This window comes from Microcaecilia unicolor, chromosome 3, assembly GCF_901765095.1.
Source record: "Microcaecilia unicolor chromosome 3, aMicUni1.1, whole genome shotgun sequence".
In the NCBI taxonomy this organism is placed as follows: Eukaryota; Metazoa; Chordata; class Amphibia; order Gymnophiona; family Siphonopidae; genus Microcaecilia; species Microcaecilia unicolor.
In genome coordinates, this window is record NC_044033.1 from 496,832,713 (window position 1) to 496,976,891 (window position 144,179).

Consider the following 144,179-nt stretch of genomic DNA (forward strand, 5'->3'; position numbering starts at 1 on the left):
ATAAGCCTATTAGAACCAATAATTGGACGCTAACAATCAATGGTCTTACCGCGCGCTATACAGGAAGTACCACCAGGCTATCGCAGCAGCCCGGCAGTATTTTCCACCCCTAGTGCACCGTCATTTCCGTCGCTATAAAAATTATTTTCTTTTGTAGCGCTGGAGTGTACCTGGCGGTAATCAGAAAGTGCCGCACGCTGCCTGGTTACTGCTGGGTTAACGTGGGAGCCCTTGTCACCACCTGAATGGGTGACAGTAAGGGCTCCCCCTGAAATGGCCGCGCGGCAAGTGCTTTACTTGCCATCCGGCCGTTTCCTGCAGGAAAGTGAGACTTCCCTTTTACCAGCTGTGGTAAAAGGGGGCCTTGGCATACGTGTAAAAAATACACCGACACCGGCGCCGGCCACAGCTTGGTTAAAGGGGCCCATTGAGTGGCATTAATTAGCAACAATTTGAATTTAGACATGCATCTCGCTAGGTGCTATTTTATAAAGATGCGCATGCAAATGATTCAGCATGCAATTGAAAAGGGGGATGGGTATGGGTGGGTTGGCTGTGTTCCCTAAAGATGCGTGCACTATTAAAGAATTTGGGAAATTAACACCTAAATTAGGCACGAGGGATTTACACCAGGTTTCAGTTGGTGTAAATCTTCACGCCCAAAATTGGGCACAGATCCCAGCGCTAAGCACTATTCTATAAATGGTGCCCAACTTGGAGCAATGTTTATAGAATAGAGCTCAGCGCTCATTTTTATGCGCCCAATTTTGGGCACCATTTACTGACTCTAACTCTGGGTATAGAATTGTTTAGGCTTCCAGTATATGCTTGTATATATGTGCTATTCCAGTGGTTCCCAAACCTGGTCCTGGAGGCATCCCAGCCAGTCAGGTTTTCAGGATATCCACAATAAATATTCATGAGATAGGTCACTTCGAATAGCATAGAAACCCCATCGGCAACCAACCTAGCGAACTATTTCAAGGAAAAAATCATAAAGCTCCGACGCATGATACCAAGCAATACCACTGAGTACATAAGCATCCTTGAATGCTTAGACCCGAAACCTGGGGAATATCCAGCCGATCGATCATGGACCAACCTTGACTTGATTTCAGTAGACAAACTCACACACTGGCTCAGAAAATATGCCAAATCTCAATGCAAACTTGACATCTGCCCTACTAGCCTAAAAGCCGCCCCCAAACAATTCACAAAAGACCTCACAAACCAAGTAAATTACAGACTCCTAAATGGTCTCTTCCCCACGGACAAAGGAAATATCCTTCTCACCCCACTGCCAAAAGATGCCAAGAAAAGCACAATGGACCTAACCAACTACCAACCAGTTGCTTCGATCCCACTCATAACAAAACTGATGGAAGGCATAGTGATGCAATAATTCACGGAATACCTAACCAAACACTCAATTCTACATGAGTCTCAATCAGGATTTAGATCAAATCATAGTACTGAAACTGTACTAGTGTCTGCAATGAACTTATTCAAAAAAACAATTGCAACCGGCAAGAACATACTCGTACTACAATTCGACATGTCTAGTGCTTTCGACATGGTAGATCATGGAATATTACTACACCTGCTAGAATACTTTGGAATCAGAGGCCCAGTTCTCAAATGGTTCAAAGGATTCCTCACCACCATATCCTACCAAGTAACAACGAATAATGACAGATCACCATCTTGGACACCGGAATGTGGAGTTCCTCAGGGATTCCCCCTTTCGCCAACTATTTTCAACCTTATGATGATACCACTAGCCAAACTTCTAGCCAACCAGAACTTTAACCCCTACATATATGCGGATGATGTCACGATCCACATCCCGTTCAAAAGTAACTTAAACAAAATAACCAACGAGATCAACCAGAGCCTCCAAATCATGCACTCTTGGGCGGACTCATTCCAGTTAAAACTGAACGCAGAAAAAACTCAATGTCTAGTTCTCACTTCCCAATACAACACAAACAACTACCCTACCATAACCACACCATACTGCACACTCCCTATCTCAGAAAATCTGAAAATTCTTGGAGTCACTATTGATCGATACCCACGTGAAGAATATAACGAAAAAAATGTTCTACTCGATGTGGAAAACCTTTTCTCCCAAGAAACATCTTCCGTACCCTAGTACAGTCATTAGTAATAAGTCATCTGGACTACTGTAACACTTTGTACGCAGGCTGTAAAGAACAGACCATTAAAAAACTCCAAACAGCCCAGAACACCGCAGCCAGACTCATCTTTGGAAAAACTAAATACGAAAGGGCGAAACCTCTAAGAGAGAAACTACACTGGCTACCACTCAAGGAATGAATCGAGTTGAAGATCTGCACAACTGTCCACAAAATCATCCACGCAGACGCCCCACTCTATATGTTAAACCTAGTGGACCTACCACCCAGAAACGCCAAAAGATCAGCCCGCAAATTCCTCAATCTGAACTTCCCCAGCTGTAAAGGAATTAAATACAAACAGTCATACGCTACTACTTTTGCGTATAAAAGCACACAGACCTGGAACGCATTACCCATGGCCCTGAAGAATATGGACAATCTAACCAGCTTTCGCAAATCTTTGAAAACACATCTCTTCAACAAAGCCTACTAAAGACATCCTTAATAAATCATTCCTCAAACTACTCAGGTGCAACAAAAACACTTTTCACAACACCTTACCTAGCACCTTGCATCTAAATCACCTACCTTCAGCTTATTATCAACTGTATTTAAGATCATGTAATGACTGTATCATAACAACACTCTGTAAGCCACATTGAGCCTGCAAAAAGGTGGGATAATGTGGGGTACAAATGCAATAAATAAATAAATAAAATCTGTATGCAGTGGAGGCATGCTGCGACCGCACCTCAAATACTGTATGCAATTCTGGTCACCGCAATTTAAAAAAGATATAGTGGAATTAGAAAAGGTACAGAGAAGGGTGACAAAAATGTTAAAGGGGATGGGACAATTTCACTATGAGGAAAGGTTAAAGCGACTAGGACTCTTCAGCTTGGAGAAAAGATGGCTGAGGGGAGATATGATATAGGTCTATAAAATAATGAGTACAGTGGAACAGGTAGACTCTTTCCAAACATACGAGGACTAGGAGGCACATAATGAAGCTACAATGTAATAAATTTAAAACAAATCAGAGAAAATATTTCTTCACTCAATGTGTAATTAAACTCTGGAATTCGTTGCCATAGAATTTGATAAAAGCAGTTAGTTTAGCGGGGTTTAAAAAAAGTTTTGGATTGCTTCCTAAAAGAAAAGTCCATAAGCAATTATTAAGATGGACTTGGGGAAAATCAACTGCTTATTTCTAGGATATGCAGTTCCTGGAATTCTTCAAGGACATACACACAGATACACACAGATATTTCATCTTCACTATAGTAAATGAGAGTACTCTTATAGAAAACATATTGGTCACACATGTGAATTATTGCGCACAAAAAAAAGCTAAAGGACACGACAAGCAACAAAAAAATATATAAAAATTGTTCTTCAAGTGACGGATGGAAGGGGGTTGTCTATGATTATAACTGTCACGTTGATTAGTCACACCAGATTGGTGACTACCAGCTTGCCTTGGTGACTGTATGAGACTCCCCTAAATCATATTAATTTGGTGACCAGTTAACTTTATTTCTACCATTCGTTTGGTTGCATATGCATACATTTATGGTAGAGTATCGCCACTAGAATTTTGACAGTATTTCTAGGATAAGCAGCATAAAGTATATTGTACTGTTTTGAGATCTTGCCAGATACTTGTAACCTGGATTGGCCACTGTTGGAAACAGGATCCTGGGCTTGATGGACCTTCAGTCAGTCCCAGTGTGGCAACACACTTATATATAAATTTTCAAGCTTCAACAGCTTCGGGTAATAAGATCTTCACTGTTGAAAGAAGATTTTAGATTTGTTACTCAGGCTGTCCTTCTGCCACTATTGGATTATTTTAATTAACGTTATTCTTGTATGTCAGTAAAGCAGCTTAAATGTTTACAGTTGATGCAAAATACAGCTATTAGATTGATTAGTGGGATTGGTTGTTTGACTATGAGGGGCATAATCGAACGGGGCTCCCAAGTTTTGCTGATGACGTCCTTGCAGGACGTCCTCGCGAAGGGGCAGGGAAACCCGTATTGTCGAAACAAGATGGGCGTCCATCTTTCATTTCAATAATATGGTCGGGGACGCCCAAATCTCAACATTTAGGTCGACCTTAGAGACGGTCGCCCTTAGAGATGGTCGTCCCCAGTTTTCAGCGATAATGGAAACCGAGGACACCCATCTCAGAAACGACCAAATCCAAGCCCTTTGGTCATGGGAGGAGCCAGCATTCGTAGTGCACTGGTCCCCCTGACATGCCAGGACACAACCGGGCATGCTAGGGGGCACTGCAGTGGACTTCAGAAATTGCTCCCAGGTGCATAGCTCCCTTACCTTGGGTGCTGAGCCCCCCAACCCCCCCCCCCCACCAACCCACTCTCCACAACTGTACAACACTACCATTGCCCTAAGGGGTGAAGGGGGGCACCTACATGTGGGTACAGTGGGTTTCTGGTGGGTTTTGGAGTGCTCGCTGTTTCCTCCACAAACATAACAGGTAGGGGGGTATGGGCCTGGGTCGCCTGTCTGAAGTGCACTACAGTACCACTAAAACTGCTCCAGGGACCTGCATACTGCTGTCATGGAGCTGAGTATGACATTTGAGGCTGGCATAGAGGCTGGCAAAAAATATTTTTAAAGTGTTTTTTTTTAGGGTGGGAGGGGGTTAGTGACCACTGGGGGAGTAAGGGGAAGTCATCCCCAATTCCCTACGGTGGGTATCTGGTCAGTTTGGGTACCTTTTTGAGGCGACCAAGTAAAGTAGGCCAAGTGCTCGTCAGGGATGCCCTTTTTTCCATTATCGGCCGAGGAAGCCCATGTGTTAAGCACGTCCCAGTCCCGCCTTCGGTATGCTTCCGACACAACCCCGTGAACTTTGGTCATCCCTGCGATGGAAAGCAGTTGAGGGCGCCCAAAATCGGCTTTCGATTATGCCGATTTGGGCGACCCTGGGAGAAGGATGCCCATCTCCCGATTTGTGTCAGAAGATGGGTGCTTTTCTCCTTCAAAAATAAGCCTGCTAGTGTCTCTAATTTTTCGAGATTCTCATTGGCTAACGATAAGCAAATGATCTGTAAGTCAACATTTGGTCTGAATTCTGAGGGTTTAATATAGCGTTTGTTCCTTCCATCTGCAGTGAGAGCTTTGGGATTTTCAAGAACTTTGAAGATGGGCTTTTTTTCTTGAAAAAATATTTGGTTCAAATCTGTTCTTGAGGCCTCTTTTCCATTTGCTGGGGCTAGAATATGGATTAAACTTTCCTGGGAATTAAGGCTTGCGCCCTCCTATTTTAGGAAAATGTTGAAAACATATATTTGAACAATCATTTTGTTTTATTTCATAGCTCTGTTTGGATTTTAAAATTTGATTTGGTTTTTGTTTTAACATTTTTTAAATTTGTTACTTCTTTTCCCTTATTGTTGGCGTATTCTTTAAAAATGTAAACCACTTTGAGGGGTCCTTTTACCAAGTTATGGTGAAATGGGCCCTGTAGTAGCAGTGGGGGCCTTTTTTGCCATCTATTGAGGCCCTTTGTACTACAACAGATACAAAGGCCAAAAAATGGCATTTTTGCCAAGCAGTAAGGTTTCACTTACTACGTGGCCATGCGGGGGAGGAGCACTTAATTTCACCCATTCAGGTGACCTTAAGAGCTCCCGCACTAATCCAGCAGTGACTGGGTAGCGCACGGCGCTGTCTGATTACCACCGGGTTAGCCCTGCGCTGGAAAATAGCTAGCTATATTCCGTAGCACAGCAAATGGTATATGCCGGGGCTGGAACTACTGCCTGCACCTGCGCTCAGCTGGCGATAGTTCTAGATTAGCATGTGGTAACCCTGCGTTGGGCTTACACTGAAAAGGGCCCCTGAATCCATTAGGAATAACATCAGTATAGGGAAGGGGAAAGGGAAATGGGACTTGATATACCGCCTTCCTGAGGTTTTTGCAACTGCATTCAAAGCAGTTTACATATATTCAGGTACTTATTTTGTACCAGGGGCAATGGAGGATTAAGTGACTTGCCCAGAGTCACAAGGATCTGCAGTGAGAATCGAACTCAGTTCCTCAGGATCAAAGTCCACTGCACTAACCACTAGCCTACTCCTCCACTAGCAACACTCCATGTAGAAGCCTGCCCTTGCAGATCACGAATGCGGCCGCACAGGCTTCTGTTTCTGTGAGTCTGACGTCCTACAGGACGTCAGACTCACAGAAACAGAAGCCTGCATGGCCGCGTTGCTGATCTGCAAGGGCAGGCTTCTACATGGAATGTTGCTAGTGGCAACATTCCATGTAGAATCTCAAATAGGGAAAGGGAAATGGGACTTGATATACCGCCTTTCTGAGTTTTTTGCAACTACATTCAAAGCAGTTTACATATATTCAGGTACTTATTTTGTACCAGGGGCAATGGAGGATTAAGTGACTTGCCCAGAGTCACAAGGATCTGCAGTGAGAATCGAACTCAGTTCCCCAGGATCAAAGTCCACTGCACTAACCACTAGCCTACTCCTCCACTAGCAACATTCCATGTAGAAGCCTGCCCTTGCAGATCACGAATGCAGCCGCACAGGCTTCTGTTTCTGTGAGTCTGACGTCCTGCAGGATCTGACGTCCTGCAGGACCACTAGCCTACTCCTCCACTAGCAACATTCCATGTAGAAGTCTGCCCTTGCAGATCAGCAACGAATGTTGCTAGTGGAATAGCAACATTCCATGTAGAATCTCAAATAGTAGCAACAGAATCTCAATAGTAGCCTCTTTTTGTTTTGCTGAAAATGGACATGCAGCAAGATAAAAATTGGCGTGCGTCCATTTTGGGTCTGAGACATTACCGCCACCCATTCACTTAGCGGTAAGGTCTCACGCGTTAACTGGGCAGTAATCCTGTACGAATGTATAATGACAATTACCGCCCAGTTTCCACCATGCACCAGAAAATAAAAATTATTTTCCGGCACGCATAGCGGATGTGCATAAAAAAATGAAATTACTGCCCGGGCCACATGGTAGCCGGGTGGTAACTCTGAATTCCATATCATCAAGCTGATCAATCCATAGACTGGTGGGTTGTGTCCATCTACCAGCAGGTGGAGATAGAGAGCAAACTTTGCCTCCCTATATGTGGTCATGTGCTGCCGGAAACTCCTCAGTATGTTCTCTATCTCAGCAGGTGGTGGTCACACACAGCAGCAGCAGCTCTGGCTAGGCCTCCAAGCCTAATTTTTAGGTTTTGTTGAGTGCCTGGGGTTGAGGGCTCTTTTGAGCAAGTGCAAACCTGGTGGTGCCATGTCCCTCCTTTTCTCCCCCCTCCCGCTGGCTCCGTTAAAAAAAAAAAAAAAAAAAGATTTTAAACGTCTTTAAAGGCGTTTATTTCGACGTTTATTTAAGCGTCTATTGCAGCTACTCACTGGGACACCAGGTCGTTACAACTCGGAGCGGACAGCAGGTAATTTTACCTTTTTATAGCGGGCGGGGGTTCCCCGATTCTTCTCCTCGTGGCACATGGCGTCGGAGGGCGAGGGCGCAAAGGGTCGCTCCCCGGGTCGCTTGAGCGCTTCTAGAGGGGATGCGGGGGTCTTAAAGCCTGATTCGCCCTTGTTGGGTGGCAGTTTCGTGACCGATGAATGTCCCGGTCCTTCCTCCGGCGTGGCGGTTTTTCCCGCCATAAACGCCCATCCCCCGCTCCTCGCCTCCGCCATTTTGGCCGGCCACACGGCTCGGACGACTTCTTCTTGGGCCGCCCTTGAGGTTGGAGACATTAATGCCATGAACGCCCTTAATTTGGGCGACGGCACAGAAGCGGCTAAAGTTAAGAGCCGTTCTTCCCGCGCGGCTCCTTCGCGGAGTTTCGCGCCGGACGCCATTTTGGATGCGCAGCAGGCCTCTCCCCCGCTGTTGCGAGCGCCGATTGAGAGTGCGCCTAGGGCTGTTGCCCAGGCTGCGGAAGTGCACAGTCTGGGGGGTTTCTCCCCCGAGTTTGTTTTGCTGCTGCATCAGGCCTTCCTCATGCACAACGCTGCCCCCGCTCCCTCGTCTGGTAAAGAGGTTGAGGTTCCCAGAGGTAAACGCCCTCGGGTTGATTCCCAGGCCTTGGAGGAATTTGTCTCCTCCGATGTAGATGAGGGCAGCGTGTCTGAGGTCTCCCAACGGTCCTTTGCGGATTCCTTGGAGGAGACGGATCCCCGCTCGGATGGAGCGGATGACCCCTCTGCAGCGCGGCTTTTTCGCCCAGAGGATTTGCCCAACCTGTTGTTACAGGCCATGGACACTTTGAAGATTTCCTCTCCGGAGGACGTCTCTCCCTCAGCCCCTGTTGGCTCTGCCATTATGCTGGGGACGAAGCGCCCGCCTAGAACCTTCCACGTGCATGATGCCATGCACACCTTAATTTCGGCTCAATGGGATGTCCCAGAAGCGAGCCTTAAAGTGGCTAGGGCTATGTCCCGCCTCTATCCTTTGGCTGTGAGTGAACGTGAGGCCTATCTGTGGCCTACCGTGGATTCTTTAATCACTGCGGTGACTAAGAAAACGGCATTGCCGGTGGAAGGTGGCACGGCCCTAAAGGACGCCCAAGACAGGAGATTGGAGGCGGCCTTAAGGTCGTCCTTTGAGGCGGCTGCTTTAAGTTTGCAGGCCTCAGTTTGCGGCTCCTATGTGGCCAGGGCGTGCCTGACTATGGTGCAGCGGGCTTCCCCCTCGGATCATTCCTTGAGGGATGATTGGCCAGCCCTGGAATCGGGCTTAGCCTATTTGGCAGACTTGCTGTATGATGTCTTGAGAGCCTCAGCTAAAGGCATGGCTCAGACAGTCTCTGCGCGGCGGTGGCTTTGGCTGAAACATTGGTCTGCTGACCACGCCTCTAAATCCCGCCTGGCTAGGTTGCCTTTTAAAGGCAAGCTGCTCTTTGGGGTCGAGCTGGACAAAATCGTGACCGATCTCGGCACGTCTAAGGGCAAGAAGTTACCAGAGGTCAGGGCTCGGGCTAGTGCTCGTCCCGGTACCTCCAGAGGACGGTTTCAGGAAGCCCGTCGGTACCGCCCGGGCAGGTCGAGTTCTTCTGCCCCCTCTTCCTTTAAGAGGCATTTCTCCCCCAAGCAGCGTTCCTTTCGCAGAGACCGCCGTCCCGGAGGTGCTCCCTCCGGTCCTCCCCCAGGGTCTCGTACCCAATGACGGGGTCTTGGTCCACGCCCCAGTGCAGATTGGAGGACGGCTGTCCTCGTTTCTGGGCGAGTGGACCACAATAACTTCAGACGCTTGGGTGCTGGAAGTCATCAGAGACGGCTACAAGCTAGAGTTCTGCCGACCCTTAAGAGACGGGTTTGTACTCTCTCCCTGCAAGTCTCCGGTCAAAGCTGTGGCAGTGCAGCAGACTTTGGACAATCTGATCCGCCTGGGTGCGGTCGTTCCGGTGCCAGAAAGTCAGCTTGGCAAGGGGCGTTACTCCATTTACTTTGTGGTACCAAAGAAAGGAGGTTCTGTCCGGCCTATCCTCGACCTCAAAGGGGTCAATCGGGCCTTGAAAGTGCGGCACTTTCGCATGGAGACTCTCCGCTCTGTTATAGCGGCAGTGAAGGCAGGGGAGTACCTGGCTTCCTTGGACATCAAGGAAGCGTACCTGCATATTCCCATCTGGCCTCCTCATCAACGCTTTCTGCGTTTTGCAGTCCTGGGCCGACACTTCCAGTTCAGAGCCCTCCCGTTCGGGTTGGCTACTGCTCCGCGGACCTTTTCCAAAGTAATGGTGGTCATAGCGGCCTTCCTGCGAAAGGAAGGAGTACAAGTCCATCCTTATCTGGACGACTGGTTGATCCGAGCCCCCTCTTATGCAGAGTGCGGCAAAGCTGTGGACCGGGTAGTTGCTCTTTTGAGCTCCCTGGGATGGATCATCAACTGGGAGAAGAGCCAGCTGCGCCCGACTCAGTCCCTGGAGTATCTGGGAGTTCGATTCGACACCCAAGTGGGCAGAGTGTTCCTACCAGACAATCGGATTGTCAAGCTTCAGGCTCAGGTGGACCAGTTCCTGGTAGCCTCTCCTCTTCGGGCTTGGGACTATGTGCAGCTGTTGGGCTCTATGACGGCCACGATGGAAGTAGTGCCCTGGGCCAGGGCTCATATGAGACCACTACAACACTCTCTGCTGCAGCGCTGGACTCCGATGTCGGAGGATTATGCGGTGCGTCTTCCCTTGGATCCAGCAGTGCGCAAGGCGCTGAGCTGGTGGAGGCAGACAGACAAGTTGTCTGCAGGAATGCCTCTGGTGACCCCAGAGTGGATTGTCGTCACGACGGACGCCTCATTGTCGGGCTGGGGAGCCCACTGCTTGGGAAGGACAGCGCAGGGGCTCTGGTCTCCTGCAGAGGCGAAGTGGTCTATCAACCTCCTGGAACTCAGAGCCATTCGGTTGGCGCTTTTGGAGTTCATCCCGGTACTGGTGCTGAAGCCTGTACGGGTACTGTCGGACAATGCCACGGCTGTGGCCTATGTCAACCGCCAGGGAGGTACCAAGAGCGCCCCTCTAGCCAAGGAGGCTATGAGTCTATGCCAGTGGGCGGAAGCGAACCTGGAACAGCTGTCAGCGGCCCACATTGCCGGAGTCATGAATGTCAAGGCGGACTTTCTCAGTCGCCATACCTTGGAGCCCGGAGAATGGCAGCTATCTGCTCAGGCGTTCTTGGACATCACGAAGCGCTGGGGCCAGCCGAGCCTAGATCTGATGGCGTCATCGGCCAATTGCCAAGTGCCGCGCTTCTTCAGCAGAGGACGGGACCCTCGATCCCTGGGAGTAGATGCTCTTCTCCAACAATGGCCGACACAAGAGCTTCTCTATGTGTTCCCACCCTGGCCCATGTTGGGCAGGGTCCTAGACCGGGTGGCAAGACATCCCGGCAGGATAATCCTGGTGGGTCCGGATTGGCCCAGGCGTCCCTGGTATGCGGACTTGATCAGGCTCTCAATCGACGATCCTCTGCGGCTGCCAGTGGAGCGGGGCCTGTTACATCAGGGTCCCGTGGTGATGGAGGATCCCTCCCCCTTTGGTCTTACGGCCTGGCTATTGAGCGGCAGCGTCTGAGGAAGAAGGGCTTCTCAGACAAGGTCATCGCCACTATGCTGAGAGCGAGGAAACGCTCTACTTCTACTGCTTACGCCAGGGTTTGGCGTATCTTTGCAGCGTGGTGTGAAGCAGGCTCACTTTCTCCCTTCACTGCGCCAATTTCTTCAGTGTTGGCGTTCCTGCAAGAAGGTCTGGACAAAGGCCTGTCGCTCAGTTCCCTTAAGGTCCAGGTAGCGGCTCTGGCTTGCTTCAGGGGCCGCCTGAAGGGTGCTTCCCTGGCTTCCCAGCCAGATGTGGTGCGCTTTCTCAAGGGAGTTAATCACCTGCGCCCTCCTCTGCACTCAGTGGTGCCTGCGTGGAATCTCAACCTGGTGCTAAGAGCATTGCAGAAGCCGCCGTTTGAACCCTTGTCGAGGGCATCTCTGAAAGACCTGACATTGAAAGCAGTCTTTTTGGTGGCTATCACTTCAGCCAGAAGAGTTTCCGAGCTCCAGGCGCTCTCATGTCGAGAGCCTTTTTCTGCAGTTCACTGAGGCAGGAGTGACTATTCGCACAGTGCCTTCCTTCCTGCCCAAGATTGTTTCTCGCTTCCATGTGAATCAGCAGCTCTGTCTCCCTTCCTTTCGTAGGGAGGACTACCCAGAGGAGTACTCTGCTCTTAAATATCTGGATGTGAGACGAGTCATCATCAGATACTTGGAAGTGACCAATGATTTCCGGAAATCGGATCATCTGTTTGTCCTGTTTGCAGGTCCTCGTAGGGGTCTGCAGGCTGCTAAGCCTGCAGTGGCAAGATGGGTCAAGGAAGCCATTGCAGCGGCTTATGTGGCCGCAGGGAAGGTGCCGCCTATCCAGCTGAAGGCTCACTCCACAAGAGCTCAGGCGGCCTCGATGGCAGAGGCCGGTTCCGTCTCCTTGGAAGAGATATGCAAGGCGGCAACTTGGGCTTCGGCCCATACATTCTCCAAGCATTACCGCTTGACTGTGGCTGCTCGGGCGGAGGCCCGGTTTGGAGCTTCAGTGTTGCGGTCAGGGATTTCTATGTCCCGCCCTGGGTGAGTACTGCTTCGGTACATCCCACCAGTCTATGGATTGATCAGCTTGATGATATGGAAGGTAAAATTATGTATAATCATACCTGATAATTTTCTTTCCATTAATCATAGCTGATCAATCCATAGCCCCTCCCAGATATCTGTATTGTTTTGTTCTGGTTGCATTTCAGGTTCAAGTTTACTCTTCAGTTACTTCAGAAAGACTTCGTGTTCAAGTTTTTTCACTTGGATTCTTCAAGAGTTAAGACGAGTTTGTGTTACAGTGAGCTGCTGCATTCCTCTCCCCTCCGTTTTACGGGGCTGGATTGAGACTTATAATTCTGCCGGCACTCCCTCCCGCTTCGTGCGGCTGTAGGGCAGTTTTGTACCCCTCCCGCTTCGGCGGTGTTCGGGTCAGTCAGCTCCTCCCGCGGTTGCGGTTGCAGGATAAGCCAGATCCCCCCGCATCGGCGGGTGTGGTGTCCCTCCCCCGCTCCGCGGGGATGAGCTGGACGGATTCCCCTCCCCCACTTGTGTGGGGATGAGCTGGGTTAATTCCCCTCCCCCGTTTCGGCGGTGGTGAGCTGGGCAGAGTGTCCCTTCGTGGGTGTAATTCTCTAAGTGCTGAGTCCTGCGGATGGAGCTTTGATATCGACATACTGAGGAGTTTCCGGCAGCACATGACCACATATAGGGAGGCAAAGTTTGCTCTCTATCTCCACGTGCTGGTAGATGGACACAACCCACCAGTCTATGGATTGATCAGCTATGATTAATGGAAAGAAAATTATCAGGTATGATTATACATAATTTTACCTTAACGTGCATTAGGTGCACGTAGGCACCTATGTGGCTTAGTAAAAGGGTCCCCTAAACGCCATGTAGCCCATTATATTATTATGGGCTGCATGGCATTTAGCACATGTAGTGCACCTTAATGAAAGTACCCTAGTTTGTAAATTGCCTTGAGCTTGAATTAGGAAAAGTATTAAAAATGAATTAACTCTATCAGGCCCTTTTACTAAGCTGCGGTAAAAAGTGGCCTACGGTACTGTGGGCGCATGTTTTTGGTGCACGCTGGGCCATTTTTTTACCATGGCTGGGATAAAAGACATTTTTCAATGGGGCAGTAAACAGCCATGTGCTAAAAGGTAGCATGCGGCTATTTACTACCTGAGCCCTTACCACTAGCCTTTGCCATAGCAGGAGGAGTGGCCTAGTGGTTAGGGTGGTGGACTTTGGTCCTGAGGAACTGAGTTCGATTCCTGACACAGGCAGCTCCTTGTGACTCTGGGCAAGTCACTTAACCCTCCATTGCCCCATGTAAGCCGCATTGAGCCTGCCATGAGTGGGAAAGTGCAGGGTACAAATGTAACAAAAATAAAATAGATACTATTGGAGATTCTAGATGGAATGTTGCTACTATTGGAGATTCTACATGGAATGTTGCTATTCCACTAGCAACATTCCATGTAGAAGGCTGTGCAGGCTTCTGTTTCTGTCAGTCTGACATCCTGCACGTACGTGCAGGACGTCAGACTCACAGAAGCAGAAGCCTGCGTAGCAAAAGTGGAGGAGTGGCCTGGTGGCTAGGGTGGTGGACTTTGGTCCTGAGGAACTGAGTTCGATTCCTGACACAGGCAGCTCCTTGTGAGTCTGGGCAAATCACTTAACCCTCCATTGCCTACCGCATTGAGCCTGCCATGAGTGGGAAAGCACTGGTTACAAATGTAATAAAAAAATATATATATATCATTCAGCACATGCCAATATGGGGGCACTGCTGATTACCGCCAGGAACTGTTTTCTACCATGGGAACTAGTGCGCGCCAACTTCAGAATCACCACCGGGCGCCCACGCTTACCCCAGCGTGTTAGCTACTTTCTAAAAGGGCCCATAGACGCCTGTTTCCTTAAGACATAATATGAGCTGAAATTAAGGAGAACAAGTGCCATAGAAAATGCACATAGGGAAGCTAAACTGTTTATTTTCATTGACACAATATAATCAATTTTGAATGGAAATATGTTTTGAATGAAATTCAACAGCCAATAGAAAGAACTGTTATGTAAGTTGCTGTCAGTGTCTTTGTTTATGAGATGAGATATTGAACGGATGATACCAATTGTTTCAATTAGGTTGTGATTCATCTAGCTCATTTATACTAGAGGACATAATGCCTCGATGTCCAGTAAGTATGAGTCTTCTGAATCCAGGTTCTCGCATCTGAAACAGCAGGCAACTGCACACGATTGTATTATAGCTCTGGATAATGAGAAAGGTCAGGGAATTGTCCTAGGTTTAACCCTAATCAGTAGTAAATTAATGGGGCTTGGTACTTTACCACCAGTAGGTAGACATAGCAGCAATAGCTATGACCCACTCATTTGGGCTATGAGCAGTGTTCCTGTAAAGTTGTGCAGGAGGCGGCTTATATATTGTCTCTACACCAGCCAATATCCATTTAATTGTTTAAGCTGCATAGGACTAGCAGCTCCTTCAGACTAGAGCAGAACTGCCAAGAGAGCAATTTTTAAGATGGAGATTTTTTTTAGCACACACCCACCTCCTGCACTGCTCCAACTCTGTCCTCTGGTCCCCTCGCCCCCATCCGTGCTTTCTGTCTTAATGCCAAGAATCAAAAAACCAGAGTAGAATATAAAGGAGACAAAATGATGAAAAGATCGACCCAGGAAAACTATAATAAAGTATGTGTAAAAAGCAAAATAAATTTTTTGAAATGATTGGGAAATTCTCAGAGTATAAACTCACCCAAGCGAGGCTACACCGAAGTAATTTACATCTCTAAGGGTGAACAAGTTTCTCGATCATAGAATTTCTCCACAATTTTTACACAATTTTCTATATATTTTTTTTTATATATACACACACCAGTGTTTTTCTTGCAACAATAAATTTTACTTATGCAATATTTAAGTGTTTCTGGGTCAATCCTATCATTTGTTCCAACAAACCTCATGCACACTATTTTCAAGAGAAGTGTAAAGGAGATATTACTCGTTTCAAACATTCATAATCATATTCTACTCTGTTTTTTTGATTCTTGGTATTTTGGTTTTTACCAGAGATACATTTGAGATCGATATTTTTTTACATTCTGTCTTAATGCACCATATGATTGAAATACACATCATGAGCGGCTATATCATGTTGCTTTTCTGGGATTCTTCTCCTTTTGAGGCTGCTTTTAAATCGTAACCCCAATTTGTAAGTACAGTCTGATCTCTTCTGTAGAGGGCTGACAATCGTTTATATCTCAGGCAATGGAGGGTGATGTAGTAACAATGAGCTGGCACAACTTCCTTTCTTGTACCCCCCTCCAAAAAAAAAAACAGCTACCAAAAGAAACTCACCTCCCCCTCCCAACAGCACACACATAACTCCCTTCAACATCTTAAGAGAAATTCATGCACAGTTTAGTAAAGGACCTCCAAATCAATCGTATTCTGAAAGTTAGTCTACTGACTCTGAAAAGCAATTTTGTTGTTGTTGTTGTTGTTAATGGTGATTGGTGTATATTCATGTTGAAAACATTGGGTTACACTGTTCTTCAGAGATATCACAAAAATGTAATCACACCCTTTTCAATAGTAGCTCAAGGTGAGTTGCAATCAATACACCAAGTATTTCCCTGTCTCCAGAAGGCTAACAATCTAAGAAACCCTCTTACTAAGCCCCATCAAAATCTATACTTATTTATTTATTAAGATTTATTTACCACCTTTTTGAAGGAATTCACTCAAGGCGGTGTACAGTAAGAATAGATCAAACATGAGCAATAGGCAATTACAGCAGTAAAAATATTCAAATAACAATACGAAGTATGGCATAGTATACTACTTACAATGCCAACACAATACGTAACAGAATATTTGAATTGACAGTGAAGGGTATAAGTAAAGATGGAGCATATAGATAGGTAAGAGATTAAGAGGAGTTAGAAAGTAAGGTGACTAATTTAAAGAAAGTTGCACATGAGGTCAGAGAGAGGACTTAGCGCATACTAATGCACTAAGGGGTCTTTTTACTAAGCTGAAGTAAGGGGGGGCCTGCGCTAGAGTCAGCACGTGCTTCTGATGTGCGCTGAGGCCCCGTTTTACTGCATCCAGAAATGGTGCACGCTGGGGGTGGGAACTACTATCGGGCTGCTGAGGTTATTCTGGCAGTAGTTCCTGTTTGTCCTCCCCCCCTTACTCCCCCAGTGGTCACTGACTCCATCCCATCCCCCAAAGATGTGAAAGAAAGAAACAGTACATACCAGGCTCTATGACAGCTTCAGATGTTATGGCCTACTACTACTACTTAGCATTTCTATAGCGCTGCCAGGGTTACGCAGCGCTGCACAAGTTTAAACATGGGAAGGACGGTCCCTGCTCAAGAGAGCTTACAATCTAAAGGTAACAAACTATGTAGTCAGTGTGGGTATCATGAATGGGGAAGGTGGTTAGGCGCTAAAAGCAAGGGAGAAGAGATGGGCTTTGAGTAAGGACTTGAAGATGGGCAGGGAAGGCGCATGGCGTATGGGCTTGGGAAGTCTGTTCCAGGCATAAGGTGATGCGAGGCAGAAGGGGCGGAGTCTGGAGTTAGCGGTGGTGGAGAAGGGTACAGATAGGAGTGATTTGTTCTGAGAGCGGAGGTTACGGGTGGGAACATACGGGGAGAGGAGGGTAGAGAGGTAAAGGGGGGCTGCAGATTGAGTGCACTTGAAGGTCAGTAGGAGAAGCTTGAACTGTATACGGTAGCGGATCGAGAGCCAGTGAAGTGACTAGAAGAGAGGGGTGATATGAGAGTATCGGTTCACGCGGTAGAGAAGGCGTGCGGCGGAATTTTGGACAGATTGAAGGGGGGATAGGTGGCTAAGTGGGAGGCCAGCGAGGAGAAGGTTGCAATAGTCAAGACGAGAGGCCTGTCCTATTAGAGCAGGAAGCAGGTCTTTGACATAGCCTAGTGGCCGGTGCAGTGCACTATGGAGAAGGGGTCCCAGGCCCATAATCCACTCTAACTGTTACACTTGTGGTGGAAAGTGTCAGTCCTCCAAAACCCACATATAGGTGACACCTGCAGCCATAAGGACTATTGTAGTGGTGTATAGTTTGGTACAGTAAGTTTCTGGTGGGTGTTGGAAGGCTCACCATACAAAATAAGGGGGTAAATTGAGATGTGTACCTGGGTCATCATATGTGAAGGTCACTGCAGTGCCCCCTAGGGTGCCCCACTCTCTGCTGGGATGTCATGTGGCCAGTCTACTAAGAATGCTGGCTCCTCCTACATCCCAATGGCTTCATTCTGTGTGGTTTTCACTTGGACATCTTTTATTTATTGTTTTAATGACCAATAAAGGTAGAGGAGTACAGGAATATCTAGTAAACGGCCATTTTTGAAAAAAAAAGATAATTGTTTTGCCTTTTTGAAAATCTCTATATTCACCACTTGAATTTTGAACGTTTTCAGCGCAACATCAGAAGTCAGATTTAAACATCATATCGTTATCAATAGAAATCAAACAAAATAAAACATGGAAAAGAAAATAAGATGATACCTTTTTTATTGGACATAACTTAATACATTTCTTGATTAGCTTTCGAAGGTTGCCCTTCTTCGTCAGATCGGAAATAAGCAAATGTGCTAGCTGACAGTGTATATAAGTGAAAACATTCAAGCATTACTATGACAGTCTGACAGGGTGGGAGGATGGGGGTGGGTCGGAGGTATGCATGGGGACATCAAAGCATATCATTGATATTCTAACAGGATGGGTGTGGATAGGTGAGGGGTGGGGTGATTTGCTTATTTCCGATCTGAGGAAGAAGGGCAACCTTCGAAAGCTAATCAAGAAATGTATTAAGTTATGTCCAATAAAAAAGGTATCATCTTATTTTCTTTTCCATGTTTTATTTTGTTTGATTTCTATTGATAACCTTAAGAGTGGACTAACACGGCTACCACACTCCTCTACTTAACATCATATCGAAAATGCCCCTTCTCTATGTAACAGATTCCATTTTCTTATTACGTAGAGGACATTTCTGTACCTTTTAGGATATCCTGGTGCATAACTTGTGGCTCTTTTTTCCCTTTCAATCTTACTTGGCACAGTTCCGTTTCTCTGAATGTAAAGCAGCATACTCTAATCTAGCAACACAGATGGTACAAGCCATTATACTCATTTTTCTAATTTAAGATCACAGTGAACTGCTGCATGGGATCCAGATTCCTGCTGGACAACCTAAAATGGAATCCTACTGCTGAAAACATATTATTTCCTAGGAATAGGCTGTTTACGACAAAATGTCATGCCGATAATAGTGTGCATGCTTTCCCCCCGAATTCAATATATGGCACCCAAATTTGGGTGAGCTGCCAAGATGTGCATACAGCTTAATTACTTAACTATCCATCAGCTATCAATAATTGGGTGCTAACTACCAATTACTGACATTTATTGGCATAATGCTGGGTGCCCAAATCCCATAGCATGTAACTCTAAAGATGCATGGTCATAGTAGGGGCATGGGCATGTCAGGGTGTTCAGGAAAATTGCAGACGTTACAGAGTACATAAGTACATAAGTGTTGCCATATTGGGACAGACCAAAGGTCCATCGAGCCCAGCATCCTGTTTCCAGCAGTGGCCAATCCAGGTCACAAGTACCTGGCAAGATCCTAAAAAAAGGTATTCTAACTTACACCCTAATTATTGAACATTATATTTTATCCTGTTATCATTATGTTACGTTCTATCTAGTTACCCACTTCTCATTAAACATAATTTTCTTATGCGCCATAACTGCAACAAGGCTGAAATTATTATTCCGTTAAAATGATTGCCATAGTATTCTCATGCACCTTATTTGTTATCTATATTCAGATTTCCTTATCCCATTACTGTGATTGTTGTTGTATTATATTGTAAGCCACATTGAGCTTGCAAATAGGTGGGGAAATGTGGGATATAAATGCAGCAAATAAAATAATAAATAAAACACATTTTATACTGCTTATTCTAGAAACACAAATACAAAATTAATGGCTATGTTTTGTTCCAAAGGGGCTCTGTATGAATACACAACAATAGTGGGACAAAACTTATGTGTAGCAATATATATCTTTTAGGCTGTAGAGGTTATCTCATAGCATTTTTAGCGACTGTGTATATCAGCGTATCATATGCCTCACACGTCTGCAGTTGTAATCATAGACTGCCTCCAGCCAGCCAGTAGTATCGTATTATATTTAGACTTTTAATTGAAACGTACTACTGTCTCAAAAACTTAACATTATTGTACACATAAAAAGCAAATAATGCACCAATTCAACTTAACTTAAGGGCTCCAGACTTTGTGTTGTCTTCGATAATAAAAGTTCAACAGTTTGAATCACAGAATTATGGAGCCCTTATGGGCAACTCCGTTGTTGTGGTAAGCCCGACAGGACCCTGTTTCGCGGTCTCAAGCTTTGTCAAGGGCAAAAACCTCTGCAAAACGGAGAAAACATATTCAATTTCGGGTGTCGCGATGGGAGCTACTTTTGCTCCAACATTGGCGAACTTATACATGGCCGCATTTGAGAATAGATGGCTATATACTTCCCCACACAGACATAACATCATAATATGGCGTAGATATATTGATGACATCTTTGTTTTATGGAAGGGCACTTCTAGTGAACTAATGGATTTTCAGGTATGGTTGAATAAATGCCATCCACGGATTCAATTTACTGCATCTTTCTCTGAGACAAACATCCATTTTTTGGACATAGAAATCACTTTAAGAGCAGGTTGCTTTCAAACTAACGTACATATTAAACCAACTGATAGAAACACGATGTTGGAGTACGGCAGTTGTCATCCTAAAAATCTTAAACACAGTTTGCCGTTTTCGCAATTTCTACGTTTCAAACGAATCTGCACTGATGAACATGATTTTCGCCAACAGGCCAACACATTGGGCTCCAAACTACTGCAGCGCAATTATCCCAAAGCAGTTCTAAAAAATGCTTACACAAGAGCCAAATACTTAAATCGGGACTTACTTTTACAAGAAAAGATATTGGATGCACAAGAAGATCCAGCTATGACTTTCATTATGAGATATATGCAAGGGGGTGAAACAGCTGCTCACATTATAAGACAACATTGGGACATTATGCGAGCTCACCCTGTTTTTGAAGATCACCGCCTTAGGATGGCCTTCTCCCGGGCACGTAATCTTAAGGAAATTCTAAGCCCTGCGGATTTGCCAGTTTTCACCATCACAGGCTCTAATATGGAGGGTGGTCACAAGAAATGTAATAGAAATGGATGTAAAACTTGTCCATTGACCATAGAGACCACCGATTTTTATCACAATGGCCGGACTATTTCTCTTAAACATCAAACAAACTGCCGGACTTTACACGTCATCTACTATGTCATATGCCCATGCAACAAGGTATATATTGGGAAAACTAACAGATCCCTAAATGAAAGAATGATAGAACACAGATCAAGAATCTCAGCCCGTATTACTGGAGCCCCCCTTGTTCATCATTGCATCACACAACAACACTCTTGTGAATCCTTGAAATGTATGGCGATTGATCATGTCACCCTAAGTTCCCGCGGTGGTAATATCAACAGATTATTATTACAAAAAGAAACACAATGGATTTTTAATCTGAACACACAGGAACCACAAGGTTTGAATGCTCATCTCCACTGGAATTGTTTCTTTTAATAGTATTCACCACAATTATCAGTGGTTTAAGATGCAATATCAAGAGGTGGTGTTCCAAAAGGAACAGTATGGGTTTTGATTACCTTTCTGACTAAGTTAGAACTATAAGGTTTAAATGCTTATTTTTACTAGACCTGTTTCTTTAAATTCCTTCCGCTACACGGATCAGCTGTCTGAGACGTAGCGTCGATAGGTGGAGCTTATGACAGATATAATATAAACGCCAACGCCATTTTTTAGTTTGGCGATCCAGATAGAAGTCACTGTTGCCGTAAGTCCATACACCTGTATTTTCTAGCAAATAAGTTGTGTCAAGTCGGATGTTTTTTAATTGAATATGTTTTCTCCGTTTTGCAGAGGTTTTTGCCCTTGACAAAGCTTGAGACCGCGAAACAGGGTCCTGTCGGGCTTACCACAACAACGGAGTTGCCCATAAGGGCTCCATAATTCTGTGATTCAAACTGTTGAACTTTTATTATCGAAGACAACACAAAGTCTGGAGCCCTTAAGTTAAGTTGAATTGGTGCATTATTTGCTTTTTATGTGTGCAATAATGTTAAGTTTTTGAGACAGTAGTACGTTTCAATTAAAAGTCTAAATATAATACGATACTACTGGCTGGCTGGAGGCAGTCTATGATTACAACTGCAGACGTGTGAGGCATATGATACGCTGATATACACAGTCGCTAAAAATGCTATGAGATAACCTCTACAGCCTAAAAGATATATATTGGTACACATAAGTTTTGTCCCACTATTGTTGTGTATTCTAGAAACAAGCAGTGGATTTTCCCCCAAGTCAATTTTAATAATGATCTATGGACTTTTTCTTTAGGAAGCCATCCAAACCTTTTTTAAACCCCGCTAAGCTAACCACTTTTATTACATTCTCTGGCAATGAATTCCAGGGTTTAATTACCCATTGAGTGGAGAAATATTTTCTCTGATTTGTTTTAAATTTACTACTGGCTTATTGTGCCTAACTTGTGCATCTGCATTTATACCTGGTTTCAGAAGGCGTAAGTCCGACGCCCAAAGCTAGGGCACTGGAATCAGCACTTAAAGCAATTGCATTTAGTGCTGATCTTTTCTGGCATCCATTTTTAAGAACTTTAATAGAGATGCATCCATATTAAAAACTGTGCACTACGTGCAAAGAGTGCATACTTGTTGCACTTAGAGGACCAAATTCTAAGCGCTATTCTATAAATGATGCTCCCCATGCCTAAAATAGGTGCAGATCAGGCGTATTCTGTAACAGTGCATGCAAATTCTTGGAAAGTCCGTGACCCGCCCATTCTATTCCCGTGGCTCTCTTTTCAGATTTGGGCACAAGAATTTACAAACATACCTTTATAGAATAGCATCTACCAAGATGTACATGTAAATTCTAATTATTGACAATTATCACTGATAATTGATGATTCATGCTCAATTATTGACACTAATTGGTTCATTACTCAATTAAATCACGTGTGCAAATTGGGCGTATGTCTCATTTTTAACAAACAACTTTGTGCACTATATATAGAATCCAGAGGAATATGTGCATGCATGTGCACACTCTTTGCACATAGTACGCGCTCTGAATGTGCCCTAGATCTCTGCAAGAGGAGGGATCATTGAAGCATTTTAAACGATTGCTAAAGGTCCATTATTTTGTTGCTGCTTATGGAGCTTCCCCTCCTGAGAGCTCGTGGAAGCGAGATCCTGTGTATCTATTTGTATAATGTGATTCTATACCTATGTGCTTTCCTGTGATATTTATACTGTTCCTTTTATATTTTCTTGATTTATTTGGTATTATACACTTCTGCGTTCTTGTGCGGTATAGCAAGTTCAATGAATTATAATTATAATTGTAAACAGGGACTTCTGTTGATCCCTGAAGAATCAGTGGTGAAGGAAAGGCAGAGGCAGCTGCAAGCAGGAGAAGTAGGAATGAGAGTTTCCCCCCAAGAATTTGAAGAAAGAACTTGCTCTGATAAATTCTAGAGAAAATAATAGGGATGGGCAGCCATAAAATTGTTGTGTCAAAACATTCAAGTTGCGATTTGGACGGCTTTGTAAAATGTCCAAATCCGGGGGCGGAGAAAACCGTATTTTTAAAAAAATATGGACGTCCATCTTTCGTTTCGAAAATACTGTCAAAGACATCCAAATCCAAGGACGTCCTTAGATTTGGACGTCCTTGGATTTGGATGTCTTTGACTTTTGGCGATTTTCAAAACCAAAGATGTGCAAGTCAAAAACGTCCAAATGCAAGCTATTTGAATGTGGGAGGAGCCCACATTTTTAGTTCGCGGTCCCCCTGACATGCCAGGACACCAATCGGGCACCTTAGGGGGCACTGCAGTGGATTTCATAAAATGCTGCCAGGAACACAGCTCCTTTACCTTGTGTGCTAAACCCCCCAACCCCCCCCCCCAACCCACTACCCACAACTGTACACTAATACCATAGCCCTTATGGGTGAAGGGGGCACCTATATGTGGGTACACTGGGTTTTTTTGGTGGGTTTTTGAGAGCTTACTGTTTCCTCCACAAATGTAACAGGTAGGGGGGTATGGGCCTGGGTCCGCCTGTCTGAAGTGCACTGCAGTACCCACTAAAACTGTTCCTGGAACCTTCATGCACTGTCATGGACCTGAGTATGAAATCTGAGGCTGGCATAGAGGCTGGCACAAAATATTTTTAAGGATGGTTTTTGAGGGTTGGAGGGGTTAGTGACCACAAGGGGAGTAACAAGCGGTCATCCCCAATTCCCTCCAGTGGTCATCTGGTCATTTCGGGCACCTTTTTTTGTCTTATTCGTTAAAAAAAGCACGTCTTGGTGAAAACGTCCACGTATTCGTCATGGACGTCCTTTTTTTCGATTATGGGTCAAAGTGTAAGGTGTTAGGCACACCCGAGTCCCGCCTTCGCTACACCTCCGACACACCACCTTGAAATTTGGACATCCTTGCAACGGACTGCAGTTGGAGACGTCCAAAATCGGGTTTCAATTATACTGATTTGGATCTCTCTGTGAGATGGACGTCCATCTTCCGATTTATGTCAAAAGATGGACGTCCTTCTCCTTCGAAAATGAGCCTGATAGTATCCTACATTCCACTGTCAATGCAATACACAATAACCCAATTTAAAAGGAAACATAAGGTGTAAGTAAGGGAGTGTTACTCTTTTTTTCATTCCAGAACAAATATTGTTATGGGTGCTCACTCTTCTTAAAGGGTTCACAGGGGCGTAGCCAGACTTCGGCGGGAGGGGGTCCAGAGCCTGAGGTGAGGGGGCACATTTTAGCCTTTCCCCAGTGCCGCCGACCCCCCCTGCTGCCATTGCCGACACCCCCGACACCGCCAGCACCACCAACAACAACTTTGACCCTCCCCCTTCCGCCGCCGACTCTCTCAACCCCCCTCTCGCCGCCAACCCGCCATCGCTGTCTGCTACCTTTGCTGGATGGAAACCCCAACCCCCGCCAGCCGAAGTCTTCTTCCTTCGTTTTGCTTCTGAGTCTGACGTCCTGCACGTACAACATGCAGGATGTCAGACTCAGAGAAACAGAACAAAGCCCTGCAGATCGCGGGGGTTGGGGTCCCCCGCCAGCAAAGGTAGCAGATGGCGACGGCGGGTTGACGGCAGGTTGGAGGCGGGGGGGGGTTGAGAGGGTTGTCGGCAGGGGGGTGCAGGGCCAAATCTATGGGGGACCAGGCCCCCGTGGCCCCATAGTGGCTACGCCATTGGTTCACACTCATAACAACATTCATTCTGGAAGAAAAGAAAACCTGGAAAAAATGATATGACATTTTTGTGGTTGCCCATCCCTATTATTTCCTTGCCTGGAATTTATTAGAGCAAGATCTTATTTCCAATTCTTGGGAAGATCTCATTTTTGTTTGTTTTATTTTCCCACTCATAGCAAGTTCAATGCGACTTACATATTATATACAGGTACTTATTTGTACCTGAGGCAATGGAGAGTTAAGTGACTTGCCCAGAGTCACAAGGAGCTGCTTGTGTCTGCAGTGGGAATCAAACCCAGTTCCCCAGGACCAAAGTCCACCACTCTAACCACTAGGCCACTCCTCCACTTTAACTGTAGAATATTAGAAAGGCTCCTGAAAATCAGTTGTCAGCTGCTCCTGCATCTCCTTCACCACTGATACCAATAGGGCACATTCAGGACGAAGAGCTTTTACCAATGTTTATTTGAACACATACTAGCTGGGAATCTAATCTCTCTTTTTATAGTCTTAGGATATTCTCAAAACAATCGTCCACATTTCCTCTAAGGCCTCATCAGAAACATCACTAGTATCACTGACTTCCATCATTTCATGGCCACCAGATTGCCACTATTTTCACCTTCCTCATTCTTCCAGTCATATCTTCCTAGTCCTGGAGTTCAAGTGTGACAATCCCAGGCAGTTAGGATTCACCTAGAAGTGAGACTTCAGATGTCAAAGGCTTTAACTACACTATCGTTAACGTCACCTTGACCTCTTTCTTTGTACCTCACTAACCATCCATCAAATCTACAACTATGGGAAGGAATTCCTGTATGAACTAAAGCCTAGGGCATCTTTATGGAGTTGAATGCTGTATGAATCAACAACATGTACTGGTATTCATTGAAACAAGGATTTCTGTACTGTGAAGAAAAAAGAGGACATTTTTCTTTGTTCTTATAGGGGCCCTTTTACTAAGCCACGTAGGCGCCTACATGCGCCCAATGCCTGCCAATTTAGAGTTACCAACCGGCTACCGCGTGGCCCTTGCGGTAATTTAATTTTTGATGTGCGTCCACTACACATATCTGAAAAATATTCTTTATTTCTGACGCACGCAACGGACACACGTCAAGTGGCTTCCTACACGCATAGGTCATTACAGCCTGGTTAACATGGGAGACCTTACTGCTAAGTCAATGGCTCATGGTAAGGTTTCAGACCCAAAATGGATGCATGCCAATGTTGGTTTTGCCGCAAGTCCATTTTTGCCAAAAAGTTTTTAAAAATTCATTTTTTACAGGTGCACTGAAAAATGAATTTGTGCGTGCCCAAAACCCATGCCTACACTAGTGCGGGCCATTTTTCATCATACCTTAGTAAAAGGACCTTGTAATGACGATGTAGACATTTGTATCTGTGAAGAAGACCTGAATTGTAAACAGGTTTCTCACCAGCCACCCCTGTTGTCACTTGACTTTGCCATGCACTGCTCGAAGCATTAGTCTACATTTCTATGGCAAATTAAAATAAGTTCCATTGAAGATCTGCTATAGTAAAAAATTGCTTGTTCCACTGACTTTAATGGAAACAAATGAACTAAACCATCTGACATCCAAAAACAAATCAAATGGTTGATTGATCTGAAAAAGAACCAAACTAAAATGTGTTCCTATGCAAATGCCTAGGTGATCTTTTTCCATCATTCATTTATTGGGTTATATAAATTTATGTCATGCTGCTATTCAACTTTTGACAAGCCAAGGTCAAATCTGCCTGTTGTGGTCTCTAAATAATATTAAATAAAATTATATTTGAAAAGTTGGTATTTTAAATAGTACGGTATATGCAAATGGGTTAAACCTGAAAAACGTTTCTTTATAAGAGCGAATCATCTGATTTAAAAATGTGCTTTGAATAAGCAACATCTGGAGCTAATAGTTTCCATTTGTAAATGGGTAACATAACTTGTAGTAACACTCAACTGAATCTGACCCCTGAATTTTTCAATTACACTAGCACTCATTTATCCAAATAAATACTCAAAAAGGTGAACATCTTTGACAGAAATACAAATTTGCCATGTTTTCTCTCAACATCGTGGGCTCCAGATGTCAATTAATATCTCAAAATCTGGAAATAGTTTTGGAAGTTAATTAAACCAAGGTTCAGCTTTTTTTTGTTGCTGTTTCTTTGCTAAAAAACAGTTTTGATTTTCTTTGTTTCACTATAGCTGGTGGAGAAGAAAAGAGAAGGAAGAGATGCGAAGGCGGTAGAACGAGAGGACATGAAATGAGATTGAAGGGGGGGCAGACTCAAGAAAAATGTCAGGAAGTATTTTTTCATGGATAGAGTAGTGGATGCTTGGAATGCCCTCCCGCAGGAGGTGGTGGAAATGAAAACGGTAACGGAATTCAAACATGCGTGGGATAAACATAAAGGAATCCTGTTCAGGAGGAATGAATCCTCAGGAGCTTAGCCGAGATTGGATGGCAGAGCCGGTGGTGGGAGGCGGGACTGGTGGTTGGGAGGCGGAGATAGTGCTGGGCAGACTTATACGGTTTGTGCCCTGAAGAACACAGGTACAAATCAAAGTAGGGTATACACAAAAAGTAGCACTTATGAGTTTATCTTGTTGGGCAGACTGGATGGACCGTGCAGGTCTTTTTCTGCCGTCATCTACTATGTAGTAGAAGAAGAAAAAGTGTCTATATTGTGATATTCAATCCAATATAGGATCAATAACAAGATTAAAATTGCCTCCCATAATAATAGGAGCATCCCCTTCCCCAAAGGCTCCTGAGTAGCTACGGGGGGGGGGGGGGGGGTGGGGGGGGGGGGGGGGTGGAATCATCTATCATCAAATTTGGGTCTTTATTATCCAACGTAATAGTGGTTAGAAACCATCATCATCATTCTCCGTCACTTTTAGAAGAACAAAGTGTGACATTCAAGCATAATTATACCATCTCTCTTCCATACGTCTGGAGAGAAAACACAATTACCAACCCATTTTTGACATAAAATGTAAAAAATGTGTGTTGGCTCTCAGGTGTTGCAGATAAACCAGTACTTTTGTACACTTAATAGGGTGTCACAGATCCCTGACATTCAAAGAAACAAAATGAATGTCAAGTATCTTAGCCATTAAAAGAAATGATACCAGTAGTGCACTCATCAAGAGCATCATCTCTCCAGAAAATTCTACTGTTTTGATTAATAGTCCACTTTCCCTTATTTCCGCCTTCTCTGTTTGCCTCCCTTCTCCCCTCTTCTCTCCCTCAACCCTCTGCCCTCCCCCCATTCTAACCTACGATACCTTCTAAATATGAGTGTTTATGGAATGTATGCAATAGCTTTTCCTGTTATTTTTTGTATTTCCTTTCCAGCTTTGGAATATATATAGTAGTCTGTACACCGCCTAGATCTGCAAGTTAGCCCAGGTGGCATTATGGCTTGCAGTCAGATCTGAGTTAACCATTAAACAAAATAAGCATGTGCTTAGGATACCAAGGGAAGGGGAGCACCACAGAGGTATTTTTTTTTTTTTTATAGCTTAGCTCTCATGCCGTCTGCTACACCCATTATCCAACATAAATTTCAGTGTTTTTTAATCATTATAAATATATGTGATATTTTGTTTTGTACAATACTGATAATTCTTGGCACTTATTGAGTCTTAATGTCTTGTCAGTTAAGAAACGGAAGGGTCAAGGAGCACCGTTGTTGGGATTTGCTTAGGGAATCAGTTGGCCTTAATCTGGCCCTGTTTGATGCTATGGCATTTTGTTGCATAGACTGCAATCATCTGTGCTCATTATTTTTCAGCTATTTAGAGTTGTCCTTATATTCTGTAGTTACTGAAATAGTTTCTTTGGCTACATTCCCCGCTGTCCTTTTGCATTTGCTTTGGGTTGCATCCTACACTCATACATTTTGACTTGCCACCCCATTGTCTAGTTCAAATGCCTTGTAACATACTGTCTGAATGCCTCACTTAGAATCCTGGGGGTTGCAATCAAACGTTTATTAGAAGGAAGCCATCAAGATGATTACATGTGGGGAAGGATATTATGAGGACAGTTGCTATCTGTGGGGTCTTTGTTATTGGGAGGTGTTATGGGGGATCATTAAGGGGAGAGGAGGCTGAGTCAGGGGACTAGTAAAATAATGGGATCCTGCCATCCTGGGGGTAGACTGACATCAGGGAAAGTCTTCTACCTTTGAGGGAGGGTAGGAGGGATTAGATGGTTTAGCCATGATTGTGAGGGCTGCAGATAGTGGGGACTGATCAGAGGATCCCCAGATTTATGGATTTAGAACTGGCTGTACAATATGCATTTGGATATACCTTGTCGCAGGTATAAATTCCAGTGGTTATTTCCTCAGTACATATGTGGATTTCCTCTGTGAAAATGTGGAATGCACGTCCTCTTATAAACAAAAGAAGGAGAAACTCCAATACTCACACACTTCTTCAAAACCAACAACAGGGAGTGAGAAAACTGAAGATGAGGAAGTCAAAGCAGGATGGTGTAAATATGTCTTTATTGTCTCCAGAGTATTGCAAGGGTATTGTCGAAAGACTTGGCATGGCTGTGTTTCTGCTGGCATGCCTTCGTCAGGAGCCTTGACAAACACAAAGCAAGAAATGTAGCACTCTGGAAGCAATAAAGACTTATTTACACCATCCTACTTTGATTTCCTCATCTTCTATTTCCTCATGTTGGTTGTGCACTCCCTCTTTTCATCCTATCTATGCCCCTTGTGTCTAGACATGCTTAAGTTCCCTACAAGTGATTAGCTCCTGTTCTGAAATGGCATCCAAACAAATAGTCCTCTCCAGATATTTAAATGCTGCCATTTACGTGAAGGGATACTTCTAAAATAAGGCCCATAATATTTTGTTTTTCCATACATTGATTCTAAAACCTTCTTGTTTACACTGTGTTTTGAGCCACATATTGAAGGCATCAGTCTGATGCTGCCTCTCTTCTCCCTTTCTATATACAGATAGTACTTTTGAAAATGTGATAGTCTTTACAAGGGGCTTCAGACCCTCTCCTAACTTCTGCAAATTTCTCTATGCTACAGGGTATTCCTTCAGATTCTAATGATTCGTTATCACTCAAAGATATTCAAAACCAATGCTTTGAGTCTGTTTGAGCATGGTCTTCACTGAAACAAAGCAGACAACTTGGAATGAGTATCAAAATTCTGGATGTTTCTGACTAACTTCAGGGGAAGCTAAAACCTTGAATTTAGAAGGAGCATATTTATTTTCTTCTTCTTTTGGAAATACAACATAAAATAAAATAAGTTAATTTAACAATGAATGTGTCTTCTTGAGAGGAAAAAAAAGGCAAAAACGAAACCATAATATGTCAGTAGGAGATCTGTGACTCATGTCCGCTTGCTGGAGTGGAAAAAAAATAAAAATAAACTACTACATGTGGCAAAGGCTATGCATTCTCAAAAATCTGAAGTCCTGAGCTGTAGGAGAACAGTTCTGTCCCTGCTATTGTTGGATGATGTCACTCACTTGTGTGCCTGACTCAATCCTGCTTGTCAATGGAAATGTAATGTCATGTAATAACTAATGTAATATGACTTTTATATTGCTCATCAGAGGACTCAGCCAACATTAACTGCTCAACATCCCTTGCAAGCATACTTATAAAAGTTAGAACATGTGAATATGTTAACCCTGAAAAACTGTGTACTACAAATAGCTGGAGTAAAGGGCTCAGTTTTATTTGCACAATCTTCTAAACAGAAATATCTGAGTTCTTTTCCTGTGGAAAATTGGCAAAGTCCACACAGAGAAAAAATATTATTATTATTATTTATTATTATTATTATTATTTAAATCTGAATTCTAATTTTGCAGTTAAAACAGGTTTTTGGGTGAAAAGGAGTGGAGTACAGTAAGGCTTATGGACAGGAATGCAGTATATGATGGGGGAGGGAAGCAAGGATTATGGAACTCTCGATGATAAAATGCAAACGTTGAAGAAATATAGGGCTCCTTTTACGAGGGGGTGCTATCGATTAGCATGCTCTGAATGCGAAGAAACCTATGATAATTGAATGGGATTCTTTGCATTCAGTGCACACTAATCAGTAGCACTGCTTTGTAAAAAGAACCCATATTATGCTGGGGGTAAGAGTTTTTGGAAAAATGTCTAACATTGCTTTGTATAATTGTTCTATGCCTGGTCCACTGAGGAAACACTGTGGTCCACTTTGGAAGGAGCTGAAATCACAGGAACTAATAACGTATCAGCAAAATCCTTCTCAATCCAAATACTGCTCAGCAAGATCGTCAATCCTCAGCGCTCAAAAGCTAAGTTTGATCAGTGTGGTCTTGTGATTTCTTCATATAACAGGTGAGATAGATAGATAGATAGATAGATAGATAGATAGATAGATAGATAGATAGATAGATAGATAGATAGATATAAATTGAACCAGGCTTAGATTTCTGTAATCTCTCCATATGTTATATTAGAACAAACTCACACTATCATTTGTTTTGGAAAAGGATTTTGTTTTCCTCTCATTTGTGATTGAAGCAAAGCTGAGCTATTTCTGATACATTCTCACGATTAATATGGGAAATGCCTGTAGCACACAAGGAGTGGAAAATACATGGCATTTGCATATGTACCATATTAGTTATTGCTTGCTTGAATCAGATTTTTCTGTTGCTGTTGTGATACATCCTACTATGAACAGTTTCTCTCTACCACTATCCTGCACTGCTAATCCTATCACATATTAAGAACCCTGGTGTCCCAATTTTGCCTTAAATTGATTGCCTATTCCTAAGGCACTGTTTTAAAGCAATGCCTTCAGAAAGGGCCTCAATAATAGACACAGGTGCTTGGAAATTGATGCCCTGCATTTCATTTCACTAAAGAAGTTCTTACCTTAGGATGGCACGTCTTCTATCATTATCTGAATGGCATTGTCTGCTCCATTTATGTCCCTGTTTTTCTGCAACAACAATAAAACGAGAGATAAAATCTAGCTTTTTTACTAATATAAATGATAAATGCTTATTAGCCTTGACTAGGGAAATAGATAAGAAAAACAGAAAAAAATTGCTGTCTTTTCAGTGTATTGGCAGAAATGTTATCAGTACTGTATATTTCCCATCCACTAAACAAGCAAATGCCAGTGACAATGCACAGTTTCAGTGATCAAGGCACGATAAAACACTTCAGGTGAAAGGATTTGGCTAATTCAGAAATTAACCTGGAATATAGTTAATATGGCAAATCCTCTACATCAGCCCAACACCCTGATTTTGGGAGAAAAAGGCTTCTTACTCTTAACTTCTATGACACAGCTGTGTTTGTGTGCATGGGGGGTGGGGTCCGGTATTGGGAGTGAATTCTATACATTTTCATTGGAATATCTGGCCAATCTCCATAGCTAGGAATCTGATATAAAGGAGGGGGGTCTGTGGCTTACAGTCAGAAGCAGCTAGGCAGGTTATGTGCAATAGAAGTGAATTTTCTACCTTCTCCCAGGGTTGGAACCAGGGTAGATGCCTGGGTTTTGATTTGGGCACTGTGTTTTGAGCATGGGATCCATTGCTGAATCTACTGTGCAGAGCAGGAGATGAAGCAGGAAGAAGGGTCCCAGCATGAATTAGGGCAGGCGTGTGGCATGCAAAGCTCCGGATTCACTTAGCAATTCCAGTAATATAAGAATGTACGTTTATTTGAAATAACATGGAAAATAGCCATGCATTTAATATGTATGTATTTACAGTATTTACTTATTGGGACCAGTGAATTGTCTTTATGAAAAGATTTACCCAAGGTAGTGTACAGCAAGTCATTTTGTATCATTCTAAGCTAGAAATCATGGGAAAGTGTTATAAATAATGCACACTATCTGTGAAGAGTGTTCACTATTTGTGAACTCACTGTTTCAATAGTGTGCACTGTGCCTGAATAGTGCAGAGCTGCCAAGTTACCCATTCTAGGAGGGAGACTTTTTGGCCAGTCCTGATTTAAAACTTACATCCCAAAGCGGTGTAGTATTTGATGTCCATGATTCTATCCATTGAAATCAGTGCTGCAGATCCCATAATGCACCAGGATGAAGTTGGCAGAAATCCAGGACCGGCCAAAAAGTCTCCCTTCTGGAATAGGTAACTTAGCAGCTCTGATAGTGTTCATGAAGAGTGTGCATTATTTGTGAAGAGAATACACTATTTCTTTGAACCCCCCCCCCCTGCCGCCAACCCTCTCCCGTCAGACTCAACAAAACAGAAGCCTGCCCTTGCAGATCAGCAACATGGCCGCGCCGGAGAAGAGGACTTCGGCTGGCGGGGGTTGGGGACCACCCCGCCAGCAAAGGTACCCGATGGTGGCGGGGGAGGGTTGGCGGTGGCGGGAAGAGGGGGTCAAAAGGGTTGGCGCTGGGGGAGTCAAAAATGGTGGGGGCGGTGGTGTCAGGGGGGCTAAAATGTGCCCCCTCACCTCGGGCTCTGGACCCCCCTGGTGCACACGTGTGCAACACTTACATACTACTGAGAAATAATAATCTTCACAAATAGTGTGCACTCTTCATGAAGTGTGCACTATTTGTGAATAGTGCACACTATTGAAAAAGAGTGCTCACGTGCAATGTACTGTTAAAAACGTGTGCACTCATTCATGCACAAATGAGAAAAAAAAAACATTGATAGGTGTTGGTGGCACATTATATAGTAACCATTTCATTGAGGCATGAGCATATGAGGACTAGAGTCCACTTTGTCAGATGCATTAAAAAAAAAAAAATATATATATATATATATATATTCTTTGTAAATAAATGGCAGTGCTATAAAGGGTTCTCACATTTATGGGTACACACAAAAATTGTGGTTAAATGTATGTATTGTCATGCCCCTCGCCTGTTCTCTGTGGTCAGTCCCTCTAAATTGTCATCATTAAATACCATTTCTGGAATAGGTGTCTATCTTGCATCCTTCAAAGCAGAGAATAAAGTATATAATTAATTTAACCTCTCTGCTGCAGTCTTGTCCTTCCTCCTTCCTGAGTGCCTGTTTTAATTGTTCTATATTTGATATGTACTAAATGGGGATATCATTTCCTTTACTTTATTTACACTATGCTTATTTATGTTCTCTGTAGGATTGCCTCTTATAAAGACATACAGCTGGCTTTAAAAATGTGTGCTACCAAATTAGAGCAAACTAACACTGCTAACATGCATTATAAGTAGCTAGGGCCCTGTGGCAATGTGGCTGGTGGACAGACTGGGAGCCCGACAGACACAGTCAAGGTGCAGTGTAAATCAAAAAGGAAACTTTATTGCTGAACAGACAAAGCAGCAATCTGTTTCTGCTACAGACTCAGGGCTTAGCATGGCATCAATCACATTAACAATGGTTTCTCTTCTCCTCAGTTGTCCTGTCTTGTCAGGCTTCTACTTGATAGTTCAAGTCACTCGTACTTTATTTCAGGCTTGACTCTAGTTTGGACACTCAGGTCTGAGTCTTCGCAAATTAAAGAAATGCACTCTTTATATTTGCAGTATTCTGTTTCATTCTCTTGTAACCCCTGGGCAGCTAGGTTTGCACCCCCAGGTGCAAACCTTGGAAATAGGGTCACTCCTTACTTCCCCGGGGATATAATTGAGGTTGACAAAATCCTGAGTGGTGTAGAATGGGTAAACGTCAATCAATTTTTTACTCTTTCAAAAAGTGAAAAGACCAGAGGATACTCAATGAAGTTACATGGAAAAACTTTTAAAACAAATAGGAGGAAATATTTTTTTTTCACTTAACAAATAGTTAAGCTCTGGAACTCATTGTTAGAGAATGTGGCAACAGTGGTTAGCGTATCTGGGTTTTAAAAAGATTTAGACAAGTTCCTGGAGAAAAAGCCTATAGTCTGCTATTGAAACAGATATGGGGGAAGCCACTGCTTGCCTGGGATCAGTAGCATGGAATTTTGCTACTATTTGGGTTTCTGCCAGGTGCTTGTGACCTGGATTGGTCACTGTTGGAAGCAGAATACTGGGCTAGATGGACCATTGGTCTGACCCAGTATGGTTATTCTTATGCTCGTATGGGTCTCCTCCACAGGTGCTGCAGCTTAGCCAACCCTTGGGAGGATTCCTTCACTCAATACAAAAAAGGACTGTGAAACAACAATCAAAATCACACGACAAAAAACTGCAAATGCAAAGATAATGTTACAAAATTATAAATCACTGAGTTACTAATAAACATAAGTAAACAAGGAGATTAGAGGGGGAAAGCCTCAGAACCCCATTACAGATGTATCCTTAAATCTCAAGACTGGGTAGGGTAATGACATCTCAAAATGAACAACAAATTCCACACAGTTCAAAATGGCTCATTATTCAGGGGAAAAGCCTCAAAGAGCTCCGAGACCAGAACTTGATCTCACGGAGCTATAGAGGGGCATAATTGAACGAAAACGTCTATCTCCATGGGCGTTTATCTCCGAGAACGGGTCCGTGAAGGGGCGGACCGAACCGTATTTTCGAAAAAAATAGACGTCCATGTTTTATTTGACAATTTGTGAGCTGGGCGTTTTTGTTTTTCAGTGATAATGGAAAATGAAAGCTCCCAGCTGAAAAACGAATAAATCCAAGGCATTTGTTCGTGGGAGGGGCCAGGATTCGTAGTGCACTGGTCCCCCTCACATGCCAGGACACCAACCGGGCACCCTAGGGGGCACTTTTACAAAAACAAAAAAAAAGGTAAAAGAGCTCCCAGTTGCATAGCACCCTTCCCTTGTGTGTCTACACCATTACTATAGCCCTAAGGGGTGAAGGGGGGCACCTACATGTGGGTACAGTGGGTTTGGGGGGGTTGGACGACTAAGCATTAAGCAGCACAATTGTAACAGGTAGGGGGGATGGGCCTGGGTCCACCTGCCTGAAGTCCACTGCACCCCCTAACAACTGCTCCAGGGACCTGCATACTGCTGCCAGGGAGGTGGGTATGACATTTGAGGGTGAAAATAAAAAGTTGTGAAACATCATTTTTTGTGGAGGGAGGGGTTTAGTGACCACTGGGGGAGTCAGGGGAGGTCATCCCCGATTCCCTCTGGTGGTAATCTGGTCATTTAGGGCACGTTTTGGGGCCTTATTCATGAAAAAACAGGGTCCAGGAAAAGTGCCCTAAATAGCTACAAACGCATATTTTTTTTCCATTATCGGCGAAAGGCGCCCATCTCTGATTGGCCGATAACCACGCCCCAGTTCCGCCTTCACCACGCCTTTGAACGCCCCCATCAACTTTGTCCGCATCCGCGACGGAGTGCAGTTGAAAACGTCCAAATTCGGCTTTCGATTATACCGCTTTATTCGTTTTTGTGAGATAAACATCTATCTCCCGATTTGGGTCGCAATATAGGCGTTTTTCTATTTCGATTATAAGCAGGACAGTGGAGCAAACGGTCCTTTCTTTATCATAGGCCAAAAAAAAACCCAATATCACAGATCTGAAAACTTTAAATGCCTGTGGTAATTGTGCTACACATCTTGTTTTTTATTTATTTATTTTTTGTTCTTTTATAATATACAAAAACAAATAGTTAGCTGTGCATAGAACACTGTAGCTTAAACACGCTATCCGATTGCACTACTTATCTTTAATCGAGTAGTATTTACTGGATGCTGCTCTCCGCTATGCAGTCCTCCACTTGCTGCCCTGAGCCGACGGTGGCCAGTGTTTCGCTGCTTCTTCAGGGTCTCAGGCTGCAAATGGGGCTCCCGCCATGCTCTCTATGGCAGCGTACTACATCTGTGGTATTGGGGGTTTTTTGGCCTACGATGAAGAAAGGACCGTTTGCTCCACTATAGCTCCGTGACTCGATCAAGTTTATTTATTTATTTATGTCTGGTCTCGGACCTCTTTGAGGCTTTTCTCTTGAATAATGAGCCATTTTGAACTGTGTGGAATTTGTTGTTCATTTTGAGATTTTGTATAGGTCCATACCACGTGATTAGTTGTTTAGGGTAATGACATCACAGGCTAAAAGAAACCCTCCAATACCCTTCAAAAATTACAAAATATCCAAGAACATCCAAATTCAAAAAATATCAAATTCATGTGAAAATAGTGTAGAAACAAAACGTATCTTATTCTTAAGACAACAGTAATGGCCCAATCGATGGAGGCCAGCGTGTTTCCCTTGACAGATTTATCAGGGCAAAAGGACCATAGGTAAATCCTTGCAGCTCTCAGCTTGCTCAGATATCCAGCATTTATAGCAGATTTCAGCAGGTATAAGTCTGGCGCTTAAAGTTTAGGCATAGGAAACAGCGCCATGTATGATTCTATAAGGGACACACAGCTTTTATAGAATTATGTTTAGCAGTGGTTGGACCACTATTGTTGTCATAAGCTCTCAACTTTGAGTGTGATTTATAGAATCTGGCCCTTAATATATGGTAAAGCCTGGTTTTGGCATGGATGGATTTGGTATACCTCCTTTCTGCAGTACAACCTAAGCAGTTTACATTTAGTATATACAGATACCTTCTCTGTCCTCAGTGAGTTCATAATCTAAATTTTTCTACCTGGGACAATGGAGGGTTAAGTGACTTGCCAGGGTCAAAAGGAGCTGCAGTGGGAATTCAACCCACTTACCCAGGTCCTCAGCTAGTCTTCTGCACTAACCGTTAGGCTACTCCTCCATTCCGTTGCAGTTTGTGAGACTTAAGTCAGGTCTAATTACATTGTTTTGAAACCACCACACAGAGAATTCCTTTGTGTGGTATAGTGATATACTATGAGAAGGTTTGGTCTCTAGCTCTTGTGCATTTTAGTTGAAAGAAATTGCTATTTCTGTTGTATAGGGGAGTAGGTCAGCTTTGCCTATAGTTAAGATTAGCAATGATAAGCTGTTTGTTCTCCTGTTTTGTTTGATCCATCTTGTTGAGAATTTTGTGTGTGTGTGTGTGTATGTGAAAATCTCATGGCTCTTCTACCTGAAGTTGATATACGAGTTTGTAAGACCTCAACAACTGAATCCGGATAGAAAAGTGAAACTTTGCCACATCAGACTTAGATGACCTAGGTAGTTAAAATGCAAGATACAATTGATTGTACCAGTCTTAGGGTCCCTTTTACGAAGGTGTGGCAGGTCTACTGTGTGGGCAGCATGTGCCAAAACAGGCACTATCATGGGCACTCCCAGGCAACCAGTAGTAGTTCTGATTTTGGTACCATTTCCCACAATAGAAAATAAATTTCTATTTTCTAGAGTGGGGGGCATTCCCGGCAGTAATTGGCGTGTGCTGCCTGATTACCGCTGGGTTAGTGTGTGAGCCCTCACAACCTTCTAAATAGGAGGCAGTAAGAACTCATGCGTTAAATGGCCAGATACAAATTTGGAAATTAACACCTGGCCATTATTGATGTAAATGAAAAATTGGCTCTTTTTGTAGCTGTGCTAAGAGGTGGCCAGAGCACGAAGGAAAACCACACGCTACAGGTACCACTGGACACCTTCGTAAAAGGACTTGTTAGTGTACTTTTTAGACATATGTGAAACATCAGTTTGCAATGCTAATGTACGATGTTTAGAATGTATAGAGAATATGCATGCTTTAAATGTCAAAAATAGACCAACCTTTGAGTATATGTCTTTATTGCATCATACATGTTCTATCACAACAGCTCAAAGTCCAAAGTAGAACTTTTATTTACTGTCTAACCTTAATAGCTGTTTGTATCAGTCTCCTTTGAAAGAGATGAACAGAGCCCTAGAGGAGCATGTAAATCAACACCACAAAGAATGCATTTCTATTTTGTTCATGTGGAAATAAGTGTCAGCAACCAAGTAGTTGTTTTACTGAACTAACTTAACGTATCTTTGACAAGCTTTTGAGAGTTATCCTCTACATCAGGTCAGTGGGAAACAATGCAGTTGCACTAGGTTTTTTTTTGTGCATGAAATATTCACTTTTTTATTGCTAATGGGAATGGGGTGGGGGTGGGGTAAAGTTTGTCAGAAGGATGAATTTGAAATTCAAAAAGTACCATTCACTATAGTGAAAAAAAGAAAAATCATGTTTGAATTAAATGCAATATTTCCTATGTTCTTTGAAAGACGTAAGTCAAACATGAGACAATTTCCAATGGATTTATCAGTGACTACTTCTGTAATGCAGGCGGAACCAGAAACTACAGAACTGGTTTGTCTGAAAAATGAAGACAATCTGTTGTGTAGTAAAGTGCCCAGTCCAGGGCATGTGCAACATGAATTATTTTCATAAACATTTTCCATGTGTAATTATGTTAATCTTTCATTCTTGAGTTGGCGATATATGTTTTGAACAAGTATTGGCAATTGTTGAGCTCCGTACCTGAAGGCTAAACCACTGTTTTGATTAAAGTTAATGAAGTGAATAAATGTGAACCCGACCAGAAAACTTTCCATCTTTTATTTTAACAGATCAGCAATATCTCAAGATTTCCTTAAGTGTGTTTACCCCGTACCCCACCCCCTACTGGGACTATTACTAAATGCTGAGTGATTGTCTTTCAAACAGCAGTACTGCTCAACAGAGCCTGAAATTAGCAGTGGGAGCTAAGGCTATGCTGACTTGCTGGTCCAATCACGGCAGCCAGTTTTGAAATAAAAATGGCATATATTTTGCTGAAAGGTGAATGGAAATATGAAAAGTACATGAATGTCACTGCCAGCTTGGCAGTGCTATGCAGTAGTTTGTCAATTCGTGTTGATCACTCTTCAATCTAAAAAAAAAGAAGAATAATTTTGTTTATTGAAATGCATATTTATCTCTGGCAAGACTATATTAAAACTGTTTCCTGCTCTATGCTTGCTCTCTAATTTATGCCTTAACTTTTGTTAAGTGCTAAGTCACCAGAAACACAAACACGAAATGAAGCTGAGACGTTGCTATCCCCCAAATTAATTGTTCTGCCAATGAAGGCCATTGAACCATTGGTAATCTTGGAGTGCTGTCTGTGGAACAGGGCTAGTATATGGAGGCAACTTAGCATGTCTGTTTAGAAGCTAAATATCATTCACTTGAGGCTGTGTATTGCATAATCACTTCCTTTTCTTTTGTTTTTGAATAACTTCAATTTATTTTTAGAGAGCATAGGTAAAACAAACTACCATGTATGACTTGCATCCAGATTAGCAGGTGTGCATTTTGGAACAGTTCATTTTATTTGCATATCTACGAACCAGATAAATTATTTACAAAATGTTTTCTCTATTTGCCTTCTCTTTGATAACTTGCTTTTGGAAGGAGATACTCATTACATCATAAACAGTTAAAGCAGCAAGCTAGAAACCAGAAACGCCAATGTTTAAATCAGGGGTGTAGCCAGAAAACAGATTTTTGGGTGGGCCTAGGCAAGAACTGGGTGGGCACCAAGTATTCTTCCCCCCCCCCCCCCCCCCCAACACCAAAAAAATATCTCAGCTGGTGAGAAAATGCTTCTTTCCACCTTGGCAGTCTGCAGCAGGCATGCGCTGAAAACTGAGCATGTGCAGCTGCCGGTAGCGTGGAGAGTAACATTTTTGTTACCATCCGGGGGAAGCCTTCAGCTGGTGGAGATTGGCATCCCCACCAGCTACCACAAAATGTGTGATACTTTTGGGTATGCCTGAGCCCTATGTGGGTAGGCCCTGGCCCACCCAGGCCCACCTGTGGCTACGCCACTGGTTTAAATCGTGCTTTTTCTTGTCAGAACTCCTGGTGATCCACCCGTCATTATCTTATGTGCAAACTTAGAAGTTCTTTACTAAAGTGAAATAATAATTTGCACACACCACACAGTAATTGCTACAATTACCTGTGGCAACTGCAAAGACTCTGCATTAATTGTTGGGAGCATAGATGGGGACCAAGATGTCATCCTAAGCAGATGTGCGGAATGCTGCTCTGGAGTTTCTTGGCATTTTGTGTTATCTTTGTGGTGCTTTCACGTCAATGGGAAAAGAAATGGTAGAGTGCAGGCAAAGCTCCTAGCCTCATTTCATCACATTTATGCCAGACAATGATGGCTCAGCATTTTGCTACTTCTTTTCCAATCTCAGTTGTGAATGAATTTGCCGCTACAATAGTTAGAGTACAACTGCAGCTTCAGGTAAAAGTCTCATTGAGCACCAGTGGCCCTGCTGTTCCCAATAGCTGGTTGTTCTCCCATTGTCAATGACGTTGGTGGATATGTTTATGTTCCCAAGAAGTCTTTGAACTTCTTCCCTGGGAGCAGCTCTGTTGAATCCTGCTGAAAGTTAGTTGAGGAGGAGGTCTCTGCCTTCAGAACTAACAAAGGGATTGAGGGAGAAGGTTTCTACTGTGAACTTCCAGGAAGTTAAAGCTGTAATTTTGGAGCTTAGAGCTACTGCATCTAGCAAGGGTGAGCCTGGATTCCTTATGAAATGCTACTTCTTTTATTGAGCAATCTTTATTTTTTTTCATTCTTGGCTTATTTAGTAATGGATACTCATAACAAAAGACAGCTCAAGGAAACTCAAATGTTTGAACAAACTTAAGTTAGAAAATAGATATCACACAATTCCTTTCAGTCCAGTTAAATCTGGTGTAAGACAAGAATTTAGTTCATCAGAACTTTGTAAGCAGTATCTTAAAGATTTGGGCTTTCCTCTAGATGTTTTTTTACCAATTAATATACATATGTTAAGATCGGTTTATTTATTTATTTGTGACATTTGTATCCCACATTTTCCCACCCATTAGCAGGCTCAATGTGGCTTACAAAATACCGTAAAGTTGAACACCAAGTCCGGTAGGGGTAAACAAATATAGATTGAAATAGGGGTCAGGTAAGGTTAGGGTATAAGGTACAATAAAGGTCAACGACAATAAGGAATGTGTGTGTGTGTATATTAAAAAAAAAAATATATATATATATATATTTTTTTTTTAACCATCTCTCTGACCTCATGTGCAACTTTCTTTATCAGCCACCTTACTGTTTAACTCTTCTTACTCTCTACTATCTATATGTTTCATATTTGCTTTACCCTTCACTATTAATTAAAATGTTCTGTTACTTATTGTGCTAACATTGTAAGTAGTATACTATCACGCCATACTTTGTATTGTCATTTGAATGTTTTTACTGCTGTAATTGCCTATTGCTCATGTTTGATCTATTCTTACTATACATCACCTTGAGTGAATTCCTTCAAAAAGGCGGTAAATAAATCCTAATAAATAAATAAATACAATCTTCAGCTAACTAAACAGCTGTGAAGAACTTGCCATCTATTATATTGACTACTTCCAATCCATGGTGCAACTAACTCCTTGATAATATGAACACCCTGGCCAATATCATGCTGTTCCCCAGGTTGGTGTCCCAATTACACATCACCCTTCAATAGATAATTCATTTCTGCATCACAACACCACCATATTTTGATGCCATATTCGGATGGCTTAGAGTGTATGTATTGGCAAAACCTACATCTGCCACAGAAAGCCATCAACTGTTCATCCACACAGAAGTCTATGCCAGGGATGTAAAACTTTGGCAGCTGTGCCTGAAAGAACAATTAGATACCATGGGATGGTACTAGTTTGTCAGTATCTCTTCTATCTGCTTGAGTTGCCCTGTTAGACTGTTGGGCAGACTGGATGGACCATTTAGGTCTTTATCTGCTGTCATTTCCTATGGTACTATGTTACTTCAGGATATCAGTGAATTTGGTTCTGAACATGGCTGTTATGAAGATAGCTCATCCTTTTTCTGATCACATTGATGAAACCGGTTTGTGGTGAGATTTATGTACCCCAGCCAACAGACACAATTCCACATAAGCCTTTATTTCAATGCTGCAACCATTATACCATTTCTTTGTTGGTCAGGATTATTGTGATCAGTACTGTGATTTGGTGTTGTGCTTCTTGACTGGCCTCCAGGTCAACAAGATCAAACATTTCTGGAGTTATGAAGCATGTGAAAGTGCCCACAACTGAAGAACAGGTAATAGCATTAGTAATTCTAAGTTGTTGCTTGATGATGTCTTTAACCCTGTGTCTACCAGTATTTGGTGCATTTTTATGACAAACTGTGCCATTTCATCCAATTAGTGCATCTGATGTTGATTCCTGTTGAGATACATTCCAAGAACCATAGTTGTCCTAACTATGACCCCTGCCACATTCTCCACCATGTATAACATGGCAAGTACCATGAGCCAGTGACAACCTATTCCTCTTGCAAAATTATCAATGGGTTGATAAGGTTGACTATCAATATTTGGCTCATCTAAAGCATGTTCATCTAAAGCATGTTGAATGGATTCTGTCTCACTCTTATCTGAATTCTCAAAGCCAGTCATCATTATCCTCCAAAATTGCCCTCAGAACATGTAAATCAGTCTATCAAGCCTTTCTTCCTCTAATGGACATTATTACAACTGAAACAGGAAAGAATTTTTAGTTCCATATGTCATACTTTCTTATTAAAGCATCAGTTTTTTCAGGGTCTGATTGGACCTTAAAAGAGATCTAGCTGCTGTTGGTACAAGAAAACTCAAAGCCTGAAAATAAAAAGTATATCAGAACTACGACTGGTAAATTAACAAACTCCTAAAGTATTGGTTGTAAAGCATCTCAGGAATTTATAGTGCCTACATAATACTTTGTGGAAATACTCAGCCCCCACTTGGTACAATCAGGTTTAATTCCCTTTGCCTCTTCCTACCCTGTTCATCCCTAACTTACCTTATCTGACAATGGCAGTGATGATTGTTGGCTGGAGGCTATAAGCTAGATACGAGTGCAAACAAGAGGTGGGTAAACCTGTAGTAAACAAATGTCACAACCAAGATAATATTACCCCAAATTTCAGATTTTCATTATTTGATCTACATACAACGGATATGTTACATCTAATTCTTAAAAGAAATATGATTGATTGCAATACAAATAGAGATCAAAACATTCAAATGTTGCAGTTAAAAAGTGAGAGAGTAGGGTTGTCAAAGAAAGTGGATCCAGACAGGGCTTCACAGTGCATTTTAGTTATCTGATTTAGAGGCAAAAGGCCTCTGTAAGTCACTTGCCACTTCAATCACTTGCAAATTATCCTGTCTTTTGTCAATTGTAGGCCAAATATAGCTAAAGCCTGCTCATTTTTTATTGCTTCCCTATCCTTTATTTTCTTTTATCTGAAGAAATAAATTTCCATTCTCAATACATGAGGCTTTGTATAGTGTTTCCCATTCATTATTCAGAGTCCCCATGAATTCAATACCATCTAAACAAAGCTTTTGTTCACAACATTATCTTGGAATACCATACTGATAAAGTGATATTTGGGACCAATGAGCATTCATTTCTTCTAAAGGTCTGACCTGGCATTTCTTAATGTGTCTACTTTTCCTATGGATTCTTTTAAGACTGGGCCTAGGAAAGAAGTTGTATGCTGTATCAAAGTTAGTCAGGTTACAGAGTCAAGCAAATTAATTAAACTGAATCAATAGAGTGAGACATTAATATTCATGACATTAAAACAAATGAACATGCAGCCAGCATACAGATTTCTATGGTGGAGTAACTACAATTTCTATTTCTGCTGTCATCCACAACTATATCAAACACCAAAATGTGAATAATTATTTGTTTTTGTGCACAAAAATTAATAGAAAATATCTTATTTTATGAATAAAAATGCATAGTTTATTCAGAATAGACAAAACATAAGTTGTGTGTGTAAGCATATTTACCCCAAAGACAATTATCTTTCTCTAGTTACGTGGAGGGGCATAATCGAACTGGGATGACCATCTCTAAGGATGCCCATCTCTCAGGATGTCCCAGCGAAGGGGCGGAGAAACCTGTATTATCGAAACAAGACGGGCGTCCATCTTTCATTTTGATAATACGGTCGGGGACGTCCAAATCTCAACATTTAGGTCGAACTTAGAGATGGTCGTCCCTGGTTTTCGGCCATAATGGAAACCGAGGATGCCCAACTCAAGAACAAGCAAATTCAAGTCATTTAGTCATGGAAGGAACCAGCATTCGTAGTGCACTGGTTCTCCTGACATGCCAGGATACCAACCGGGCACCCTAGGGGCACTGCAGTGGACTAACTGATGCACTAACTGAACGGAAAAAGCCCTTCCCTTACCAATCCCTTAGCGATTTGGAAAGGAACGGGCATGGATGAAGGAAATTGCATGCAAATGAGCTGCTTGCTGTTAGCTCATTTGCACACAATTTCCTTCCTAAGGAAGGGTAGCCAGTGCCAAAGACGGCTTCATACATGCAGACAAACTGCGTGTATAATAGCTGTCTACAACCTTAAATAAATTGCCATCTACAACCTTAGAAAAATACAAGTCCAGGTGAAAATGTCCAAGTGCTTGTCAGGGATGTCTTTTTTTTTTTTTTAGAGTATGGGTGAAGGAAGTCCTTCGTTATGCCTCCGTCCCTGCAACGGCAGTTGAGGATGTCCAAAATGTGGTGTTTCTGTAAGAATGATGTCCATGCCTGCTATGCCTCTGACACCCTCTTTATTTGTTTGGATTTTGGATCACAAGTAGCAGCAGTGGGATTTGAACCAGCCACCTCTGCCATTTTTCTCTATATGCAGGAGCAAACTTAGTGATGCATGCCTCTTCCCTGATGAAGACTTTCAAAACCTGGCCATGTTGGCGGAGGTTTGGCCTGGGAGAAAATATCGCTGCTGAAAGTTGTTCATAAGCTAAGTAGCTAAGTAGTACTAAACAGTAGTTGCTTGAGTCAACATATACAGTGGTGGAAATAAGTATTTGATCCCTTGCTGATTTTGTAAGTTTGCCCACTGACAAAGACATGAGCAGCCCATAATTGAAGGGTAGGTTATTGGTAACAGTGAGAGATAGCACATCACAAATTAAATCCGGAAAATCACATTGTGGAAAGTATATGAATTTATTTGCATTCTGCAGAGGGAAATAAGTATTTGATCCCCCACCAACCAGTAAGAGATCTGGCCCCTACAGACCAGGTAGATGCTCCAAATCAACTCGTTACCTGCATGACAGACAGCTGTCGGCAATGGTCACCTGTATGAAAGACACCTGTCCACAGACTCAGTGAATCAGTCAGACTCTAACCTCTACAAAATGGCCAAGAGCAAGGAGCTGTCTAAGGATGTCAGGGACAAGATCATACACCTGCACAAGGCTGGAATGGGCTACAAAACCATCAGTAAGACGCTGGGCGAGAAGGAGACAACTGTTGGTGCCATAGTAAGAAAATGGAAGAAGTACAAAATGACTGTCAATCGACAAAGATCTGGGGCTCCATGCAAAATCTCACCTCGTGGGGTATCCTTGATCATGAGGAAGGTTAGAAATCAGCCTACAACTACAAGGGGGGAACTTGTCAATGATCTCAAGGCAGCTGGGACCACTGTCACCACGAAAACCATTGGTAACACATTACGACATAACGGATTGCAATCCTGCAGTGCCCACAAGGTCCCCCTGCTCCGGAAGGCACATGTGACGGCCCGTCTGAAGTTTGCCAGTGAACACCTGGATGATGCCGAGAGTGATTGGGAGAAGGTGCTGTGGTCAGATGAGACAAAAATTGAGCTCTTTGGCATGAACTCAACTCGCCGTGTTTGGAGGAAGAGAAATGCTGCCTATGACCCAAAGAACACCGTCCCCACTGTCAAGCATGGAGGTGGAAATGTTATGTTTTGGGGGTGTTTCTCTGCTAAGGGCACAGGACTACTTCACCGCATCAATGGGAGAATGGATGGGGCCATGTACCGTACAATTCTGAGTGACAACCTCCTTCCCTCCGCCAGGGCCTTAAAAATGGGTCATGGCTGGGTCTTCCAGCACGACAATGACCCAAAACATACAGCCAAGGCAACAAAGGAGTGGCTCAGGAAGAAGCACATTAGGGTCATGGAGTGGCCTAGCCAGTCACCAGACCTTAATCCCATTGAAAACTTATGGAGGGAGCTGAAGCTGCGAGTTGCCAAGCGACAGCCCAGAACTCTTAATGATTTAGAGATGATCTGCAAAGAGGAGTGGACCAAAATTCCTCCTGACATGTGTGCAAATCTCATCATCAACTACAGAAGACGTCTGACCGCTGTGCTTGCCAACAAGGGTTTTGCCACCAAGTATTAGGTCTTGTTTGCCAGAGGGATTAAATACTTATTTCCCTCTGCAGAATGCAAATAAATTCATATACTTTCCACAATGTGATTTTCCGGATTTAATTTGTGATGTGCTATCTCTCACTGTTACCAATAACCTACCCTTCAATTATGGGCTGCTCATGTCTTTGTCAGTGGGCAAACTTACAAAATCAGCAAGGGATCAAATACTTATTTCCACCACTGTATAAGTATATTTGGATATAAAATTATAAAAAGAAAAAAACAGTAAAAATATTTAAGATCATATTCGGGTTGATCAATGAAGAACGGGGTGTCACCAATGCAATATTGGGGAATTCCCCAGATGGTGGAGGTGATCAAAGAAATCTGATGATCCCCGTTCAAGATATAATGTGCAGCTATATATAAATGTGGTGGTTGCTGTGATTGATATGATCGTTAAATGTAGGAAATTGTCTAGTGTTTGAGATATGCTTTAGAGATTGCAGGGACGGAGGCACAGTGAAGGAGGTCCTTCACCCATACTCTAAAAAAAAAAGACAAAAGTTTTTAAAGTTGTTTTTTTTCGGGGTATGAGGTGGTTAGTGACCACTGGGGGAGTCAGTGAAGGTCATCCTCGATTCCCTCCGGTGGTCATCTGGTCAGTTCGCACACTTTTTTGAGGCTTGGTCATGAAAAAAATGGACAGAGTTAAGCCGGCCAAGTGCTCATCAGGGATGCCCTTCTTTTTTCCATTATCGGCCAAGGATGCCCATCTCTTAAGCACACCCTTGTCCGTCCTTCGGTATGCTGCTGAGATGCTCCTGGGAACTTTGGTGATCCCCGCAACAGAAAGCAGTTGAGGACACCCAAAATCAGCTTTCGATTACGCCGATTTCGGCGACCCTGAGAGAAGGACGCCCATCTCCCGATTTGTGTCGGAATATGGGCACCCTTCTCTTTCGAAAATGCCCCTGATAGTAACATAGTAGATGATGGCAGATAAAGAATTGTACAGTCCATCCAGTCTGCTCAACAAGATAAACTCATAGCATAAAATATGATGTGATACTACATATGAATACTTGATCTTGATTTGTCCTTGCCATTTTCAGAGCATAGATTGTAGAAATCTGCCTAGCACTGTCCTTGTTCTCCAACTTCTGAAGTTGTCATCAAAGCTCCACTCCAGCCCATCCAAATCTGCCTAGCCACAATCAGGGAATTGCGTTTCCTTAGGTGCACTAGATTTATTTTATGTATTTATTTATTTATTTATTTGTATGTATTACCTGTCTTTATACAGTACGAACAGTTTAACATAAATCTCGTTAACAGGCATACCAACAGTAAAATGACCAAATATAAGCATAAATAATATAACTGAGGAAAATTTGGACATAGCAAATTTGGACATAGTAGCCATATCCACAAATTTGGACATAGTAGCCATATCCACAACCACCAATATATATGAGAAACCCTGCTTACTCTTGGTGATGGGGCCAATCATATCCATGGCCACCCAGGCCATCGGGATAGCTATCCGGGGCAGAGGACATAGGGGTGCCCAGGCAGGCACCTGCTCCGACACCTTTTGGCACTGGGCACATGCAGCGCAGAACTGCTCAATACCCTTGTACACCCCCGGCCAATAGAAACAGAGAAGCACCTGCGTAAGTGTCCCTTGGACCCCCTTATGCCCCCCCCCCAAAGGGTGATCATGAGCTAGCCGCATAACCAACTCCCTGAAACCCTGGGGCACCACTAACTGCTTTCTGGTACCCTCTTCACCCGGAGCCCGAGCTATACGGAATAGTAGCCCCTGGTCCACACTGAATCGCGGAAAAACCTGCTCTCCCTCCTGTCCCACCCACTCCCAGGTGTACCGTAAGCTAGCATCCGTTTCCTGCTCCTTATGGAAGTAAGGAAACGTCTCCCGCACCCCCGCCGGGTCTCGGGGAAATTCCCCATGCTTATTCAAGTCAGCTCTCCTATGCTGCTGGGCTCGCTTCTTCTGGCTAGAGCTAGGCTTCTCCCTGCCCGGGGCTCCAAAAATGTCCATCTGGAACGGGAATACCTGAGAAACTGTGGGCCTATCCCCCTCTCCCTGCTTACTCTGGGCCCGTGTAGTCACCAGCCCTGTCCGAATCCCCAGGTACTGGCCAAAGGAGCCCAATCCCGTCCTAAAATCAAATTTTGGGGCAGCCGGGGTAGTACCGCCACCTCCACCTCATGGGTTCCTGCCGCGCTCTTAATCTGCACCCGATGAACGGGGTATCATGAGGTAGCCCCATGGATGCACTGAATGTTTATTAGCCTACTCCTTCTGCCCTCTCCCTTTTCCCCTTCTTTCACCTGGTCCCACAACCTCTGGGAACACATTGTCTGGTCAGCCCCCGAATCCAGGAGCCCCTCTACCTCAATCCCTCCGAACTCCACCCACTGAGTGAATTGGCGCCCGACCGAGACAGGCACATGAGAGGTTAACTCCAGTCGGACCCCACAATCCCGTCTCACATGTCCAGTCTTCCCACACCGATAACACTGCCTGTCGTCCCCCATACCCTTTTCCTTATATCCCGGGGCACCTTTCCCTAACATGCCTTTAGGCTGGCAAGGAGACCCCTTCGATCCCTCCAAACATTGAGACTCGAGATAACATTCCATCCCTTTTACAGCAGTTTCTAAGGTTTCACACCCCCTCCTCACCAGATCCGCCCTTACCCCTTCTGGTAAAGACTCTAAGAATTGTTCCAATACCAGTTCCTGTAACATTTGCATCACTGACCTTTTCTCAGGCTCTAGCCACCTCGTGGCGAGGTCCATTAGTCTCTGGGCCAGGGCTCTCGGAGTTTCCCCCTCCGACCACCTCCAACTCCGAAACCGCCGGCGATAGGTCTGTTTACTTACACCAAACCGGTCCAGAATGGCCTGTTTAAGGTAATCATAGTTGGTTACCTCTGATGGAGCCAGCCCCCGAAATGCCGCCAAAGCCTCTCCGGATAATGCTGGGGCCAAATGAATGGTCCACTAGTCCTGGGGCCATGCAGCGGCCACGGCTACCCATTCAAATGTCCCTAGGTAGTCCTCAATATCATCCCCGGGTGCCAACTTGCCCCAGGGTAGCCAGTTCACATGGCCCGGTTCCCCATAGGCTCGTCCTTTCACTGGGGGTGGGGGGGTCACGCTGCACCCGGGGGGGGGGGCGCATCGGCGATCTGCCCTGGGTGTCAGCCACCCTAGGAACGCCACTGACACAGTGCAATTCCTTGGCCAAGTTAGCACACAATGAACTACCTGCTGGCCCACATATAAGAAATTCATTTAAGTAGTGAACCACCATGTCCCATCCAGAATCTCGCTGTGTAGGAACAAAACAGGCTCTGCATATAGCACTATGAACCTGACTTTCTTACAACAGACTTAAGCCAGTGTAAGTTTCTACACACAGGTTTGTTTTCAGACCAGTGGCGTAGCCAGAAGGCAATTTTTGAGTGGGCCAATAGGTTGGACGGGTGGACACTACAACTTTTTTTGAAAGAGAAAAAACAGCAACCTGATACACCCATGCACTGCCCCTACCATGCTCCCCATAACTTCAATGAGAGTAGAAGTGCAGGCTTCAGTGGCTGCAGGCCAATTGAGAGCTAAGGGCAGTACAATAGACTGCACATCAGCCCCATTGAGCCATGGTCCTCCAACACACACATATGGTATTGAAGCCAAATACAGTCTGCATCCAGAGAACCACCCGGCCCTCCACCAACAATAGATGTAGAGCACAGCAAATACATTTCCCCATAAAACTCATCATACAAAGACATTTTGGTTTCTAGTGTAATCTCAATAACAGGCATATTATAAATTAATTTTTTTTTAAATCTATAAAACAAAAGTCACTCAGAACCCACAGCAAATCTACAATGCCAACACTAACTTCCAAAAACAAGGATCCTACCTATGAAAAGGAAGTGCCTTAAATATTATAGTTGGGCCCTAAAATACAAATACATTTAACAGGAAAGCTGAACAAGCCAAATTACTACAGAATGCTACATAGAAACTTCATGCTAACAGAACACCTCACTCACACGCAGAGAACACATGTCAAATACAGAATATGTGACCACAAACTCTAGAAATATAAATGAAACAGAAACCCTAAGAAACCAGACCTTGCATGTAGTACAACACTAGAGGAACATGAAAGAAAGGCATTTCCTCCTGTGCAAAATGTAAAGACAGCACATGCCAGGGATGGTGTTAGGGGTTGCAACTAGGGCAATTGTGCTTGGTTCCCTGTCCAGAGAAAGCCAGCCTGCTGGAAGCTGAAGGCACAGCCTGGTAATGGACTTTGGGATCCTTTCCTAGATTTCTGTCCTGGACCACAGCCATGTTTAAAATAAACTCTGGCAAGATGTACATTCCAAATCCAACATATTATATTCACAACATTAAAAATAAAATAATGTTTTGTACCTTTTTGTTGTCTGGTCATTTTATTTTTCAAATCATATTGGTCCCAGTCTCTGGTTTCTGCTTCCCTCTGTCTTCTCTTAACTCACTTGCCAGGGTCTCCTGTTTATTTGACATTTCTTCTTGATCCATGTCCATCATCCATCTCCCATCTCTGTTTTCCTATATTTACATAAGTACATACGTATTGCCATACTGGGAAAGACCAAAGGTCCATCAAGCCTAGCATCCTGTTTCCAACAGTGGTCAATCCAAGTCACAAATACCTGGCAAGATCCCAATAAAGAACAAAACATTTTATACTGCTTATCCCAGAAATAGTGGATTTTTCCCAAGCCCATTTAATAACGGTCTATGGACTTTTCCTTTAGGAAGCCGGCCAAACCTTTTTTTAAACTCTGCTAAGCTAACTGCCTTTATCATTTGAGTGGTTGAGGAGAAATCAGAAGTGGAAAGGACTATTTTATGAATACACAAGTGCACTTTCACATTTATTTTTTTCACTCTGACATATGGATTGTATATTGGATATGGATTGAAACATGCTGTCACGAGCTGTGCCCTAGAAAACTGTCTCCAGATAAGTACTTTGAAATTCAGTAATTGATTGCTATATATGCGATACAAAAAATTCCTTTCTTTCCTTTCTTTGATTTTGGAGGCAGGTAGGGACACAGTCCAATGATGTCTGAAGGATTACACTGTAGTATATATTTATCCCAAACAAGGGGATTATATCTCCAGCCATATAATGAATATGAGTTTAAAGAGCATTTGGAAAAAAAATTAAAAATTGACTTATCGAATTACTGCCAATTAATGTTCTTTATTGTTTGTTAAGACCTGCTATCAATGCTGATTAGCTTTTTCATCCAATTAAGTTATGTGCATAGTTACAGAATATGCTTGGATTTTGGCATGGAACTCTAGGCGTGCTATAGAGAATCCAGCAGTAATCGCTATTCTATAAAAAGAGTGTACCTTATATGGAATAGCATTTATTGTGGATCCTGTGCCTAACTTTTGGGCACTGAACTTACGCCTGCTGAAATCTGGTGTAAACATCAGCACCCAAGTATTCTGTAATTCCACGAAGAACTTTTTGGAATGCCCCTCACACGCCCATGGCCACAAACCCTTTTGAGATATTCGCCAAGGGAGTTGGGCACTGTGCCTTACAGAATAACGCAATCCAGATGTGTGTGCAGATTTTAATGAGTACCAATGAACATCAAGTAATTGGTTACTAGCACCTAATTATTGATGGTTTAGAAGTAATTGTTCACTTTATTTGTGTGCACATCTCAGAAACATGCCTAAAGCTGGTCAATGTGTGTCACTGAAACAGTATGAGGGACCTCCAGCTGCCTGTGGGTCACGACAGGACTTAGCTGCTGGACACCAGAAGCAGTGTCTCCTTAGGTTGACGGCAAATAGAACCCCCCCCCCCACCAAGCACCTCGGAGGGAGGGAGGAAGGTAGGGGACAGGACCGTGGAACTGGGAAGGAGGGGGAGCGACCCTTGAACTGGTAGAGGCACCCTGGAATTGGGAGGGGGACTATGGAACTGGGAGGGAGGGAGGGAAGATGACCCTTGAACTGGAAGGGTGGGGACCCTGAAACTGGAAGGGACCCTGGAACTCGGAGGGGGGGGGGTGACCCTGGAACTCAGAGGGAGGGATGGAGGGAGGACCCTGGAACTGGGACGGAGCAGGGAGGGGCCCCTGGCACACACTCTGATTCTCACACACACACTCTCTCTCTCACGGACACTCTCACACCCAGTCTCACTCTTTCTCTGTCACATACACACAGTCGCACATTCACTCTCTCTCACACAGTCAATCTCACACACACTCTCTCTCAAACATACACACTCCGAGGAAAACCTTGCTAGCGCCCGTTTCATTTCTGTCAGAAACGGGCCTTTTTTCACTAGTATATATATAGAATCCGGGCAGATAGTGGATGGTATGGATGGGCAGGTTGGATGGACCGCATGGTCTTTTCCTACCATCATTCTTCTATGGTTCTATACATCTATTAGTGCACAGTTTGTTAGTAGTCCTTAAAAGAATTTAGTGAACGCTAAAACTGATTTAACATATATACATTTATGAGCACTAAAGCAAAAGGTATTTCTGTAAATAGACATCTAAATTTGCACTGCAAATCCACCCTGGCTTACTAGCTTATTTAAATAATCTATTACCACTAAATGATAGCTAACTTCCCAACGTATATTACTGCTCAACTTATCTTATTTTATTTTCTGTTGCTATTAATTAAATATTTATGTGGAGGGAAAAGACTTCAATGTTTATAACAGTACCTTATAAGCTTTATAGCTATATTTATATAGTTACGGTAAAATAAAAAGACAAAATGTAGGACGAGCATCCAAGCTGTTTCAGGAAATGTGATGTCATTGCTGGTATCAACACGAATACTGGCCAGCGATAGCAGGAACGCATTTCCTGAGACAGGTTGGTTGACCATCCTACATTTTGTCTTCTTATTTTACTGTATCTCCATGAAGTTATAAATGCATGTTTAGGGTCACTTTATTTAAGTTGTGAGATCAGACTCCTGATGAAGGCTGTTTGGCCGAAACACAACACAAAGTCATGTAGAGTCTTTCTTTCGACACAATAAAGTATATTAGAATAAGTTGGAATTCAACTTTTGGGACTCCTGTTTGTCACCTCGTTCCTTTTGTCTTGTGGCACCTTATGCCTGGAACCGACTTCCAGAGCCCATACGTCGTCTAGCTCCATCTCTACTTGTTTTTAAATCTATGCTGAAAACCCACCTTTTCACTACTGCCTTTGGCTCCTAACCCTTCTCATTTGCCCTCCTTCTCTCCTGTTCCTCTTTACCAGTAATTCCCTTGCCCGTAAATGTCTTGTCTGTCTGTTTTTACCTAGATTGTAAGCTCTCTGAGCAGGGACCGTCTCTGTGTGTCTCATGTTCAGCGCTGCGTACACCTGGTAGCGCTATACAAATGTTATTAGTAGTAGTAGTCACCTTTGCTTTTGTGTTATCTTTATTTGCATTGTGCAAGGGTTTTTTTTGTTTTGTTTTTATTTTGCTCATTCCTTTTTTGAGTACCATTTATAGAATCTGGCCCTAAGTGTAAATTTGGGTGCCTGACTTTATAGAATTTTGGGAATAATGCAGAAGTAGTCTGTATGGATATTCAGAGGTTTTATCAGAATGTTGGAAAACAAAACAAACAAGCAAGCAAGAGTCAACACTCTGCACACAGCAAGCAAACAAGGAAAGACAGCTGACTTGACAAAAATGGCTGGAGACCTTTTATTGTCAAATCTTCAATTGGACTCGACACAGACCGTGTTTTGGAGTCATATGTGCTTGGTGGGAGAATCGCTTGACCCATTGTTTACATTTAGTTGCATTCGAAGTTTCCTGACAGACTGTCAAGCCTGGAAAGGTTGATGACCCAATCGGTACTGATCTTGTCTGAATCTAGACCTATATTCTCTGTGTAAGTCTAACAGACTCCCGATGCAGGCCCTGTCACCAAAACACGATTCATGTCGAGTCCGATTGAAGAACTGTCAATATTATATCTCCAGCCATTTTTGTCAACTCAGCTGTTTTTCCTGGCTTACTATCTGAATGTTCCCATTGAATTTCACAGTCAGCAGCACTTATCTGTGTAGCAGGAACTGTTATCAAGATAAATGTTTTTGAATATTGACCTGAGAAGCAACAGGATTTCTTTTCAGGATAGTTTGCATTTCCTTTCTTATTGCATGCACTCCTTTATTTTCTACCTAAATGAAAATTTGAGCACTTGTATTTTGCTAAATGAGAGCTAGCAAAGAAAATAACAAGCAGGGGAAGTAAAACACTGCTTGCTCATAGTTCTGTGAATTGCTGTGTTAGGCAAACCGGAAAACAGCCTCTTTCTATTACATTGTGACTGTATTAGAGAAGTAATGCCGAAGAAAGGAAAGTATTTGATGTATGGAAAAAATCTACCTACAAACCCACAATGTTATTATGTGCTCACCTTTATTTGAAGGATGTTTTAAAGTAACAGAAAATAGTGATAACAGACTCCAGAAGGTTGTCTTTTCAGTAATCATTTGTGTTCTTTTAAAAGGCATAAGAGTGTCCATGTTAACTTTGTCATTAAAACACTCAGAAAATGCAAAAATTAATTGCAATATGCTCTTGGAAATATGCCACAAAATTTAGCATAAATCCACGCAAATGCACTATTTATTTATTTATTTATTTATTTGTGGCATTTGTAGCCCACATTTTCCCACCTCTTTGCAGGCTCAATGTGGCTTACATTATGCTGCAATGACAATCGTCATTGACAGTAAGAGAATAATAGAGTATTGTTACAATTAAGGTACATTAGATGTCAAGAAAATTGGGAGTAAAGAAATAATACATATCAGATATGCACAATGTAGGATAAAGAATAGCGTAAATAATAACAGTGTGATTAAAGTAACCAATTAAAGGACTTCAATGTTGAATTAGTTCTAATGCAGACGTGATAAAGAATCTTTATGGAGGATTCTTATTGTAAGTCTCATTAAATAATTTAGTTTTCAATGACCTCCGGAAGGCTGTCAAATCATGAGTTGTTTTCAAGGCATTCGGAAGTGCATTCCAACGTTGCGCGCAGGTGTAAGAGAAGCTGGATGCAAATAATGACCTGTATTTAAGTCCCTTACAGTTAGGGTAATGGAGGTTTAAAAAAGTATGTGAAGAACCTTTTGAGTTTCTTGCTGGTAGGTCTATGAGGTCTGACATATAAATCGAGGCCTCTCTGTGGATGATTTTATGAGTCAGGGTACAGATTTTGAAAGTAATTCGGTCTGTTAGTGGGAGCCAGTAAGGGGGCTGGCGCTTTCATATTTCGCTTTACCAAATATGAGTCTGGCAGAAGTATTTTGGGCTGTCTGGAGTGTGTCTGGAGTCTCTTAATAATTACTTAATAATTCAATCTGAAAAATATATCACAGTCACAAGAAATAAACTTTCTCCAAACAGCTGCTTAATCACCAATTATTAATACACATAGGGGTTGTTTTACAAAGGCATGCTAGCGTTTAGCGCACACTAAAATTAAGCGTGCGCTAAATGCGAGAGACACCTTTGTAAAAGACCCCCTTAAATATTGTTAGTCCTGTCATAATATGTAGCGCTCAACCCACCCAGGCTCAAAAGCAATTGTGCAAACTTAAAATGTTCATTGATCCAATTCTTAGCATAATCGCTTTAAAGTATGTTGTCTTTATTTTGCAAATAATTCTTTCTTCCTTTTTTCTTTTCATATAAATTCCAAGCAGGAGAGGTCTCTTGCTTGGATTTTTATAAACAAAGAAAAAAAACAAAGAAAAAAATTATATGCAAAATATAGACAAGTACTAGACATACTATAATGTGATTATGTTAAGAACTGGATCAATGAAGATTTTAAGTTCGCCCAATTGCCTTTCAATCTGGATGGGTTGAGTGCCACATATTCTGACAGATTCAACAATAATTATGCACATTAATAATTCGTGATTAAACTGCTGTTTGGTAAAATGTAGCATACATATTAAAGTGAGTTAAAGATCAATTCTATAACAAAGCACCTGGTAAGAGCATATTCTATATAGGAACATAGGGGCCCTTTCACTAAGATGCGTAATCATCTATGCGCACCCAACATGTGCCAAAATGGAGTTACCGCATGGCTACCGTGTGGCTCTTGAGATAATTTCATTTTTGGCGTGCATCCGATATGCCTAGCTGCAAAAAAAAATTATTTTCTGCCGCATGTATCGGATGCGCGCCAGGTTGCATTTGGCACACTTAGGTCATTACCACTGGTTATCATGTGAGACTTTACCACCACTAGGTCAATGGCTGGCGGTAAGGCCTCAGATCCAAAATGGACGTGCACGGCAATTTTGATTTTGCCGCACATCCATTTTCAGCAAAATTTTTAAAAGGCCATTTTTACAGGTGCGCTGAAAAATCATCCTGCACGCACCCAAAACACGCGCCTAAACTACTGCAGGCTATTTTTCAGTGCACCTTAGTAAAATGATCCCATAGGGACTTACAAGGCATACAAGTCTCATGGTGGAATATATATAGATATAAATGACACTGTTCTATAACATGTGTGGAATTGTGGATCTTCTGCCCACTCATTGGGCGCGATTTGCATGCAGTGTAAACCAGATTATAGAATATCACTATGAGAAGACTCGAAACTCGTGAACCAAAATCTTCTTTAATGCAGTAATTTAAAAAGGAAAAATAACTTACAGTTCATATGTGCTGGCAAAGAGTTTTTGTCTTACAAACTTGGAGTCTGTTCTCTACTAGCTCTTTTTCCCCATGCAAGAGAAAAGCTAGGAGTAATTCAACAACACATGAAGAGTAATGCTGTTCATAATTCTACACTGGTAAAAGCAGAAATAAGGTACCCCATACCAGGGTTATAAAGAAAAAGGTTACTGGGAGGATCCTAGAAAGGAAAGGCTATAATAGATGTCCCAAAATAGGGAAAGAAACTAAGGACTTCTTTTATAAAGATATACTAGTGATTCCCACATGGCAAATGAGAGGAAGCCCATAGGAATTGGGCTTCCTTTGCCACACCGAGAATCGGTAGTGAGGCTTTGTAAAAGAGGTCCTAAATGCACTTGGGGAAACAAAAGCTCAAAGAGACAAAAGATATGAGTAGGTCTTACCCAAAGGAACAATTCCCAGGAGGATAGAGGCAGGAATCCTCAATAGGTTAAACCCAGAGAAGGAATTAAGAGAAGGGGATCAGGACATTTAAAAAAATAAACTAACCCCAGATGTTTACAGAAAACCCCAAGCACAGAAACTCAGAGAAGATATTAAAAGACAAGGCCTGGGGAAAAAAAGTCTCAGGTTTGTGGAAGAAGAAGCTTGAACTTTTGGAGAGATTTAGAGCTCAGGAAGAAAAGAAAACCTGAACTTGAATCTTAAGGATCGGCAGGGGTTTTATTTTCCCTAATAAACAGAGAAACTACCTAGAGAAGCTTCTAGTTTCCCTAGACTCCTGGCTGCCAATCAAAGGAAGGAGGATCCCATAGGGAGGGGTTTGAGAACTCCTGAGTATAAAGGAGGAAGCTGAAGGCAAAGAAGGAGGAGAACCCCAGAAGAGAGAACGAACCAGAGGAAAAAGCTCCAGTTCAAGGAGAGGAGCTCCCTCATAGGAACTGGCCAGCAGGAATAAACGGACTACCCAACCCAAGGCAAAAAGAACCCTAAAGTGAAGGGTGGACTAAGGAGTTATGAACGCTGGTAGCCAGCATGAGTAAGTAGATTTCCTAACCTAGGACACAGAAGACCCCAAACAGGATGCTGGACCAGGAAGCTGAGGGAGGCTTAAGACCCTAGAAGGAGATGAGGCCTGGAATTCAGACCACATGTCTAAGCTCTGAAAGCCAGGACTGTGTTTGTTTTGTGTTTAAGCTGGGCTGAGAGGAAGAAGAATGCGGGACAGCACAAACTGTTATGCTTGAGGACTTTATGTTTGTTTGGAAACTGCAGTGAGACTGAGGGGCCGATATTCAAGCTTACTGTGCTAGCAATGTCTGATTTAACCCTTTAATGTCCAATGTTCCCATCATTCTATTCCCATATGGCTTATTACGGGAACATTGGACACTAAAGGTTTTGGTTCTAGCCAGTCTAGCCATCACATTATTCAGCATCTAATTCACAAAGGGGTTCTGTGTGTTTTTTACCATTTGGGGAAGCAGCTAATGATAATCCTATGCAAATGCATTACAAAGAGCTCATTAGTATTAAAATGAGCATTCTGAACGATGCATAGACATTTCCAAGTGATGCATAGAAAGGACCGCATATCTTTAACGTGCAAAATTTTCCGTCAGGTCTGAAGATGTCATTGTGTGAGGGAGACTTCTGGGAGGAGCCATAGACGCCAGATCTGTGGGTGCTTGAGTATCCCCAATATTGAACAAATTTCTTGATTGTGTCCAGGGAGAGAGAATTTCCATTGGGTTTAGCACACCCAATAGTTTAAAAAAAGTTGGATCCCATGGGAGGAGCAGTCTCCTTGTATTTTTCAATAGCATAACTTGTCGGAGAGCAGAGTACAGCTTTAAAGGGTCATAGAACCAGATGGGGGGGAGCTTTCATCAAGGAGGAGATTTTTTTCCCCATAACAAGCAGTGTTGGAGAGCACAGAACAGCTTAGAGGGGCAGAGAAACAGCTGAGGGGAGCTTTCAGCAAAGAGGAGATTTTTTTTTCAATAGCAAACAGTGTCGGAGAACAGAGAAGAGCTTAGGGGTGGAGAAACAAGCAGACAGCCAATCGGCAGGGGAAAGCCCCTATGTCATCAACAGGGCCTTCCAACATGGAGGAAATTTCCAAGCCAAATCATCAGGGGCAGACAGAAGGCAAGTAAGTTGAAGGAGGAAGGTGGAGCCAGCACCAGAGCACTGCAAGGGAAAGGAGACAGGGACAGTGCAGCCAGCAAGATCTGCAGGGGAAAGAAAAGAGTACACCAGCCCTAGCACATATGCAGAACAGGAACACTTACCAAGAGACTGTTCTGCGCATGAGCTAAGTACTTTCCTTACCGAGCTGCTTCCTGAAATTGCGTGCAGCTCATCTGCATGTGATTTTCTTTGAGCATCATTCACTATTTCCAAATCGGTAAGGATCTAAATGCATGCGGTTTTTAATGCATCGAGCCTAGAGAAGCGTATTTTCAAAGCACTTAGACTTACAAAGTTACATATATGTCTCAAAGTTGAAGCTGTATTTCTTGTTTGGAAATATATCTGCCAACAGTGAAGGCTGTGTTTTGTTTAAGAAATGTAATAAAACTCCTTGTCGTGTTTCTAAAAACTGTCCATGTTACTTGTGTCTGGGAGGGGGAGAAGCCTGGAGAAAGAGAGCTAAACTGTGCCCATGACAACAGTGAGAGAATTCATTTCAGAAATATCTTAAATATCAACAGGCACAGCATAGCCACATAAATGTTATGTGCTGGTTTTTTTAAGAATCATTTTAGAAACATACGTCAATGCTTTTCAATGCTGTCACGGAGTCCTTTGACCTTGACTGGTATAACTTTTAGAGAGGGTAGAACACTGGGGGATTAAAAGGGGGAGGGGTACTCCTCTACCCTCCCCCCCCCCCCACCAGTGGAGCACCACACAAAACAAACACTTTTCTGAAATGTGGAGGGGCATAATCGAACGGGACACCCAAGGTTTCCTGAGGGCATCCTCATAGGACGGCCCTGCGAAGGGGCAAGGAAACCCGCATTATCGAAACAAGATGGGTGTCCATCTTTCGTTTCGATAATACGGTTGAGGACGCCCAAATCTCAACATTTAGGTCGACCTTACAGATGGTCGACCTAAATGTTGAGATGGGCAACTTTAGAGATGGTCATTCTCGATTTTCGGCAATAATGGAAACTAAGGACACCCATCTCAGAAACAACCAAATCCAAACCATTTGGTGTGGGAGGAGCCAGCATTCGTAGTGCACTGGTCCCCCTCACATGCCAGGACACCAACCGGGCACCCTAGGGGGCACTGCAGCGGACTTCACAAATTGCTCCCAGGTGCATAGCTCCCTTACCTTGTGTGCTGAGCCCCACAACCCCCCCCCAAAAAAAAAAATAAAACACTCCATACAACTGTAAACCACTACCATAGCCCTTAGGGATGAAGGAGGCACCACCTACATGTGGGTACAATGGGTTTGTGGTGGGTTTTGGAGGGCTCACATTTACCACCACAAGTGTAACAGGTAGGGGGTGGGATGGGCCTGGGTCCGCCTGCCTGAAGTGCACTGCAGTACCCACTAAAACTGTTCCAGGTACCTGCACACTGCTGTCATGGAGCTGGGTAAGATATTTGAGTCTGGCATATTTGGCTGGAAAAAATATTTACTTTTTTTTAGGGTGGGAGGGGGTTAGTGACCACTGGGGAAGTAAGGAAAGGTCATCCCTGATTCCCTCCGGTGGTCATTTGGTCAGTTCAGGCACCTTTTTGAGGCTTGGTCACAAGAAAAATTGGACCAGGTAAAGTCATCCAAATGCTCGTCAAGGACGCCCTTCTTTTTTCCATTATTGGCCAAGGACGCCAATTTGTTAAGCATCCCCCAGTCCCGCCTTCGCTATGCTTCCAACACACCTCCGTGAACTTTGGTCATCCCCGCAATGGAAAGCAGTTGAGGTCGCCCAAAATCAGCTTTCGATTATACCAATTTGGGCGCCCCTGGGTGATGGGCGTCCTTTTCTTTCGAAAATAAGCCTGATAGTCATTCTGGGGAGCAGGTCAATATTCTGGCATCCAACTTTTTGGATATAGACATATATTCCTCTTCTGAAATTGAGAATGCACATTTACTTTTGACCCTACCCTAGTTCTGCTTCAAATATATCTAGACCATCGGACTCATTTTCAAAAGAGAAAAACGTCCACAAAGTGGCCTAAGTTTGCATTTGGACGTTTTGCTCACAAAAACGTCCAAATCAACATTTTCAAAACCTATTTTTAGACATTTTTCTCTGAAGTCCACCAGAAGTGCATCCAAATCTCAAGGGGGAGTGCCATGGGTGTGTTGGATACATATTTTTATTTCATGTAGGGGCCAGTCCTTGAAACAGCCCTTGGATAGGGCGAAACGTGCATGTCGGCCGATAACCCCTGGGTCCGAATTACATTACTAAGATGAGTATTTGAAAACAGATTTAAATAAGTAAAAATATATAAATAAGTTAATTTAGAAGAATAAAGCATGAAAAATGTGAACCGGTGAAGATATTTGTGCAGATTTCACTGCCATTATTGATTCTTGGCGGTGTGCACAACTGAGGTCACAAAGGAAAAGAAAATTGAATATGTATGTGGAGGTGAAGAATTGAACTGGTGGGAGTGAAGTGCAGTAGAATGGGCGTGTTCAGGGCAGAACTTGGGCGTTCCTAAGACTTAGATGTTTTTCAGCCATAATGGAATAAAACAAAACTGTCCAGGACTAAAACTTAGACGTTTTGAGCTAGACCTGTTTTTATTATGAATAAGGCACAAAAAAGTGCCCTAAATAACCAGGTGACCACTGGAGGGAATCAGGAATGACCTCCCCTTATTCCCCCTGTAGTCACTAAATCTCTCCCACCCCTCAAAAAATGTGATGAAAAACATTACTTACCAACGTCTATGCCAGCCTCAGATGTTATACTCAGTTCCATTAGAAAAGCAGGTCCCTGGAGTAGTGTTTTGTGCAGTGCACTGCAGACAGGTGGACCCAGGCTCCTACCTCCCCCTACCTGTTACACTTGTGGTGGAAACTGTAAGCCCTCCAAAACTCACCAGAAACCAACTGTACCCACATATAGGTGCCCACTTCACCCGTAAGAGCTATGGTAGTGGGGTATAGTTGGGGGTAGTGGGTTTTGGAGGGGCTCAGCACACAAGGTAAGGGAGCAATGGTGAGATGTGTACCTGGGAGCATTTTATGAAGTCCACTGCAGTGCCCCCTAGGGTGCCCTATTGCTATCCTGGGATGTCAGGGGGACCAGTCTACTAAAATGCTGGCTCCTCTTACATCCCAATGGATTGATTTCGTGCGTTTTGCACTTGGACATTTTGTTTTTCAAAAACTGACCAAAAAATAAAACGTCCAAATCATAAAACGTTGTTTGGAATCATATTTTCGAAATTAAAATATAGACGTTTTTCTCTTTTGAAAATGACCTTCTCTCCTATTTGGGTTAGACGTCATATTGAAAATTCCCCTCCATATCTCTTGGCTATATGTACTTTTTTTTCTGATTTAGATGTATATATTCTGGCATTGTAAAATCAGGCTTTAGACATTTTATAGTTTAAGTTGATATATATTATGTTATATTTTGAAACAGTATAACATATGCATTTGCAATGTGTACACACACATACGGTTTGCGGTATAAATTTGTACAGCTTGATATGTATTTTGGAATGTCCTATAAATGTTCTATAAACCTTTTATTCTGGATATACTTCATATTTTTGCCTTTTATGTTGGATGCACAGCATGATAATGTCTCACTATTGTTAGTTTAAAGACATTTCAATATTGTTTTTTTTTTTATGTGGTCTTATATTCCCACAATATGGATGTTTTTTTTTCTATTTCTTTGTAATGACCTATAGAGGGGCATAATTGAACGAAAACGTCTATCTCCATGGGCGTTTATCTCCGAGAACGGGTCCGTGAAGGGGCGGACCGAACCGTATTTTCGAAAAAAATAGACGTCCATGTTTTATTCGACAATTTGTGAGCTGGGCGTTTTTGTTTTTCAGTGATAATGGAAAATGAAAGCGCCCAGCTCAAAAACGAATAAATCCAAGGCATTTCTTCATGGGAGGGGCCAGGAGTCGTAGTGCACTGGTCCCCCTCACATGCCAGGACACCAACCGGGCACCCTAGGGGGCACTTTTACAAAAACAAAAAAAAAGGTAAAAGAGCTCCCAGGTGCATAGCATCCTTCCCTTGTGTGTTGAGCCCCCCAAATCCCCCTCAAAACCCACTGCCCACAAGTCTACACCATTACTATAGCCCTAAGGGGTGAAGGGGGGCACCTACATGTGGGTACAGTGGGTTTGGAGGGTTTGGACGACTAAGCATTAAGCAGCACAATTGTAACAGGTAGGGGGGGATGGGCCTGGTCCACCTGCCTGAAGTCCACTGCACCCCCTAACAACTGCTCCGTTCCAAGATGGCGCTTTGATCGGACGCACCTGTGTTTGCTGCTGAGGTGACTCCGTTTTTTCTGGCCGTTCTCGCTGCCTCTGTAACCTCTACGATGGGGAAACGGAGGGGGAAAATCAAGGAGCATTCCTCGGCTCCTGAGGCACCTTTGGCGTGGCGGCAGACAACTCTGCAGTTCCCGAGGCAGCTACCGGGACCTCGGGGAACTTCGACCCCTTCTGCAGCTCTCGACGCGTTGGCGTCGATTGAGAGCGCTAACGGGGCTTCCCTGAGCCCTGTGGAACGCATTGCTCCGCCTCAACCCGGAAGGGAATTGCTGGCAGCCCAAGCAGGGACGGAGAACGAGGGAGTTCAACCCAAACTGCTCGAGGGAAGGACTGCAGCGTTAGAGAATGAACCCCAGCCAAGAGAAGCATTAATTCAATCAGCACTACAGGTATTTCCTCAGGACATTGTTACTAAACTGTCTCAAGTTGGTGCTCAAACTCAACCCTCTCCTGGAGCTTGTGGCGTGGTTAGACCAGCAACTGTGACATTAGAGTCACTATGGGACATGGTACATAACATTCAAATCTCTATGCAAACCACATTAAAAGAAAATACTGACAATATAAAAACTCTTTCTGAAGCTGCGCTACTCCAAGCACAGGTATCTGCGCAGCAGTCCTCGAAATTGGAAAATATGAGTACTAAATTGCAAGAAATGGGAACTTTAGAGACTGCTTTGGTTAAGGACAATATTTTTCTTCATAAACGAACGGAATACTTGGAGAATCAGGCTAGGAGACTTAACCTTAGGTTCCTAAATTTCCCTAAGTCTCCTTTAATTCCACCTGTTGAAATGGTCAAGAAATATATGGTGGACATTCTTGGAATGGATAAGGATTCATTGCCCCCCATAACACGGGCCTATTACATCTGGAACCCAAAGGGAGGTGATGGAAACCCCCCAGTGGTGGGGGATGGAATGAATCTAACCTCATTCCTCGAGAGCTCACTGGAAATTATTACTCAGAGGTCTACTATGCTTGTCACTTTTGTTCTGGAGCCTGATCGCAATGCTATATTAAGACTTTCCTTAAGACATTTAGAAAACTTGTTTATGGGCTCAAAGGTCCGCATTTTTCCAGATCTCTCAAAGCCTACACAAACTAGACGCAGGGCCTTTTTGGAACAGCGTCCTAGAGCGTTGGCATTGGGAATAAATTTTGTATTACGATTTCCTTGTATATGTAATTTACTGCTGGAGGGCAAACAGTTTCAATTTGTTGACCCTAAACAGTTAAAAGACTTTCTTGATGCTAGAGTAGATATGAATGTTGTATGCCCTCCATAAATAGCAGGCTAGGGCCCTTAACCCGAGGTAGCAACTGGTAGTTTTTTTTTTTGTTGTTGTTCACATTTCTTGATTCTTGGAACCAAATGTTTCTTAATTTGTGGACGAATAGGCCTTGAGATTTATTCCTATATGTATTTCCTGTTTGTAATGCCGATTGCATATTCACAATTTGTAGTGAAATAATGAAATATACCAATAAATAAATAAATAAATAAATAAACAACTGCTCCAGGGACCTGCATACTGCTGCCAGGGAGGTGGGTATGACATTTGAGGGTGAAAATAAAAAGTTGTGAAACATCATGTTTTGTGGTGGGAGGGGGTTAGTGACCACTGGGGGAGTCAGGGGAGGTCATCCCCGATTCCCTCTGGTGGTAATCTGGTCATTTAGGGCACTTTTTGGGGCCTTATTCGTGAAAAAACAGGGTCCAGGAAAAGTGTCCTAAATTCTAGCTACAAACGCATACTTTTTTCCATTATCGGCGAAAGGTGCCCATCTCTCCTTGGCCGATAAACACGCCCCAGTTCCACCTTTGCCACGCCTCCGACACGTCCCTGTCAACTTTGTACGCTTCCGCGATGGAGTGCAGTTGAAAACGTCCAAAATCAGCTTTCCATTATACCGATTTATTCGTTTTTGTGAGATAAACGTCTATCTCCCGATTTGGGTCGAAATCTAGGCATTTTTCTCTTTCAATTATCAGGTGGATAGTTTTCTTATGTTTGTGTCAATTTTTCAGTTTTCCTTTTATTAAATAATATGGATGTTTATTAGAACACATAATTTTTACTCTATTTATGTTATATTATTTTATTCATATTGTATAATTTTATGTTTTAACTTAGATTCTGAAGACTCGTGAGGCAGGCCTGTAGGCCGAAACACAGTTTATTTTATCTTTAAAGTGATATAATAAAATTGGATTTACCAAGCATTGTCAAGAGACTTATTTTTGAGTCATCTTTGCTGTTTCCAGTTTGCAAAGATTTGTGTTTTCTGTGACTTGCCCAAGGTCATCAGGAGCTGTAGTGGGAATTGAACCCAGGTACTAGGATCAAAGCTTGCTGCACTAACCATTAGGCCACTTCTCCACTCTGAAACTGTAAGTGAGCTCAAGAGAAGATTGATGCTGTAAAGGGGAAGGGGGGTTCCAAAATGCATATGTTCCACTTTCATGTGCATTCTAATACCACTCCATTCTGCTTCTTATTAGTTTAGTACAGCAGATGTTCAAGTCCAATGCACTGATTGCATGAAAACTGACATGTGATGTGTGTTACCATGCCATTTTAATGTAATTTACTCTCAAAGTATCAATCAGTTCTATGAAGACAGCAAAGATAGTCTAACTTCCTAGCAAGCCTAACCTCCTAGCAATCCTAGAATAATTACCGTATTGAAGGAAAAACAGCATTGAAAAAATACTTGACAACATTTTACTACAGCATGAATTCTCAACTCAAGTCCTTGGGATACACCTAGCTAGTTAGTTTTCAGGATACCCACAATGAATATGCATGAGATAAGTTTGTATGCACTGCCTCCATTGCATGCAAATCTATCTCATGTATATTCATTGTGGGTATCCTGAAAATCTGACCAGCTAAGTGTGACCCTAGGGCTGGGTTGAGAACTCCTGTACCAGAGGAATGTTAATGATTCCAAAATACATTGAAACCCTTCCAATTGTCTTTTACACTATGAATTTCTTAGATGAAAAATGGAAAGACTTAATTGGAAAGATACAAAGGCAATGGAACAGGTCAGAGATTTGAGAATTATGCAAAGGAGAATAAGATAGAAAGGAAAGAAATAGAGAAGGCAACTTTCAAGGGCATTTTCAAGAGTAAAAAAGTGCTTCACATGTAGAAATGGTCATTTCAAAATTGTTCTCTTGATATACTGGTAAGAAAACATTCCTAAGGGCAAGGCTGGGGAGGGTTTGAATGTACATACATACTTTAATGTAATTTAACCCAGAAATTTTGTTACTCCCCAAAAGAGGTGTAAATGTGAGTGGTGTTTTTTTTCTGGGATAATTTTCAAAGTGGAAGTATGCACTTCAAAGTGAAAGTATGCACAGCGATGGAGAAGGAAAGGATAGTGAATTTCCTGGAAGCCAATAAGTTGCAAGATCCGAGACAAAATGGTTTTACCAAAGGTAAATCGTGCCAAACAAATCTCATTGAATTCTTTGACTGGGTGACCGGAGAATTGAATCAGGAATGTGCTATAGATGTAATCTATTTAGATTTCAGCAAAGCTTTTGGCACGGTTCCCCTCAGGAGGCTCTTGAATAAACTTGATAGGCGGAAGATAGGACCCAACGTGGTGAACTGGATTAGGAACTGGTTGACGGACAGATGCTAGAGGGTGGTGGTAAATAGAATTCGCTCGGATGAGGCAAAGGTGAGTAGTGGAGTGCCTCAGGGATCGGTGCTGGGGCCTATTCTGTTCAATATATTTGTGAGTGACATTGCCGAAGGGTTAGAAGGTAAAGTTTGCCTTTTTGCGGATGACACCAAGATTTGTAACAGAGTGGACACCCCGGAGGGAGTGGAAAACGTGAAAAAAGATCTGCAGAAGTTAGAAGAATGGTCTAATGTTTGGCAATTAAAATTCAATGCGAATAAATGCAAAGTGATGCACTTAGGGAGTAGAAATCCATGGGAGACGTATGTGTTAGGCGGTGAGAGTCTGATATGTACAGACGGGGAGAGGGATCTTGGGGTGATAGTATCTGAGGATCTGAAGGTGATGAAACAGTTTGACAAGGCGATGACTATAGCCAGAAGATTGCTAGGCTGTATAGAGAGAGGTGTGACCAGCAGAAGAAAGGAGGTGTTGATGCCCCTGTGCAAGTCGTTGGTGAGACCCCACCTGGAGTATTGTGTTCAGTTTTGGAGGCCGTATCTTGCTAAGGATGTAAAAAAAATTGAAGCGGTGCAAAGAAAAGCTACAAAAATGGTATGGGATTTGTGTTTCAAAACGTATGAGGAGAGACTTGCTGACCTGAACATGTATACCCTGGAGGAAAGGAAAAACTGGGGTGATATGATACAGATGTTCAAATATTTGAAAGGTATTAATCCACAAATGAACCTGTTCCGGAGACAGGAAGGCGGTAGAACTAGAGGGCATGAAATGAGGTTATCAAGGGGGGCAGACTCAAGAAAAATGTCAGGAAGTATTTTTTCACGGAGAGGTTGGTGGATACTTGGAATGCCCTCCTGCGGGAGGTGGTGGAAATGAAAACGGTAACGGAATTCAAAATGCGTGGGATAAACATAAAGGAATCCTATTCAGAAGGAATGGATCATCAGAAGCTTAGCAGCGATTGGGTGGCAGCACCGGTGTTTGGGAGGCGGGGCTAGTTGTCAGGAGGTAGGGCTAGTGGTTGGGAGGCGGGGCTAGTACTGTGCAGACTTCTACGGTCTGTGCCCTGAAAATGGTAGATACAAATCAAGGTCAGGTATACATATAAAGTAGCGCATACGAGTTTATCTTGTTGGGCAGACTGGATGGGCTGTACAGGTCTTTTTCTGCCGTTACCTACTATGTTACTATTGTTATTATGTTACATTTTGAAAAGCTCACAAATCTCACAAAAGCCCTCACAACATTTTACACAAATGTGCAGGTACAAAATCTCTCCCTTCTCAAAGGTCTTTAGAACTAACCTGTGTATATTCCTTCCTATACTAGGCCTGTAAGATGGCCCTGCTAGCCCTCAGATTTCCTAGATTTGCTGTCATCAGCATAATTTTAATTTCTTCCTGCAGCTGCATGCAAGCAGAGTGCAAACGAAGGAGGAAATGAGGCTATGTGGCCCATATATGGCAGATACACATGGATATAACCTTGATGGTGATGAGAGACTGAGGACCTTGTAGAGTCCAAGATGCTCCAATGGAAATATGTGTTCAGAGAAGAAGGACACCAGGTGTTTCATACTACTTGAATGCTACATGTTTTTGCACTTTGTGATCATGCATTACTGATGATGCATTAGCCAATGGTCACAAAGTGTGCATGTGAACACAAGCAGGAGAGGATGATAGAATGGAGGAAATTGCCATTTTTGTATACATATAAAAATAACAGAATATTACAGGAAAATCCATATATGATCATGTTAAGTTGTGCTGAGCAGATTTTGTTATTCAGTCTTTGTGTCTGACTTTTCTGTGTGACAACCTGCTCCAGAGAGAACAATTATTTTGTATTGGCTTAGTGCGATACCAATAAAGATTTTTACTGGTTGCACCTATACTTAAGTCTGATTGTCTCTCTTAATCCAGCCTCTAGGGCTGAAGTGTTTTCCCCTCCCCAGGGGCAAAGGACGGGGCTACACACCTGCAATCAAAGATTGATATTGAAGAAGATCTCTATTTTCTTGTACATTTTGCTTTAGATTAATTTTGCGATACCTCCACCTAGGCCTCTGTGCTCAAAATCACGAAAGGCCATTCAACCCTGTGAACAGATACTGTATTTAATTTTATTAAAATATCCATAACTATAATATCTCTAGCCCTATAGCTCAATATTACATTTCACTTGTTAGAAAAACATTTTATATTCAGAAACATTTTAGCTTAACAATTTGTATGTGTGTTAAAAAATTGCAGTAAGGAAGTCAAGATAGTGATTCAAAAGATAAAAAAGAATAAAGCACATTTTAGATGCTTTTAGCCAAATTTTCAAGTCATGTGGAGGTGTATTTTCAAAGCACTTAGACTTACAAAGTTCCATAGCATAATTCTATAGTACTTCATTTCTCCTTTGCAAATTAGTTATACCCGTAATGATAGTAGCCTGAACTGCTTTGAAATCTTTAAGATTTTTTTCATTATCAGCAATCTTCTTTCCAAGTTCTTGTTTATCTATCCGGTCTTTATCCAATTGTCATTGCATTTATTTATTTGTAGCATTTGTATCCCACATTTTCCCACCAATTTGCAGGCTCAATGTGGCTTACATTATGCCGTGATGGCGATCGCCATTTACGGGTACAGAGTTACAAATGGTAATGCACTAAGGTGCATACATACATGGTGAAGAGGAATACATTATGATATTGCATTGAGGTTTCTGAGTGTTACAAATGGTTTTGCATTAGGTATATACCTACATGGTAGAGAAGAATACATTATGGTATTGCATAGAGGTTTCTGAGTGGTAGAGTGAATTGTGGCATAAGTTGGTCCTCGGCTTAAGAGAGATCATTTTCAGCATAAGAGAAAGAGTGGTAGTACGTATTGTGTGGCTTTCATTACTAGCAATGAGGTTAAACAGTCAAATGACAAGAGTTCGGTTTTGTCTATATCGTGTAAAGTCTAATTATTTTGTAAATGAGATGGATCGTTATGGTAGGCCTTCTTGAACAGTTCAGTTTTTAGTAGTCTACGGAACATTGTTAGGTCATGCATTGTTTTTATGGTATTTGGTAATGCGTTCCATAGTTGCGTGCATTTATAGGAGAAGCTTGATGCATATGTAGTTTTATATTTTTGTCCTTTACAGCTGGGGTAGTGGAGATTGAGGAATGTGCGTGCTGATCATTTTGCATTCCTAGTAGGCAAGTCTATGAGGTCTGACATATAGGTCGGAGCTTCCCCACGAATGATTTTATGGACCAGGGTGCAAACTTTGAACACAATTCGTTCTTTTAGTGGGAGCCAGTGTAGTTCTTCTCTTAGGGGGTTGGCGCTTTCGTATTTCGTTTGTGCAGTTTGAAGCTTCTTAATGACTTGTTCTTTGCATCCGGCATAAATGGCATTGTAGTAATCTAGATGACTTAGCACCATCAATTGTACCAAGCTACGGAATATTTCCCTTGGGAAGAAAGGTTTGATTCTTTTAAGTTTCCACATTGAGTGGAACATTTTCTTTGCAGTATTTTTCACGTGGTCTTCGAGCGTGACATTTCGGTCAATTGTGACTCCCAGAATTTTCAGACTATCTGAGACTGGAAGGTTGTAGTCTGGGGTGTTTATGGTACTGGGTTTGTTTGTGTTATATTGTGAGGATAGAATGAGACATTGTGTCATTCTTACCACGATCTGTGTTACTGTTATTTTGTTGTACCATTATTTTCCCAAGATCTACTAAAGCCTTTCAAATTAAATCTAAAGTGACTACAGATGGAGTCATTGTTTAAAAATTAAGGAGTTTTCTTCAAGCTCCAAAGAATCTTTTTCATATAAAGAGTGGTCACTTACTGCTCCAGGATCTAATCATTTCTATAGCACTTCTAGACGTACACATTGTAGGTAGGTACTTTCTCTGGTAACTGGGGAAATGGAGGCTTAAGTGACTTGCTGAAGGTCACAAGGAACTATAGTGGGAATTGAACCCAGTTCCTCAGGATCAAAGTCCACTGCACTAACCACTAGGCTACTCCTCACACTTGTTTGAATCTGTTCTTCATCTCCCAGTGATAAAAGAATCTCCTCTCGCTACTTGGCACAATTGCTATCCATTATGCAAGGCACCGAAAGAGGCCATAGTGGTGAGACTGCAAATTTTGGTAGAAGGGGCAGCAGCCTAGCATTGGGGCTGAGGGTAACTTCTAGCACTAGAGGAGCCGACAAACCTCCACTCGCTTAAACTTCCTCAAGCGGGCTCTCAGCATCCTTTGTCATCGTCTGAGACCCGAGTCGCTGCATAAATTTATCAATGGCTCCAGGCATTGGGGAGCTACTCTGCTGCTGAGAGGAGCATGCACTGGCCTTTCCCCATTGTTTAGGCATGGTTAAAGGGAGAAATGAAAAAGGCTAATAGAGTCAAAAGAACATCTTGTGGAATATGGAATAAAGATCCGAATTAAGAAAACAAGAAGTAACATTGTATTCTCTTGTTACTATGTAAGCCACACTGAGCCTGTGATGAGTGGGAAAGCGCGGGATACAAATGTAATAAATAAATAAATAAACATAAGCACTAAGTTAGTTACAAATCATTGATAAAGAAGGTCAAAAGACAGTACAAAAAGAAACTTGCTGCAGAGGCAAGAACAAATCTTTTTCAGGTATATCCAGTACTTTTTTTGTAGAAAAAAAGGTACTGGTACTCATTATGGGCAGGATCACCATCTATGTCTCCGCTCCTATGGTAGCCACACCCCTTATACCAGCCGTGGAGCATATAAGCAGTATCATTGAAAATACTATACCAGTATAGGAGAAAAAATAACTTGTGATTTTTTTTCATTATAAATAATTTCTGTAAGCTGTTACAGCTCCAGTATACCCAGTGCAAAATAAGTCAACAGATATAAATTCTCAAATTGGACAGCTTCCAAACAGTAAAATGAAAATAACATGATTTTTTCTACCTTTGTTGTCTGATGACTTTGTTTTTCTGATCACGTTGGTCCTAGTCTCTGATTCTGCTGCTCTCTTATCTGTTCCCATAACTCTGTACATAACTCTGTTTCCAGGACTTCCTTTCCATTTATTTCTTTACTTTCTTCCTTTCATTGCTTGTCCTACATCCATAGGTAAAAGCTGGGTCCTCTGTGGACTTGACTGGAGGAGGTATAGAGTAGATCGAGATTTTGCCAATTTTACCCATCCATGTGTAGTTTTTCTCCTCTTTTCCCTTTCCCTCATCTCGTCAGTATGCATCTCCTTCCTCTTTCTTCCCTCCCCTCCATCCATATGCATCTCCTTCCTTTCTCTTCCCTTTCATCCATCTATGTCCAGCATTTCTCCTGTCTCCTCCCCTCCATCCATGTTCATCTCACTTCCTCTCTTGTTCCTCCCCTCCATCCATGTTCAGCATTTCAACTCTCTCCCCTCCCCTCCATCCATGTGCATCTCCTTCCTGTCTTCCCTCTCCTCCATCCATGTCCAGCATTTCTCCTGCCCTCCCCTCCATGCCCAACAACTATGCTCTCCCCTGCCCTGCACTACCATCCATGTCCAGCGATTCTCCTTTGCCCTCCCCTCCATGTTCAGACATTCTCCTTTAAACCCTATCCTCCCTTCCCAACCATGTCCAGCAATTCTCCTCTGCCTTCCCCTAACCATCCATATACAACAATTTCTCCTCTCTTCCTTTCCCTCCCCTCCCCTCCCATCCAATGTCCAGCGATTCTCCTCTGCCCTCCCCTCCATGTACAGTGATTCTCCTTTGTCCTCTATCCTCCCCTCCCTTTCCATGTCCAGTGACTTGCCCCAGACTTCACCTGTCCCGCTTTTCAGCCCCTATCAAGTACAAATTCCAACCTCAGCCCACCCTTAGCTTCCTGACAGCCCTGCTTTCTGTTCCTGCTGCCCCACATTTAAATCTTTATTTTTTTACCTGAAGTCGCAGCAGCAGCGGTGGTGGCGGCGTTAGTGTAAGCAGTAGGCTCGCCTTCTCTAGCCTTCCCTTCCCTCTCAGTGTCCTGCCTTCCTCTGATGTAGTTTCCTGTTTCCATGAGGGAAGAACACTGAGAGGGAAGGGAAGGCTGGAGAAGGCGAGCCTGCTGCTTTCACTAGCACCACCACCGCCGGCGCTGCGACATCAGGTAAAAAAAAAAGATTTAAATGCAGGGTGGCAGGAACAGAAAGCATGGCTGTTGGGAAGATGAGGGAGGACAAGTGAGCCGGCCCTGGGGAAAAAAGGTGCCGGTATGCCATACCGGCGTGTACCGGCACAAAAAAGGACTGAGTATATCAGAAGCAGAAAGCCTGTGAGAGAATTTGTGGAGCCGTTAGATCATCAAGGAGTAACAGGGGCATTCAGGGAGGACAGGGCCATAGCAGAAAGGCTGAATGAATTCTTTGCCTCAGTCTTTACTGAAGATGATGTAAGAGATCTACCTATACCAGAGATGGTTTTCAAGGGTGATGATGCAGAGTAACTGAAAGAAATCTCAGAACCTGGAAGATGTACTGAGTCAAATCTACAAAATAAAGAGCAGTAAATCATTGGGACCAGGTCATATACACCCCAGGGTACTGAAAGAACTCAAAATGAAATTGCAGATCTGCTGATACTGATCTGTAAACTGTCTTTAAAAGCATCCATAGTACCTGGAAGGCTTGGTGCAGCTGGTGACAGGGCCGTTTTGGTTCTGGGAAGGTCCAGAGCAGTATTGGTGATGTTGGGCAGAGGTCGGCAGCAGTGGAAGGAGCAGTCTATGGCCGTCATTTTTGGGGCAGCGCTGGTGCAAGATAGCTGGAGTAAGGCAGAAGCGTTACATTGCGGTGATGGGGAAGCCTCAGGATATCCCTATGCAGGATGCAACGGCATCTGACACCATCAGGTGACATCAGAGGGGTGTTCATGTGTGATGGAGTGAGAATTCAGGGCCTGAGAGGAACTGGTTCAATTTAGTGAGTAGGGCCAGTTCCTGAAGAGAATGGAGGCTGCGAGAGAGTGTGACAATTTGGGGAAGAGCTCCAGAAGCTTCCCGGACACTTTTTTTGTGTGTGTGGCAGATGTGCCCGGGATATTTGCACTGCACATGTGTGCAGACTAAAGAAGAGACACAGCATGAGGACAGAAGCTGCGGGTGAAAGTTAGTTCGTGACAGAAACGTGCTTTGGTCGCATGCTGGGACATAATTTAAAGAAATGTTGACAGAAGGGGAGTGAAAGGTATGTGAAAATAATCACATTAATATATAAATTGTGCTAGGGTGCTGGGGAACGTAGTGGTCGTATAATAATGTTGAGTTGTTGTTGTTATTCTGTGCTAATGGAGCATGTGTCTCATGGCTCTGGGTCTCAAGATGGAGAGCTAGAAAAAAGATTCTAAACTTGACAGTTGGGAGTTGGGTGGGCTACTGAGGTGTTGATCAGATGTGTGTTGAAGGCTGTCTGAACAAAATTGTTAAAAATGATATTTTATTTTCCCTGTGAGCTGTGGTAAAATGAGTGAGTGTGTTTTGTAAGTGTCTTAGTTAAGACTTTGAGCCCGCTGGTATTTTATGGCTCAAAGGTTTGTGTGATTGTGATAAACAGAAATGCTGTAAGGTTTAAAATATATAACAACCTTAGAGGCCCTTTTACTAAGCCCCGTAAGTGTCTATGCACCCAACGTGCACCAAAATGGAGTTACCACCCAACAACTACTGTGTAGCTCTTGCGGTAATTTCATTTTTGGCGTGCATCCAATACGCGCATCTGAAAAATATTTTTTATTTCCGGGTACGTGTAATGGACACACACCAAGTGGCATCTGACACTTGTAGGTCATTACCACCCGGATTCTTTACCACTAGGTCAATGGCTAACGGTAAGTTCTCAGACCCAAAATGGATGCACGGCAATTTTGATTTTGTCGCACATCCATTTTCAGTAAAAAAAAGGGTCTTTTTTACAGGCGCGCTAAAAAAATGGATCAGTGCATACCCCAAACCCACACCTACACTATCGCAAGCCATTTTTTAGTGCACCTTTGTAAAAGGACCCCTTAGCATTTAAAATATTTTGGTGAGGGAATGAAGATGTTCCTATTAAAAGTTTGTTTTAAATCAGTTTTAAAGTGGAAAACTGGTGTTCAGGATGTAACAGTCTGAGTCATTGAAAGTTAATTATTGCTTTGGGTGGCTTTAAGCCAGTTTTAAAAGGAATATTAAAAGTATCATACTTGCTAAATTCTGTACAACTAAAGCCTAAAAGGTACTTTAATGCAAGCTGTTTCTCAAAAGTATTGGAAACTTGTCTTACTGTTTTAAAGCTTTTGAGAGCTATTTTTGTGTCTGAGAAAATAGTTGTGAAAGTTATCTTCTGACACAGAAAACCTAAGTTTTGAAACTAGGACTCTGAAGGGAGTGCTGACTCTAATTAATCTGAGTTTTTAAAAGCTTCCTGAAAATTTAACAGCTGTAATGTAGTGAATTTATAATAAAATAGCAAAAGATGTGGAAGTGATGAATGTGATTTTAATTGCCTTTTTTTAGATTTTGTGGGGGTTAGGCTAGCTCAGGGTTCTGAAATTATAATTTCTTTTTGGGTAGCTAGACAGTAAAGTTGTTAGAAAATTATTTTAAATAAATTAAATCTGAATACTTATAAGCTTAGTCAAGAAAAGAATGTTTTATATGATATACTTTTATCTGATAGAATTTTTGTGTAAATAAACATGAGATCTCAAGGACAACAGTTTATTGAAATCTGTAATGCAAATAAATAGTACTATTAAGGAATAACCAAAGTTATGAAATAATTAAATTTGACTTAATTCATTTATACATCACTTGCTTATGAGTTACTTTTATATTATATATATATATATATATATATATATATATATATATATATATATATAATATAAATATATATACACATGCACACACTATATACGCAATATGGAAACAAACGTGACTTCACAGTTAGCACAATGATATTTAATGGATCTCAATCATAGCATTATATCGGGATTCTATTCTATCTAGATAGATAGATAGATAGATAGATAATTAGATACAACATAGCTAGTGAGAAATTGTGAGGGTGTGTTTTATAATGATAACTATGTTGGAATGTCAGAGGTATCTAGTGAGAAAAAAAGTTGTGAGTGTGTTTTATAATGATAGTTATGTGGTGAATACTCAAAATTTGGTTTGGATAAAGGACCATTAGAGGAAAGGTCATATTTGGTTCTCCAGCATATCTCTTCTAGTTCTAATTGTCCCTTGATCTGGCAGAATGAGATGGAAGTGATTTACAACGGCTGGCAGGTTCACCTGTTCAGGTTAAGAAGCAAGTCATAGTAGCAATTGACACTCTCTACATGTAGCGACAGAAATGGTTTAGGGGCTTTTGGAGCGGGAGAGTCGGATGAAGTTGACATTTTGTTGCCTCACTTTCCTGTGTTCCAGCTGTTCTATCCGTCGCACTCTTTTCTCTTTCTGGTAAGTTGCTTGTCTTGAAAGGTAGTATCAAAAGTAAAAATTAAAATTAAAAAATAAAATAAACATAGGTGCTTATATGCCTTTCCTAAATAGGTTCTTAGAATCAGCCTCAATAGAATGAAAATGAAAATGCACAAATATGCATCTGCTCAGAAATTGATGTCAATGTACATGCATGCCCACATATTTTATAAATCCATGTACACTTTAAAATATCACCTCTGATCCAGCGGAGTGGAGTGAAGGAGTGGCCTACTGGTTAGAGTGGTGGACTTTGGTCCTGAGGAACTGAGTTCAATTCCCACTTCAGGCACAGGCAGATCCTTCTGAATCTGGGCAAGTCACTTAACCCTCCATTGCCCCAGGTACAAATAAGTACCTGTATACAATATGTAAGCCACATTGAGCCTGCCATGAGTGGGAAAGCATGGGGTACAAATGTAACAACAACAAAAAAAAACTACAACCCTGAGAATGCCTGCACATCACACACAAATAAGTACATGCATTCTTGTAGGTAAACATATAAATAGCTGTACATTTAGCAGTATAAAAGTCCTTTTCGGTGCACAAAAATGTGTAGGTCTTACAATTGCTTGTTTTAGGTTGGCTTACTCTTCTACCCACTGTTTTCACTGATCTGTGTGCTTTGTTAGGTAACAATCAAGATAAAATAAGCACTATCCCCTGGTTGGGGATAGTGCTCAAGGTTGGGCACCGGAATTTTAGATCTGAGACCTGTGTGCAACTTAATTATGAAATGGTCAGCAATTGGCCACTTAAGTGGTGCTAATCGGGGCTTAATTGAAGTTGCATGCGGATCTCCCTTGTGTGCTGTTCTATAACTTGGCTCCTAATTTTTCCCATGTACAGCCTAAAAGAGGAAGTGGCCCTGGAGGGGCATAGGCTCAAGGACGTTCCCAAAGGTCAAGCCCCAAGTTACAGAATAGATCTGATCTGTGCTTAACTTTGGGCCCCAAGCTTATATTTGTTTTTTTCAGACTTAAGTTCGGCACCCAAAGTTAGGTGCAACCTGTGTGTTATCCCAGTATTCTATAAAGGTCAGGCACCCTTTATAAAATAAGGGTTCAGCATGTATCTTTTTGGTGCCTAACGTTTGGTGCACTGTATAGAATCCACCCTAAGTGCTTCCACATTGGTATTACAGAAATTGCAGTCCACTTCAGTGGACAGATATGGCAACAGAGTGCATGCATGCATTGATTGATTGATTGCATTTCTATCCCACATCAGCCCAAGTGGAACTTAGGTTCAATGTGACTTACAATATAAACATAAAAGAAAAGAAAGAAATTAGAGTTACATTTAAACAATTCATCATAAAAAATATTATATAGGAAGTGATGGGGCAAATTCAGTGGGGAGTCAGGAAGAAGTGAAATATAAGGAACTAAAGAATATTCAGAACTGAGTTCTAACATTGTTGAAGATTAAAAAAGAAAGTTTTCAAAAAAATTATGAAATAACCCATAATCACTAGTATATCTAATTTGTTTAGGAAGAGAATTCCAGATTTTGGTGCATTGGTTAGAAATGTTAGAATTGTGGATTGTTTGGTAAGATACATTTCTGCAAGTGGGGAAATGTAAAATAAAGATATTCTCTGGATGACACGGAAGCATTGCGTGGAGGTAAATCAATGAGTTCTTTCATATAGGACAGTGATATACCAAATAAAATTAATTAAGAAATACTTTACAACATGCTTTAGAGTCAAACCTTTTGTTTCCATAAATTTGGATGTGACACTTTGAGGGAGGAGGAAGAAAAGAAAAACTTGGTTTGCTTTTTGTTTTGTTTTATTTTTTTGGTTGGGGTGAGGGAAAAGTTCCCTTTTCTGTCTGGCCATTTCAACATATGAGCTGGTTAGTGAAGGAAACCTAAGCTAGTTAATGCAAGTGTTACCATAGCAGCGTGGTCTTTAAAGCAACCATGGCAACGCTGACACTTTTTGCATCTAATTAGTTTATCACATCAGGTGTTGGACTCCAATGAACTTGCTGAGAAGGAACCAAATACTTAATACACCAGGCCATGCTGGTATTAATGTGGCTAAGAACTTAGGCTGTTTTATGAGTTAACATTTTTATTTTGCTATCTACCGTAAAGTCCAAAATATGCAAAATATGTTGTCTTTTATCTGTGTGCATGATATGGTTGTCAACTGGATCCATATCCACCCAACAGGGTTGATCCAGTCCAGGGTTTACCTCAATGCATGCAGGAACTTGTAGCTTTGGTTTTCTTTGGAAATCCAATGGGGAAATCAGAACAAGTCCCTGCATGCAATGGAGTAAGCCCAAGACTGGATCAACCCTGTTGGGCAAATCTGAATCTAGTTGGCAACCCTATGCTTGATGATCACACCCACTGATAATTTTTATGTGCCTAGGAGGTGATAAAGCTCATTTTCATACCACCTATAAGCAAATGACAAATATTTCTCCCTCTCCCAAACTTAGAAATCTATCTACACAAGACATTTTCAAAATGTACTTTTCATAAGAAAGACAAATTACACTTTTATTCATAGCAACATAGAAGCCAACATTGTCCATCTACGTCTGCCCTGCATGGTGGTTAGTCTACCTGCCTTTCTGTGCAGAACATACAAGTCATCTTCTCTATGATTTTGTTTAGAATTGTACCTGCCACTGTGCACATGATACAGCCCTCTATGTCATGTGAACATAAGATTACAAGACTAGTGCTATTGGGCCAGACCAATGGTCCATCTAGCCCAGTATCCTGTTTCCACCAGTTGCCAATCCAGGTCACAAATGCCTGGCAGAAACACAATCCATGCTATCAATCCCAAGACTGCCCAAAATAGCCAGTAAAAATACATTCTAAAATTTCTAATACTAGGACCTACCGAACAGAGAGGGTAAACAGCATACATAGAAAGTATACAGACAAAAAAAGCAACACTGGGCCTTCAAGACTGAGACAACAGGAGTGATTTATTGATAAGTGACCCGACATGAAACAACGCCTGCCTCAGGGGTCAGGGTTAGGTTGTAAGTGGTTTGTAATGTGTACCTGTCCAATATCTCCAAAGAAAGACGGGTAAAATCTTTAAGACCAAGCTCGCCTGTCTCAAAGGAAGCCCGCTAGTAAGCCTAAAAAATCAAGACCCCAGCTTTGATTGTGATCCTACTGCAAGCTCCGGAGCCGTTGTGAGCATTTTCCTGCCAGCCGCCCTATTCCTTCATTTGCAGCAACGTTTTCAGTCGTGTCAGCAGTGTTTTTTCTTCCTCCAGGCCCAGACTCTCTCCTGACACAAACCAGGTCTCGGTACCATAGGAGCCAATGGAGCCAGCCCCCAAATAGCCCCAAAGCACTCTAGAAAGGCCATACAAGCTCCGGATCCATGGAACAACCTCCAGCATGGCCCAAACTCCATGGGGACTGCTCCGAAGCCCAGGTAAGCCCTAATAAAAGGGCAAACTTTATATTTAACATTTTATTCATGCCGTAGATCAGGCCCCAGTCCACAAAACAGATCTCAGATCAGTTTCACATTCAGGGCCAATCTCCCCTCACTCATCAGTTCCAGCACATATGCAGTTGAGCTTTGGAGTGAGTCAATGGTCTGGACTAGTGATCTGTGGGTTTGGGAGACTCTTTTCCAGTCCTGGGTTCCACTCAGCTCTTCAGGAACCACACAGCATTCCAAAGGGTTTAATAACAACATTAACTTTTATTGCAACCTCTGCAACAGGCAGACTAACCTTCTTCACTGTAACTTAATAAACTGTTGGTCCCCTGGTCTTGGGCTGGGCCTTCCTCTACCCACCTGTAACATACTCCACTCCTGGTTGCTACTTTATGGAGCCACAACTGGCCTCCTACAGTCAAAGGATCTCTCTGCTTTCTAGGATTTCCCTTTCCCTCCTCCAAGTCAATGGCAGGGGACAGTGAAGGTAGCTTAAAATAATAGGCAACCAAAGACCCTTCTAAAGTGCAAAGACTCCTCTTTATCTCCTTCCAATCTCCTCCCCGTCCCAGGACACTATCTGCATTTTATTTCAAAACTACTCCCCTTTGTCTGGGCTTCCTCCCACCTAGGAACCTCTCAGTCACTCCCCCCAATGACTCTCTCCAGGGAACTTACTCTTCCAGTAATCCCCAACCTTATAGGGGGTTACATTTCTGTATACTTAAAACCTTGTATGTTGGAGCAAGATGATGAATGTACTTTGTTGACACTCTGAGCTCGCATTTACCTCTATAATTTTCCTGCTTCTCTTCCAAATACAGTGAGGAGAAAGGGCCAAGCCAAAAACTCCAGAGTAGTTACCCCTTGGGTATGGGTTGTTGGCCCGGTTGATAGATGCACATAACGGAGCTCTCCCCTGAACCAGATTGCTCCAGAAACTGGGCTGCTAGGAGACCTAGAAAAGAAAGAAGCCCACAACCAAGCCGACAGCCATCATGTCCCACTACTGGATGAGTAGGGAAGCACTGGATTTACTGTGAGATGTCATGGTTGGTGAAAGCCTAGTTCTTCCCTCCCTTCAAAGAAAAGTTTCCATCGAAGATTCCAGAAGTCCTGGCAAGGCAGAGAGTTCTACAGATGTTGGACAACCCATAAGACCTATGCAACAGGAACTATCATTCAGAAATCATCAGCTAATGCTGGAAAATGTTCAGTAATCTACTAATAATTAAAATGGCTCTCAATTGTCTGCTATGCTGGTATAACAATTCTACAAATTGTAGAATTTGTAGAACAGTTATCTACTAAACCAGAAGTAATAACTTTAGACACTCTTTGATGTGCAATTGCTGATTTGAAACAGAATCTTTCTGCTATATTTCAAAAGCAAACTGCTCAGGCAATGAATTTAGTAGAAACTGTATTTTCTCAATCTGTGCAGATAGCAGAATATGAGGAAAAGTTGCAAGATCTGGATCAGAAAATTGTAGTGGACGCGTGCCAAAAATGAAATTACCGCCCAGGCCACGTGGTAGTCAGGCAGTAACTCAGAACTGATGCGTGTTGGATGCGTGTTGTCGCTTACACGGTTTAGTAAAAGGACCCCTCTGTGACTGCTTGCAGGGGGCCTGGCTATTGTGGGGTGAGTCCCTCAGTGATCACCCTACCCCTGAAAGGTGGCCTGTCATTTGAGTACTGGCACCTTTTTCGCTAGAAAAAAATGCACTGACCTTAACATACTGCTTAATACAGCCAAGGTTTTAAAGCAGTTTAGAATAAAATACAAATGATCAATATAAATCGCAACACAAAGCAACAATATAACATATTAATTAAACAATTAAACATAGAAATTCCTCTTTCATAGATAAATTAACTGCTTGCCCAAATCAAGACCATATGAAGCCCCCCTTGAAATCTCTGCATTTTGGGGATCTAAACATGTGAACAGCAGCTTTCAAAATTCACCATTTACATGTATATACGCTGCACTCATTTAAATAAGTAATGCCACACTGGGAAAAGACCACGGGTCCATCGAGCCCAGCATCCTGTCCACGACAGCGGCCAATCCACTCATTTGAATGATGCAATTTCCATCCATATAGGTTTTTCTAAAATGGCCTCCTAAATATATCTTTGTTGTCAAGAATAATAATGGGGTTTATTCTGTTTACATAAAATGGAATAGATGCCAAATTGTATATTAACAATTACAGACTTGGCATTAGGAAGCTTTGGTAAAATATAAGTACTACACTTGATAAACATCTATAGGTGGGAGCATGTCAAATTAAACTTAAACTTGTACTTTTCAAGGCTAATGCATTAATTAACCAAGCATAGGTTTAAGTAAATGGTCCATGTTATCACTTCAGTAAAGTTCTCTTTTTCAGTAACTGACAGTGTCACAATTCATCAGGAATGCAGAAGCAGCATCAACACAGCATTGAATCACAGACAGGAGGGCTTGTTCTCTGGAGATATCAGAAACACTTTGTTAACGCAGTAAGCACAGAGCTTCAGATGGCATCAGAGATGGAATCTGGGTGGTGGAATCTATATTCTTGTCTTTATTCTCTTATAGCCCACATATTTTAATTGTAAATTATTTTATATACACTGAGCATATATTAATTTAGGGGCCCTTTTACAAAGGCACGCTGAAAAATGGTCTACAGTAATGTAGGCAGGTGTTTTGGGCGCGCACAGATAGATTTTTCAGCGCAACTGTAAAAAAAATGCCTTTTTTAACATTTTTGCCGAAAATGGATGTGCGGCAAAATGAAAATTGCCGCGTGTCCATTTTGGGTCTGAGACCTTACAGCCAGCCATTGACCTAGCGGTAAACTCTCATGCAGTAACCAGGTGGTAATGACCTGCGTGCGTCAAATGACACTTGGCATTCGTCCAATACACGCGTCTGAAAATAAAAATTATTTTTGGACGCGTGCCAAAAAAGAAATGACTGCAACTGCCACGTGGTAGCCAGGCGGTAACTCCATTTTTGCATGCATTGGGTGTGCGTAGACGCTTACGCATCTTAAAAGGGCCTCTTAATCAATAAAAAAATGAATGAACTTCAAACTGGTCACAGTCTAACTAACTAGTCCAGTTAGATTACCAGTGCATGAGAAAAGGCCCCAAACTCAGATAAAGGGTCATGGATTTGATATATCTCCATTCTGTGGTACAACCAGAGGTCTATAAAATAATGAGTGGAGTGGAACGGGTTGACATGAATTGCTTGTTTACACTTTCCAAAAATACTAGTACTAGGGGGGGCACATAATGAAGCTACAAAAAAAGCCCTCCAATTGTACCGACAGCGTTTTTTATATCGACAGCGTTCTTTGAGCAAATATACACTGCCTACATCAGAGGCACTGTACCCCGCTTTTTTGGTTATACAGACATCTCTGAGAAAGTTACGAACAGAATTTTCTGACTTCTGAGGCAGGCGCTTGACCGCCGAAACACGGCCCGTGTCGGGTCAATCTTTCAATAAAGGAGGACATTGATTATCTCAATCCTGAAAGCCCAGTGTTGCTCTTTTTTTGTTTCTGTATTATTTTGTATGCTGTTTTACCCTCTCTTTTGTGTTTGTGTATACAAACAGAGGGGCACCAGAATTCACATATCCAGATGGTGAACCATAGAAACTTGCACCAGAGCTGAAGAAGTGAAGGCAGGTTGAGGGCGCAGGGGAGCGGACAGCAGACTGCCGATGGCAACGGCGCTTAATTTAAACACAACAGATCACATCAAAAATAGATACCGTCACTGTCGGAAGTCCATTTGGGAAAGCGGCTGCTCCCCTGGCGACTCACCTCGCTACGCCTCTGCAGAGCTGGTACAAACTGCAAAAAGAAACAGACATGGGGAAGCCACTGCTTGCCTTGAGATTGGTAACATGGAATATTGCTACTGTTTGGGTTTCTGCCAGGTACTTGTGACCTGGCTTGGCCACTGTTAGAAACAGAATACTTGGCTAGATGAACCATTGGTCTGATCCAGTATGGCTATTCTTATTCTTAAGAAGCACACATACTCAATATTTCTCTCCCTCAGCCAACAGTCTGTTGTCAATTCAACTTGCCAGTTCCTCACTTGAGGCTTATAAGCATAATCAAGGTCACATAAATAACTAACTTAGGGGCCCTTTTACTAATCCACGTAGGCACCTATGCACGCCCAACACATGTCAATTTTGAGTTACCGCCTGGCTACCGCGTGGCCCGTGTGGTAATTTCATTTTTGATGCGCGTCCGCTACACGCGCCAAAATATATATTTTATTTTCTGGCTCATGGCGAAAATCAGGCGGTAAATCTGACTTGACATATGTAGGCAATTGCCACACGGTTAATGCGAGAGACATTACCACTAAGTCGATGGCTGACGGTAAGGTCTCAGACCCGAAAATGGACGTGCACCAATGTTTATTTTGCCATTCGCGTCCATTTTTGGCAAAAAATTTTAAACAGGCCTTTTTTATAGGGGCACGGAAAATGGATCTGGGCGCGCCCAAAACCCGCACCTACACTACCGCAGACCATTGTTCAGTGCACCTCAGTAAAAGGACCCCTTAGTAAACCTGCACACAGCACTAACAATAAAAAGGATTCTGCCAGTCTAAAAGACAAAGAATAATAGTGGACAATTAAAAAAAAAACACTGAAAAATGCTGAGAAAAAGTCAAAAATATCTAGTGCTATTGTAGTGCATTTTTACACTTCAGAGCACATTGCACTGCTTAAGAGAACAGCATTTTTTCAGTAATAGTAATAAATTAGTAGTGCCCTGCTATAACATGAATTTAAAAAAATATAAAATAAGGTATACAGAAGGAAAAGAATTTCTAAGCCCACAAGAATGGATTTCATATATAAACATTGTCAAAACCATAACATCAGACTTTCGATACAATGGATATGTAATTTAAACCATAAATGTGTTGAACACTAAGATTAATTAATAAATACCAAAAGCATATATATGCACATATAAATCTATAAATATATCATCCAAATGAATTTACAAAAATACAGAAAAGTCAAGCTCCTGATTTAACCCGTGTGGTGCTACAGTGTTGAAATCAAAAATATTTCTATTCCATTCTCAGGAGTAATTTATCTACATTTTTTCCTCTCAATGAACATCTGTGTTGTGAGAATACATAGAATCTGTAATCTTCAAATAGATGTCCAGTCCTGAGGGACATTTTGTTCCCTTACAAAATGTTTGTTTCTGCAAACCTTATTTTATATTTTTTAATGTCTTTTAGCTTGGCAGAATCCTTTTTTTTTTTAATTGTTAGTGCTGTGTGCAGGGGTATTATAACGGCTCTGTATTGCGCCATGGTGCGACTTCACATTGAGTACTGCATTCAAGTCTGGTTGCCATATCTCAAAAAAGATATAGCGAAATTAGAAAAAGGTTCAAAGAAGAGCGACAAAAATGATAGAGAGGATGGAGCTTCTCCCATATGAGGAAAGGCTAAAGAAGTTAGCTTGGAAAAAAGACGGCTGAGGGGAGATATGATTGAGGTCTACGAAATTCTGAGTGGTGTAGAATGAGTAGAAGTGAATTAATTTCTTATTTGTTACAAAAGTACAAAGACTAGAGGACACTCAGGGGCCTTTTTACTAAGCCACATAGAGGGGCATAATCGAACGCGAACGCCTATCTCCATGGGCACCTATCTCCGAGGACGGGTACGCGAAGGGGCGGGACACACCGTGTATTCGAAAAAGATGGGCATTCATCTTTTGTTTCGATAATACGGTTTGTGCCGGCCAAATGATTTGAGCTGGGCGGTGTCGGTTTTCAGCGATAATGGAAACCGAAGGCGCCCAACTCAAAAATGAACAAATCCAAGGCATTTGGTCTTGGGAGGGGCCAGGATTCATAGTGCACTGGTCCCCCTCACATGCCAGGACACCAACCGGGCACCCTAGGGGGCACTTGTAACAATAAAAAAAAAATTAAAATACCTCCCCAGTCCATAGCTCCATTACCTTGGGTGCTAAGTCCACCAAATCCCCCAAAAACCCATAGCCCACAACTCTACACCATTACCATAGCATTTATGGCTGAAGGGGGGCACCTAGATGTGGGTACAGTAGGTTTTGGGGGCAGTTTGGAGCACTCCCATTTAGCAGCACAAGTGTAACAGGTAGGGGGGGATGAGCCTGGGTCCACCTGCCTGAAGTCCACTGCACCCACTAACAACTGCTCCAGGGACCTGCATACTGCTGTGATGGAGCTGGGTATGACATTTGAGGCTGGCATACAGGCTGGAAAAAAAAGTTTTGACAGTTCTTTTTTTTTGGTGGGAGGGGGTTAGTTACCACTGGGGGAGTCACGGGAGGTCATCCCCGATTCCCTCCGGTGGTCATCTGGGCAGTTGGGGCACTTTTTGGGGACTTGTTCGTGAAAAAATGGGTCCAAAAATAGTGACCCAAATTCTCGCTTCCGGCGTCCTTCTTTTTTTCCATTCTCGGCCAAGCGCACTCATCTCTCCTTGGCCGATAAACACACCCCAGTCCCGCCTTCACCACACCGCCGACATGCCCCCATCAACTTTGTCCGTTCCCATGACAGACTGCAGTTGGAGGCGCCCAAAATCGGCTTTCAATTATACTGATTTAGGTTCCCGTGAGAGAAAGGCGCCCATCTCCCAATTTGGGTCGAAATATGGGCGTCTTTCTCTTTCAAAAATAAGCTGATTAGGCACTTATGCGCACCCAACGTGAGCCAATTTGGAACTACCGCCCGGCTACCACGTGGCCCAGGCGGTAATTTCATTTTTTTATGCATGTTCACTACGCACGCCAGAAAACTTCCGGTGCGCAGTGCTAACTGGTAAGTAATCAGCAGGTTAACCTATGAGACTTTACCGCTAAGTTAATGGGTAGCGGTAAGAACTCAGGCCCAAAATGGACACATACCGATTTTTATTTTGCTGCATGCCCATTTTCAGCCAAAAATAAAAAAGGCCTTTTTTCCCAAGTGCGCTGAAAAATGGACCTGCACGTATCCAATACATGCATCTACACCAGCGCAGGTCATTTTTGAGTGCACCTTAGTAAAAGGACCTCTCAAGGAAGTAATGTGGAAATACTTTTAAAACAAATAGGATGACAATTTTTTCACAGTTAAGCTCTGGAACTCATTGCCAGAGGATGTGGTAACAGTGGTTAGTATATCTGGGTTTTAAAAAGGTTTTGACAATTTTCTGGAAGAAAAGTCCATAGTCTGCTATTGAGATAAACATGGGGGAAGCCACTGCTTGCTCCGGGATTGGTATCATGGAATGTTGCTACTAATTGGGTTTCTTCCAGGCACTTGTGACCTGGATTGGCCACTGTTCGAAGCAGGATACAGGGCTAGATGGACCCAGTATGGCTAATTTCAGGATTTGGACGTCCCTGGCCATATTATCGAAATGAAAGATGGATGTCCATCTTGCTTCGGAAATACGTGTTTCCCTGCCCCTGGATCGGGACATTTTGCGAGGACGTCCAAATCAAAACTTGGACGTCCCTTTTGAAAATGCCCCTCCACGTCTGCTGATAGAAACAGGCACCACATAATCCATCTATGAGAGAACTGTAGGAAAGGTTATTTGCCTGGCCCTATTTGTATCAGAGATGGAACTGAAGCTTAATTCTTTGTCACCCTCCCTAGGCATTTTGTTCATGTGAACTACAGCAGATGTGAGGCTGGTCTTAGGGTTGGTCTGTAGGATCTGTGTGACCACAATGGGTAGGGCTTGCATACAGCATACTTGATTTGCTTCATGCCTCACAGGGATTTCTCTATCAGTAATGTAATGGAGTAGAGGCTATCTTCTAGTATGAATTTATGTGGACAATGTAGATGAGGTGGGGGAAATGGGGCAGCAATAAATATAGTATGCAAGTGAGATTTTTAAAAAAATCTATAAAATGATCTATAAAAATAACAATATTTATTTAGGATGTTGGAAAGGAAACAGGGGAAGAAAGAGAGACCTCCCTAGGAAGAACAGGTATAAGAAGGTGGCAGGTCTATGGAGTACCATAAGAGGGCATGTGAAAGATGGTGGCTAATTCAAACCTCAAGTCCATGGCAACCAGCTAGTTGGCCACCTGCTACATAGCAGCAGCTAGTGTCCCATCTCCAGTGGCACCTAGGGTAGTAGTCAGAGCTACACCTCCACATCTGGTGGGATGTTGTGTTGGCTGCTTGAGGGCAGCTGATGGTAGCAGCTAGATTTCATGGACCTCCTTTGTTTCTGACACTATTACCGCCTCCTGAACTTCATCTTCCTGTTCCTGGAATGGACTTTGGAGATGTGCAAGAGGGGATATTGGAAGCTAGATGAAGAAGCGGTAGAAACTATAAGGGATGAGTGGAGAGAGGAGTAGAAAAAGTGGTAGGAGCAGTGATAGGTGGCTGGAAGGGAACCATATCTGGCTGCTGGTCCTGCTGGAAGGGACCTGGCTTCTGCTTCTCCTGGGGTGCTGGGAAAAGGCCTGTGCCTGTATCACCTGGAGGTCCTGGAGAAGGTCCTAGAGGAGGTCCTGTAGCTTGCTGCTGGGTTGTGGGTATAAAACATAAAAGTATCTGTTAGATGTTTGACAATAATAAGCACAACACAGAGACTGTTGCCATCATTGTTTCTCTATGATTAGGTTACCCTATGAGTGTCATCACTCTAGCAGATGGGATGTGTGTATGAGAAGGATACAGACATAAGGGATTGCTGTGATGTGAAAAAACATCAATTCAAGATGCATAGACATAGCTTATGGAGGAGAGGCTTTTGATATTGTTAGAATGGGATAGATGGAAGGTGTGGTATTAGGACAATAGAATTGGATACTGTGAGCTGTATGGTCAAGTGCTGGGAAGGTGTTTTCAGAGTTGTTGCTTGCTATTAGTGCGGTGTGGAGAGGGAGGGGTAGGCATTGAATGGGGTAGGCCACATGAAAAAGAAGCTTTAGCAATTAGAAATCTTAGAATCAGGGCAGGAGTTTGGTTTCTTTGGCACCTCCTGCTCAAAAGTTGTTCCCTTCCCTGTACACTGTCCTTTCCAGTTCAAGAAATTCAAGTACACGCTTATTTGATATACCACATATCAGTAGAAATCTGTCATGGTTGTCATCAGTGATATCCGTGCCTTACTCGTCAGTGCCCCGCTTCTCCTTCTAAACCTTCTAAAATTACCTGCAGTTCCAGTCAGTGGCCTGTGGGGCAGTGGCGTGCCAAGGGGGGGGGGCAGTGGGGGCGGTCCGCCCCGGGTGCACGCCGCTGGGGGGGTGCCGCGGCGCGCGCCTGTGGGCTCCGACTTTGCTAACTTTGCTCGTTTGCTGCAGCTCCCTCTGCCCCGGAACAGAAAGTTATCGAAGTCGGAGCCCACAGGCGCGCGCCGCGGCCCCCCCCTAGTGGCGTGCACCCAGGGGGTGTCATTTCACCGGGAGGGGAGGTGTCATTTCGCAGGTGGGGGGGGGGGGGCGTGCTGCACCCGAGTGCCATCCAGGCTGGGAACGCCACTGCTGTGGGGTCACTGTAGATTGGTGGAGGCCAAGCTGGTGAAGTCATCAGCACTGAGCACTTCTTAAGCTGGCTTCTGAGAGTGGTCAGTGTTCTGTTAATTATGCTTGATTGGGCACAGGTCTGCCTGGTTCTCTGCTAGTTCCTACTACTGTTTCTTTGCAAGGCCATGGCCTAAAGCTTTGCTACAGCTTTCTCCTTTTGCTGATTGCTTTCAAGTCAGGTAGTCCTGAGAGTGGATGTCTGCCTTCAAGCCTGGTAGTCCTGAGAGGTAAAGCTTTGCTACAGATTTCTCCTTATGCTGTGGAAGTCTGCTTTGAAGCCAGGTAGTCCTGAGGAGTAAAAGCTTTGCCTACAGCTTTCACCTTATACTGTGTTCCTGTGAAGCCTGCTTTCAAGTCTGGTAATCCTGAGGAGTAAAAGCTTTGCCTTCAGCTATCACCTTTGCTTTGGTCCAGTGAAGCCTGCCAGCCAAGCCTGTGAGTTCAGAGCCTTCCATGCCTCAGCTGATTTTCCTGTCGCCCACAGTGAGTCCTTAGTCGCTGTATGCAGCGAGTGGCTTTGTGCAGTGTTTGGGACTGTGTGGACTGGATGACGGGGAGTGCTGCAGGTGCAGCAGCTGAGGCCACGTCTCAAGGCATCTCTGGATGAGGGAGCGGTGCTTGGAGCATGGAGGGGTCCGTGTGGGCTGTTCTTGGCCCGTGGTTGCTATGCTGGGCCGTTTAGTCTTCTGCCTTGGGAGCATCGGCTCAGGTTTGCCTTCTTCACGTTGCTTGCCTTGGGAGCATCAGCTCTGGCTTTTTTGTTTTATCTTGCCTTCCTTGGGAGCATTCGGTTCAGACACTTCAGTGACTGTTTGCCTGTCTTAGGTGACATCCCTGGTCTTCAGCTAGTAGTGTGGCCTGCTCTTGCCTCTACCTGCGATGCAGGTCCTGAAGAGACTTTTCCCTTTAGTTTGCTTCTGCTCCACTCTGGTTTTGAGGGAGCATGCCGCGGTTGTTCTCTGGTTCATCTGAGTGTACTGACAGAATGAACCCTTTTCTCAACCACTAGCGGTGTTACCGCTGTCTGTTTGCCTTTGTCCCTCTAGGGCGGGTCCTTTGCCTAGTCTATTATATTCTATTATATGCCATATGTTTGCATTGTCCTGTTGTATTGAGATGTACAGCTAGGCTGCTTATGTTTGATTTTCCTATACAGCTGGGCTGTTCTACTTTACCTTATTCTATGTTTTATGTTAGCCTTGCTAGCTAGGTTAGACTTTATAGCTAGTCTGCCTGTTTTCCTTTCTGTGCCATTTGGCTACCCTTTCCGCCTTGTGTTTTTGCTACTAATAAAGCTGCCTCGGTTCATCTCCACTTGTGGTCCAGTCCAGTTCTTGGGAGTACTCTTAGTTCTGAGGGGACTCGATCTACCCAGAGGTGGTTGGGTGATTCTCATGTGGCCACCTCTGGGCCAAGGGCTCACAAAGTAAGCAATTTACATAGTTACAAGACAAAATGGAGAAAAAAGGTAGGACAGAGATGCAAAAATAAAGACAAATAGCAATAGAGGAAAAGAAAGACGAACAAGAAAGAATACAATATTGCATAAAGGTAAAGCTGAGTTAGGAAGGAACATCAGGAAGGCAAGTCATCTTTCTCTCACTACCACTACAATATCTTGAGACCAAGCTCAGCTAGTATATGAGGGAAGTGAGCTCTCACTCTAGCAGGTTGGTGACAAATGTACTGGTAGTTGCTGAGGCAAGGTTTGGGCCTACTGTGGCAAATGCAGTTATGTGGCTATTCCGTAATTGTGGTAGCATATTTGACCACTTTGCATTGACCTCCTTCTTTCTCCAATTGTGGCTGGACCTCTTCTAGCCAATATCTTCGAGGCAGATGCAAGAATTTGGCCATCTTATTTAGATTCTCAGTTTGTACAGAGAGGAAGAAGCTGAGTCATACCAACTCATTAAAAAGGTCCCTTCTGCAACCTTGCTGGTCAAACGATGGACTGTGGTAAATGAAAGGACGCAATTCCTTCATAGCATGTATGTGAGCTCAGTCTCATAGTGATGGATTTTGGGAGCTGACAGTATATATCTGGCACAGGGATGGCTCTGGTTAGCCTGGCAATGGGCCTTCACTATTGTCATGGGAACATACTCTATCTCATGTCCTTCACATACTCTTCCTTTTCCATCCTTTCTCTCTGGCCACAACTCCTACATGTTGTTGGGAGCAGAGAAAATATTGTTTCAAATGAATGGACACCCTTAGTATTTTAGAGGAGGCACATTTTTTAAAGGATTGTGAGATTTAAGAGGAACGATGAGAAGGGAAGGTGGAGCTCTCAAATGGGAGAATTTATTCTCTGTGAAAACTTACTAAAATTCTACTGGTTAAAAAGTACCTGCAGGCTATACATATAGGCACACCGTTTTGAAAGTTGGCACCTTAAAATTATACCATTAATTTAATGCTCTGCGATTTACTTGCTATATTTTTATTTTATTACATTTGTACCCCACGCTTTCCCACTCATAGCAGGTTCAATGCGGCTTACATATTATATACAGGTACTTATTTGTACCTGGGGCAATGGAGGGTTAAGTGACTTGCCCAGAGTCACAAGGAGCTGCCTATGCCTGCAGTGGGAATTGAACCCAGTTCCTGTTGTGAGTCCACCACACTAACCACTAGGCGACTCCTCCACTAGCAACATTCCATGTAGAAGCCTACCCTTGCAGCCGCACAGGCTTCTGTTTCTGTGAGTCTGACGTCCTGCAAGGACGTCAGCCTCACAGAAACAGAAGCCTGTGCGGCTGCAAGGGCAGGCTTCTACATGGAATGTTGCTAGTGGAGTAGCAACATTAACATTCCATGTAGAATCTCAAATAGTAGCACCAGAATCTCAATAGTAGCAACATTCCATGTAGAATCTCCAATAGTAGCAACATTCCATGTAGAATCTGACATAGGGAAAAGGGAATGGGACTTGATATGCTGCCTTTCTGTGGGGTTTACATACTATATACAGGTACTCATTTGTACCTGAGGGTTAAGTGACTTGCCCAGAGTCACAAGGAGCTGCCTGTGCCTGCAGTGGGAATCAAACACAGTTCCCCAGGACCAAATCCACCACACTAAACACTAGGCCACTCCTCCACTATTTTACTCCTGTATATAAAATAATATTCATGTCTGTGAAAATTGATCAATGTTTCTATTAATAACAATCATAATTAGAAACAGGAAAAGGAAGCAATGTGGAGGTAAAGGTGCATCTTTTAAAATTCCTTTACCAAGGTTTATCGGCTGAAGGGATTTTCTGTCTGTGCTCTTATATCTATTTTCCTTTGCATAAAAAAAAACTAAGCAGACACTCTGGAAACATGATGTACATTGCTCTATAAATCTGCCTGAAGCCATTAAGCTCATAAAGTAACTGCTCCCAGTAAAACACACAGTCCAAAATAATCCATGGAGAGGTTGTTAACAATATGAATTATTAAAGTCCTAACTCCATTATTTTTTTTTCTCTCGATACAGCCTACTGCTTCTTTTGAACAACACTTATGTTTTTGACCATTAGATGGCAGTAAAATACCTCGTATTGAAAAACGTAAGGGGAAATTCTATAAATGGCACTCAAAAATGGGGGCAGAAAAAAATCGGCGCTAAGCATTATTCTATAAAGGGTGCGTGGCCTTTATCGAACAGCGCTTAATGTTGATTCCCGTTTAAGTGAAAGACTCACACCTTAATGTGAGCAAGTGCAAAGTGATGCATGTGGGAAAGAGGAAGCCGAATTATAGCTACATCATGCAAGGTTCCACGTTAGGAGTCACGGAGTAAGAAAGGGATCTAGGTGTCGTCGTTGATGATACGTTGAAACCTTCTGCTCAGTGTGCTGCTGCGGCTAAGAAAGCAAATAGAATGTTAGGTATTATTAGGAAAGGAACGGAAAACAAAAATGAGGATGCTATAATGCCTTTGCATCGCTTCATGGTGCGACTGCACCTTGAATATTGTGTTCAATTCTGGTCGCCACATCTCAAAAAAGATATAGTGGAATTAGAAAAGATGCAGAGAAGGGCGACGAAAATGATAAAGAGGATGGGACAACTTCCCTATGAGGAAAGGCTAAAGCAGCTAGGGCTCTTCAGCTTGGAGAAAAGGCGGCTGAGGGGAGATATGATAGAGGTCTATAAAATAATGAGTGGAGTTGAACGGGTAGATGTGAAGCGTCTATTCACACTTTCTAAAAATATTAGGACTAGGAGGCATGCGATGAAGCTACATTGTAGTAAATTTAAAACGAATCCGAGAAACTTTTTCTTCACTCAACGTGTAATTAAACTCTGGAATTCGTTGCCAGAGAATGTGGTAAAGGCGGTTAGCTTAGCAGAGTTTTAAAAAGTTTTGAACGGCTTCCTAAAGGAAAAGTCCATAGACCGTTATTAAATGGACTGGGGAAAAATCCACTATTTCTAGGATAAGCAGTATAAAATGTTTTGTACATTTTTGGGATCTTGCCAGGTATTTGTGACCTGGATTGGCCACTGTTGGAAACAGGACGCTGGGCTCGATGGACCTTTGGTCTTTCCCAGTATGGCAATACTTATGTACCTGCTGAAACCTGGTGTAAATGCTGGTGCCCAAGCTAGACGCACTGAGGTAGTATTTCAGAACTTTTTGGAATGTCCCTGACAATAAACTTGCCCTTCCCATGGCCACACCCATGCACTATTGAAGATAGGCACTCTTGACTTAGGGGCCCTTTTTCAAAGCAGCAGTAAGCCCAATGTAGGTTTACCACATGACAATTTCGATCTAACATCAGCCCAATGCAGGTGCTGGTGGTAGTTCCAGCCCCAGCACAAACCATTTTCCAGGCTGGGGAAAATAAGGCTCAATTTTTTTGCTAAGCCGTTAACCTGGCAGTAATCGGGCAGCGCTACGAACTACCCAGTTACCGCCGGGTTAACGCGGGAGCCCTTACCGCTACCACAATGGGTGGTGATAAGTGCTCCCCCCGCAAGAGCAATATTACCACATGGCCATGTATTTTTGTAGTTTTTTATACCCTCTGCAGTAAAAAGGGCATCAGCACGTGGCAAAAATGGCTGCTGCTGCTACTCCAGTGTTCTTTTTACTGTAGCTTGGTAAAAAGGCCCCTTATAGAATAGTTCACAATCAGATGTGCACACAAATAGCAAAACCCAATTATTTATAGTTAATGACTCATTACTCAATTAATTGAGTGCACATCTTGGGCATGCACCTGAATTTGGGTGTGCAAATCTGGGTGACATATGTAAAATCCGAAGGTAAGTGGCTAGTTACAGGAAGTCTTCAAAAGCGGCAACAGTCTCCCCTTCCTCTTCCCCCTCCACCCCCCCCCCCAAATAAAATAACAACGTAATGAAATACAAAACAGCCCTCTTAGTTTTATAATGCTAACTTCAGTCTCCTTGAAACGTCAGAAGAGTGTCTGGTTAACAGGTAACTGCACCACATCTAAAGGGAAGAGATTTTGGATTGTGTGTATGACTTTTTTTTTACTGTTGTTGCTCAGGGTGATTTACATTCCGGTACAGTAGGCAGTTCCCTGTCCCTGAATGGCTTCAAATCTAAGAGGCTGATGCAGTAAAGTATGTTCAGGTTTTGTGCAGGGTCAGCTTGGGTTTTGCACACAATTTTGTGGGCATATGATGCAGAAAGCTTTTCTGTACAAGCTAACCTTTTAAAGAGCCTTGAGCAAACAGGACATTAAAAAAAAAAAACCCAAAACAATTATAATAAGACTAATTTACTATTAAGTGTAGATGGAAAGAAGTGTGCTGAAGAATGATACCCTGAGCACAATGCTAGGGCTTTAACATCAAAGCATTATATTCATAAAGGACCTGCAACCTGGCTTCTGTGATCTGAGGTGAAGTGTGGCACTCACGTCAGATATAAGATCTCTTGACCCCAAAGATAATCCTCCAATTTCCCACCTCCTAATCCCAGAGATGACCCTTTCAATCTCCCAATCCCAGAGTTGACACCCAATCCCCTGACACCCTCCAAAAATGTATGGTGGTTTAGTAGACCATCTTGATTCTCCATCCCCAGGAATGATGCACCTATAGCCCCCAACACCTCTTCCAAAAATTCCATGGTGGTCTAGTGGACTCCAAATACCCCTAAACACCCCATGCCTCCCAGATCACCTGTATACCTTTAAGACGGAAAGCAGCAGGGAAGGCAGGCATGATGCCTACTCACACCTGCCTCCTTGCTACCATCTTTCAAATGTCAGTGCCTGACCCTATTCAGTGCATCCAAGAATGCACCACACAGTGTCTGTCTGTCAAATAAGGGTATTTGTGCCTTATGTTCAGACTACATTCAGCTTGCCAAATAAGGATAACATTCCCTTATTTGCTGACTGACCATATGCGGTAACATCCCAGAACGCACAGTGCAGGATCAGGAACCATGATTTTGAAAAATGATTGCATGGAGGTGGGAGAGAGTGGGCATCACTCCTGCATTTCAGCTTAAAGGTATGTAGGTGTTATGATTCTGCTGAGACAGGCAGGGGAATGACTGGGACTCGCTTCTGATTGGCCTGGCAGGGATTAAGCTGATGTTTGAAGCAGCAGACATCGGATCTATTTAAACTTACCTCTCCCTACAGCCTATGCTTTAGCGTTTATTCCTGTCAGCTGAGCCTGATCCCCTCGCTCAGTCTGTGCTTGTGGCACAGTGCATATTCTTTGGAGTTTGCTCGCTCTTCTCATTGCTTGTAATTTCTGTGTGTGCTGGTTGTTACCAGTATGTGCTTGATTGCTTCACTGCACTACACCTGGGTCTGTCCTCTGCCAGACTCTGGTGTTGTTTTGTCTGTGGTAAGTTTGTCCCTGCTTTGTTTGTTTAGTTCCCCTTTCCTCAGTATTAACCCTTTATGTGCAGAGCTTGGTATTTGCCTTACATAAGTACATAAGTAGTGCCATACTGGGAAAGACCAAAGGTCTATCTAGCCCAGCATCCTGTCACCGACAGTGGCCAATCCAGGTCAAGGGCACCTGGCACGCTCCCCAAACGTAAAAACATTCCAGACAAGTTATACCTAAAAATGAGGAATTTTTCCAGTCCATTTAATAGCGGTCTATGGACTTGTCCTTTAGGAATCTATCTAACCCCTTTTTAAACTCCGTCAAGCTAACCGCCCGTACCACGTTCTCCGGCAATGAATTCCAGAGTCTAATTACACGTTGGGTGAAGAAAAATTTCTCCGATTCGTTTTAAATTTACCACACTGTAGCTTCAACTCATGCCCTCTAGTCCTAGTATTTTTGGATAGCGTGAACAGTCGCTTCACATCCACCCGATCCATTCCACTCATTATTTTATACACTTCTATCATATCTCCCCTCAGCCGTCTCTTCTCCAAGCTGAAAAGCCCTAGCCTTCTCAGCCTCTCTTCATAGGAAAGTCGTCCCATCCCCACTATCATTTTCGTCGCCCTTCGCTGTACCTTTTCCAATTCTACTATATCTTTTTTGAGATACGGAGACCAGTACTGAACACAGTACTCCAGGTGCGGTCGCACCATGGAGCGATACAATGGCATTATAACATCCGCACACCTGGACTCCATACCCTTCCTAATAACACCCAACATTCTATTCGCTTTCCTAGCCGCAGCAGCACACTGAGCAGAAGGTTTCAGCGTATCATCGACGACGACACCCAGATCCCTTTCTTGATCTGTAACTCCTAACGCGGAACCTTGCCTTCTGTAAGTCCTGCCTCTGTTAGGCAGCCTTTCTGTCCATTGTAATCGTTCCTCTTTGTTTGTTTAAGATTCCCTTTACTCAGTGTTAACCCTTTATGTGCAGAGCTTGGTATTGCCTTCTGTAAGTCCTGCCTCTGTCAGGTAGCCTTTCTGTCCGTTGTAATCATTCCTGTTTGATTGATTAGATTTCCCTTTACTCAGTGTTAACCCTTTATGTGCAGAGCTTGGTATTGCCTTCTGTAAGCCCTGCCTCTGTTAGGCAGCCTTTCTCTGGTGTCTGCCTTATCCCCTTCAGTACTCTTGTGTGCCTGCTTCTTGTCTTTATTTGAAGGCAGCCTTTTTCTTCAGCCTGTTTTTCCCTGTTTAGCCATTCCTGTGGAGCTTTGCTCTTGTAGAGTACGTGTCTACAGTGTCCCATTCTGTCCCTGGCATTGCCTTTTTCCCTGTGGGCTTCGCCGTCTGTTACCTGTGTTTCTGTGTAGCTTTTGCTTGCATTCTTTCCCTCTGGTCATAGTCTGTATTTACCAGATTTTGTCTGTCGCCTTTCCCTTGTGTCATTAGCTAGCGCTGTGTGCTTTGCATGAGCTCCAGTCCCTTCGGGGACTTCCCTAGTGTATGACTCGGCTCCAGTTCAGCTGTGAGGACTGTATGCTTGGACTCTGTATGAGTGGGTTCCAGATTAGCCTTGCGGCCCACCTAAGTAGTCTATCTCCCTTTTCTGGTGGTGCTTGCTGTTTGTCCTGAGTGTTGGGGGGGGGGGGGGTTGTGGCCGTGGTATTGCTTAGCACCTGTTTGGTTTACCCTAGGCCTTGGCCATGGTCCATCTTAAGCCTCGGCCTAGACACAAGGGTTCACAAGCAGATTAACAGTAGGGGATCAGGGTCTAGTGGGCCATGGGTTGATTCAAGTTCTAGGAGACTATTTGGGATTATTTTGAGGGTGTTAAGGCTTATTAGGGTATCATCTCTCTGTCTGGGGGATCAGGGTATTTTTCTTTGGGGTCAGGGGTGTGAGGGATTTGAGGGTTCACTAAATCACCAGGACATTTTATGGGGGGTATTGGGGGATTAGGATGTATTGAGGTTCATATCTGGGGTGAGGGAATGGAGAGTCATCTCTAGGGTAAAGCAGTGATGAATTGAGAGGTTCCACTAGATTAGCATGGATTTTGTCGGGAGAATGATGAGTTGGTATTGGGGGAGTGGTAAAGGGGACCTTGTGGGATTCAGTGTGATTGATTTTTTAAGACTACTCTTCCTGTCAGCGGATGACTCAGTCACTACTTAAGAACTAATAGGAAAGGAGGGAGACATTTTACTCTTCAGTGTAGCAAATGGTTGCATATTATCATGGCAGTGTGTGTGTGTGTATTTTTATCTGACAGCACACACCTTTTAATGCAGTGGTAACTTGCATTCTATTTGCTTATTGCATTCAGGAGCTAAACATTTGTATTAGCTCTAACTCAAGTTTATTGCATCATCTAAGTTTTCTACCTGAGGTAACGAAGAGTTAGAGATTTGTCCAAGATCAAAAGGAATTGCATTGGGATTTGATCCTGGTTTTCCTGGTCCTCAATGTGCTGCTTTAAATCTTCAGCTGCTTCTCTACCCCAGCTCCTTCAACCTGTTCAACCTAATGCCCAGCCTTATTCATTATGCCCTCAAATTAATTGAAAATCATTCTCTTTGAGTTTAAAGTATGATAACTACTCAACTGCAAATGTTGGTGTAAATCTTTGCTACAGGGAACTGACTACAATAACAACTACATCTCATTGAGATATAGCTATTGTTTTTGTGAAAACTAGCCTGCAGAATCATTTTTGGGCCTCTGTTTTCACTGCTTTCAAAATAAATGATCTGCTGTATTGCCACGTTTCCAGGTTTATTCAAGAGTTTGATATACCGCTCATGGAAGGACCATCAAAACAGTTTACAACATCTAATATAATAAATAATAGTTAAATTGAAAATAATTTCATTGGGACAGGAAATTGGAGACTTAACATACAGGGAAGGAAGGCCTGTAGGACAGGTTGAAAAAAGATAGCATGTGGGGGAGTAGAATTAGAAGAGTGGAATAGAGGAGATAAGATGGGACACCCAGTAGTCCATTAAGCAGCACAAGAATCAGAGGCCTTAATGAACAAATGAGCCTTATGGTATGCTTTAAAATTTGATAAGGAGGTTTCCAGCCAGAGGGCTAGGGGAAGGGCATTCCAGAGTTGAGGGCCAACTATAACTGAATATTCGCTTGCATACTGTAGAGGGACGGCGTTGATGAAATATCTAAAAATTATATTTCAAACACAAAAACGTATATCCCCTACTCTACCCCACTCACACATTTTTGTCATTTTCATGTATTTTTATATGCAAAGACTTGTTTGTAGAATTTTTTGTGAATTAGAATGGCATTATTGTGCATGAAACAATTATTTATAAAAATATAAGAAAAAAACATACAGGAGGTAAAATGTCATCAATGAAAGAGAATGATTGCTGAAGGGCAAGTGCCTTCCTTGTGGTGTTTAAAAGAGGATGCTGTCATGTTTATAGTTTGGGTACTGGTTGTTGATATGTTCTGTCAAATTGGTGTCAATTCATGGTGGATCTCGGGATAGTTGCCCTGTCATCAGTCAAGCAGCTAATAGTTGATACAGTGATATCCATAGTCAGGAGTGTTACGAGCCATGAATGTGCCCTGTGTGATACTCTCTCCCCCCCCCCCCCCCCCCATGCTTCTGCCCCACCCACTAATGATGCACAGGCAAAGGAAGCCAATGGATGGGACACAAGTAGCTAGCTACAATCTTTGCATTGATCCATAAGTTTTTTGGTCTTTTTTTGCATTGACCTTCAACCTTGGTGCTGATGTCCAGACACAAATTCAGAGCATAGCATTCACTGTTTCTTATTAGTTTTGTCTATGCAGTGCATTCTTCCCTTTCCTATTTCCTGAGCTCTATCTATCTATCTTTATTTATTATTATTGTGATGAGGTTAGTGCACACATCCCCATTAGGAGGCAAAATCCACCAAGACTACAATCCCCAGAACTCCTTATGAGACGTGGTAAGAAAGGCAGGCCCAAAGATCAGGTGTGGAGTCATAGCAAGGGAGGGGGGGGGGGGAGTAGCTCAGAGAAGGGCTTGCCATTTTCTCCAACCCCCACTAGATGGAGTGTCAGGAGTGAAGCTCAGTACCCTTGGCTGAGAAAGCAATATATGATTCCTCCTGGATGTGGAGAGCAGAGGGAGGAATTCCTTAGGGCTCTCAGAGAACAAGAAGTCGAGAGATGGCTCTGGGGGAGCGGAAACTATGGAGTTTCTGGAGGAGGAAAAGGATGGGCCTCTGGAACTCTCAGAGGAGCCTGCAGTAATGGATTGGGAAACTACAGAGCAAGAGAACTACAGCCTGTAAAGGCAGAGTGGGAGGACACAGGAGAATATAAGTTGTTTCGTGGGAGGTGATCTGCCAGCCCTGATTGCTGAAGAGCTACTTGGGTGAGCTAGAGACAGGAAAGTAATTACTTGCTACTATTCTTGCTGAATGGATGAACTTACTAAGATGAACTGTTTGAACTGATTGGGGGAAGGAAAGGGAGTTGTATGAACTATTGCCAAAGCCTTAAAGGCTACTCCTACGGGTGGCCGGCCCGGGGATTTATAAACTGTCAATCCCTGCCAAGTGGAATTGAACTCACAGGGAATCTTCACATTAATTTTGTTTTTTGGGCCTTTTGAACTGTGTACTGGGTGTTGGCAAGAGGAAACAGGCACTCAGAAGATGACCAGCTACTACTCCTAGAGACAACCACTGCTGCTCCAGAACAGGATTAATTTATATATATATATATATATATATATATATATATATATATATATATATATATATATATATATATATATATATATATATATATATATATATAGTTGTGTCTTAAGTTGAGGTTAGTATTTATTTCTAAGCTATCCCACTCTTTCCTTATACTCTGGAATTGTATCATATATATCGTTATGTTTCTATCCCCACTTTTTCTGGTAAATTGAGTTGGAAATTTCCTCAGATGATTACTAGACTACTGTAGAACTCTCCAGAGTCACTGGGGGAGCAGCGTTGGGAGGGGGGATCCCAGTCCAGGAGCATGCTGATTGCAAAGAGTAACTGACAGCAGGTTCATAGTTGGAGTGGAGTTGGAAGGTAATACAAGTGATAGGATAGGTAAGAGGGGTGGTGGCTTGATGGTCCCGGCAAAACTTGGGTTTATTTTTCAACAGAAAACCTGTCTTGAACTCTAGTGTTTGTGAGTTTTTGTACCTGTCTTTCCCTGGGCTTACTGTTTGTTTTTGCTATTATCCTCCTGGGGCTCTTTATGCTGATAGTTCTATGATTTCTGACATTTTGCTTTCTAATGGTGTCTCCCCTCATAAAGCTATCTTATTAGAAGATTTCAAGTTGCATTTTGATCTAATCATTTCTGACTCAGTTTTTTTTCTGGGGCTCTTGAGAGTTTGGGCTAGAAGCAAATTCTAACTTCTACTACTCATACGGCAGGTCATATGCTTGACATGTTTTCTGGATGAATCTTTTGTAACTAGTCATGTCGTGGTTGCCTCTCTGACGCCAGTGCCATAGTCTGATCACTATTTGGCCTCTTTGACTGTTTTGATGTTCACTAAGCCTGTTGGCCTGGGATTCTGTTGGACCAGGCATTTCAGGGGAGCAGTTGATCCTGTACAAATGAAGGGTCTTTGGTTCCAAGCTGATTAATGTAAGTGTAAGGAGTGATTAGTCAATATTATCGATGGGTAAGGGTAAATAGTGTGTTGTACTGTGGCAGGAGGATCATGTTACTCCTTTTTCTAGGGTTCAGTTCACCAGCTCCAAGTTTACTTCATTGATTATATTTATGCTAATGTTTGATTATTTCATTATTATGTTAACAAAATTGTAAAGTTTTATGCCAAGCTGTACCTGTTCTACATTACTTTTGGGTGAATCTCTTTATAAAGATAGTTAATAAACCCCCATAAAATAAATAAAGGCCCCAATGTCTTATTTTACAGTATCTGAAGATTCAATCACATTACAATACACTCAGCAGCACAATCTGCAGTGATGATGGCATTGATGAATAAGCTCCTCCACTACTGATGTGAGATGATAAAGTGACAGCAGAAAATCCATTAAGTAAATACCTCCCAGTCTTGTCATGTAATTAGTAACCATTAGGTGGTGTGGCAATGATACCTTGTCACGTCTAACTTTCACATACCTCGGTAGTTTCTTGATAGCTTGAACACTGTCAAAGATGCTCATTCCGGTGACCATATTCTTGCTTAATTGTCTTACTATGAAGGGTTTGCTGCAACTCTTTCAAGTTTGGCATATTTCTGGTTGTTTAGGGGCTCATAATCAAAGGAAAAAAAAGTCAAAAAAAAATGACGTAACTGGCAGATACACAATGAAACGGAACAGTAGAACCATCATACAATAAAAAATATTATAAATGGCAGCAGAGTACATATGATGCATCATAATAGACAGCATACAACATTTATTTATTTATGGTTGACCTACTATACTGTATTTAGGGACCCTTTTATTTATTTATTTATTTATTGCATTTGTATCCCACATTTTCCCACCTCTTTGCAGGCTCAATGTGGCTTACAATAATCATGAATAGTGGAAATAAATTAGAAAATAGACAGTTAGTGTTACAGAAGGATCTTGGGTAACATGATAGTGATAAGACATGATAGTGGTATAACAAGCATATATTGTAAGACAGCTCTGAATATATGTGGAGGAGTTGTGTATATTCATATTTACAAAGGCGAGCTGAAAAATGGCCTGCGGTAGTGTAGATGCGTGTTTTGGGCATGCGCAGAATCATTTTTCAGTGCACCTTTTTTAAATATTTGCCGTAAATGGATGTGCAGCAAAATGAATATAGCCGCGCGTCCATTTTGGGTCTGAGACCGTACCGCCAGCCATTGACCTAGCAGTAAGGTCTCGCATGGTAACCGGGCGGCAATGGTCTACACGTGTAAAATGATGATTACCGCCAGATTACCGCCTGCGAGCCAGAAAAGAAAATCCGGCGCACATAGCAGACGCTCGTCAAAAATGAAATTACCGCAAGGGCCACGCCGTAGCCAGGCAGGAACTCAAACTGACATGTGTTGGGTGCGCATAGACGCCTATGCGGCTTAGTAAAATGGCCCCCTTAACCGTCGAGCAGAGCAAAGCAATTTAGAGGCTAGAACACATAAAAGGAAAGGGACTCTAATTTAAATAGGAAAGTAGTCCAGACAAACTAAAACACAGCACTGCAGCACAAATAATATTAAATTGCTAGGGCAGACTATACACCTTTTTTCATGGTTACAAGAAGAAGCTCATCCATCAAGTACCAAAGGCCTGCAGAAAGAGCTGTGTTTTCACTGCAGACTTAAAATTCTTGAGTGATGGTTCACTGAGGATAGCTATAGGGAGAGACTTCCATAAGGCTGGGGCTGTGAAATAAAAAGCAACGTGCTTAGTTGATTCCAAATTAACTGAGTGAGGACCAAGGTGAACCATACAATGATTGTTTAAAGACTGTAAAACATGAGCTGGACGGTAAGAGATGGGTGGATAAATAAGCGGGGTTCTACAACAGAAAGCTTTAAATGGCAAATGGAGAATCTTGAATTTTATTCTATATTCAACTGGGAGCCGGTGTTTTTTTTTAAGTGTGTACAAACCTACGCGCGTAAGTAAGAAATCTGATGGCTGTGTCCTGGAGCGTGTGCAATTTCCATAGGGCAGTTGAGAAGATACCGGAATAAATGATATTACAATAGTTAAAGAACATGAGAAGGAAAGCATGAAAAGAATCATGGTTAAACAGATCCAATGGAAAGCAGCTGATGTAAAATGAAAAAAAAAACAAAAAACCTGATTTGCAAAGTGGAGAAATTTGGGGTAAAAAAGAAAGTTGAGAATCTATGATGATTCCTAAGTAATGAAAATGGTCAACTGGAGTGACATGTCAGCATAAAACAAATGAAAGACCTTAATAAGACATACATCAGACTTAAAAACAAAACATGGATTGTGATAAACACCATGGTGGTCATTTTCAAAAAAGAAAAATATCTCAAAAGCAGCAGATGGATGTTTTTCCCGCCAAAACATCTAAATTGTGATTTTTTTTTTTTTTGAAAGACAGATTTGGGATTTTTTTCACTGAGTGCATCCAAATAGCAAGGAGGCATGTTTTGGGCTTAAATCTGGATGTTTTTTTTCTGAAATAATGGAACAGACAAAAAAAGGTCCAGGGCAGAAAAGAAGTACATTTTTATCTACACTTGTTTCATGCAGAGGCATAGACAGACCTTGATTTTGGGGGGTCCTGAGTCCAAAGTGGAGGGGCACATTTTACCCCGCCTCCCCACTGCTCTCCACCCCCGCCGCAACCCCACATACCTGGGCTGGTGGGGATCTCCTAGCCCCACCAGCAGAAGCCTTCCTGTAGTGATACTCAGTGCCGCATTGCTTGCCCTGCTTTCCCACCCTGGACCGCATGCTTGGTTTTAGTGAAATTGAGCGTTCGTGAAGAGCATGAATGCTCGGTTTCATTAAAACCGAGTATGCGTGCGAGGGAGGTGGAAGCAGGGCAGGCACCATGGCGGTGAATATCTTGCAGGAAAACTTCTGCTGGCAGGGCTTCAGGACCCCCACCAGCCAAACCAGCAAATTTTGGGGGCCCAAATCAAAATTGGTGGGGCTCAGGCCCCCCATGGCTATGCCACTGGTTTTACTGACTCAACCACGATTAAGTCAGAAAACGTTGCCCTAACTGACCAGCTGATCACTGGAGGGATGAAGGCATGACCCCCCCCCTTAATCCCCCAGTGTTCACTGACCCCCTCCCATCCTCCAAAGATGTGACAGTGACATTTTCAGGTTTCTTCCCCTATTCTCTATTTCTGTGGATAACACTCTCATACTCCCTGTCTCATCAGCTCGTAACCTTGGGGTCATCTTCGACTCCTCTCTCTCCTTCTCTGCACATATTCAGCAGACTGCTAAAACCTGTCGTTTCTTTCTCTATAATATCCCCAAAATTTGCCCTTTCCTTTCTGAGCACACTACCAGAACCCTTATCCACACTTATCATCTCTCGCTTAGACTACTGCAACTTGCTTCTCACAGGTCTCCCACTTAGCCATCTCTCTCTCCTCTTCAATCTGTTCAAAATTCTGCCACACGACTTATATTTCACCAGTGTCATTATGCTCATATTAGCCGTCTCCTCAAGTCACTTCACTAGCTCCCTATCCGTTTCCGCATACAGTTCAAACTCCTCTTATTGACTTATAAGTGCATTCACTCTGCAGCTCCTCAGTACCTCTCCACTCTCATCTCTCCCTACATTCCTCCCCGGGAACTCCATTCACTAGGTAAATCTCTCTTATCTGCACTCTTCTTCTGCACCACTAACTCCAGACTCCGTTCCTTTTATCTTGCTGCACCATATGCCTGGAATAAACTTCCTGAGCCAGTACGTCAAGCTCCATCTCTGGCTGTCTTCAAATCTAGGCTAAAAGCCCACCTTTTTGATGCTGCTTTTAACTCCTAACCCTTACTCACTTGGTCAGTACCCTTATTTTATCATCCCCCACCTTAGTAATTCCCATATCTCGTATTTGTCCTGTTTGTCTGTCTTAATTAGATAGTAAGCTCCGTCGAACAGGGACTGTCTCTTCATGTTCAAGTGTATAGCGCTGCGTACATCTAGTAGCGCTATAGAAATGATAAGTAGTAGTAGCTTTGAAAGTTCCAGATATTATGGCCGTTTCTAAGAAACCAGCAACCAAGTGGATGAAATAGCCTAGTGTCCAGTGCAGTGGACAGTGAACAATGGGACCTAGGTTCAATTCCCACTTTAATTCTTTCATTTCAGTACAAATATGTGAGCCCTCCTGGAACACTGGAATACTTCCTGTTCCTAAATATTTAAGTGACCTGCAAGGCTGAGGGTTATTGTAGTGGTGGACCTTTAGGTACAGTAGGTTTTGTCTGTTCCTGAAGGGCTCGTCATACAATATGAGCGGGGTTAGGTGAGATTCATACCTGGGTCCCTTTATATTAAGTCCACCTCACTGACCACTAGGCTGCCCTTCTGCACTGCTGGGATATCTGTGTGGCCAGTTCACTAGGAATGCTGCTAGACAGTCCCGATGATTTGTTTTTGTATGCGTTTCCCTGGGATTTTTTTTTTCCAAAAATGGTATGGATGGATGTGTTCAGGTTGAAAACATCTATCTAAAAGCCACAATTAGACTGGAAATTTAGACGTTTTTGAGATGTTTTTGACAAAACATCCCAATTCGAACTTAGACGCATCGAAAATGTTCCTCCATGTCTCGACTGTACAAATAATACACTTGAATAAACACACATTAGAACAATCAAATGACATACATATGATGCTGATAATGACAGTAAAATACAATGAAACATATTAATAGGCAGCTGAGTAGGACAAAGTCATTGAGATAAATAGACAAGTGGCTAAATTGAAGGCAAAATTATATCTACAGTTCAATAAGGTATGAGGCCCTGGTGTACTTCCAGGATTTATTTATTTATTACTTATGTATTTATTTACAAAAATGACCTCTCTGCTAAGTGCTAGTGATATTTCAGTTGTTTTATTTTATGTATCTGTGTGTGTGTGTGTGTGGGGGGGGGGGGGGGGTGCATTGTGATACAGTTAACATAGGGGCCCTTTTACTAAGCTATGTAGGCGCCTATGTGCCAAACTGGAGTTACTGCCCAGTTACCGCATGGCTCTTGCTGTAATTTCAATTTTGGTGTGCATCCGCTACGCGCATCTGAAAGATATTTTTTTTATTTTCTGGCTTGCAGCAGCTACGCACATCAAGTGGCATTTGACGTGCGTAGATCATTACCTCTCGGTTACTGCATGAGACCTTACCGCTAGGTCAATAGCTTGCAGTAAGGTCTCAGACCCAAAATGGATGCACAGCAATTTTCAAAGGCGTTTTTGTAGGTGCGCTAAAAAATAATTCTGCATGTGACCAAAACACATGTCTACACTAACACAGGCCATTTTTCAGTGCACCTTAGTAAAAGGATCCTATAGAGAAAAGTCATTCTTGCACATTAACTCAGAGGCGTAGCCAGACACCCAATTTTGGGTGGGCCTGGGCCCAAGATGGGTGGGCAGAACACCATCTTGTCCCACATATGATTTGGTCTGTCCCCTTCTCGCCTGTATGCCATATGGTCTCTCAAACATCCTCCCTCCCCCACAAACCTTTTAAATAGCAGATTTTCACTGGCAGTGAGCAGCAACTAATACACACTGCTTATGTTAGCCCCACAGCCTTCCCTCTGATGCAATTTCCTGTTTCCGCATAGGCGAGAATACATCAGAGGGAATGCTGTGGGGCCAATACGAACAGAATGTATCAGTCGCTGCTCACTGCAGGTGAAGATATGCTATTTACAAGGTATGCAGGAGGGAGAGTAGTTGGGAGTTTTCGTCTGGTGGGGCTTGGGGATCCCTGCCAGCCACATTATAGGTGTGCTGCTACTGGGTGGGCCTGAGCCCAAAGTGGTTGGGCCTGGACCCACCCTTGGCTACGCCACTGCATTAACTGCATGGTAGATAATGAGCAAATCAGTTAGCTATACTTTTTGAGATGGTGTAACTACTCTATGCTATCCGCTGGATCAATAGATAATGTTGAGCAACAAATTCCACATTAATTCTAAGGCACAATTCTCAGCTTTCTCTGCATATTCCCCACCCTAAAATATTACTTTTCACATTAGGGAGGTAATTATACAGCCTAGATTTAGATGGCAATTACAGCATGGCCTGGATTCAGTAAATGGCAATCAAATTTGGGCAAATGAGAAATCCAAGAAGTAGGGGTGGACCAAAAACATCTTCACAGCCTGGAGTCAATAAAAACAACTTTATTCAGCACCACACAAGTGTATGATCCGACACGGGGTCGTATTTCGACAGAACAGCCGTCCACCTCACCTCAAACGTTGTAACAATAAAATGTAAAAACAACCAATAAGTTTAAGCAGGCACAATTAAAGATAAAACTAAAAACAGAAAAATGTGAAAGACAAAATACGGTAAAACAGAAGAAATAAATATTTTAAAGAGTATATAATGTATGTACAATAATTAAAACATGATAAAAGATCATCTCAGCCTGCTTATGTTTGACATTTCTTTCTAGATGTTCCACCAGCATTTGGAACTAAACATAGCTGAAATAGAGCTTCCTATCTTTTCCCTTAAATCCTTCTCTTCTCTCTGGGGTCTTTTAACCAAGCTGAGAAGGGCCCTGCGGTAGCAGTGGGGGCCATTTTTCATGCTCACCAGGACCCTTTTTGCTGCAGCGGGTAAAATGCCCCTAACAAAAATGGCCATATGATAAGATTACTCTTACCACATGGCCATGATGTGGGGAGCACTTACCGCCACCCACTGAGGTGGAGGTAAGGGTTCCAGCAGTAACTGGGTAGTGACCATGGTAAAAATCACAAAAATATTTTTTGTTGCATTGGAAATGTTGCGCGCTCGAGATGGAACTACCGCCAAAGGCCGCATCTGGCCGGTGGTAGTTCTGGGTTGCCACGCGACAACTCCTTAGTAAAAGGGCCCTTCTAAGTACATAAATACATAAGAATTGCCATACTAGCACAGACCGAAGGTCCATCAAGCCCAGCATTCTGTTTCTAGCAGTGACCAAGATCCCAAAACAGTACAATACATTTTATGCTGCTTATCCTAGAAATAAGCAGTGGATTTTTCCCCAAGTCCATTTTAATAATGATCTATGAACTTTTCCTTTAGGAAGCCATCCAAACCTTTTTTAAACCCCCACTAAGCTAACTGCTTTTACTACGTTCTCTGGCAACGAATCCCAGAGTTTAATTACATGTTGAGTGAAGAAATATTTTCTCCCATGTGTTTTAAATGTACTACTTTGTAGCTTCATCGCTTGCCCCCTAGTCCTAGTATTTTTGAAAAGAGTAAACAAGCTCTTGTCTCTTTATTAGAGGTTGAGGATGAGTTACAGCCAGAATTTATAGATACTCCACAAGCTACGTTTTTGTTATTCATATGTCATTTATTATACCATTATTCACCAACTGGCACAATGATGATGTACAGGTTCCAAGTAATAACTGTCATAATAAGGACAGCACAACAAAAAGAGCAAAACTGGCAAGTGGAGGGGAACAGTAGCACAACAGTTTTATAAAGCCCCTGGTCGTAGAGCAAGGTATTATAACTACTGGAAACTGATGTTATTGTTGTCACGGTTTGTTTCCCCAATTAATCTCAACATCAGCCCATTACCATGGATTTAGCTTGTATACAAAAGCTTTTTTTTTTTTTGTTTTTTTAACATCTGTGATCCAACAAAATAGTGCAATCATTTGCAAACCCTGCAGGAAGCCTAGTGCACTTTATCATATCAGTTCTTTAGATTGTAAGGCAGGTGCAGGAAATGCCTATTGTAGGTGGACAGAGCTAGTATAGAAAAAGTGTGAACTAAAGGCAAATCCCCAATGCTGCTGAGTATACATCAGTGGCGTAGCTAGGTGGGGCCACAGGGGCCTGGGCCCCCATAGATTTGGCCCTGGACCAGCCTGCCGACGACCCTCTCAACCCCCCCTACCATCGCCAACCCTCCCCCTCCACTGCTGTCACCGCCGCCTACCTTTGCTGGTGGGGGACCCCAACCCCCGCCAACCAAGGCCCTCTTCTTCTGGCGCAAGGCTTCATTCTGTTTCTGTGAGTCTGACGTCCTGCACGTCCTGCCAGCAAAGATAGGTGACGGCGGCGGTGGGGGAGGGCTGGCAGGAGGGCTGGCAGCGGGAGGGGGGTCGAGAGGGTCATTGGCAGGGGGGAGCAAAGTTGTTGTTGGTGGTGGCGGCGGGGGGGGGGGTCGGCAATGGCGGGGGGGGGGGGCTAAAATGTACCCCCTCACCTCGGGCTCTGGACCCCCCTCCCACCAAAGTCTGGCTACACCCCTGGTATACATATGAACCTATGCAGCCAAAAATCAGACCTTTTGTATTCAAATTGTGTTGGGTTGGACTCTTTATATGGAAGACAACATAACCTAGGTGTCATCGTGAACAATGTGCTGAAATTTTCTGCCAAGTATGCGTTGGCAGCCAAAAAAGCAAACAGAATGCTAGGAATTATTAGGGCAATGAGAGAAAATAAGACAACAAATATTATAATGCCTTTGTATTGCTCCATGGTGTGACCACACCTTGAGTATTGTGTGCAATTCTGGTCACCCTGTATCAAAAAAGATATATCGAAATTAGAAAAGGTTCAAAGTAGGACAACCAAAATGATTAAGAGGATGGATCTCCTTATATATGAGGAAAGGCTCAAGAGGTTAAGGCTCTTTGGCTTGGAAAAGAGATGGCTGAGGAGGGATATGATACATGTCTACAAAATCCTGAGTGGTGTAGAATGGGTAAGCGTGAATCGATTATATATTCTTTCAAATTGTAATAAGACTAGGAGACTCTCTCTGAAGTTACATGGTAATACTTTAATATTTTTTTCACTTAGTGGGTATTTTACTATGTCGCAGTAGCGTTTTTAGTGCGCACTAATCATTAGCATGTGCTAAGCACTAGAGACACCCATAGGAATATATGGATGTCTCTAGCATTTAGCATGCACCAAAAACACTACCACAGCTTAGTAAAAGGCCCTATCAATGAATAGTTAAGCTCTAGAACTCAAGTTCCCACAGGAAAAATCTACAAACTGCTATTGAGACAGAAATGGAGAAACCACTGGTGTCCCTGAGATTGGTAGCATGGAATCTTGCTACTATTTGGGATTCTTCCAGGTACCTGTGACCTGGATTTACTACTCCTGGAAGCAAAATACTGTGCTAGATGGACCATCGGTCTGTCCCAGTATGGGTATTCTTATGTTCTAACCTTCAGCAAGGTGATGATCAAATTAAAACAGAAAAAGCATGCAGAGACTACCTTATCTTCAGAATAGCAAAGAAATCTTTGTTTTCAGTAGTAACAATGTTTAAATTGTCATCTTTCTTCTCTAGAATAGCCTAATGGTTAGAGTAGCAGGCTGAGAACCAATGGAATCCCAATTTGAATCCCATTGCAGCTCCTTATGACTATGGGCAAGTCACTTAAGCCTCAATTACCTCAGCCACAAATGTAAAGGTCATTATCTAAAGCTATTTAAAAGGCCAGGAGAGGCTCCTGGTCATTAAATTACTCTTGTGGGACTTTATAGGGCTATTCAGCAGCACTTAATTACCTATGCTGAAACTGGCTAGTTTGTGGGTGGTCCAGGGACAGAGTTAGGGCACAGTAAAAACTTAGCCAGTTAGTGGTGATTTTCAGTCCGCTAACCCGCTAAGTAACCACATAAAGTTAGGACAGCAAAGCAGCTATCCTAACTTTATGCACCGAGTTAACCGGTCTTATTATTGACTAGTGCCCGGTTATCTTTCAGGTAGACTTTCATACCTGGATATTCAATGCCTGGAGCTGTGCATGCCCTGACATGGAATATCTAGGGTTAGCTTAGCCCACAGCTGGAAGCAAATTGCCAGTCGCTTACAGCTGCGGGCTGAATATCAACCCCTTTAAATTATGCGCTGGCCTACAGAACACTGCCCCTCTCCCTTATGAAAAGTCCCTCTGATAGCCAGGACCACCTTAAGAATAGTCCCTTCAATAGCCTGGACCACTTTAAGAGCATGAGACCTGCCCCAGGAGGAGGTGAGCTGGAAGAGGTGGAGCCCATACCAGGGAGTATAGACCACAGATCCTAGTTGAGGATACATCTAGCTGCTGTGACTTGGCTGAGGTAAGCCAACCTTGTGCTTTTGGTTAAGACTCACAAGCTTTGCTGAGTTCTGGCTGGAGCCAGACCTGGACCTCTGAGGGGAAACAAGAACTATAAGCTGTGTTTGGGGCGTGGCAATCCCAGCAGTCACAATTTTTGTTAGACCTGCCTCTAGAGGCATGCTTAATAATTGTGTTTCCTAAACTGCAGAAGTTTACCCACACTGTCTCAGACCCTCTGAAGGAACAGGCCTGGAAAGTTCTGTAAATAAATACTTATTTTATGTTCATCCATTTTGTCCAGCTGCATTATTTCTCCAGAGTCCAGACCACTCCAAATCCTTGCTCGGGGTCTCACAGAGCATTTTAAGGAGTATACCTGAATAAAACTTGCCTGAGTTACAACTGAAAATTTTGTGAGCCAAATCCAAATAAATTCATTTCATGTGCTTCATGTTAAAAATGATATTAATTTTCTTCAGTCTCTTACCTTCCTTTTTAATTGCAACTTACTTTCATAGGACTAATCTACTTCTGAAACAATTCTTTATTTTGTCTAATGAAAACCAGCTTTTCTGTTTCATTGTCACCTCCTTATTATTTCATCTTGTTGAACATGGAAACATGGAGAAAGAGGAAAGGAAGGAAGAAAAGAATCAATGCGTGTTAAATCTCACTCTGCATATTAATATATCTTCCGGACTGAAAACAGAGTATTCAGTGATGCAGTTTCTCTGCTGAAGAAAAAAAAAAAAAAACAATACCAATCCACGCATTTGAAATGTCTTCCTTTAGTAGATGTACAAGTATAATTAATTCTTCCAGCATGAAGCATTGACAGTCTGCTGCTCATTATCCTGATATATACAACAATATAAAATGTGTCTGCTGAAGACAATTGAGGCAAACCAAACATTCCAGCAAGAAGACACTGCACAATGAAAGTGTTCTAGATTATTTTAATTTAAGTGTATATACAGTGGGGGAAATAAGTATTTGATCCCTTGCTGATTTTGTAAGTTTGCCCACTGGCAAAGACATGAGCAGCCCATAATTGAAGGGTAGGTTATTGGTAACAGTGAGAGATAGCACATCACAAATTAAATCCGGAAAATCACATTGTGGAAAGTATATGAATTTATTTGCATTCTGCAGAGGGAAATAAGTATTTAATCCCTCTGGCAAACAAGACCTAATACTTGGTGGCAAAACCCTTGTTGGCAAGCACAGCGGTCAGACGTCTTCTGTAGTTGATGATGAGGTTTGCACACATGTCAGGAGGAATTTTGGTCCACTCCTCTTTGCAGATCATCTCTAAATCATTAAGAGTTCTGGGCTGTCGCTTGGCAACTCGCAGCTTCAGCTCCCTCCATAAGTTTTCAATGGGATTAAGGTCTGGTGACTGGCTAGGCCACTCCATGACCCTAATGTGCTTCTTCCTGAGCCACTCCTTTGTTGCCTTGGCTGTATGTTTTGGGTCATTGTCGTGCTGGAAGACCCAGCCACGACCCATTTTTAAGGCCCTGGCGGAGGGAAGGAGGTTGTCACTCAGAATTGTACGGTACATGGCCCCATCCATTCTCCCATTGATGCGGTGAAGTAGTCCTGTGCCCTTAGCAGAGAAACACCCCCAAAACATAACATTTCCACCTCCATGCTTGACAGTGGGGACGGTGTTCTTTGGGTCATAGGCAGCATTTCTCTTCCTCCAAACACGGCGAGTTGAGTTCATGCCAAAGAGCTCAATTTTTGTCTCATCTGACCACAGCACCTTCTCCCAATCACTCTCAGCATCATCCAGGTGTTCACTGGCAAACTTCAGACGGGCCGTCACATGTGCCTTCCGGAGCAGGGGGACCTTGCGGGCACTGCAGGATTGCAATCCGTTATGTCGTAATGTGTTACCAATGGTTTTCGTGGTGACAGTGGTCCCAGCTGCCTTGAGATCATTGACAAGTTCCCCCCTTGTAGTTGTAGGCTGATTTCTAACCTTCCTCATGATCAAGGATACCCCACGAGGTGAGATTTTGTGTGGAGCCCCAGATCTTTGTCGATTGACAGTCATTTTGTACTTCTTCCATTTTCTTACTATGGCACCAACAGTTGTCTCCTTCTCGCCCAGCGTCTTACTGATGGTTTTGTAGCCCATTCCAGCCTTGTGCAGGTGTATGATCTTGTCCCTGACATCCTTAGACAGCTCCTTGCTCTTGGCCATTTTGTAGAGGTTAGAGTCTGACTGATTCACTGAGTCTGTGGACAGGTGTCTTTCATACAGGTGACCATTGCCGACAGCTGTCTGTCATGCAGGTAACGAGTTGATTTGGAGCATCTACCTGGTCTGTAGGGGCCAGATCTCTTACTGGTTGGTGGGGGATCAAATACTTATTTCCCTCTGCAGAATGTAAATAAATTCATATACTTTCCACAATGTGATTTTCCGGATTTAATTTGTGATGTGCTATCTCTCACTGTTACCAATAACCTACCCTTCAATTATGGGCTGCTCATGTCTTTGTCAGTGGGCAAACTTACAAAATCAGCAAGGGATCAAATACTTATTTCCCCCACTGTAGATATTGCGTAATTACATCCTAAATGTGTTAGTAATTCTTGAACGCAATGTAACAGCTGATGGGGGGATGGAATATGATTGAGGTCTATACAATCCTGAGTGGTGTAGAACTGGTAGAAGCAAATCGATTTTTCACACTTTCAAAAAGTACAAAGACTAAGGGACACTCAATCAAATTATGTGGAAATATATTTAAAACAAATAGGAGGAAATGTTTTTTCATGCAAAGCTCTGGAACTCACTGCCAGAGGATGTGGTAACAGCGGTTAGCATACCTGGGTTTAAAAAAAAGGTTTGGACAAGTTCCTGGAGGAAAAGCCCATAGTCTGCTATTGAGATAGACATGGGGGAAGCCACTGCTTGCACCGACATTGGTAGCATGGAATGTTGCTACTAATTGGACTTCTGCCAGGTACTTGTGACCCGGATTGGCCACTGCTGGAAGCAGGATACTGGGCTAAATGGACGATTGGTCTGACCTAGTATGGCTGTTCTTATATGTTGCCCTTTAACAGGGTTCCTAGGTTAATAGGGCAGGATTGTGCCTGTTGTTTGCCTATTTTATAACGACACATAGGTGCCACATGTCTTATAAAATACTAGCAGTGATGCAGTGATTGTGCAGAAGTTTATTGTTTATTATATGCGATATACCGCTCTGATGAGCAGGTCTCAGCGGTGTACAAATAAAAGATATACGTCATCAGTTGGTCAAGCATCTAGTTTGATAGCTAAATCCCAAAGACTTGCTGGCAAATGTAAGTTTTTAGCAACACCTTAAATTTTTGAAAAGATTGTTGTGCAGAAAAGGACAGTGACAGCCTATTCCAGAGTATCAGAGACATAACATTTAAAAGCAGATTGTCTTGTAGATTCATAGTGGGCTGTCTTATGGATCTGGTAGAATGAGTCAGTGAAAGTCAAAGGACCTCAAGTCCCTAGAAGCAGAATGGGGAATTGTAAGAGAACAGAGAAAAAACTAAGTGCCTAGGTAATAGGCTTTATGCGTTGTGTAAAATCCTAAAACGAATTTGGAATGGGACAGAGAGCCAGAGCACGTCGGATAAACAGAGGGGTGATATTGTCCTACTTTTTGGACCCACAGATGAGTCTGGCTGTTGTGTTATATGGGGGGGGGGGGGATTTCTACATATAGCACCTCAAAAATCCACGTGGTAAACATTTCTGCCTAGGCGTATTCTATAAACAATGCATAGATTTACGTGCAGCTTATAGAATACACCTAGATGGACCTCACTGCAACTAAAACTATGCACAGCCATTTACACCAATGAAAATCTGGTGTAAATCCCTGTGTGTAGATTTACACGCACTGGGTCATATTCTATAACAACACTTGTAATTTTTGGAACGCCCATAAAACACCCATTTCCCCACCAATATCCATGCCTACGCACATTAAAATTTAGGTGCACTAAGCTACAGAATACGCTTAGGGATTTATGTGCGTAAACTAATTGGGGTAAATAAGCCAATTAGTGCTTATTATTGCTTGTTAAGTGTGGCCTACAACACTGATTAGCTTGTTGAGCCAATTGTTATGCACATTAGTATAGAATCCGCCTGGATTTCCACACAGACACCTAGTTGTGCTACGTAGAATCCAGGGGATGGAGCTTGAGGGTGCCTAAGTAGGTACATTGCAACAGTCAAGTTGAAACACCAGGAGTACATGAATAAGCATCTGCAACTTCAAGGTGTCAAAGTAGCTTCGTAAGTAAAATAATTTGTGAAGAATAGCAAAATAGTTTTTTTTTACAACGGCTGAGACTCTTTGCTAGAAGGACAAAGACGAGTCCAATACAACTCCTTAATAGCGTAAAAAAGTGAGAGGAGTGACTGGGATATTAAAATTAAATGTATGCCTTGCCCCCCCCCCCCGCCCCCCGCCCGAGGTTGCCGCTGCTCCCCGCTTCTCCCTGTATGAAATAAAACCTCTTTTAAAATAAAAAATCCAACTTTTGCAGCGCCGGGCCCCCCTCCCTTCCTGTGTCTCTTCTCCTTCTCCCACCAGTGCTCCGCCTCCCGCCATCCTCCGCCTCCGTGCCCCGCCCCCCTGAGTTCATTGCCGCCACTCCCCCCTCCACCGAACCCCCCCTCCGCCTTAATGGCCGGTGCAGCGCCTCTCACCTGTGTTTGAAGGCGCTGCACGGGATGAAACAGCTGATCGTCGATCGCTTCTGCCTCCACTGACGTCTCTCTCCATCTTCCTGTGCAGAAACAGATTATTATACTTGCATGACATCCCATGTAAATGTATGCACATACAATACATGCGACACACTTTATAAAACGTGTGCAAATCCCAGTTCTGATTGGCTGCTGTCGTGGACAAGATGCAGGGCTCGATGGACCCTTGGTCTTTTCCCAGTGTGGCATTACTTATGTACTTACGTACTTGTGCCCAAACTCTGTCCCGGAGTATGCCTTCATATTTTCAAGAGTGACCTAGTTTCATAGCAGACTGTTTTTAAACAGCTTATAAATGTACCATCCACACGCACAGTTTGATTTTAATATTTCATGACTGAAAAAGAAAAATATGGACAAAATCAGATACTACTGTAGTATAACAAATATTCTGCCTTTCCACTATCGACTGGTTTGCAGTGTTGCATAAATATGCAGTTGGATTTCCACCCCCGTATTTTGTATACTGGTTAGAAACAGGAGAGTGATATTAGTTTGATAGCAGTGACATGCCACAGAACAGCCCTATTAATGACACCCTAATGGATTTAGTAGATTGAAGGCACTTCATGATTGTTCTGCTGGTGCTCAAAAATAAGATTTTTTCCAAGAGTAGCAAGCTATTGCTGTATGCAGCACTGCATTAGGTGAAGAAATATTAGCTAGCTTAAACTGAAATGTATTACCCATATGTTTTAAAGTCAAATGCATTCAGCTCCACAATTATTGACGTAATTCATCTGGTATTTTTCTGATATGCACAGGCAAAACAGTTTCAGTTCATCAGCTTTTAGTCCTGATTTCCTGGGGTGGGGGGAGGGGTGGTTCATTTCACACATTTATTTTAATACGTTTTTGAGTGCATGTTAGAACATTTTTCTCTAGGCCAGGCCATATATGCATTTTCTTTTTCTTTCTTGTTTAAGATCTCCTATTATCTAAATCACTTCCCCCTCAAGGCAGAGTTGTGGTCTAATTAATTGTATAACTTGCTCTTTCTTTTTATTGAAAGTATTGTAAGCTTAATGTTGTAATTATCTTTGTTTTTGATCAAGTTGTACAATGTATTTCATATTGCATGTTTCGCATGTAAAAAATTTAAATGACAAATAAAAAAAAATAAAAAAAAAAGAACATTTTTCTCATGTATGTCTTAATTCGTAGGTTGATGCTCTTAATCAATTTTGCATGCACTCGGATGAATTGAATCCATACTAAAATACACACGTCCCCATTGGCATTCTGTTTTAAAAAATGAAATATGGGATATAATGAAACTTTGGACTGGTCAATAGTCTGCTCTTGTAATAATTTGCAGTTTGAGCTCTCATATGTAAGTGCATAATTACTATGGAATAAAACAATCAAACAAAACCGTAGAATGCAATGACAGATAAGGGTTGTTAGACCCATCTAGTCTATCCAACTTGACATGGTAGTATGATCTGTGAGATTGGTTTATCAGCTGCTTTATATGGATGGACCTGGTAGGTGGGCTCATACTTAAGTTCAAAGTTCTCATTATGGCTACAGGGGCTGTCCTATACAAGATAAGTGCTCTATTTTTCTAGTATTTAAAATAACACTGGGTTGGCAAGTTCGTTCAGGAATCTGTGTGCAGACCATTGAACCATACAGTTTAAATAGCATGCTTGAATGTCAAGCATTGCCATTCAAACATGCTATTTAAACTGTATGGTTCAGTGGTCTGCACACAGATGATTTGCCTTGATTTTACTTCTGGGTAACAAGGTCAGTATCTAGTATATAAGGGCTTGATTATAGGCGCCAAATTTTGAAGGCTTCAGCAGGAAAATTCTACTCGCTGTGTTTTCAGGAAGTTATTCAATAGACTTCTTTACGACAATGTCCTTTCTTGACTAGCTTGATTTAGAAATATTAACTATCTTAAAAATGTTCTTGTAGGTTGAATTTAATAAGCCAAAAAAAGGTGTATGCTAGCTCCCATTCATGAACAGTAATTTTGCTGCTGTACAGGCTCCAGAAGAAGCCATATTTGGCAAAACAGGCAACGCTTAGAGCCTGGGAAATACTGTCAGCTGAAGATAATTTTTTTACTTATCTTTTTGAAATATCAAGCCTAAGGTTAATCCTAAGATTGTTTGAGAATACTTGAGTATTTGAATATCAATATTTTGATATTAAGCTGTGATTTTGATAAGTTTGCAGTAAATGCTTTCCAATAACATTATACTAATTCACAATAAGTAAAATATAGATAAAAATTTGGTGATGATAATTAAAAATATGAATGGTTTTTATGACCAATGGTGGTGATATGATTGTAAAGTTCTTCCATGCATTCCTTATTGGAAGTATGAGAGCCACTGACGTCTTTTCCTTTCATTACTAATTAAGTGCAAATAAATATATATTATTTGAATATCTTTCTTTGGTTAGGGGTTTATCTACAGATTTGCATTAACATTAAGACTTAGTCCCTAACAGTCCATTAGTAGATGTGGAGGGGCATGTTTGAAAGAAACATCTAAATTAGAATTTTGACATTTTACAAAGACGTCCAAATTCTGAACAGGAAAGAAGGTCATTTCGAAAAAGATGGATGTCTTATCTTTTGTGTTCAAAAATACTATGGATGTCCTTCTGACGGACTTCAGAGAAAGACGTCCAAAAAGAGGTTTTGATAATACTAATTTGGACGTTTCTGTAAGATAAATGTCCAAATGCTGACATGTCACTTTTTGGATGTCTGTCTCTTTTGAAGTTTAATTTCTTTTATTGATTTTTGATACAGATACCATCAAGAGCTCACAACATAACAACAAGTAACATTTTACAAAGTAAGGCAATACCGGAGCTCACATGTAAGAAGCAACAATCTACATTCAGAATCAAATTAAGTGAAAACAAGAGAGAGGGAGGAAAGAGGAAAAGAAGAGGGAAAGGGGAGGGGGGCTGGAGAATACATATCAAAGTATAAAGCATGCACATGCCAAAAACACATCAAATTTAGTACTTACCATTGTACCGTATCAAAATAAGCAACAAGTAGTAGCCATTTTTCCCTATATGAAGCAAAACGAGAAGATTTCTTTGCAAGGTGTGATTCAAATTTGTAAATTTGGAGCACTAAGTTCCACCATTCCTGGTAGGTAGCCTGATGTAAAGACTTCCAATGGGAGAAGATTACCTTCAATGCTAAAGAAATCAGGGTGCTAACAAGAGCCCCTTCACTAGGAGTCAGCAGACTCTTGTAATACTGATCCCTGAGAATCACAAATTGATAAGTGAGTGAGCCAGGAAGGTGGAAAAATGTCTACCAGCTGCGACAAAATGAACCTGATAGTAGTGTAAAAGAAAATATTAAGGCAAAAAATGAAAATATAAATCTGATAACAGTTATGAATGTTAGAGTCCAGAGTTAACATTTCCGAAGGTATTTTGAGGAGCCTATGATTGAAAGTACTGGAAGGAATGAAATGAAGTGACTGTTCCTTAAAAGATGTCTCTAGCAGTTTCTGAAGCCCTTTTTCCTCTGAAAGTGGTGAGTCCTGATCAATATATATTAGGGACATTGATTGTAAACTGATAAGCAGTGGATTGAACTCTTCATTTGTTTGCAGATGCAGGGACAATATTAAAGTACCCTAAACGATATTCAGTAATGTGCTTGCTGTCATCACTTTATTGGTTACCAGTTCAACTTAGAATTGTTTCTAAGATACTTATGCTGGTGTTTAAGACTGAGAGATACAGGGAACTAAATATTTGGAAGCTGAACTGGAATAGTATTCCCTGAGATGGGAGCTAAAACCATCATAAGATGAAGCAACCCTATTATACGTGCTAACAATTAAGGACAGATATGGGGCTTTATTGGCAGCAAGTCCCCATCCATGGAATCGGTTAATACCTGAATCTAATAGGCAGGAAACTATGGAGCTCATTTTCAAAAGAGAAAAATGTCTACAAAGTGGCATAAATCTGTATTTGGACATTTTTCTCACAAAAATGTCAAAATCAATATTTTCAAAACCAATTTTTAGATGTTTTTTCTATGACGTCCGTCAGAAGTGCGTTCAAAACCAATGTTTAGATGTTTTTCTATGACGTCCCTCAGAAGTGCGTTCAAAACCAATGTTTAGATGTTTTTCTATGACGTCCGTCAGAAGTGCGTTCAAAACCAATCTTTAGATGTTTTTCTATGACGTCCGTCAGAAGTGCGTTCAAAACCAATCTTTAGATGTTTTTTCTATGACGTCCGTCAGAAGTGCGTTCAAAACCAATCTTTAGATGTTTTTCTATGACGTCCGTCAGAAGTGCGTTCAAAACCAATTTTTAGATGTTTTTCTATGACGTCCGTCAGAAGTGCGTTCAAAACCAATCTTCAGATGTTTTTCTATGACGTCCATCAGAAGTGCGTTCAAAACCAATCTTTAGATGTTTTTCTATGACGTCCGTCAGAAGTGCGTTCAAAACCAATTTTTAGATGTTTTTCTATGACGTCCGTCAGAAGTGCGTTCAAAACCAATCTTTAGATGTTTTTCTATGACGTCCGTCAGAAGTGCTTTCAAAACCAATCTTTAGATGTTTTTCTATGACGTCCGTCAGAAGTGCGTTCAAAACCAATCTTCAGATGTTTTTCTATGACGTCCGTCAGAAGTGCGTTCAAAACCAATTTTTAGATGTTTTTCTATGACGTCCGTCAGAAGAGCGTTCAAAACCAATCTTTAGATGTTTTTCTATGACGTCCGTCAGAAGTGCGTTCAAAACCAATCTTTAGATGTTTTTCTATGACGTCCGTCAGAAGTGCATTCAAAACCAATCTTTAGATGTTTTTCTATGACGTCCGTCAGAAGTGCGTTCAAAACCAATCTTTAGATGTTTTTCTATGACGTCCGTCAGAAGTGCGTTCAAAACCAATTTTTAGATGTTTTTCTATGACGTCCGTCAGAAGTGCGTTCAAAACCAATCTTTAGATGTTTTTCTATGACGTCCGTCAGAAGTGCGTTCAAAACACAAGGGGGCATGTTGGAGGTGTGTTAAGGGCAGGATCTGGCTGTTCCTAAGACTTGGATGTTTTACAGCAATAATAGAATAACATAAAACCATTCAGCACTAAAACTAAGATGTTTTGAGCTAGACCTGGGTTTTTTATAACGAACAAGGCACGAAAGGGTGCTCTAAATGACCAGATGACCACTTGAGGGAATCAGGGGTGACCCCCCCCCCAGTGGTCACTGACCCCCTCCCACCCCCAACAATGTGAATGAAATATTACTTCCTAGCCAGCCTGAGATGTTACAGCCAGCATGCAGGCCCCTGGACTAGTGTAGTGGTGAGTGCAGCGCATAAAGGAGTGAGGGTCTCTGGTCCCTATCTCCCCCTGAAACTGTGAGCCCTCCAAAACTCACCAGAAACCCACTGTACCCACATATAGGTGTCCCCTTCACCCATAAGGGCTACTGTAGTGGTTTACAGTTAGGGGTAGTGGGTTTTGGAAGGGCTCAGCAGACAAAATAAGGGAGCAGTGGTGAGATGTGTATCTGGGAACATGTTTTTGAAGTTCACTGCAGTGCCCTCTAGGGTGCCCCATTTATCTTCTGGGATGTCGGGGGGGGGGGGGGGGGGAACCAGTCTACTAAAAATGCTGGCTCCTCCTACATCCCAATGACTTGATTTTGTGTGTGTTTTTTTTAAATGGACCAAAAAACAAAACGTTCAAATCACAAAACCTTGTTCAAAACAGTATCTTCGAAAACAAAAGATAGACATTTTTCTTTTTTTGAAATGAAATTCTTTCCTATTCAGATTTTGGATGCTTTTTTGCAAAGCATCCAAAGTCGGACTTAGATGTCATTTCGAAAATTCCCTTCTATCTAATCTTCGGAAGTATGATGAAAACATGGCTATTCTGAAATAATCAGGAGTCAATTATTTATGAGGTGTTCATTTTGGGAATCATTTTATAAAACTTTTTCCATGTGGAAAGCCTGATTTTATAAGCAGAAAAGGGATTACATGAAATTCACAACTACACATGCGTATAAAAAGTAGAAGCACACAATAAAAAACATGTGGCATCTTTTATGTAATCTGCATATAGGCATTCCTGGGGGACATAGTTTGGAGCAGAAGTGGAGTTACAATACATATGTATTTATTTATATTTAAAATAAAACAGAGCACATTGAAAAATGTCTTTCTTGATGATCTATTATAGCAGTGCTTTTCTGGTTGTTTTGAGATATGTGTTTACTTTTTTATTTGAATGTCCTTCAAAATGCCTGTCCACATGTCATTATTCTAAACATTTATATGTGTATCGCATTTATAAATGTGAGCACCTCATTTATAAGATTGCCCTTCACATGTCTATTAAAATGTCTAACAAGCATTGAATTCAAATGCTAGAACCAGGACAATCAGCTGTGACATAGGCATCAATCGCACGATCCAACTGTCTTCTGAAATTCAAAGTTAACTATATTCTTTAATATTTTAATATTTTAAAGATTTTAAAGAGTGCCCTCAGACAAATATATAAGTGCTATCGTCCATGTCGTGAATACTAATTGTGCATTAAATAAATCAAAACGTGAATTTAACTTTAAGGTGATATCATTAAAAGGCTTCACTCTGCAAAAAAACTTCACCCTTCGCAGGTCTCTATATTCGGCACGTCAGCTGGCTTCCCCTGAGAACGCCCGACACCGCAGGTTTCAGAAAATCTTTCTTCAGGGACTTGGGTTAAAGCCGTCCATAAACATGCTGTTGAGCCATCTTCTACGACCACACTTTACTTTGCACTGTATCAGCTTTTAAAGGCGTCCTATTTGTGACGTGAACCGGAAGTAATTCTACCCACGTCACTTGTAAATAGCAGATCTTCACCTGCAGCAAGCAGCGACTGATACATACTGTTCTCCAAGCATTGAAAACATGTTGCTAAAACCTATGGGGCTCATTTTTGAAAGAGAAAAAGTCCAAAAAGTGTCATAAAGCACTCTTTGGACAAATTTCTGCACATAACTTCCAAGTCGGTATTTTTGAAACCTGTTTTGCAAACGTCTATCTAAGCAATTTGACTGCAGTGTGTTCAAATCACAAGGGGGCATGACGGGAGTGTTTCAAAGGCAGGATTAGGGTGGGCTTAGGGTGTGCCTAACAATTGGACATTTTACAGCCATAATGGAACAAAACAATAATGTCCAGGGTGAAAATCTAAATGGGTTGGTCTAGATCTGTTTTTATAACAATAAATGAGCAGATGACTCCCTTACTCCTCTAGAGATCATTAACCCCTTCCCACCCCCCAAAAATGTGAATATAAATAGTACTTATCAGCCTCTATGGCAGCCTCAGATATTATAGCCAGGCCCAGTAGAGCAGCATGCAGGTCCCTGGAGTAGTGGAGTAGTGGGTGCGGTGTATTGTAGACAGGTGGACCCTGGCCCATACATACCCCTACCTGTTACACTTGTGGTAGAAACTCTGAGCCCTCCAAAATTTACCAGAAATCCACTGTACCCACATATAGGTATCCCTTTCACCTAGTGGTGTACAGTTTGGGGTAGTGGGTTTTGGAGGGTTCCACAGACAAGATAATGGAGCAACAGTGAGATGTGTACCTGGGAGCATTTATATAAAGACCACAGCAGTGTCCCCTAGGGTGCCCTGTTGCTCTCCAGGGATGTCTGTGGCACCAGTCTGCTAAAAATGCTGGCCCTATCGACATCCCAATGGTTTGATTTTCTACATTTTTCACATGTGTTTTTTTTTTTCTCGAAAAAGGCCTGCAAAGAAAAACAGACAGCGAACAAAACCTTGTTACAAATAGTATAAAAAAAAAAAAGATAGATGTTTTGGGGAAGATTCTATATATGGCACCTAAAAAATCCTCGTGGAAAACATTTCCGCCTAAGTGTATTCTGTAAGTGGTGCTAGATTTAGGCGTGGTATAAAGAATACATTTAGTTGATCTCCCAGTGCCTAAAACTATGTGCATCCATTTACACCAATGAAAAGATGGCGTGAATCCCTGCGCCTAGATTTAGGTGCTCTGAGCCATATTCTATAACTGTGCATGTTCATTTTAGAACACCCAAGAAACGTCCGTTTCCCTGCCCATACATGCCCCTTTATACCTATGCACATTAAAATTTAGGTGCTCTGCATTACAGGGCGTCTAGAGATCCACTCTGAAATCCAAGCATATTCTGTAACTACGTGCACCTCAATTGACTTAACAAACCAATCAGCGTTGATGACAGCACTGAACAAGCAATAATAATGAGCACTAATTGGCATATTTCTGATTTTCAATATGTGCACATTCGAGGCAATGCTCCGAATTAAAAACACTGTAAAAATAGCAGAAAACAATGCATATAAGGAGACATTTTGATACAGGTTGCCTATATGAGAAGTCCAAAAATGCACGTATTTTCAATTTACATAGACATCATATTCAACATCATAATGAGGGGCATTTTCAATATGATTTTGGATGTTTTACAGAAAATGCCCAAAAATCCAGTAGTGAACATGGCCATTTTCAAAACAGAAAAACATCTATATTTTTGTTTTTGAAAATGGCCATTTACTAAATGTTTTTTTGCTCGATGCACCTTTCTTCTTGGACCATTATCGGGGGGAAAAAACATCCAAGTGAAAAATGCACAAAATCAAGCCATTGGGATGTAAGAGGAGCCAGTATTCCTAGACTATACTATTCATAATTTATATTCTGCTATATCTCCACACGGATTCATTGTGGATTACAAGAAAAGAGACATCCCAACCAGATGGAAATGCAAAATAACACACATAATACCTTACAGATATATCAGAAATCTGGCAAAATCCAACTCTGAATACATAAAAGCCTTCAAACATTTTCTAAATAAAATGTTTGTTTATTTATTTATTTATTGCATTTGTATCCCACATTTTCCCACCTTTTTGCAGGCTCAATGTGGCTTACATTACATCGTGAATAGTGGAAATACATAAGAAAATAAACATTTAGTATTGCATAAGGATCTTGGGTAACATGATAATGATAAAGCAAGATATTAGTATAACAAGCAAATATTGTAAGGCAATTCTGGATATATTTGACATTTCTTGGTCTTTGTGGTATACCTTGTTAAACAGATGGGTCTTCAGTAGTTTGCAGAAGTTAGTTCGTAGATCGTTTTTAAGTTGTGCGGCAGCGCGGTCCAGAATTGTGTGCTCAAGTAGGAGAAGGTTAACGCATGTGTTAGTTTGTATTTTAGACCTTTGCAGTTGGGGAAGTGGAGATTAAGGAATGTATGGGATGATTTTTTAGCGTTCCTGGGTGGTAGGTCTATCAGGTCTGACATGTAGGTGTTGGACAGGTAGGGAAGAGAGATTCAGGGAGGGGGTGAGGAAAGAAGAAGGGCATGAAGAGGGAAAGAGATGCTGGACTTGGGGGAGAGGAGGACAAGGAATGAGAAAGGTACCACTACCAGGACCTGTGAGGAATGAAGGAAAAGGAAGAGGTAGGTGCTGGTCCTACAAAGGGGGGAGAGAACAGAAGTGACAGAAGATAGGAACGCTTTCTGGACCCCTGGGGGGGGTGCAGAGTGAGGGAAAAGAGGGAGGTAGGCTGGCCAGGAGAGAGAGACAAGAGGATAGAGAGAGAGAAAAACAGGGAGGCTGGCTCGTGGAGGTGGGGGGGGGGGATTAAGGGACACAGAGAGGGGAGACGTTCCATATTGTGGGAAGACGGCAGGAGTGATGTTGGGTCAGATAGGGATAAGAGAGAAGATGGTTGGAGAACATGGAGAGAGAAAAATGACCAAATTGACAGGGAGACTCTGGCAAGACAATTAAAAGAAAAAAGAATAAAACAGAAAGCAGAAACCAGAGATTAGGACCAACATAATAAGAGAAATGAATTGACCAGACAACAAAGGTAGAAAAAATTATTTTAGTTTTTATTGATTGGAAAATGTCAGTTTTTGAAATGTACATCTGTCAGGACTAGTTTTAGATATGGCTGGGGCTCGCGAGAAAAATCTCACTCATTTGGCCTCCAGTCTCCAGCATTGTGGTGGTAAATCTCCAGCACTGGGATGGGCTATCCTTGCGTCTTTGCCCTGGTGATGTTATCACATTGCTCTTAAGAAGTGCACAGTTTCTCTTCCTGTTTGCTGGTTTCACACGCTGCTAGTTAGTGTTAATGAAGTATGTTTTCCATGCATTTTTAAGAGGTTACCATTGTTTCCTGTATTATTCGACTTTTCACTTATCTAACAATGGCTCGATCCCATTTACGTCAGATAATTGAGACTGTACTGTACAGCATTATTTATTTATTTAGTTAGTTAGTTATTTGTGGCATTTATACCCCGCTCTTTCCCGCTCAATAGCAGGTTCAGTGCGGCTTACATGTATGGTACAAAGTATAACAGAGATAATACAAAGTATGGGACAGAGTGTCGCATAGATGATAGAGTTACATAGAGTGGGACAAAGTGATAGTTGTGGGGAGAGAATTGGAGTGTGGGTGGTGCTAGTGGTGTGACTTAGGATCGGGGTTTAGGATTTGTCATTTGGGTAGGCTTGTTTTGAATATTTTTACCTTCTAAATGCCATTGTGCCATGCCAGGATTCAGAATTCCCTCCCCCTTTAGGATTAGAAAGTGTGAATGCTGCCTGCATAGCATCCAAATCCTCAGGTGAGCCAAGGAACAATAGCTGAACTGGGAGTGAATGTGGGTCTTCTGCATAGCAATCTGCATCAGTGGCGTAGCCAAGGGTGGGCTGGGGTGGGCCCAGGCCCATCCACTTTAGGTTCAGGCCCACCAAGTAGCAGCAGACCTATAATGTGGCTGGCAGGGATCCCAAGCCCCACCAGCCAAAAACTCCCAACAACTGTTTGCTGCCGGTGAAAATCTACTATTTAAAAGGCATATGGGGAAGAGGAGATGTTTGAAAGACCATATGGCATGCAGGCGAGAGAGGGAGAAACCAAATCACTTGTAGGACAAGGCGGAGTTCTGCCCACCCACCTTGGGTCCAGGCCCACCCAAACTTGGGTGTCTGGCTACGCCCCTGATCTGCATCACTGTAATTCAGCCACTGGGCTAAACTCTTGCAGCGATTTTAAGCTCATGCATAGCTTCACATTATCATTTCCATATGTTTGTACCTGCAATTATTCCACAGATTCCTAAACCAAACTAATTTGGATTCTGTGAACCATTAAAGGAAAGTAGGTGGAATACCATGAGTTCAGTAGATGTGAAGTGGCGTGGTTTCCTTAATGGAAAATCATATCAGGCAAATGAGATTGATTTTTCTGACTGGGTGCCCAGAGAATTATATCAAGGGAAGCACAGAATATAATACATTTAGGTTTTAGAAAGGTCCTTGTTTCAAAAAGGAGAAATAAACAACTTGAGAAACCTGGCAATGAGTAACAAGGCAGTAAATTGCCTAAGTAACTGATTGATTAATAGATAGCAGGTGGTGGCAATGAATGTAGTTATTTCTGAGGATAGAAAGGTGACACACAGCAATCAGTCCTTGGTTAAGTTCTGTTCAGTGTCTTCATAGGTGATATTATAGAAGGAATGAGGAAGATATTACTTTTCACAATTTACTCTAAAACTAGCATGGTGACATAGTAGTTGACAGCTGAAAAATACCAACCAGTCCATCCAGTGTGCTCGGTAATTCCTGTCCACATTGCTAAGGATATATTCCCTTAACAGGACATTGTGGAATAAGCAGGAACATTACAGTGCAAAAAAACAAAAACACCAATTCATGCATTGGGATACAGAAAGCCAGAGGAAAAGTAAACGCTGAGGTAAGGAGATGTGAGCTGCCGGGGAGCACCAAAGAGGAGAGGTTTATTTTAAGGGTGACCCTAACAGACATTTGTTTCTCATTTTTATTACCTTTCCCCAAAGGCTATGAGATGGTTCACAGTATATACGAATAAAAAGTCGACCCGACACGAGTCGTGTTTCGGCCTTGACGGCCTGCCTCAGGGGTCTAATGATTTTTGATGCAGTAAATCTTTGCTAGACCAATTGTCTTTCAGTTGATTTGAAATATCTCGTGTAGCTTAAAGAGTACCGTAACTCGCAGACGTTCCTTGATGGTACTCTTTAAGCTACGCGAGATATTTCAAATCGACTGAAAGACAATTGGTCTAGCAAAGATTTACTGCATCAAAAGTCATTAGACCCCTGAGGCAGGCCGTCAAGGCCGAAACACAACTCGTGTCAGGTCAACTTTTTATTTGAATAAAGACCTTGTTCAAGAACACCATCTGTGAGAGAGGATTTTGGATCCACTGTTCGCTTCGCTTTTGCGTTCCTTGTGGAGTGTTCACCCTCTGTAGGTGTTGGCTTCACAGCATATACGTTCATACAATAAAGACATTTACAGTTCAATACGCAAGTCAAAATATCTCATACATACAGTTGGGGGCCCTTTTACTAAGCCGTGCAACGCATGCCAAAATGGAGTTACCGCACGGCTACCATGTGGCTCTTGTGGTAATTTCATTTTTGCCGTGCGGCCGAAAAATAATTTTTATTTTCTGTTGCGCGTATCGGATGCGCACCAAGTGGCATTTGGCGCGCATAGGTCATTACCGCTCGGTTACAGCGTGAGACTTTACCACTAGGTCAAAATTGACATGCGGCAATTTTCATTTTGCCACACGTCCATTTTCAACAAAAATTTTAAAAAAGGCCTTTTTTTTACAGGTGCGCTGAAAAATGATTCTGCGTGCGCCCAAAACCTGCACCTACACTACCACAGGCCATTTTTCAGCGCACCTTAGTGAAAAGCACAAGTAAAGAGCCAAGCTTCACATTGCTTAAGCAATCTTACAAATATCAAGTAATTTTTTTAGTTCCAGTGGGAGGCAATTTCATAGTAAGAGGCCAACACAGTCCTACAGTTTGTGATCAACAATCAAATTCTTCCTGGAAACATGAAGCGTGTCTCAATCACTGATCACAAGATTTGAGCAGGTATATGAATAATGTGGGTTTTTCCTGCAAAACCTTATAAATCATAAATAAATTGGTAACTAATGTTATGCTCACAAATAGGGCTTAACATGCTCATGAATTGTAATCTCTGCAATGAATCGACCACTGAGTTCTGAGCCAGCTGTAGCCTTTAAAACTGAGTTTTTAGCAGGTCAATATAAACTAAAGTGGTACATCAGAGGGAGGCTTCATTCATAACTGTCTTATACGGGTCCTGGCTGAATATTGGCCAGGGACTGCATAAGCTCAGACAGCCAGCGCAGCACCACTTAGCTTCAGACATTCAGTGCTGGAACTGCACATGGCCCAGCACAGAATATCTGGAGCTACTTTAGGCAGCCAGAGTCCGGTCCGACGGGTTTCTCTGGCAACGCGGGGGTGCCTGCCGCCTTAGAAATCTGGCGCTCTGTCACGTTCCCCGCCTTCTGCCCGACGAGGCTCCGGCGGCGCAGGGACGTGTGCCGTCATAGCCATTCGACGCTTCCCCACTGACGTCAGACGCCGACACTACTTCTGGGAGCCCTCTCCATCCCTCGCTGCTTCGGCTTCTACTCCTGTAGGTTCTACTCATGACCCTCATTGCTGAACCCGGTTCAACCCTGCCTGGACCTGATTTACTCTTCAGTCTGCTGCCTGCCTATTGACCCTGCCTGGACCTGATTTACTCTTCAGTCTGCTGTCTGCCTACCGACCCTGTCTGGACCTGATTTACTCTTCTGTCTGCTGCCTGCAGACTCTGCCGGTACTCGGACCTTCTCTGCTACTCTCCTTCGGCTGGTTCCTTCAGCACCCCTCTTCTCGTCCCTCAGCGCAAGCCCTGCCGGCCACCCGCACCTGGGGGCTCAACCTCTGGGATAGGCGGTCACCACAGGTGAACCTTGGGATTGCTTGGCCGCCGAGTGGAATCCGGGCACGCATCATTCACACCCGGCAACTCACCACTTGGCAAAGGAACTCACAATCCGGACACAGTGTTTAAAACAATGCTGAGCTCCACTGGCCAAATATCTATGCCTCTGTTTTCTCTCTTTTGACCAGTTCCCAATCTGCAACAGGAATTACTGCCTATTCAATGAATTTTTATCAGCACTATTCGACTATTCGCTTTCCCTTCTCACATGGACTTTTTATCCATAAGGATTCCATATTGCAATCTGTTTCCTACAGAATTTGTATTCTGTTTCACTTAATACCCACTAACATACACCACCACCCTTCAATTTGACCCACCCTATCATTGCAGTATAGCGATTGATAATCAAAGTGATTTAACTGGCCAGAAGAAGCTCCTAGGTGGTTAATCCCTTGTACGGGGCTATCCAGTGGCGATCCTTGGTCGGCTGCCACCCGGGGCAGTTTGCCGCTGTGCCCCCCCCCCACGGGTGCAGCGGCATCCCCCTGGGAGGGCATGACACCCTCCTCGGCGAATCAACCCCCCCCCATCGTATCACCCAAGCCCCCCCCCCCCATGTGCATTCTTACCTGTTGGGAGCAGCCGCGTAGCTGTCTGTTCCACTGGTTCGCTGCTCCCTCTGCCCCGGAACAGGAAGTCACCTGTTCCGGGACAGAGGGAGCAGGGAACCAGCAGAGCCGACAGCCGCACGGCTGCTTTCTGCACCCCCTCCCCCCAGCGGCGTGCACCTGGGGCGGACCGCCCCCACTGCCCCGCCCTTGATACGCCACTGGGGTTATCTCCTGGTATTCAGCAGCACTTAAGGGTCCTTTTTCAAAGGTGTGCTAGCGTTTTTAGCACGTACGTTAAATATGCATGTGCTAAATGCTAGAGACACCCATATATTCCTATGGGTGTCTCTAGCATTTAGCGTGAGCTAAAAATGCTAGCACACCTTTGAAAAAGGCCCCCTTAATCGGTTTGTGACACTGAATATCAGCACTAACCTCTAAACTGAAAACGGGTTATTCTGTGAGCGGTCGAGGGTGGAGATGGCACTTATGTGGTTAAGTTGCCGATGTTCAGCTTTAACCGTCTCAATTAACTGTACAAATGTGACCGCATAAAATACAATCTTATCTTTAATTGGTTTCACTTAGGTGGTTAAGACCTGAATATTGCACGTAATCAGATAAGAGATAGCTGGCCGTATGAACATGGGTATTCAATGACAGTGCCTGGACACAGCCTGGCATTGAATATCCAGACAGAATGCCAGTGGTGACTGCCACCAGCTGAATATTTACCCCATAATTCCTACCCTGGTATCACAGTGTCCCATTGGTCATCCTTCTTCCCCCAGGTCTCTGAGATGCTTATTATATCTACAACTTCATTTGCTGATTTCAAAGTGCGTTTTTTGTTTGTGTGCACAACCTGCTTAGCAGTTGACAGGAATAATTTGCAATCTTTTCTCTCTGTCTGCTCTTCCCTTAAAGGCACTTGGCTTACTATTGGCTTTGTTGCAACCTTTCTGTTTGTATGCTTTAAATTCCCTGTTTCGAAAGTACTCCTCAAAGACAGCTTAGTCCTAAGCATATGCTCCTGAGTGACTGTTCGCTTTCCCCCAGGTTGTAATTTAAAAGCTGTTTTGCCTCCTTTTTAAACATTAGTGCGAGCAGCCTGCATGCGACTTACTTATTTATTTAAAATGTATATTCTGCACAGTCCTGCATTCTTGGCGGATTACATAGTTATATACACAGTAATAAAGTACATCACAAACCTCATATCATAAAACAAAACAAATCACAAATAGCAAAAAATTGTTTCCATAGTGATGTACTTGGCCATCCACCTCACAAACCTGTGAAACCTCCCATCTCTTCAAACACTTTTTAACTGCTTTCTAAAACTAAGCAATGTTTCAGCTTTACGCATTTCCAGTGGCAAGGTTTTCCACACCTTAGGCCCCGCAATTTGAAAAGTCATATCCAAAGATCTACTAAGCTAAAAGATCAAAAACTTGGGACATCAAGCAAACACTTATTGTCAAACCTTAAAGAACGAGTAGGCCTGGGCTTCATCAGAACTGATGCCAGCCAAGGGGAACCTGTATTACTCATGGGCCCTTTTTTCAGAGCTCGGTAAGCCCAATGCGGGCTTACCGCTCACTCTTCTGGGACTACTGCCGGCCCAATGCAGCCGCCGTCAGTAATTCTGAGTCGACCACGTGCTATTTACGGGGGGAACCCAGAAATGGTTAGTGCAGCGAAAACCCGGCGGTAAATGGGCATCACCGCTTGCTGCCTGGTTACTGCTGGGTTACCATGGGAGCTCTTACTGCCATCTCAATAGGTGGCAGTAAGGGCTTTCCGCAGTATGGCCACGCAGTAAGAGTTCTCACCACATGGCTATTTTTTTGGTAGGGGGGGGGGGGCTTTTACCAGCTGCAGTAAAAACGGCTCCGCCCCTACCACAGGGCCCTTTTTCCCGCAGTTTACTAAAAGGACTTCTCAATGCTTTAAAAATCAAGGTAAATACCTTAAATTCAATCCTAAAGCCAATTGGTAACCAGTGTAGTGATGCTAAAGTAGATGCAATATTCTCCCTAATTGATTTACCTACACGCACCCGTGCCACCACATTTTGAGCAACCTGGAGCGCCTGTAACATATATCCAGGCAAACCAAATAACAATGCATTACAATAATCAAAATGTGGAAAAACCATGGCTTGCACAACTGAGTGAAAATTCCCAGATGAAAGTGAATCTCGCAGACTATGTAATAATCTCAATTTGAAAAACACTGTCTTAATAAGATAGCCAATATGACTTTTCATGGACAGTGTCATGTCCAACCAAACCCCCAAATACTGAATTTCTTTCAAAATAGAAGCCATACAGCCATCAATCTGACAATTCAAAGGACAATTTGTCGCCCTCAGCCTTGGCAGCAACAAAACTTGTGTTTTCTTCACATTTAATTTCAATCTATTCACTGTCATCCTTTTCTGAATCAATTTAATTGCATCTGATACGTGGACCAGAGAGGATTCAATAGTTCTTTCAACCTGGAAGAAAAATTATAAGTCATCTGCATAAGGTCTATAATGCAATCCAAGAGCAGCAAACACTTTACAAATAGGTGTCATATATAAATTAATCAACACCGGAGATAACGCTAAGCCTTGCAGTACAACTGACAAAACCGCTTTCCAAGCTGAAGTATTGAATTCTGTCTTAACCTGAAACACTCTGTTCTCCAGGAATGACTGGAACCAGCTTAACACCACTTTGCTCAACCCCCAAATTTTCCAACTTCATGAGCAGCACTTGAAGGTCAATAGTATCAAATGCCACCAAGACATTTACCCCGCTATTTACTAAAGCTTAGCTCAAGTTATCTGCAGCAGGGCCCATTTTATTCCTATGGGTCCTGCTGTAGATAACTCAAGCTGAGCTTTAGTAAACAACCCCCTTAATGTGACCATAAAATATTGCTTTCCATCATTAAACCCATCTTAATCACATCAAGAGTTGATACTAGCAAAGTTTCAGTCCTACACTTTGGCCTGAATCCAAATTGATAAACATCCAAAAGATTATGAGACTCAATATTATCCTGCAACTGGTGTAACACCACCTTTTCGAACACCTTTGCCAAAAATGGAATCGAAAACATTGGTCCATGTCCTATTGTTGAATTAAAACTGATTAAAAGATAGAAAACAGAGAGTAAGGTTAAAGTATTCTCAATGGAGAAGGGTAGACAGCGGATTTCCCCAGGAGTTTGTCCTGGGACCGCTGCTTTTTACCATATCTATAAATCTCTACGGATGGGAGTAACTAGTGAGGTAATTAAATTTGCTGATGACACAAAGTTATTCAAGTTGTTAAATCGCAAGAGGATTGTGAAAAATTACAAGAGGACCTTACGAGACTGAGAGACTGGGCATCCAAATGGCAGATTACATTTAATGTGAGCAAGTGCAAAGTGATGCATGTGGGAAAGAGGGACCTGAACTAAAGCTACCTAATGCAAGGTTCCATATTAAGAGTCACCGACCAGGAAAGAAATCTAGGCGACATAGTCAGAACTGTCTTACAATATCTGCTTGTTATACTACTATCATGTTTTTTCATTATCATGTTGCCCAAGATCCTTCTGTAACACTAAATGTCTATTTTCTAATGTATTTCCACCACTCATGATGCATTGTAAGTCACATTGAGCCTTCAAAGAGGTGGGGAAATGTGGGATATAAATGCAATAAATAAATAAATGATACGATGAAACCCTCTGCTCAGTGTGTGGTGGTGGTGGCTAAGAAAGCAAATAGACTGTTAGGCATTATTAGGAAAGGAATGGAAAACAAAAATGAGGATGTTATAATGCCTTTGTATCGCTCCATGGTGCGACTGCACCTCAAATATTGTGTGGAATTCTGGTCACCGCATCTCAAAACAAGATTTGGAGGGGCATAATAGAAGGAAAACGTCTATCTCCATGGGCGTTTATCTCCGAGAACGGGTCCGTGAAGGGGCGGACCGAACCGTATTTTCGAAAAACATGGACGTTTATCTTTTTTTGAGCTGGGCGTTTTTGTTTTTCAGCGATAATGGAAACCGAAAGCGCCCAGCTCAAAAACGAATAAATCCAAGGCATTTGTTCGTGGGAGGGGCCAGGATTCGTAGTGCACTGGGCCCCCTCACATGCCAGGACACCAACCGGGCACCCTAGGGGGCACTTTTACAAAAACAAAAAAAAAAGGTAAAAGAGCTCCCAGGTGCATAACACCCTTCCCTTGTGTGTTGAGCCCCCCAAATCCCCCTCAAAACCCACTGCCCACAAGTCTACACCATTATTATAGCCCTAAGGGGTGAAGGGGGGCACCTACATGTGGGTACAGTGGGTTTGGGGGGCGGTTTGGAGGGCTCCCATTTACCAGCACAAGTGTAACAGGTGGGGGGGATGGGCCTGGGTCCACCTGCCTGAAGTCCACTGCACCCCCTAATAACTGCTCCAGTGACCTGCATACTGCTGCCAGGGATGTGGGTATGACATTTGAGGGTGAAAATAAAAAGTTGTGAAATGCCATATTTTGTGGTGGGAGGGGGTTGGTGACCACTGGGGGAGTCAGGGGAGGTCATCCCCGATTCCCTCTGGGGGTAATCTGGTCATTTAGGGCACTTTTTGGGGCCTTATTTGTGGAAAAACAGGGTCCAGGAAAAGTGCCCTAAATTCTCGCTAAAAACGCATATTTTTTTTCCATTATCGGCGAAAGGCACCCATCTCTGTTCGGGTGATAACCACGCCCCAGTTCCGCCTTCACCACGCCTTCGACACTCCCCCATCAACTTTGTCCGCATCCGCGACGGAGTGCAGTTGAAAACGTCCAAGTTCGGCTTTCGATTATACCGCGTTATTCGTTTTTGTGAGATAAACGTCCATCTCCCGATTTAGATCGGAACTTGGGCGTTTTTCTCATTCGATTATAAGCAGGCTTGTGGAATTAGAAAAGGTACAGAGAAGGGCAACAAAAATTATAAAGGGTATGGGATGACTTCCCTATGAGGAAAGGCTAAAGTGGATAGGGCTCTTCAGCTTGGAGAAAAGATGGCTGAGGGAGATATGATAGAGGTCTATAAAAATAATTAGTGGAGTGGAACAGGTAGACGTGAATTACTTGTTTACTCTTTCAAAAAATACTAGGACTGGTGAGCAAGCAATGAAGCTACAAAGTAGTACATTTTAAATGAATTGGAGAAAATATTTCTTCAATCAATGTGTAATTAAACTCTGGAATTCATTGCCAGAGAATGTAATAAAAGCAGTTAGCTTAGCGGGGTTTTAAAAAGTTTGGGTAGCTTCCTAAAGGAAAAGTCCATAGACCATTATTAAAATGGACTTGGGGAAAATCAACTGCTTATTTCTAGGATAAGCAGCATAAAATGTATTGTCCTGTTTTGGGATCTTGCCAGGTATTTGTGACCTGGATTGGCCACTGCTGGAAACAGGATGCTGGGCTTGATAGATCATCGGTCTGTCCCAGTATGGCAATACTTCTGTATTTATGCACTAAGCCTGTGTTACTTTCAAAATATGTATTACAGTCTTTCAGATTTTATATGGTCAAACCCCACAATATATGAATCCTCTGATATGTGTATTATCCTCCAGCAGAGTAACACAATGTAGAGATTAAGGGCTTCATTTACTACACCACATTAGTGATTCTTGTCTGGCAATCGTGACCCAGCCCATTCAAAATGAATGGGCTGCGACATATTTGCCACACCGGGAATCATTAGGACAGTTTAGTAAAAGAAGCTCTAAATTAGGTTTTTCGTCAGTCAAAAGGGGTTAAATATAAACATATGTTTTAGCTTAATTTTCCCTTCATAGCTGCCAGGATACAGAATGAACTTCCTTTAGATTAACAACAAATTATTTACAGTTTCATAAGAGTCTTAAGTCTTGGCTATTTCAAAAATACTTGCTATGATTCAGCCTATGATAAGCGATTTATTGTATCTTCCCTAGATATAGCTAAGTTCATTATAATATTATCTGCATTGAACTCTAAATGGCATATGCAGACTATAAGTGATTGGTATAAGGTATAAGGGTATGTAATGAGCTCTACTCTGGTCCTGACTCACATTTTTATGTCTATTACTGTAGTATGTCACTTACATCTTATTTGGATGATGGATTTATTAGATGTATTATTCTTATTTATTTAGTGTTAATTGCTTAGCATTATTAATTATGGTTTCTCTATATATGTCATGTTTTATTTATTTGTCTAAATATGATCTTAATATGATTAGATATTTATGTAATGCTTATTAATGTTTTAACATTTATTCATGTCGCTTTGTTCTACAGTATGTTTTGCTCCTGAAATAGTCCATGTCGGACGAAACACAGACATTTTGGGCATCATTTTATTTTAACTGCTAATAAAGTTCTTGTTTCATCTTTCAACATGTCTACTTCAACAGTTCAATAGAATCTATATGATCATCCTGCTTATAATCGAAAGAGAAAAACGCCTATATTGCGACCCAAATCGGGCGTCTTTCTCCCGTGGGCGCCCAAATCGGTATAATCGAAAGCCGATTTTGGGCGTTTCCAACTGCAATCCGTCGCGGAAACGGGTAAAGTTGACGGGGGCGTATCGGAGGCATGGTGAAGGCAGAACTGGGGCGTGGTTATCGGCCGAGAGATGGGCGTCTTTAGCCGATAATCGAAAAAAGAGGCGTTTTTACCGCGATTTTGGGTCACTTTTTTGGACCCTTTTTTTTCACGAACAGGTCCCAAAAAATTGCCCCAACTGACCAGATGACCTCCCCGGACTCCCCCAGTGGTCACTAACCCCCTCCCACCAAAAAAATCCCCACTTTAAAAACTTTTTTCCAGCCTGTATGCCAGCCTCAAATGCCGTACCCACCTCCATGAGAGCAGAATGTGTTCTATCCTGTGACAGCCTTTCCCTGGTTCTGATGTGGCTTTCGGGTGAGTGTGACACCTTTTCTGTTATGCGCACTGCAGAGTCACATCAGCAATGCATTGTTGTGGGTGTAGGGTATTGGGCTCCGTGATTCCACTAGCTTGTGGCAAATGCTCACGATGTTGGTAGTCGGTAGGCTCCCATGGTGCTTTTCCCCCTGCTTACTGGGTCAGAGTGTGCCCTGTTTTGATTCCGGTAGTCCATGAGGTAGTGGCCATTTTTGTAAGCCAGTTTTAGATCCCTTTCACATGTTAGCCACGTTACAGAACTTAGTTCTTACCTTGAATGTGGCTGAAAGAGGGCATTGTACAGCATTCTGCCAGCTCTGACCTACTGCTAATCTCAGTACCAGTGGGGCACAACCTCTGATCTGCAGTTAACTGTGAGTAAGCGTGCTTATTCCAATAAAGGACGTTTTCGGAGAGATTAGTCTTCAGGTGTCAACTGGTGTGCCAATGTTATATAGCAGCAACAAGTCCTAGAGGCCGTGGTAAGGGAGCTATGCATGTGGGAGCGTCTATTTTGGGTTTGAGACCTTACCACCAGCCATTGATTTAACAGTAAGGTCTCATACATTAACCGGGGGCGGTAAGGCTCTACAGGCATCAAATGTCTTTTACCGCCTGGTAGCGTATAGGGGATGTACACTAAAAATGAAATTACTGCCTGGCACATATGATAGCCAGGTGGTAACTCAGAATTGGCATGCGTTGGGTGCGTGTAGGCTGTAACACGGCTTAGTAAAAGGGCCCCTTAATCACTTTGCTTCCATTATGAAAAAAATGGCCGAAATAAAAATTAATAAAATGAACATTCCCAGAAACAATTCAGGAACGACACAAAAAGAAACTTCCGGTCCCTGTCCCTAATTGTTACTTCAGATCATCATCTAGTTTTAATGACAATCTTTTCCATTGCCTTTTTTTGTTGAGTAGCATTCTGCATCTCTATTCTGCTCTACAGGATCCTTATATAAGCTTTGTTTTTCCCAGATATTCTCTGTTGTTGGTATTTTAACTACACTAATGGTCTTCTTATATTCTTGGAGAACTGTTTTGTTTGTTTTTTTTGTTTAGTTCCACTTTCTGCTTTCTTTCTTTATCCTTCTGCTACTATTAATGAATGATTTTCTACTCCAGATCCTGTCTAACCCCCATCTCTTCAGAAAAGCATAGACAAGGGGACTCATTTTCAAAAGAGAAAAACGTCCACAAAGTGGCCTAAATCTGCGTTTAGACATTTGTTTCACAAAAATGTCCAAACTGGTATTTTTGAAAACTATTTGTAGATGTTTTTTCTATGAAGTCCACCAGAAGTGCATTCAGATCACAAGGGGACATGTCAGGGGTGTTAAGGGTGGGGTCTGGGTGTTCCTAACACTTAGGAACACCCAGATCCTAAGTGTTCCATTATGACGTTTTTCAGCCATAATAGATCAAAACCAAACTGTCCAGGACTAAAACTAGGAAGTTTTAAGCTAGACCTGTTTTTATAAAAAATAAGGCACAAAAGGTGCCCTAAATGACCAGATGACTATTGGAGTGAATCAGGGATGACCTCCCCTTATTCCCACAGTGGTCATTAACCCATCCCCCTCCCCCCCCCCCCAAAAAAAAAAAAAAAAAAATTACTTACTAGCCTCTATGCCGGCCTCAGTTGTTATACACAGCTCTATTAGAGCAGCAGACAGGTCCCTGGAGTAGTCTAGTCGTGGGTACAGTGCACTGCAGACAGGTGGACCCAAGCCCATACCTCCTCCCCCTACCTGTTACACTTGTGGTGGAAACTGAGCCCTGCAAAACTCACCAGAAACCCACTGTGCCCACATATAGGTGCCTCTTCACCCATAAGGGCTATTGTGGTGGTATACAGTTGAGGTAGTGGGTTTTGGAGGGGCTTAGCAGACAAGATGAGGGAGCAACGGTGAGATGTGTACCTGGAAACATTTATTTGAAGTCCACTGCAGTGACCCCTATGATGCTCCTTTGCTCTCCTGGGATGTCTGTGTGGCCAGTTTACTAAGAATGCTGGTTCTTGCTACAACCCAATGGCTTGATTTTGTGCCTTTTTCATTGGAAAAAAAATTTTTTTGAAAGAGCAAAAAGATAAACGCATAGAGCACAAAAACAAAACAGCCATTAAAAAAAAAGATACATTTTTCTTTTTTGAAAATGGCTATATTCCCCACTTGAATTTTGTATATTTTTAGCAAAATGTCCAAAGTTGGACTTAGATGTCGTATCGAAAATGCCCCTCAATCTCACCCACGTCTTCTATATGGGTTGGCCCCTTAGTGAGGTATTAATCCTAACAAGGAATGCATTGCAATCAAGATCTGCACGATGGTACACAAAATCCTTCACGCAGACGCCCCAATCTACATGCTAAACCTCGTGGACCTGCCTCCCAGAAATGCCAAACGATCATCCTACAAATTTCTGAATCTGCACTTCCCCAGCTGTAAAGGTCTAAAATACAAGCTGATACACTCCACCACCTTCTCTTACATGAGTACGCAGCTGTGGAATGCATTACCTACAGCCCTGAAAACTACCGTTGAAATAACGAACTTTCGCAAATCTCTGAAAACACATCTCTTCAACAAGGCCTACAAAGAGAACCTATAACCTACAAACTACCCCACGAATCCATCCAGCCATGGTAGTCCACCTTCTATACTATCCTCCCTAAAACCTTCCTCATCTCTTCCCTTACTTAACCTTTGCATACTACCAATTGTATCTGATATCCTATCATGACTATGCCAGACCAAAACTCTGCAAGCCACATTGAGCCTGCAAATAGGTGGGAAAATGTGGGATACAAATACAGTAAATAAAATATAAATAACAAATATTAATATCACTCAGCAGTAATTGGATAATATTTCTTTCTTGATGTCTTTATAAGCCAGACTAGAACACGGTCTATTACAGCTTCTCTGTTTATACAAATAAAGCATATTGTCCTTGTCTTGACCTTTCCTTTGAAACATCTCTGGCCTCAACAAATTGCTTTTTTTTCACTTGAGTTTCAGTCTGTATATAAAATCGGTTGTGGTTTTGTTTAGTGTGACTGCAGCACTTAAATGTAATAGCTCGGACTAGGTACGTGTTAGATGAGAGGGTTTCAAGGCATCGGTGAAATATTTTAAAACTTTCTTTATTAAGTGAAGCCCTCCTTATGGTTCACTTTGTTTTTCAAGGTGTCAAAACCTAAACAGTCCTGCTAACAGATTTTTTTACACTTGACCAAGCGAAATATAATCAAGTGTCTTTTGATGACATGGATGTGGCTTGGCTTTCTGCTGACAATTTCACTTCTCTGCCTCAGTCTTGACTCCACAGAAAAAAAGTTGAATCTTGGCTTAATGGGTTTAATGCGGCATTGCAACCAATACAAGGGGATTACATGCTTTTAATGGAACAAACCAAAATTGATTCCTTTGCCTCAACAAGTTGAAATGGCATGTTAACTATAAGGTAACCCTTTCCTGTGGAAAAAAATATTGTGATCTCTGATTGCTAATGTGTGTTCAGTTCAGATGCAGCATAGAAAGAAATCTGATATAGACCTCTGTAGTATGTGCTATTGCATTTATACCTTACTTACCGTAAGTGGATTATGACCATTTAAAAAAATTCATACGGTTTGGTGGTTATTTCAGAAGTCCTTTTCACAATGTACACATGGAAATGCTTCATATCATCCCAAACACTAAAGAATTAAATCATTTTTGTATTCTCACAGTGTGTCCATTATTAACTCCTTCATGTTTAAGTAGGCGGGGATCTTCAGAATTTATAACAGCAGAGAACCATCTAAAAAACTTTTCAGTTGTACTGATGGTGCTGTTCGCCTCGTCATAGATCAACCCGTTTTCTCCTATTTTCTTATGTATTTATTTATTTATTTCCAATCGTTTCTTGAATAAACTTCTTCTTAAATACTTTTAAATCTTTTTCCCCTATGGACTGAATTCTGAAATAGACTGGTGGTCACTAATTTGATTGGTGATCACAAGCATGACGTGAGCCTATCGAAAAGCGGCGATTCCTAATCAGCTGTGGTCTATTTAAATTGCTGGGGCTAATGAAGATGCCGCAGCCATTTTGTTTATACGAACAAGTGAAGTTTTAAATGGTATATCACAGTGAGTTTACTCATAGGAAGAGCTATTTGTGGTTGACGGGATTTTATATACTTTTTTGATGTACTGTTTCTCTTTTTAGTAAACCTCTTCCCTGAAGAAGACCTTCGAAACCTGGCCAAGTCGGTAGAGGTTTAAACTGGAGATACATTGCTGCTTTAAGTCTCTTCAAAGCTAAGTTATATTATTCTATTTCTTCTGGAAAAAGATTTAAAAGTATTTAAGAAGTATTTAAGAAGAAGTTTATTCAAGAAACGATTGAAAATAAATACATAAGAAAATAGGAGAAAACGGGTTGATCTATGACGAGGCGAACAGCACCATCAGTACAACTGAAAAGTTTTTTAGATGGTTCTCTGCTGTTATAAATTCTGAAGATCCCCGCCTACTTAAACATGAAGGAGTTAATAATGGACACACTGTGAGAATACAAAAATGATTTAATTCTTTAGTGTTTGGGATGATATGAAGATTGTTGATTGATTTAATCTCCACACTTATCCTATATGGTTCCTTTAAATTACACATGGAAATGCTGGCATTTACACATGAAAGCAGCATCCACATATAGGGCTGGGTTCTCCAAATGACACCTAACAAATCAACATGAAAAAGCCCTACGTAAGCTATGTGTGCCCAATTTCAACAAAAACCTATGTTTGCCTTTACCAGAAGTAATAATTTAGGGGAGAAATTGTTTCCCCGTATTACTACTGAATGTATGAATTTATCTGAGCAGAGTAGGGGGCATTTTAAATGTAATCAATGTACATATTGCCAATATGCTATACAAACAGCAGAGGTGCCTATTCCCCATACACATAACAGCATGTTTG